The 121,896-nt window shown below is 43.6% G+C and overlaps 1 protein-coding gene and 2 long non-coding RNA genes across 5 annotated transcripts; 1 reads left to right on the forward strand and 2 right to left on the reverse strand.

Moving 5' to 3' along the window:
- Window positions 1-25,875: 25,875 nt before the first annotated feature.
- On the reverse strand, window positions 25,876-30,582 carry LOC138745260 (uncharacterized). Its single transcript, XR_011346109.1, has 3 exons — window positions 30,014-30,582; window positions 29,347-29,424; window positions 25,876-26,271 (listed from the first exon to the last, which is right to left on the reverse strand). It is a non-coding gene; the product is annotated as an uncharacterized lncRNA (long non-coding RNA).
- An 11,986-nt stretch (window positions 30,583-42,568) lies between these two features.
- LOC138745261 (endophilin-B1-like) lies at window positions 42,569-76,461 on the reverse strand. Of its 3 annotated transcripts, none has more exons than XR_011346111.1 (3): window positions 51,356-51,524; window positions 51,113-51,253; window positions 42,569-43,008 (listed from the first exon to the last, which is right to left on the reverse strand). XR_011346111.1 is itself a non-coding variant. In XM_069902316.1 (3 exons), the coding sequence occupies exons 1-3, from the start codon at window positions 76,041-76,043 to the stop codon at window positions 42,919-42,921; spliced, it is 303 nt and encodes a 100-aa protein (XP_069758417.1). In that variant the 5' UTR covers window positions 76,044-76,461; the 3' UTR covers window positions 42,569-42,918. The 3 variants fall into 3 exon arrangements, 1 of the variants encoding a protein (XP_069758417.1); XM_069902316.1 differs by lacking the exon at window positions 51,356-51,524 and adding an exon at window positions 75,972-76,461; XR_011346110.1 differs by lacking the exons at window positions 42,569-43,008; window positions 51,113-51,253; window positions 51,356-51,524 and adding exons at window positions 60,961-61,099; window positions 75,972-76,461.
- LOC138745262 (uncharacterized) lies at window positions 75,753-119,190 on the forward strand. Its single transcript, XR_011346112.1, has 3 exons — window positions 75,753-75,839; window positions 111,717-111,858; window positions 118,898-119,190. It is a non-coding gene; the product is annotated as an uncharacterized lncRNA (long non-coding RNA).
- Window positions 119,191-121,896: the final 2,706 nt, after the last annotated feature.

Consider the following 121,896-nt stretch of genomic DNA (forward strand, 5'->3'; position numbering starts at 1 on the left):
GTAATTCAGGTAGTGCCCAGAAAATCAGTGAGAGCTCGGACCAATGCTGACTAGAACTGAGACCCTCGATCTGTTGTAATAGTGCCCAGAACACCAAAAGATGGAATCCAATAATCCACAAACGTCCAAGCAATTGTCTCTGCAGAGATGCCGATGATAGGAATTTCATCCTTCCACCTGGTAGTCCTGTCCTCACCCGTGAGCAGAGAAGTACATTGCCGAGATGGCGGAAGTGGACCTTGGAAGCCACAAGGTGCACGTGCTGGAAATCGGAATCCAAAACAACAAAATCCCCCAGCTTGAATTTCATGTGCCTGGAGACTTTAGGGCGTGGACCCAGGAAGCAAGTCCTTGCCCATAATCCAACATTCTGTTTTACACGAACCCAGGTAAGATGTTCCTTAACCAGTTTGATTGATGCTCTTCTACCAGGAAGAGATAGATTGTGAAGGGAAAATCTCCTGCCTCATAGCCGCCCACACAAACAGCCTAGTCCTTCCTGTTGGGGGAAAAAAAAATCAGACCAACTTTTCAGCCGATTCATCAAGGGTCACATCTTGAAGATGGAGACCAGAGTTGATCTGGTTACACTGGATGAAATCGGGATCAGTGCACCATGCATGAGCCATGGCATCGAAATTTATGTCAGTGGTTGTATGTAATGTCGCACCTGGATTGGGCACCAATTTGCTTTCTCTCAGATGTCATGTGTGTCCGATGAAAATTGAAGGATGAAGTGCAAGTGCTGAATCTCCCTTGGCAAGTAGAGATACAGTATGCATAAGAGACTGGTGGTCTGTACAAATGGTCAAAGGATGACCTTCCAATAAAAAAGCTGAAATACTGGATTGGAAATTGGGATTCATGAGGGAATTACAAAGAAATATTTCCAAATTGTATTTTCTACTTCAAGCGGAATCTCCAAACTCAGACTTGAATAAATCAAAAGAAAGATGGGAATTGGATTTGGGAACTGAAATTGACCCTTTTTGCTGGTCTGACATTTGTTGGGACAGTAATTAATGTTTTTGATAGATTAGTTAATAATAACTTATTCATCAATTATATTTAATGGCACATCAATTAATTTATTCCTAACTTTTCAAATTCATGTTTTAGATCTGAATCCCATCTTAAAATTGATTGTGGGGAAATGCAAAATTGTATTCCCTTAGCAAATGTGACTTATAATATTAGAACTGGGTATGATACATACTTCAAAATATGGAAACCTTATTTAGATATGGGTTTGGATATCTAATGTTTTCACTTCTCCACCCCACCACCACTTTTCTTTAATCTTAATGGTTGAACCTTATCATGTTGGTTTAATTCTACTATTTTATTAATATCCTGCCTTTCCTTTTGGGAGGGAATAGTTATCACAGGAGCTTTGCACCTAGATCTGTATTTTTTTCTTTTATACTTTTTTTTCTCTTTTCACTTTTATGTACAGTACAACCATTTATTTGTTATTCTATTTTCATCATTATAAGTTTCATTTGGATACGATTCTATTATTATATTGAACTGTATACAAAACTATAAATATTTTTTTAAACTGAAATGTTTCACTGCGCGATAGATAGCTAAGAGTTCTTGGCCAATTGTATGATACTTTGCCTGAGCCAGTGACCATTTGGCTGAAAATAAAATACCAGAGGTTCCAATTGCCCACAGGATCGTTGTTCGAACACTGGTCCCACAGCACTGACAGATGCATCTGTGGTAAGAGAGCAAGGCCTTGGGCGTTTGATGTACAAGCTTAGTTGCATTTGTAAGAACTGTGTTCGCATCATGGAAAGCATACACAAAGTTAAGGTCTTTTTGAAGCAGACATCAGATCCTTTGAGTGGTTCAGCAAGAGGTAATAGAGATGCTGTGGCATTCACCAGGGAACAGCAATAAAAATTCCTCGTACCTAAAAACCATCACAACTGGCCAAACGTAACGGAGGGAGGAAATTCTCAAATTTCATGCACTTTCCATTCATTAGGCAAAATACCATGTTGCATAACTCTAGATCCCAAAAATACAAGATCAGCAGCTCCTGAAACACTTTCCTGGGATTGATCACGATGCCACATTCCTCAAGCCTCGGAAACAATGAGATAAGGTGGCTCTTGTGCTTCTCTTCATCCACACTTACAACCAGAATCTCCTCGATCAACACAAGCACCAAAAAAAATCCCAAGGCCAGTGAGTTCGTGGACCATGAACCACTGGAATGTCTGAGCTGCATTCCATGGACCGAATGGTATTCTCAGAAACTCAAAGATGCCGAACGGGAGCATCACTGCTGTCTTCGTGACATCCGAAGACTCAAATGGAATCTAATAGTAAGCACGTTCTACATCTATTTTAGCAAATACATATTTGCCGTGGAGGTTTGCTGAGAAGTCTTGTAAATTTGGAATATTGTATCAGTCAGGCACGGTGGAATTGTTCAGGCGACAATAATCTCTGCAAGGCCGCCAATCCCTAGTTTTTTTCAGAACCATATGCAACCTTGAAGCCCAGCAGCAGTCAAATCTGTGGACTACGCCCAACTCTTGCCAATCCAATCTTGCGATTTTAAGATAATCTGGGGGTATTAAGACCTGTGTCTCAGACTCTGCCTTTATATGGTGGCTTATTGCATGTCTGTACACTGTTACAATGGGGTCACGAGGCAAGGAAAACACGAGCAAGGCTTGGAAAGGGCAGGAATCAGGGGTTGAAGGCTTGTCAGGCAGCAGATGGCATTGGAAGGACAACAAATGCAGCTCACTTGCATTCAAGAGCTGCAGTCCACACAACAACGTTTTTTCAAATACATCACCGAAAAATGTGACAAGAAATCCACTCCCAAAATGGAATTTGCCACATTTACATCTGAAAAGCCACCCAAAAACATTGCAAGACAGAAATGAAGCATGAGTAACCTGTGGCCATGTTTGAAAAAGAGAATCATTTGTAGCTGAAAGAACACATGACATATTAGAAAGACTATGTTCCTCAGGGGTTGGAGGGACTGGCACCACTCCAAAGTGACAGATAATTTTGGAGTTTTACATAGAGATGGCAAACAAATTACCTACTCCAACAATTGCCTCGAATTGTTTCCATTTTCCTCAGTTGCCTTCGATAATCTCTCTCAAATGAGAACAAGATCCCAAGACAAAAGAACAGAACCAGGCCACCAGGCCCATTGAGTCTGCTCCACAAATACACACTGAGCTACTCTACACTCCTCCCAATTTCCAGCCTTTTCCCCATATCCCTTCATGCCCTCACTAATGAGATACTTGTCTATTTCTTGTTTAAATACTCCCAGTGATCTGGCTTCCACTGCTGTATGAGGCAGTGGTTCCACAGCTCCATGACACTCTGGTGACAGAAGTTCTTCCCAATCTCTGTTTTGGATGGATAACCTCTAATGTTCTTGTCCTCGATTCACCCACCAAGGGATACATCTTACCCGCATCCACCCTGTCTAAACCTTTCAAAATACAAAATGTCTCCATGAGCTTTCTTCTTTAATTTCCGATACCCCAATGAATACAACCCAAGCGCTGTCAAAGACTCCTCATACATTATATTTTGCATTCTGGGAATCATCCTCATCATTCTCCTCTGCACCCTCTCCAAAAACGTCACATCCTTTCTCAGATAGGGGGCCCAAAACTGAACCCAGTACTCAAAATGAGATCCCACCTGTGCCCCATAGAGCTTCATTAACACCTCTTTACGCTTGTACACTATTTCTCTTGATTTGAATGCCCACATAGCATTCGCTTTCTTCATTACAAATTTCACCTGGTCATTAATTTTTAGGTTTCCTTGCACATCCAAGGTCTGAATTTTCATCTCATCCAAATAGTATGCTTCCTGTTTATTTCCACTGCCAAAATGTACAACTGTACATTTCTCGGTGTTAAATCTCATCTGCCATCATTTTGCCCAGTTTCCTAATCTGTTTATATCCTTCTGCAACTTTACGGTTTCTACACTTCCTACTCTGTCCCCAATCTTGGGGACCTCCGCAAATTTGGCCACAAAACCATTTAAACCACAATCCAAATCATTAATTCCTTTTTCCTTGGAATATATCTATCCTGCATTCTTTTTATTACTGCCACATGCCATTCCAGAATCGATCATAACTGAACCTGAACATGTTTATTGTGATGAACGGCTTCTAATAAATGTTCTGGGTTTAATTTTTTAAAATCTCGTTGTGGCTCCTCTTCATCACCTCTTTGGAAGCTGAATTCACAAAATTTTCCATATATTTTTTCAGCAATAATTCTGTGGTACAGAGGGTAACTAATCTTTCCTAGAGGTTAAAATTTGCATTTTGATTTTGTTGTCTCAACTGAACATTGTACAAGGTGAAGGCTGATTAAAATGGATTCAGTAATGATGGCCTTCAAACTTTGCATTATTGCTGTGGCTTCACAGCTTGAATGATAAACTGCTGTTTCTACAGGGAATTAACTCATGGAAATGTTCTAAATACATTCATTGGAGATAGACCTCTGTGAAAAGTTTACTGCCCATTGGCAACAATCCTTGAAAAGAGATGAATCATCACCCAACAGAGCAGCCCAGGAATAGGCCATTTGGTGAACAATATCTGTGGTGACCATGATGCTCATTTAAATTAATCCCATCTGTCAGCACATGGTCCATACACATCACCCATTCCTTCTTGTTCATGTGCCCAACCAAATGCCTCTTAAATTATGGCGATTTCACCACTATCCTGGCTCTGTGGGCCCTACCCCCACCGCACTGTGCACAAACCTGCCTCACTTTTCTCCTTTTCCCCCTCTCATGTTCAATATAGGCATCGTAGTATTTTTACATCTCCCACGGGGGCGGGGGAAGAAGAAATCTACCTTCTCCAGGACTACAATAATTGGATAAATTTCAACCAGGCCATCACTCAGCTTCCAATGCTCCAGAGAAAACTATCCAAATTTGTCCAATCACTCCTCAGAGCCAATGCTCTATCCCAAGCAACCCCCTGATAAACTCCTTTTGTCATGCAGCAACTAGAATTGCAGAAAACACTCAAAATGTGGCCTAACCACATTTATACTTCATGCCCTGCTCAATGAAGAATAATTTCTTTAACGCTCTACACTTGTGTTGCCACTTTCAAGGAGCTCGCGCTTGCACCCCAAGATCCCTCATTGCAACACTACTACAAGTCCTCTCAAAGTGCATGGCACTTGTCTCGATTAAACTCCATCTGCCATTTCTCTGCCCACATTTATAAGTCATCTGGTTTAGAAGGGAAAATACGAGGGGAACTGGGTGAATTAACAGGAGAGAGAGAAAAATATGGGGGGGTGTGGGCAGGTTACATGAACTTGGAAAATTCCATATTCATACCATCGATTCACAAATGCAATAAGAGATGGTTCCTCTGGATTTGACATCACCCAGACAATGGAGGAGGCAGAAGACAAAGGTCAGAGTGGGAATGGAATGGAACTTAAAACAGCTTGCGACCATGAGCCAAGATGGCCATTGTGATCCAAGTGGAGGCACTCAGCCAATCTGTCATTTACTCTGGATTGGTTTCCTGCCACAGAGTGCAAGGACATGGTTGGAGGAGGTGATGGTGAAACATTACCCTGCATGAGAATCCCTGGATGGTGGTAACTGATGTAGATTGCAGGAGAAAATGCCTGAGGACTGGGAGGAATTAGTAATCTGTAATTATTTGAAAGATCTTACTGTAAGATTCATCACCAATGAGAAGGAAAGCAGCTTCACTCTATTCTCCCTCTCAGAAAGATTTAGTTGATAAACAAAACAATCTTTCAGCACAGCCAGGGGCAAAAGGGCTCTTAATTTAGTCTTGCAATCAACAGACTTTGAAGTTACCCACCGTAAATGACTCAAAATTCAATTCTAGATTCTCTTCTGGTGGAAGTATAAGAGCCAGTGGCTTGCTAAATCAGATGAGCCTTATTCTGAGTTTCCATTTTGACTTTCACACCATCAAATGCAAGCCCCAGTTTTTTATCCCCAAGTATTTTCTATCCTTACCCACTTTGCAACCACACCTACCTGAAATTGGAACAAACAACAGCTAATTTTAATATGTATAAATCATATACAAAATAATTTACCCACATTTTCACATCACTGTAGCCACTGAGGGATAACTTGTGCCCATCAGGATACTTCACCAGCCACTAAAGGGTGATATTTACCTTGGTGTTAATGACTCTGTTCCAGTGTTACTTTCAGACATAATGACATCTTCAACATGCACAATATTTATTTTCTTACTGACCAGAACTATAAAGCATTGTGTAAAAATGAGAAAAGCTCAAGTCAACCAGGAGATATAAACTTCTGATTGCAATGTTGTTGTGCAAATTTGCTACATTATTGAAGTCTCACAGAGCTTACTGTCATGATAATGAATATGTATGAGATGTACCGGAAATCACGTGGTATGAGAGGGAGATAAGAGCACAAGCAGGAGAACAAAGGAAACTGGAAGATAAAGACACTGAGAAGTTTACCTGATAAAACTTGTGTTTGATGTTTTATTAACTTCACATTTCGGGCCACAAATGTGACACTTATAACAGATATTCAAAATCAAGCAATAATAGAAATAACAGAATATTACAGCACGGTACAAGCCCTTTGGCCCACGATGTTGTGTTGATCTTGATATTTCTAACAAAAAAATAATACCCTGTAGGAGCTACTGAGATAGATGCTAAATAAAGGCAAACACATACAAAGGTTGTCAATTCAAGACTGGTTTATTGCCGACATACACAGACCTTTTATTCCCTGCCTGTCAATGAGAATATTAGTAAACACCTTCCGGTCCACAGGACCAGCAGGTTAAAGCTAGGAGCCATTAGTGCCCCGTGCCTTTAGGCAGGGGCTTCATCTGTTCCACTCACTGTACTTTGGTGCCCAGCACTGTTAGCCCGCGATGTGTCAGGTAAGTCTGTGAACTGATGGTGGTGGTTTGTAATACTGCGCTGTGCATCCGCTACAACCCTGTTTTTATTTCACCTATGTATGCCTGTCTAAGAGTCTCTTAAATGCTCCTTATGTGATATTGTAATGGATAAATATATTTGAAGAATTTGGTATATTTGGGATTTTGGTAAGATTTAGAGTAGGTTACATACATACACACACACATACATTTTAAAACATCTTATTTGAAAGACTGAAGAAATATTGAAGATCTCTGGAGAATGTTATTCACATTCACAAGTAGGTGTTAAGCGAACTGATGTCATAAAATGAATGACCATTGTTTGAAAATGGAGCCAGGATGGCTACAAGTACTTTTCTGCAGGGTGCTTAGAGGAAAGTCACACCTGGGTTTTGTTTATCTAACGCTAGGTTAACCAGAAGAAAGAATTCCTGTTGTTTGGAATAAGAGGAATGGAACTCTGTAGTAGCTTGCAGAAAGACGGTACCATCTGGAAAACCCTAATTGGGCAAGGTTCATCAGTGAGACACTGAGGTGACTAATGGTGGTACCTCAGTTGTGGAAATCCTGTAACAACAGATCTCTCTCTAAAAACCCTACAAGACCTATCCTGAGCGGTAAACATTTACCTTTTGAGCACCAAATCCTGGTGAAATTTATTCACATTCCATTCTGTGCACAGCAGAATTGCCTGCATCCAGAGAACTTGGAAGAAGGAGAAGTGAGATTGAACTATGAACCAAATAACTTTTCTTAAATTTAAACGCATTACAAACATGTGCACTTAGAATTAAAAGGGGGTTAATTGGGGTTTGTTAAGTATAGAGTTAAGTTAAAGTTTGATTCTATTTTCATGATTAAATTTGATTAAAAATAACTTCTGTTTTAAAGACCACTTGTCTTGGTGAATGTCTCTTTTGGGATGTCTGTTTTGGGATCCTTTGCGCTCTTAACAATATCTGTTTGGATAATGATATTGGGCCTGTTCAAAGTAGGAAATGGCTTCTACCAGCAGGAATTTCTATTTGATAAAAAAAAAATATTGATAGGTGGCTGGCCAAATATGTTTCCTAAAAATTAATACCCTCTCCCTCACTAAACCACATTCAGCCCCGTGACATCTTTCTATGTTGCATTACTGGGACCACCAAGGACCTGACCCATTTCCCATCTCTCCTTGCAATGCCAATATGGCAGCTGCCATAAGAACTGACAAATCACATTTTAATTCAGCAAGTAACATGAAGGTTATCCTGACATCCTGCTTAAAAGGAAGGGTCAACAAGCCGTCCTAATTTTGTCACTTCATTTTTATTTTGCTTCCCATGGGGCATTAGCAAAAACTGTCCTATCATAATTTGGCTCACCAAATTATGAGTAAAATCATGATCCCTGTTCATGAAAACCCATAACTTTCAATGTTACACAGATAATCAAGGAAGAATTCTGTAATAAAAGTGAATAAAACATTGAAAGAATTTCCCCCTTATCAACGCTGATATTGTAGCGCACCAGGCAACTGGGCAAGCAAAAAAGGCCAAATCACTGCAACACTTGGACAGTCCAAGATGGCACAGAGTCCCCTTTACCACTGAGAAGGAGCCTGGGCCTAGCACCATGTGCGGGCTGAGATGCCCCTGACTTCCGCGTAGCGACCAGCCAGCTGGAGAGTGATGCCACAATGCAATGACGTCACTGCTGGAAGTCAGGGGCACGTCACCAGAAGTGGGTGGGCCAGTGAGCACACGTGGGGAATTTAAACCAGTAAAGCCAGTCTTTGTTTTACACTCACCTTGTGGGGACGTCTCTTTATTTGGTAGCGCTGCTGCAGCCGATGCTACAAATCGATAACTTCTTACTTGCTGCAACCAAACAGGTCTGCAAGATACACCAACCAAAATAGAAAACATGACCAGAAATCCCAGAGATCATAAATTCAAATGTGTCAGAAATAGAAGTACCTTTAAAGAAATTGCTCGAGACAAAAATTGAGAACAAAGAACATTTATTACAGCAACAATGCAAAGTTGGGTGCTTCCCCTTACCCTGGGAATACACACATACACTGGGGCTCACCCAACTTTTATACAGTTGATTTCAGTATAGGAATACCCTCCCCCTTACATTCTTCTGCCTCCTGCTGGAGAGGTTTGGCATTAGGCAATCCTTCCTGCCTACGTGCAATTTCAGTATACTTCGAGGACCAGGGGGTATCCTGTCGGTGTCCCTTCATGTTATTGTCCTTATTCACACCTTCCTGATTCTCGGGGCTACAGTCTCTTGATATGCAGAGTTGGCTCATCCTGTCTAGGGTTGGCTAATTTAATATGTATAAATCTGTGTAAGGTTAGCTAATTAGATATGTAGGACTTGGTACTTCTGTCCAGGGCTAGGAGACCCTTATCTGATCCAGACTACCTCAACTTCCTACATTCTATTGTTCCTTACCACTCCTTATCTTAGTCTTATGGTGGCTCTTGTCACAAAGACTAGAAGATTCTTATGTTAATCGTGCTGACTCTGCTTTCCTGCATCCTAATTCCCAAACTCATCCTGTTTGTACTGGTTACAGCCATTAACTGATATATGAATTTTAGTTTCCTTCATGTTCATAATTTTAGATCAGTTTTCCCATCTCTCACAAAAGGATTGGTGAAATCTTGACTCTGTATTGTTAACACCAAAGTCCCTATATTTTTAAGGCATTTGGACAAGTAACTGAGAAACATTGCATTTTAAACACATGGTACGTCAACTTTAAAAAAATAACATCTAACTTGATGAAGAATGTGATAGTACAACAGGAAAAACAGATGGAATCAGACACATTCTATTAGCATTGGGAAGCAAAGAAAAATGGATTGGTTTTCCATCCCTTCCGAAGCGACCCAATGACCCCGACACGTCCTCCCCGACCTGTGACCGTAGTGGAGTTCAAAGGTCCCACGATGGTCGCAAGTCGATGTTTTGACCCCGTGCGAAGAGCCCTGAAGCCTTAGAGCCTATTTTTAAAATCAAATGATTTGACAAACGAGAACAGAGACACAGGACACAAAAGACCCAAAATGTCCGGATTGACTTTGTGACTGAGGGTCCATTGGATGGGGGCAGCCATCTTAATTTCTGTGCGCATGCGCCAGTCATCAGTTGGCGCTTGCGCAAATGTTTCGCTTCGTGGCCCTCAATCGGCACATGCGTATCTGCAACATATGCGCGAACTCACCACGCATGCGCCAACCAGACTTGCCAATCTCCTGCCCCCGCCAACTCCCGCTGCAAGTTACCCCGCGTCCTCCAGCCTCGCCCTGTCGGCGTCATCAGGCCTCGCACCGACGCCTGGGCTCCATCCAAACACCCCGCCGATACCGGCCGCTCCCGGGTGGGTCCCACCGGGCTGCTGGTCGCCCGTTTTCCCTGGACCGCGCGGCTGAGGATCCCGGCGCCGCCGCCAATTTCTTCCCGTTGGGCCAGCGGGGACACGACGGACCCTGAGCAGACGATGCCGCCACAAATGTCCCGCCTTCCCACAGCACGAGCCAATCAGCCCGCGAATCCGCCTATCAATCCAACCCGACTTCAGCGTCCAATCAAATAGCGGCCTCACCGAATCAGCCCATTGGCTCGCGCAACTGAAGCAACCAATCAGCGAGCGATCGAACACAAAGGCGCACCCACTCAGCATCGCAAGACAGAAGACAGGCAGTCGAAGGAGCAGGAGACCCTTCGGCCCTTCCATTTCCAGCTACCCCAACAACTCAATCAAATCCTTAGATTTCATAGGATCACTTTGTCTTGGCTCCAAGATCCCTCTGATCCCAAGAAATACATTGTACCCCAACTACAAGGGAGACTATTTATTCTCAATCTTTCCTCCAAATTTATTACCGCTTCCAATTTAATGTCTGTTAATTTTTTCAAAGTATCTGCATCTAAGTTAAATGCATATGATCCCTCTACGAATGTGTCCGCCAATAAATTCATCACAAGTCCATGGATCCCAATTTCAAATGAACCTTCAATAGGGTAGAGAATTCCAAGGATATTTCATTTTCATTTAAGACATCTAAGCAGCCGATCGGTTATTGGGAAATTGTGACACTTGGTGTTCGGCTCCTTTGCATTATCGTCTCTCGATCCCTGCTGCTGTGTCCTCTCATAATGTTGTAAGGTCATCTCCATTTTTTCCAATGACAAAGAGATCCATATTCAAACTTTCCTCCTATCACCCGGTTAAAACATCCCAGAAACAAATTTGACAATATGTGTGCACTTCTCATTCTTCATATAAGGAAACTGGACACGTGACTCCCGATGTGAAATTGGAGTGTTCGCGCTACTGTGAAGGGTGGAAAGGAGGACACACACTCAAGCAATCAAAGTTAAAGATGCTTCATTACACTGATAGCTCTACTTCTATTCTCTCCCCGCTGCTGTCGACAGGAGTGATGTCACATTCGCGCCGGCCTCCGATTGATCAGTATTCCTGTCCTTGTTGATTCCTTCCGTGTGGGTTGTCCCCTGGGATGAATGTTGTTGGTCCCCGTGGACTCTGTGCGGTCACCACGTTCATCAACCATCTTGTGTATAGGGTGGATTCCCAGTTAGCATGATCCCCCACCTCCCCAGAACCAGTGATTAGAGCACTGTTTGCTGCTTTTGGTCACCTATATCTGTGTCGTGGGGGCTGAGTAGAGGCCAGTTTGCTAATGTCCAGATGGAGGGGGCATGAGGTGGTTTATGGGGGGATTTCTTTATTCTTTCTTTTATATATATCACATATATTTGTATTTCATTTGTATTATTATTAATTGTGTTAATTTTTTGTGTATTTAATTTATAAATAATATATTTTTTAAATGATCAGAGGTCAATCCACGGGACCTGAAGAGGCCTAGAGTAACTGGGGACACCCTCCTGCCCCCCACCACCCCAAATATCAATGTGAACCACTACGATCATTGACAAAATCATCGAGGACCCCTTCACCCGGCCAACAGCATCATCCAGCTATTCCCGTCGGGAAAGAGATCCAGGAATTTCAGAGCCGGTACCACCAGGCCCAGGAACAGCTGCTTCTTCCAAGCAGGCAGAATGTGGAACGATTCATGTGCTGCTCATACAAATACTCAACTCTGCTATTTATTCAACAATATGGAGTTATTTTACTGGACGTGCTGCACATGTATCATTTGTCTGTTAGTGTGAGGGCTTGGTTGTGTGTTTACATGTGTTTACCCCAAGAACGCTGTTTCATCAGGTCGTACTTGTGTTATCCAATGGTAATAAATTTGACCTTGTACTTTGGAGCAGGTGCAGAAGAGATTTCCTGGATCGGGGAATGTATCTCATGAAGCAAAGTTGACTGAGTAGGGCTTTTCTCTTCCCTAACCCCCGCACCCCACAAAATTGACATTATTCAGAAAATATTTCCAAAGAGGAAGACCGTTGCAAGTCCTTTCTCCTCCTCCTGTTGAATCCAGATATTCCCTTCACTGCACATTGCTGTATACGTCTCTGTTTATCTTCATTGCCACCATTTTGATACCATGTGGTTACTGCCCCCCTCTGCTGTTGGAGGAGTTCCCCTTGGTCTCAGCCTCTCAGTGCCCAGTAATGGGAGGGTTATGATCGATTCCTATAGTGCCTTCGTGTTGGCAGCGCCAAGTCTCCACCCATTCCTCATCATGTACTCCTGCAGCCTGGAATGTCCCAATCAGCAGCGTTCCCTCCACAACATCTCCGCTCACTGAAAGACTGACAGGTTTTAACATAGAACACGAGAGCACAGTACAAGCAGTTCAGCCCTCGATGTTGTGCCGACTGATGTATTCCTACCAAAATAAAAATAACTAACCCCTTCCTCCCTCATAACCCTCCATTCTTCTTACATCCATGTGACTCAGAGCCTCTTAAATGCCCCTAAGATTTCAGCCTTCACCACCACCCCAGTTCTTGGGCTCGTCCCATGTCCCTGACCTGGTACGCATACACTGCATCCCCTCCCCTTGTCACCCTCCTGCTCCCCTCACCTTGAGCCAGTAGTGAAGGTGGTTTCTGTTCCAATAGGTGTTGGGGGCCTCAACCAGGGAGCAGATCCGAGAGATGAACCCCAAGTGCACCGAATTCAAGTTCCCGCAGATCAAAGTACGTCCATGGGCCAAGGTGAGTGACCCAATGGCGAACTGGAGCTCCAGGGGTGGTCTCCTTCCTCTGGCTCCATCCCCAATACTGTCCCCTGTCACCCACCAGGCCCATCCCCAAAGCCCCCATCTCCCACCAGGCCCATCCCCAAACCCCTCCCCCTGCTGAGATCGTCCCCAAGGCCTCTGTCCCCCACTGGGCCCGTCCGCAATGCTCCACCCATTGCTTGGACTGTTCCCAGAGCTCCTGACTCCCACCAGGGCCTTCACCCAGCCCCTGTCCCCCAACATGCCCAGCCAAAAGTCCCCATCCCATCCCCCCTCACCTATTTGCCTGTACCCAAAAGCCCATCCCCATCAGGTCTGTCCACCCACCAGACCCATTCCCTCACTGGAACCCTCTCCAATCAATCACCCATCACAACTTGTCCACCCCAGTTCTTGAATCTCCCCCTTCTGCCACCCACAGGCCTTGGAATATGAGCTGTTCCTGGGACCTCCAGACAATGGAGATGTGGGGAGGGTAGTGGTCCATCTCCTTCCCGGTGGAAGCGTCCCATACCTTCACCAAGCTGGGGAATCCCCTGACCCTTTGCACAGGGATATCTGTCCCATCTGAGCCAGTCCTTTCTCTCCCTCCACCTTGTAGAATGTGGCCCAGTTCATCTGGCTGCTACAGAACACGCTGCCCTTCACCTCTTGCCCCAGGACTCCTGCTCCCACTTGTCCTTCAATGAGCTATGTGACCACAGCCAGGAGCTGCCCCATCCTCATTACCCTGTGGGTGAATGGGTGGGACATGACGACGGGGTTGTAGGTGGTGGAATTGGGGTAGGAAAGTTTGGGTGAGACCTGGGAAAGAGAGCTGTGATCATCTGGCTGTGATCATTCGGCAAAGATGGTGTGAGGCATTGAAGAGTGAGTTAATGGGCAGTCCCCTGCTGGGTCCATCCCCCACCGGGTCCATCTCCAAAATTCTCCTCCACCAGGTCCATCCTCAATATTATCCCTCGCCGGGTCCACCACCAATCACATCCCCACTGGGTCCAACCCGAATACCGTCCCCCGCTGGTTCCATCCCCAATCCTGTCTCCGCCGGTTCCATCCAAAATCCTGTCTCCCGACGAGTCCATCCCCAATCCCACCCCCCGCCGGGTCCATCCCCAATCCTGTCCCCGCCGGTTCCATCCAAAATCCCGTCTCCCGATGAGTCCGTCCCTAATCCCGTCCTCCGCTGCGTCCATCCCCAATCCATTCCCCCACTGCATCCAACCCCAATACCGTCCCCCACCAGATCAGACCCCAATACCATCCCCCACTGGATCCATTCCCAATCGCATCCCCACCGGGACCTCCCAACTCCAACCGATTCCGTCCCCAGTACAGTTCCCAACTTGGCCTGTCACTAATTATTTTGCCTGACAGGTCCTCCCACAAACACAATTCCCCACTGGACCCTCCCCAAAGCCCCTGACCCCCACCAGGTCCATTCCCAAAGCCATTGTCCCCCACTGGCTGGTGTCCAAAGCCCCCGCCTCCCCACTAGACCCATCCTGAAGCCCCAGCCCTCCACTGGGCCTGCCCCAAAGGCCCATTCCCCATCATGTCTGACCTCCCTCTGGACCGATCCTCTCACTAAGCCCATCTCCAATCGATCACGCACCGGAACTGCCCCACCCCAGTTACTGAACCTCCCCCTTCCCCCACTGACAGGACTTGGAACCTGTTGCTCCAGGGACCCCCAGACGGTGGAGATGTGGGGAGAGCAGTGGTCCAGTCAACTTGCCGGTGGCAGCATTCCAGACCTTCACTGAGCTGGGGAATTCCCTGACCCCTGGCACTGGGACATCTGTCCCATCTGAGCCAGTCCTCTTTCCACCCCCCCCCCCCCCCACACTTGAGGCTGTGCCCCTGTAGCTGGCTGCTACAGTACACCCTACCCTTCACCATTTGCCCCAGGACTCCTGCTCTCACTTGTCCTTCGACAAGCTGTGTGACTACAGCCTGGACCTTCCCCCACCTCATTACCCTTGGCCCTGTGGGTGAGTGGGTGGGACATGACAGGGGGGATGTAGGTGGTGGAAATGGGGTAAGAAAGTTTGGGTGAGAGCCGGGAAAGAGAGCGATGATCATCTGGCCAGGGAGAAGCATTGGGGACAGAGTCACTGGGCAGGGGTCAGAGCCTCAAGGAAACAAGGGCACTGGAATTTGAAGCAATCACAGCTCATGGAAAGTAGGAGGAAGAACCCTGGGAACCATTGAGAGTGGCGAGGTTAGCGTCGCGGTTAGAACAACGCTTTTAAGGGGCCAGCGAGCCGGGTTCAAATTTGACACTGTCTCTGGGGAGTTGTACGTTTTTCCCATGTCTGCGTGGGTTTCCACCAGTTGCTCCTGGTCCTTCCACCATTTAAAACGTACCGGGGGTTGTAGGTCATTGGTGTAATTGAGTGGTTGTGGCTCATAGACTGAAAGGGCCTGTTCCCGGGCTGCAGGTGTCAATCTAAAATCTCCATCTAAAATGATAGTCCAGCCTGTCATGAATTTTTTAAAGATTCAACTCAAATGACTGGTCCAAATAGACAACTCTGAAACAGTCCTTTCGCTCCTTCTTTTCTGCTGGCCAAGCTGCTTGCAAACAAACCATATCCCTCTCAACCTTTTCATTCGACGGACCCATTCAACTGACATTACATTGTCAACCTGTGGGCCTGTGGGAATAAGTTATTTCCCTGCCTGGCAACCTGATTATGTTCCTCCATACTGGTGAAGGTTTGGAAGTCTGGTTGGCGCATGCGCTGTGGATTTGCGACTTGAAGTTGGGTTCGCGCATGTGCGGCTGATACGCACGTGCCGACTGAGGGCTACTCAGTAAAGTCTTTGTGGAAGCGCCAACTAACAAGTCGCGCATGCGCACTGAAATTAAGATGGCTGCCCCCAGCCGAAGGACCCTGAGAAACTGAGTCACAAAATCAATCTGCACATTTTGGGTCGTACATGCCCTGTGTCTCTGTTCTCGTTTGATTTTAAAAATAGTCTCTAAGACTTCAGGGCTCCTCGCACAGGGGCAAATCTCCGACTTGCGTCCATTGTGGGACCTTTCGGGTTTCATTACGGTCGCAAGTCGGGGAGGACCTGTCAGGGGTCATTGGGTCGCTTAGGAAGGGATGGAAAACAAATCTGAAGGAGTTTAGAGATAGTTATTATTTTAATGTTAGGAGTTTAGAAACAGTTATTATTTTAATGTTAGGAGTTCTGAAACAGTTATAGAAGGTAGAAAGAAAAAGCAAATAAAAAGCTAAAATGTTCTTTGTGTAAAATGGCGCATGAAAAACAGCAGAACAGAGTAAACAAGATAACAGAGGCATTTAAGAAATATGCACGTACACACACAAAGAGCTTGTTTAATAGGGGGTGGGGAAAGGAGGTGTGAGTACGGGATAGGAGAAAGTCGGAGTCAGTCAAGAGTCAGGCGAATAGAGAAAAGTGCCAAACCAATGCAAGAAGGATAAATGTAGGAAAAATGTAAGGGGAGGTGAATTGAAAAATGTATAAAAACAAAGAAGCTTCCCGCCCTCGGTGTACTTTCCCGAGGTAGGGGGAGATATCAAACCTTGCAATGTTATAAATGTAAATAAATGTTCTTTGTTCTCAACTTTTGTCTCGAGCAGATTTTGTGAACGTGAAGCCACTTCTCACAAATCCATTGTTCTTTGCTTCCCAATGCTCATAGAATGTGTCTGATTCCATCCGTTGTTCCTGTTGTAGCATCACATTCTTCATAAAGTTAGATGTTATTTTTAAAAGTTGTGTCACCTGAACAATAATGCTCCAATCCTTCTGATCCTGACGTACCATGTGTTTAAAATGCAATGTTTCTCAGTTACTTGTCCGAATGCCTTAAAAATATAGGGACTTTGGTGTTAATAATACAGAGTAAATATTTCACTAATCCTTTTGAATTTATGATCTCTGGGATTTCTCGTCATGTTTTCTATTTAGGTTGGTGTATCTTGCAGACCTGTTTGGTTGCAGCAAGAAAGAAGTTATCGCCTTGTAGCATCCGCTGTGGCAGCGCTACCACATACTGTTTTAAATTCCCCATGTGTGCTCGCTGGCCCACCCACTTCTGGTGACGTACTCCCCGACTTCCAGCTTTACGTCATTGTGTCGTGGTGTCACTCTCCAGCTGGCTGCCGCTATGCGGAAGTGTAGGGTTCCTCAGCCCATACATGGTGCTAGGAGTGGGCTCCTTCTCGGCAGTGAAGGGGAGTTCGTGCCATCTTGGACTATCCAAGTGTTGCAGCGATTTGGCCTCAGCGTTTATAAGGGGGAAATTCTTTCAATGTTTCATTCACCTTTATTACAGAATTCTTCCTAGATTATCTGTCTAACATTGAATGTTATGGGTTTTCTTGAACAGGGATCATGATTTTACTCATAATTTGGTGAGCAAATGGATGGGACATTTTTTGCTAATGCTCCGTGGGAATCGAAATAAAAATGAAGGGACAAGATTAGGAAGGTTTGTTTCCCCTTCTTTTTAAGCGGATGTCAGGATGATTTTCATCTTGCTGAATTAAAATGTGATTTGTCAGTTCTTAATGGCAGCTGCCATATTGGCATTGCAAGGAGAGATGGGAAATGGGTCAGGTCCTTGGTGGTCCCAGTAATGCAACGTAGAAAGATGTCACGGGGCTGAATGTGGTTTAGGGAGGGTGAGGGTATTAATTTTTAGGAAACGTACGTGGCCAGCCACCTATCAATATTTTTTGTCAAACAGAAACTGCTGCTGGTAGAAGCCATTTCCTACTTTGAACAGGCCCAATGTCAATATCCAAGCACATATTGTTAAGAGCCCATAGGATCCCAAAACCCAGCAGCAAGAGACATTCACCAAGACAAGTGGTTTTTAAAACAGAAGTTATTTTTAATCAAATTTAAACATGAAATTAGAATGAAACTTTAAATTAACTCTATACTTAACTAATCCAAATGAACCCCCTTCTAATTCTAAGCACACATGTTTGTAATGTGTATAAATTTAAGAAAAGTTCTTTGGTTCAAGGTTCAATCTCACTTCTCCTTCTTCCAAGTTCTCTGGATGCCCAGCCTCCCCCTCGCCCTACAACTCCCCCTTCACCCTCCCCCTTACCCCTGCCTGGCCCCGCCCCCTCCCCTCATTCACCGCCCCCGCCCCCTCCCCTCATTCACCTGCCCCGCCCCCTCCGGGCTCCCGCCCCTCCCATCCCCCTCCCTCTCCCTCATCCCCATCCCCTCCCCGCCCCCTGCACCGACCCCTCGGCTCCACCCAAACACCCCGCTGGTACCGGCCACTCCTGGGTGGGGCCCGGCGGGCTGCGGGTCGCCCGCTTGCGCGGCTGAGGAAAGTCCCGGTGCTGCCGCCAACTTCATCCCATTCGCGCCCGCGGCGACGCGACGGACCCCGAGCAGACGACGCCGCCACCAACGTCCCGCCTCCTCACAGCAAGAGCCAATCAGCCCGCGAAACCGCCCATCAATCCAACCCGACTTTAGCGTCCAATCCCATAGCGGCCTCACCCAATCAACCCATTGGCTCGCGCAACTGAAGCAACCAATCAGCGAGCGAGCGAACACACAGGTGAACCCAATCAGCATCGCAAGACAGAAATCAAAGGCAGTGGAAGGAGCAGGAGACCTTTCGGCCCTTCCACTTACAACTGCCCCAACAACTCAATCTAATCCTTGGGAAACACAGGATCACTTTGTCTTGGCTCCAGGATTCCTCTGATCTCAAGAAATACATTGTACCCCAACTGCAAGCGAGACTATTTACTATCAAACTTTCCTTTATATTTATTACCGCTTCCAATTTAATGGAGGACACAAGTGGTTGTGTCAGCCAGCTGGACCGCCTCGGGGAACCTCATGGAGCAGGCAATCTTGGTGAGAAGGTAACTCATCCCGCGGGAGGCCGGTAGTGACCCTACAATGTCATTGTAGATGTGGCTGAACCTATGTGGTGCTGGCTCGAATGTCTGGCATGGTGCCTTCACGTATGTCTGTATTTTGGTCATCTGGCAGAGTGTGCAGGCCTTGGCCCACTGACAACCTGTTTTTGAAGGCTCAGCAAGACCAACCGATTGACCACCATTTTGACAGTACTGATGGCTGGGTGCGTCAGATTGTGCACCTCATCATAAAACTGCCATCTCAATGCTGTCGGCACGATGAGGTGGGGTTTGCCATTGGAATGTCGCAGAGGAGCGTCTACTTACCAGGATCGATGTTAACATCCTCCAGCCTGAGCCTGGACACTGCTCTCTTGCTTGCAAGGATCTCAGGGTCATCCTGCTGTCCCCTGCCGAGGGCTAAGTAGTCTATTCACTGGGACAGGGCCTGGATAGACTTGATTGCGGGGATGGGGCAGTGCGTCACCCATGATGTGTTGAATGTCGGTAGTGAACTCGGACTCATATGAGAGGAGTCGCTGCTGCTTGGCCGACCACAGGTCCAACACTTTATGGAAGGCAAAAGTTAATGGCTTCTGGTCCATGAAGACACTGAATTGTCTACCTTCCAAAAATACCTTAAGTGCCTGACTGCCAGGTACAGCACCAATTGCTCTCAGTCAAAGACGCTGTATTTGAGTTCAGGTGGCCAGAGATGTCTGCTAAAGAAGGACAGGGGCTGCCATTCCCCTTTGATGAATTGCTCCAGTGCACCCCCTACTGCTGTGCAGGAAGCATCTACTGTGAGAGTGGTGGGTGTCTCTGGCCTGGCGTGTACCACAAGGGTTGTGTTGGCCAGTGCGTCCTTGGCCTTCTGGAACGCCTCCAAATCCTTTTGTCCCAGGTAATGTCTTTACCTTTCTCCGCATGATGTGTGCCACGGGGGGGGGGGCGTGGCAAGATGGTGTAAGGATCAGACGTGCCTTCCAGTCCTCTCCTGACTCTATCTTAATGTTTTGTCTAGAAATGCCCGTTAAAATTCTTTAAAAGTTTAGATAACTTCAGTGATGTTAATTTAACTTATGATGGTAAAATTGGTGGAAAAGAGCAAAAAAAACGACAACAGATTATCAAAAAACTACATTTTCCAAAAGTTCAAGTTTTGGAGCCTACCTACAGGAAAGACATCGAGACTCAGCCTGAAATGGATCCCAGGAGAAAGGTACAGCTTTCGGATGTAGAGTTCAATATTACATCGGTAGAGCCCTCTAAAGTGGGCGCCAAACAGCCTTTAGAACAAAGAGTTACTCAGGTTCGCACATGTGCAGTACCATCTGACGGCAATGTTATGAATGAACCACTTGTAGTAACATCAGTTTTAGTACCGGCTGGGGAAAGGCATTTGTCAACTGTAGCGGTGGCACTGCAAACTGCACCTTTTGAGATAAAAGAACCTATACAACTTGATGGACTGGGGAAAACCCCGGCCAGCGTCTTCCAGTCATTGCTGGAGAGGCTGTGGCTGGGGTTTCCACACGCAGCTATACTACAAGGAAGGCAACCAGAATGAAGGAAGCAAAAGAAGACCCTTTGGTTATGCAGAAGAAGCAGGAATCTGTTGAGCCAGAATCTCTTCCAATTGAAAAGATTCTTGTGAATCTTGAATCTAAATGATCTTATACAATGCAGGGATTATCCAAGATTATGACTGAACTTGGTACTAGGTTTAATACTCTGTGGTGAAAATACATTCTCAACAGATGGCTGAGTTTGGAGCTTTTAAGCTTGAAGTGAGAGATAAATTTAATTCGTGTGAAGAAGATATAGACGAAATACGAGATCATGTTTCAGATGTGACCAAAATGGTCAAAGACTTACAAACTCAAAATCAAAATTTGGTGAAAAAGATTGATTATTTGGAAAACCAATCCAGACGGAACAATATAAAGATTATTGGTTTGCCGGAAGGAATGGAGGGACCAGTCCCAAGAAAATTTTTTACTGAATGGATTCTGCAGGTGCTGGGTCAAGAACATTTCCTGGAAGGTATAATACTGGAACGTGCTCACAGAGGCTTGCGTAGAAGACCTATTTCAGGTCAAAGTCCAAGACCTGTTTTGGTTCGTTGCTTGAATTATTACGACAAGAAATAATTTTACGAGTGGCTATTAGAAATGCACAACAGAGAAAATCACCCTTGATGATTCAAAATAATCGAGTTTTCTTCTATGCGGATTTGAGTCAAGAAGTTATGTTCCAATGACGGGAATTCAATTCTGCTAAAGAGTTGTTGTGGAAGAAAGGTTATAAGGCAACCTTTAGATATCCAGCTGTTTTGAAGGTTTTTCAGGATCGTTGCCAACCAAAGTTCTTTGATTCTCCAAAGGAAGCTATAGCATTTGCTTAAGAGCTGCCAATTACTCGGTTTCAACAGAGACGTGGTCCGCCGCGATCTCTAAGGAGACAAGAGATGGAAGAAAAGAGCCGTGCTCCAAGAAGGAATGGTTGTAATGGTGACTCGGCAGTTGGAGCTGATTAAAAGAAGAGTTGTTCTTTTTTTTTAATTTTTTTTTAAATATTAAATAATGATGATGTTAGATTAAGATGAAGTGAGAGTTGGGGGAGAGAACTGGATGGGCACTATTTCCTGAAAGTCATCTGCTACGTGTGTGTTATCTCACACCCATTTTTTTGGGAGTTACCGCATTGCGCGGTTTAGACGGGAGGGGGTATTTTTAACCTCCTACCTGTTTTTTTTTCCTTTTTTTGTATTATTAGATTAAAGAGTTAAGGGTTTTCTTTTGTGTTTATAAAAAAAAGCATAAGAAAGTATTTGATTGTTTAAAAAACTAAAAATTCATGTGGTTTTTTTTGTAAAGTTTATTCAGTAGATAAGGAATATTTGAAATTTAAATGTGAATGGGATGGATAAGTTTTTTTTAATATTTTTTCTTTAACTTTAAGGTGAAAGGAGTGGTAATTCTGGTGTATATTATTTTGCTATTTTAGTTATAGAACGAAGGGAATAATGGTGAAAGTTATAAATTGAATTGTACAATTCTTAATGAGGCTTGAATTTTGTTTTTGGCTTATGCTCCATTTGTTGAAGATATAGATTTCGTTGCAGATGTATTTTTATATTTGGATATCTGAATTTTAACGTAATGATTGGGGATATTTAAATGTGGTTTTGGAGCTTTTATTGGGTAATTATTCAAGGTTAAAAGGGAAAAATGGTGGAAGAGTACCAAATTTGAATTGTACAATGTTTAATGAGGTTGGAATTTTGTTTTAAGATGGCGGTTTATGTGACTAATATGATGATAGATGTGAAGTTAGTTGATATTTGGTGAAGGTTTATCTCTATAGAGAAAGTTTTATTTTTCATCTTTTTTTTCTCGTGCTACAATTTTTTTTAAAGAATTGATTATTGTTTCAGAATTTTTGATAGACAATGTTACTGATTTTACTAATTTTTTATATTAAGTTTGTTAATTATATGTTTCATCTTAACTCTGTTAAATATATGCATTTAAGTTTGATTTAAATATGTTTTTTAAGTCTGATATCTTAGTATTAATTACTTTTCTTTTTGTTACTATTTTAATTGGTTATGTTTTTGTTTTTTTTGTAAGTGGGTTTTTTTCTCACATATATTATTAACTTTATTAATTCTTCACTCTTTATTTTGAGGGGGAAGGGGGGTTTGGACTAATTTGAGTTGGGTTATTAATGTGTAATAATTATTGGGGAGGGTATAGTTTATTTAGATTACTGATACTGTATTGTAATTTTATTATTTTGTTCTTAATTTTTAAATGTAATTCTATATGTTATTCATGTTATAAAATCTTAAATAAAGTTTAAAAACAAAAAAAAGATGTCGGCCACAACCGGTATGAATCGGTGATAAAAATTAATCGTACCAGTGAATTCTTGCAGCCCCTTCATTATGTGGGGTTTGAGGAAGCACTTAACAAACTCTATCTTTTCAAGCAGGGTTTAGTTCCGTGCCTGTTGATTTGACCCCCAAGGAAGTCGAACGTTTCCAACCTGAACTAGCACTTAGCAAGGTTTATATCGTAAGTCCAAATTCCCGCAGCCAGGCGCACAGTCACATTAGACGGTCTCTGTTTAGCTTCATTGCCACCACTTTGACATCTTGTGGTTACTGCCACCCTCTGCTGTTGGAGAATATCCTCCTTGATCTCAGCCCCTCAATGTAACTAAGAACCCCTAAAATGTCCCTCATGTTTTGGCCTTCATCACGACTCCTGGCAAGGCATTCTTGACACCCACAACTCTGGGTAAAAGAAAATACCCCTGATATCTCCCCTAAATCTTCCTCCCTTTGCTTTAGACAGATGTCTTCTAGTGTTTGCTACTCCCATCTGGGTTTCCGGCAAACTGAAGGGCATCTTTCACCGAGTTTCTGGTTTTCCAGCAGTTCTGGATGTTTGTCTCTGGATGCTCTGCTCCGTGGACCACCCCGCAGTATCCCATCTAGTCCTGGAGTCTCTGTGTCAGCAATGCTCTGCTGACCACTGCCTGATGGCTTTGTGGTCAAATGTGTTTGTCTATGAAACCGTTCCCAGGAAGGTAAAGGGGCAAAGTCCTGCTGACTGGAACATTGTGCAGCACCAGGGCCAGGCCAAACTTTCGCAACACCTGAGCCAGGTAGAACCTCAGCACAGAGCAGCATTTGGTGCCCTAGCACTTTGGTTACAAGCACTGCCACACACAATTATGGTCATGCTGGTTACACCCTTGTCCCCATTGATTGATGATGTACACGATCCTTCTCCAGACTCTATCCATTTTGGACCCCCACATGAATAGGAAATTTGTTTTGGGAATTGACAGGGTGGTGGTGTGGGGATGGGCCAAACCTGGCCCACGTGCAGCAGGACCGAAAGTTCCTTGCACATTGCACCTGATAATCAGGTTTTACCCGAATGACAGAGATGGGTATCTGTGTGGTTCTCCCTGTCTCCTGGACCTGGGGGTCTTTGTACTGCTCCCCATCTCCTTAAGTTGGTGCTTTGTTCTCCACCACCCCCACAAGAAATCCAAGACCCCTGGATGGAGGGCAGAGGCGCAGAGAGATCAGTGAGAACACGGGTAGTTTCAACAGGGTGGGGTCCATCCAGGCGCCTGATAACAGGAGGAACCAAGTGGGAAGGAGGATGCAGGGCATTCGATAGCAGGACATTGCAAGAGAGTGGATTCCTCGAACTCTTCAGGGGAGAAGGCGCTGGTCGATCCATCGGTTTAGGTGGGGCAGGGTATAGACATGGCAGCTGACTGGAATTGTCAGCGGGTTACTGAGACCTGGGAAAGGAGTGGAAGGAGGGTACAGTAGTGTTCTGAGAGTGCTGAGGGAGAGGCAACATGGGTGCCACCTCAAGGCAACGGTCCCCTGATTGATTGCAGGGATGGGCTCTGTAAATAGACTCATAGATATCCAGCACAGAGCATCTTTGTCGCCCTGCCATCAGGAAGGAGATATGGAGGAATAAAAGCAGAGCAGCCAGGGAGGGAAATAGCATCTTCCCACAGGCCATGAGATTAACAAGGGAACATGAGCTGGATGGGAGCTAAGAATGAAAAGGGTGAGACGAATATGGACTGATTACAACAGCTCAGCAAGCAGGAGAGAGGGGCTGAAGGGCCTGTTTATGTTTTCTCTATCTGGACCAGCTTTTGAGTTCAAGCTTTAAAAAACCCAATCATTTTTAAATTTAATATCAATGGTACAGAATGAATCAAGAGACAAGATGTCTGTCCAGCAGCAAGCGTCGAAGGCACTTCCTGAAACGGAGGCTCTGAAACCACAGGGAGGTTCTGGACGGAAAGAGGCCCAGCTTCTTCTGGAAGGAGGAGAGGAGAGGCAGGGGAAATGCGGGGGAAGGGAAGGGGAGGGGAGGGGCTAGGGATGCCGTCCACCGTTCACCTCCCCTTTCCTCTACACCGTTCCCCTCCCCTTTCCACTGCCCGTTCCCCTCCCACATCCCCTCCCCCTTCCAGTCCCCAGTTCCCGTCCCCCGCTCGCCTCCCCCATTCCCCTCCCCCTTCCCTTCCTCCTACTCCTAACCCTAACCCCTAACAAAATCCTAAACCTAACCTTAACACTACCGATACCCCCTACCACCACTCCACGTCCCCTAACTCTACCCCCACTCCATCCACTAACCCTAAGTTTATTCCTACGCCTATGCCACCCCTAACCCCAACCCTAATGCTACCCACCATTCCCTAACCCCAAACCTCACTCCTCCTCTACCCCCCTGCTCCTACCCCCTTCCCCTATACCTAACATAAGCCCACTTCCCCGAACTATAGACCTAACCATAAGCCAAGATATAGCCCTACCCCATGTCTCCTAACACTAACCCTAACTCTACCCAACTTCCCCAACCCTAAACTAAACCCTATCCCTATCCCTTACAACCTACCTCCTTCCCCTAACCCTACCTCCTACACCTTCCCCATACCCGCACCCCCTACAACTATCCCCTTCCCCTAACCATACCTCCTACACCTTCCCCATACCCACACACCCTACAACTACCCCCTACCCTATCCCTTACAACCTACCCCCTTCCCCTAACCCTACCCCTTCCCCATACCCGCACCCCCCACCACTATCCCTACCTTATCCCTTACAACCTACCCACTTCCCCTAACCCTACCTCCTACCCCTTCCCCATCCCCGCACCCCCTACCACTACCCCCTACCCTACCCCTTATCACAACCCCTACCCTTACCCCCTTCCACTACCCCCTTTCTCCTACCCCCTTCCCCTCCCCCTCCTTCCCCTAGGTTAGTGGTAGGAAGGGGAAAGGGAAGGGGGAGGGGAAGGGGAGGAGGAGAAAGGGAGGGGAAGGGGGAGGGTTAGGGGAGGGGATGGGGGAGGGGAAGGGGAGGGGGAAAGGGGAAGGGAAGGGCGGAGGGGAAGAGGGAGGTGAAGAGTGGAGGGCTGGGGTTAGGGCATAGGTGTGAGGGCAGGGGAAGGGGAAGATGAGCGGGAGGGGGTTGGGATGGAGGAGGGGTAGAGGAGAAGAGGGGAAGTGGGTGAAGGGACATGGAAGAGGTAGGGAATGGGGTTGGCAGGGCCAGAGGGATACGACGGGGAGGGGTTCAGGCCATCATGATGTTGTCCGTCCTCTGTTCAGCTGGGATGCGAGGTTCTTCTGGACTCGTGTCTTGTCTCTGAGATCGCTCCTTCTCCTGGGAAGAGAAATACGAGTGATAGAGATACTGTCTCTGAGGCCTGAACACAATGACTTTGGAGGGTCCCAACACTTCCCCCATCATCCCCCCTACCCCTGAACCCTCCCCTCCCTCACACCAGTACTCTCCATTTTTCTTGAATTCCTGTCCATATTAAAATCCTTTTCATGCCTTTTTTGGACAAGCCTCCGCTACTACCCCGACAATGCATTCCAGCCACCCACTACATTCTGTGTGAATAAAATGTACCCCTCACGTCTTGCCTAAATTTCCCTCTGCTCACCTTATTTAGACGTCCTCTGGTATTCTCGCCCCAGGAATGCACACAATATTCCAAGTGTGGTCTGACGAGAATTTTATACATCTGCAACGATACCTCTCAGTTCTTGAACTCAATCCCTTGAGTGATTTATGGAGCAGGATCTAAATATTTCTCTGTCCTGCACACTGTTCATAATCCTGCCATTAACCAAGTGCTCTGCCCACACATTCTTGTAATCCGCATTCAATGAAGATATTGGTCTATATGAAGCTACTTTTAATGGGGCTCCAACCTTCTTTGGAATAACTGTTATTCGTGCCCTTGAAAATTACTCTGGAAATAAACCTGGACCAGTTGCTTATTTAAGTACATCTGATTTACAGGATTGAACTCCATCTGTCACTTCTCTGCAAACTGGATGACCTATGACAACCTTCTACACTGTCTACAACATCTCTACCTCTGTGTCATCCCCTGACGTACCCACCCTTCCACTCCCATCATCATTCATAAAAATCACAAAGAGCAGGGGTCCCAGAGCAGATCCCTTTGGAGCGCCACTAGTCATTGTTCCATCTACTACTACCCTCTGTTTACTGCAGACAAGCCAATTCTGAATCCACACAGCCAAGGCTCCATGGATCCCATGCCTCCAGACATTCTGAATGAGGCCTCCATGGGGATCTTGTCAAGCACCTTACTAAAATCCTCGTGCAGCACATACAGACCTTGACCTTCATCTATTTCCTTTGACACCTCCTCGAAAAACTCAATTTGACTCGTGAAGCAGGACCTGCTCCTCACAAAACTATCCATGAGTTTGCCCAGCATGTTTGGGCATTGCCCTCGGCCCCAGCATCTGCAGACTTGCTGGCCAGTCCCTCCCTTACCCCTTCCCAGAGCTTCCGCATCCATTAGAACATCAAGCATTGCTGCCCAGTACAGGCCCTTTGGCCCATAAAGGCTGTACTGACCTTTGTAAATGTTCTCCACAACCTTTACCAGACCCACACCCATAGGAACATAGGAAGTGGGAACAGGAATAGGACAAAAATGGCCTATCGAGCCTGCTCCGCCATTCAATACGATCATGGCTGATCTAATTTATGACCAAACTCGACCTACTCTGCCTTCTCGCCATATCCCCAAATTCCTCTATCATGTAAAAACTCTGTTCCCTTACATCCACATGCTCGTCTCAGAGACTTTTATATGTACCTATTCTACCAACCGCTACCACTTTCTCCGGTGACGCATTCAAAGCTCTCACAACTCTCTGCATAAAAAAAAATCTCCCCTCACCTGAAGCGGATGCTCTCTGAGATTTGCACCTGACACTTTAGGAAAGGTTTCTGGCTGTTCATTCCATCTAAGGCCCCCACAATCTTATTTAGAATAAGTTATTAAGCTGTGGAAGGGGCAAGTTGGGAGAGGGAGGAAGGGAGAGAGCTGGTGGGGGAGGGGTGAGAGCTGGTGGGGAGGGGACAAGGCCGTGTTGTGGAGAGGGATCAGGACCGCGTTGAGGTGGTGAACGGACAGACATGGGTGGATCTACCTGCCGAAATAAAGGAGCAATAAGAAGGCCATCTCGGGATCTACCAGCATCTTCTGGGGCTTGATGTCTCAATGGAAAACCCCCTGAGGATGGAAGTAGGCCATGCTCTGCTACAGCTGGTACATGAACATCTGGCAACACAACGATATAACATGACCCACTCTGCCTCCACACTGGCCGGGTCTATATCCTGAGGGTAAGGGGAGGTGGGTGAAGGGCCCCTCCCTGCCAATCAACATCCATCCTCATCATCCTCTCCACCCCTCTCCCCTCACTACCCTTTCTCTCCTCACCAATACCCATTGAGACCCTCATGCACCCTTCATCGATATCCAGTCCCCAGCGAGACTCAGCCAGTAAACTCCTTCATATCCTCCAACCCCACCATCCAAGCTTGCCCCAGTGGACAACTTGACCACCCAGACCCACAACCACCTTGATGTAGATCATGGGAATGGGCTGCTTGGCCTTGTTGAAGTGCTGGACCATGCAGTGAACCGTCTTGGGAACATAGTCCAGACCCAGATTCAAATAAACCTGCTCTTCCTCTTGGACACAATACAAACATGTCAGCTGGATTTACCCTCCAAAACCCCGTGCCTCTCCCAACAGGAGTGCCAGCCCCTCCTGCTCTCTGTAGGCCTGATGCCCCCACTGCTCAACACAACATGGCATGAATCCAACGGCTCAGCGAGCAGAGCGTCAACAGGCCGTAGTGGACCCGTCCGCTGCCCCATCATTCGGCTTCTGGTGAGACTGCAAAAAATGTGCAGCTCTGACCGCCCTCCCTCGTGAGGCAAGGATTCACCGAGGGAGAAAAACTATTGACGTTTCGAGATGAGAAATGTTTGCAGCCGGGTGTTGGCTGGGGTCGAACATGTGGAGGCTGAGTTGTTGGGACGATTCAGAGCAGGCGTTGATTTGGAAGCGCACCAAAAGGTGCCAAAAGTAAGTTATGGGGGAAAGTACATTCGTGAAATGAATTGGGGAAACAGACTGGAGGGGCTGAGTGGCCGAATTTGGCGACCTTGTCTTGTGGTCTTGGCTGCTGCTGTCTGGAGTTGAAATGGCAAGAGGTCATGAGTTAATGGGTGAGGAGCAGGGCAGCCAACGTCAAAGAGTCAGCACTGGTCAGAGGGGCAGGATGGAGGCAACAGAGAGGCTGCAGCGAGACAGATCGATTGAAGGAATGGGGAAGGTAGCAGCAAATGATATGCATCAGAGTGAGGGTGGGGTGGGTGCAGGTGAATCTTACCTTGACTACAGAGGAGAAGTTGAGAAGAGGGACAATGATGGTGTGATCCAACTTTCGCACGATCTGCAGTTTGCGGTTCTATGGCGAGAGAAGAACATCAGCAAGGCTGGGCGATGGGTCGGGGCCCTGAGGGGCAACTTGTCCAAGTTGAGGGGGGAGGCGGGGAGGAGATTTGTCAAGAGGTCAGAGGTGGGGAACTCCAAGGGAGGCCGAAGTGGGGGACTTTTCGAGAGTCAGTGGGGGGGACTTTTCGTGTCGCTGGAGTGGGGACTCGTCAGGGGGTTCAATGAAGTATCATTTCAGTTTTTATGATTGTTTTCCCAGCTTCTACTAAACAATGAATTTGCAGAAAATCTTTGATATTTGCCAGGTGTGTGTGTGTGTGTGAGTGTGTGTGTGTGTGTGGGGTGGGGGGTTGTGTGTGGGGAGGGGGGCTGCTGTTGTGGGTTTGTGTGACTTTCTCTGTTTCCAAACCCCATGGCTGCTTTGGTCTCTGTCAGATGCTCCTCTTTCCACCCACCCTTCAAAAATGTGTTTGGGGTGTTTGTCAATTGGGTGTAATTGTGTGAAACGGGCTCATGTGTCGCAAGGGCCTGTGAACGTGCTGTAGGCCCTAAATTTAAATATCAGGGTTTTTCATTTCCACACAACTGCTCCTCCCCCTCACCTTGAATCTCTTGTCTTGCAAGATCTTCTTGATGGCAATCAGCTCTCCGGAGTCCACCAGCCTTGCCTGGTACACCACTCCGAAAGATCCATTGTCGATGATTTTAACATCTGTGCAGGACACCACCTTGGGGACGTTGGGTCCATGACACGGTGTGGCCACCTCTGTTGTGACCTTATTGCCATGTCCTCTGGGGCAGAAGCAGCAGCATTTACACACCCAGAGGGTACACAACAGGTCATTTATCCCAACCCAGCCTTGCTGTCCAAGTTAGTCTCTACCCCTCCCTCTAACTCCCTTCCAAGGGTCACCTAAATGTCAGAATTGATCCTCTGGTGGTTCGTTCCAGCTTCTCTCAGTAGAAATATTGCCACCCCAGGTCCTTCTATGATCACTCTCCTCAGACTGAGGCCAGTTCTGCAGCCGTTCACTTTGTCTACAACCCTCCCTCCATGAGAGGATCGGGTCATCTTGACCTTCAGCACGTCCCGGGGAGATGAACCACTCTGAACCCTACCACGGGTTTAGCAGAAGCCCTCCACATTCCCAGAAGCTCAGCAACACCGTGATCTTCCATGATGCAAGCGAGACCTCGTCGCCTGAGGGAGCAGGTGGTGCGGAGAGAGCCCCACTCTTCACCGCTCAACTCTGTTGGGTCTGCCGCAGCAGAAACACTTTCTAGCACCTTGATCCAGGTCCACTGGGGGAAAGAATCCTATCCCGGTTGGGGGGGTGTGGGGGTGTATGCAAGGGTGGAAGGGATCTTGTAACCACGGGGAGGAGGAGCGGTCCTGTCTCTCAGTGGACAGATCCCATTCCAGGTGGAGGGGGAGCTCTGTCCCATTTCTGTTGAAAGGTCTGCCTTCCATCCCCCTCGCAACTTCTCTTCTCCCTCAGACACCTCACATTCTCCCCTGCCCAGATTCCTCTACCACACTCTTATCCCCCACCCAACACCACCCCCATGGTTTCCCCAGTGCTTTCCGTCCCCTCGCACCCATCCCCCCAGCTCAACCCTATGTCCCCTATCTCTGATCCAATCTCCCTTGACATTAGCCTGTGGTGCAACCCCGTTCCTTTGTTCTCCCCTCCACTCCTACAGACCCCATCCCTGTATCCCCTCACATGCCATTGTTCTCCCCTCCCCAGTCCCCTCCAGATGCCTCATAAAGTGCCCTACACTCAGGATGGGGAGAGGGGATTAAATGCAGCCTCCATTCTCTCCGCCCACACTGGGTAAAGGATGGTGCCAGAGGAGTCTCTGTCCCAGTCGGGGAGCCTGTAACAGGCTCTTTATCTCACCCATGGGCGCAGGGTGCTTCCAAACACAACCCTGTTGATCAGAGGGTCCCTGGGATGATACAGCGTCCTACTCCGACACGTGGGCCAGAATCCCCTTCCAGGAGAGGCATCTTTCTCGTGTTGCTGTGCCATGGCACGACTCAGCTATGGCTGCCCCATGCAGTGACATCATCACCCCCTCTGTGTCATCATCTCCCCCCTCTGTAACACCTCCCCTCTCTGTCACACCACTAGTGTAATGGGCAGGGACATCCAACCATTTAAATCCTCCTCAATTTCCCCAAGCAAGGGGAGAATAATTCAGCTGGTCTAAATTACTCGTTGTTATCTATTCTAACTCCTAGATATTTGATCCCATTTTGCCGCCACATTTGTTGACTATTTTCTTGACATTGGCTCTAATCCCCCTTCCTAAGTGACATGATTTTGCACATATCCCAAAAGAACTTATACCCAGAGATGTCCCCATAGTCCTCCAGGGTGGAGCACAACTTGGGCAATGAGTGTGTCGGGTCTGTCAGATATATCAGAACAACTTCTGCAAATAAATTGATTTCATGCTCTTCCTGGCCTGTTCTGAAACCTTTAATGCCTGAATCCTGGCAAATGGCCTCGGCTAATCGCTCCATGGCCAGTAAAAACTCACTCACTGGGGGTGTGGAGGGGGGGGGAGTCAGACCTTGATCGGCATGCCTGTTGGCTACCTCTGTCCCTCTCATCTCGACATCAGTGGCTCAGGTTCCTCCTGCAGTGCACAGCAGCACTGCTGGACCACCTTTATCTCCTTATTTTCCTGGGCCCTCTCCAAATCTTTCCTTTCTATGATCTCACATTGGTTTCTCAGGAGAAACACTGGCAGCCAAAAGGCACCCTCTGATTCCCCTTAGAATTTGGGAACCCCGACTTCTTGAAGTGGGACCACACGTGGTGACCTATTTTCTCAAGATGTGGATCCAGCTATTATCTTATAATCTGTGTTTAGCAGAGATATTGGTCTATATGACGCTGGTGAGAGTGGATCTTTCCCTTGTTTTAGTATCACTGTAATTATTGCTGTTTTACATGAATCTGGTAAGTTTTGTGTCTCATCAATCTGGTTGATTACATCCAGGAGGGGCGGTATTATTAGGTCTTTAAATGTTTTGTAGAATTCTATTGGGAGTCCATCCTCTCCTGGTGTCTTATTATTTGGTAAATTTTTTATTATCTCTTGTATTTCTACTGTTCCAAATGGTTCTGTTAATTTATTTTGTTCCTCTATTTGTAGTTTTGGTAGTTCAATTTTAGTCAAAAATTCATCTATTTTCCCTTCTTTCCCTTCGTTTTCGGTTCGGTATAATTGTTCATAGAATTCTCTGAAGTTTTCCTTAATTTCTTTTGGATTATATGTAATTTGTTTGTCTTTTTTCCTTGTTGCCAATACCATTTTCTTAGTTTGCTCTGTCTTAAGCTGCCATGCTAGGATTTTGTGTGTTTTTTCCCCTAGTTCATAATATTTCTGTTTTGTCTTCATTATATTCTTCTCCACCTTATATGTTTGTAGTGTTTCATATTTTATTTTTTTATCCGCCAATTCTCTTCTTTTGGTTGTATCTTCCTTTATTGCTAATTTTTTTTCTATGTTTATTATTTCCCTTTCCAACTGCTCTGTTTCCTGATTATAGTCCTTCTTCATCTTGGTTGCATAACTTATTATTTGCCCTCTAATGAATGCTTTCATTGCGTCCCATAGTATAAACTTATCTTCCACTGATTCCGTATTTACTTCAAAGTACATTTTTAATTGTTTTTCAATAAATTCTCTAAAATCCTGTCTTTTAAGTAGCATGGGGTTTAATCTCCATCTATACATTCTTGGAGGGATGTCTTCTAGCTCTATTGCCAATAACAGGGGTGAGTGGTCCGATAATAGTCTAGCTTTATATTCCGTTTTCTTAACTCTCCCTTGTATGTGGGCTGATAACAGGAATAGGTCTATCCTTGAGTATGTTTTATGTCTAGTCGAGTAGTATGAGTATTCCTTTTCTTTTGGGTTTTGTTTCCTCCATATGTCCACAAGTTTCATTTCTTGCATTGATTTAATTATAAATTTGGTTACTTTGTTCTTCCTGTTAATTTTTTTCCCCGTTTTATCCATATTTGGATCTAAATTCAGATTGAAATCCCCTCCTATTAGTATGTTCCCTTGCGTATTAGCTACCTTCAAAAAGATATCTTGCATAAACTTTTGATCTTCTTCGTTAGGTGAATATATATTAAGTAGATTCCAAAGCTCTGAATATATCTGACATTTTATCATAACATATCTCCCTGCTGGATCTATTATTTCCTCTTCTATTTTAAATGGCACATTTTTGCTAATTAATATAGCCACTCCTCTTGCTTTTGAATTATACGATGCTGCTGTTACATGTCCTACCCAATCTCTCTTTAATTTCTTGTGCTCCAATTCAGTTAAGTGTGTTTCTTGGACAAATGCTATGGTAAATTTAGACCAAACTGGATTTATCAAAAAAAGACGCACAATAGACAATATTTGTAAATTTATTAACTTAATTCATGCAGTAGAAGGAAATAAAGCACCGGCAGTAGCAGTTGCTTTAGACGCAGAGAAGGCCTTCGACAGAGTAGAATGGAATTACTTGTTCAAAGTATTGCAAAAATTCAGTTTACCGGAGAAGTTTATTAATTGGATTAAAGCATTATATAAGGGACCGTTAGCGAAAGTGACAGTAAATGGACATGTATCAAAGCAATTTAACTTAAGCAGGTCAACGCGGCAGGGATGCCCACTATCACCATTATTGTTTGCGCTAGCTATAGAACCACTAGCAGAATCGATAAGAAGAGATAATAATATAAAAGGAATAAAAATAAAAGACAGGGAATATAAAATCAGTCTGTTTGCGGATGATGTGATAGTGTACTTAACAGACCCAGAACTATCAATAAAAGAACTATATAAGAAATTGAAGGAATATGGAGAAGTGTCGGGATACAAGATAAACGTAAATAAAAGTGAAGCAATGCCTATGAATAACGCGGATTTCTCAAAATTTAAGGAGGAATCCCCATTCAGATGGCAAACGCAGGCAATAAGATACCTAGGTGTGCAAATAAACAAAAATCTAGGCCAATTATATAAACTCAATTACAATCCACTAATGAAAAAATTACAGGACGATTTAGAGCATTGGAAAGAGCTACCACTAACACTGATAGGAAGGATAAACTGTATTAAAATGAACATTTTTCCAAGGATACTATACTTATTTCAGGCATTGCCAATGCAACTGACAGAAAAATTCTTCAAAGAGTTAAAGAAAATAATAAGGAGATTTTTATGGAGAGGGGGGAAACCGAGGATAGCACTAGACAAATTAACAGAATGGTATAAACAAGGAGGCTTACAATTGCCAAACTTCAAAAATTATTATAGAGCCGCACAATTAAGGTACCTATCAGATTTTTATCAAACAAGGGAAAAACCAGACTGGACGAGACTAGAATTAGATAAAATAGGGGAAAAGATACCTGAACACATATTATATAAATGGGACGAAAAATTGGTACAACATAGAACTTCTCCAGTATTACACCATCTCCTCAATATATGGAAGAAGATTCATGTAGAAAGAAATAAAATAAATTACCAAATACCAAAACTAATATTGACGCAAAATAAGCTACTCCCTTTTACAATAGACAACCTTGCCTTTAGAAAATGGGAAAAAAAAGGGATTAAAAGAATAGAAAATTGTTTTTCAGGAAGTAGATTCTTATCCTTTGAACAAATGAGAGATAAGTACAATATAACGGGAGATACAGCGCTGGCATATTACCAACTGAGATCCTACTTGAAAGATAAATTAGGAAGCAACTTGAGTTTACCAGAGGGAAGTAACCTTGAATATGTGATTACAGATACAATGTTAATCAAAAGATTTATAAAAAATATGTATATTAAACTGGAAGAAAAGGAAAATGAGGAAACAAATGGTAAAACTAAACAAAAATGGGAACAAGATTTAAATATAAAGATAAAAAAGGAAACATGGGAGAAGTTATGCTCTGGAACGATGAGAAATACAATAAATACGAGGCTGCGTATGATACAATATAATTGGTTACACAGACTATACATTACACCGCAAAAGTTAAATAAATGGGACCCAACAGTATCTGATAGATGTTTTCGATGTAAAAAAGAAAGGGGAACAACAATTCATGCAATCTGGACATGTGAGAGAGTAGAAAAATTTTGGGATGATCTCAATCAGATATTAAATAAAATAACAGAAAACAATATACCAAAGAATCCAGAGATCTTTCTCCTAAGTAACATAAAAAATAAAGAATTTGGAATTGACTTGGAGGATGCACAAAAAAGATTTGTTAAGATAGCCCTAGCTGTAGCAAAAAAATGTATTATGTCAACCTGGAAATTGGAAGATAATTTGAAAATACAACAATGGTATATAGAAATGAATAAATGTATTCCATTAGAAAAAATAACATATAGTTTAAGAAATAATATTGAAATATTCGAACAAGTATGGGAGCCTTACATTAAATACAATAGCGAAAACCTACCGGGAACAAACATTACCTAAGTTGATGGAAGGAGAAGAAAAGAAAAGAATGGACTCAGTAGAATTTCTGGTGTATTTTTGTTGAATGACAACATTGTCTAACTGAATTAATGCAACCTAGATTGTATAACTAAAATGGATGAGGGGGGGGGATGGGGGGGTGGCTTGGGAGGAGGGAGGGGGGAGGGAGAAAAAGTCACTGTAAATGTGTGGAAAAGAAAAAGTGTATATCATGGCTATTGTGATTTATGGTGTGAAAAATAAAAAATAAAAAAAAAAAAAAGATGTGGATCCAGGAGCTTGGACCAGTCTACCAGTTTGCCGTGGTCCGCCAGCATGCTTGCCAAGCTCCCGAACCCTGCACTCTCGTCAGTCCACCCACAGATCTTGTTCTCCCTGCCTGCACTCGATTTCCTGCCCCAATTCCAAAGCATCTCCACTGCAGCTGTGTTCAGTCGGAACTCGAAGGACCCTGCTCACTGCACCAATTATTATGTGTGTGAAACTGATTCGAGGGGTCCCAAGGGTGGCGAATTTGAACACAGTTGTCTTTTATTGACACATGTAGTGAAGTCGCATGAGGAGTAAAAGACACACACAGACACAAACTCGCCGGATTAATCGATACACTTGCAACCACTCATGGATAGAAAACTTGACAATCAACTTGTCACGTACGATACCTTGAACAGGTCATTCATTCACTCATTGATTTTGGATGCCTGTGGGTGGTAGGGGATATGCAGGTGGCCCCAAATACTTGGCATCACCACCCATTGCTGGTCAGACGTTACCCGATAGGGTATTCCACATATCGAGCACGCTTAAATGGTGCTTGGTTGGCCCACTGGCAGGACATCCGAGTATGTGCTGACCATCGTGAGAAAATATCACTTTTTATTTTGGCAGGGGAGAGGCCTGATATGGTCAATTTATCAGACTTGGTCAGCTCCCGAACCCCGGCGAATGTGGCCCTTGGTTTTAATTGCTGACAAATAGGGCATTTGGCCATCACAGTTCTTGCAACATCATGAGACCCCCAGATCCTCTGTCCATCATAGTGCCCCCATATGCCCACATTTATGATGCACCAATGCTGCCAAGGCTCCGGGGTCACTCTGCTTGGGGAAAATAGTGGCAGAGCATATTTGAGCAGCTCAGTCCACAGTGGCATCGCGTCAGCTTCAGCGGTTTTCCTGGAGGTGTGTCCATCCACGTGGTGGACCCTGACTATTCTTTTGTTGTTCCACCTCTCAGAAGATCTGCCAGTGCTGTTGTCCTCAGAGCAGGCAGCCATGGATCTGCCTCCCTGTCTCCTGACGCCGACCCATCCACACTGACGTGCTGTTTGGCACAGCCCAGAAATCCTGTTGCACTGATCGGAAAAGAGGCTCCTGGGCCCGCCTGGTTGTCCCTTTTCGGATCAGTGCCACAGCTGCCAGCTTGGACAGTTGGCTCTCCCCTCCACCTCACCCTCTTGTGTCAATACTTTATCTGTGGTGGGCTGGAGTGCTCCCACTTTACACCGTTGTTTTTCGCACCTCCACCAGCCGGAGCCGTCAGTAAACCAAGCTTTTTCCTGCTGTCCAGCATTGAGGGTGTTGAACGGTTTGCCCCAGGCCATGGTGCCAAGCTCTTCTCGGGGTCATTCAGGTGGGAGGCTGTCACTTTCGGACAGGACATGATCTGTTCTTGCAAGTGGCTCAGCCCTTCGGGCCCGGCCTCTGTGCGGTCTGCCATGTACCACTTCTTCGGTCCGCTGTGAGTGGCATCCGCAGATTGAACCCATCACATGTTGGGAGGTGTGGCTGGAGTGTGACTGTCTCTGCTGCCATCTGGTTCTCTGTGGTAAGCAGGCGACCATCTGACACTCAGATGGGGAGTCGCGGGAGGCAGCTTCCAGGAGGGAATTGAACCAGAAGCTGTGTGGGACTCGGCGACCTTGCCTCTTTTGCTCAAGGCTCCACTAGACCATTGTCTTCATTGCAGAGACAAGTCATTCAAAGGGTCTTCCAGTTTTGAGGGGTTGGGGGGTGCTTGTGGTCAGTGGCAGTGGTGTTCAACAGCGTGTTTTACCATTTAAGAAGCCATTTGTTGTTCAGGTCATCAATGAAGCGGAGAGTTTTTTTTTTCTGGGCAACATTGTACAGTAGATGGAGGGACAGGGTGAGATGGGGAATATGTTGGCACCAGTAACCCAAAACACACACAAAACTTTGTGCCTCAACTTGTTGGTGGGCACCGCAATGAGGATTTTGCTTTGAGCAACCATTGATATTTTTCTGCTGCCTGGATGCTCAGGAAAAAGACTGTTGGACTAGGACCCTGGACCTTTTCCAGGTGGTGCCTCCCTGGTGCCAGTGTCTGGGGTGTTGCTGCTGGTGTCCAAGACATCCTAAAATGGGACAGAGGTTGTGGCACATGGAGATACCAATGACATAGGGAGGAAGAGGGAAGAGTTCCTGAAAAGTGGGTCCAGGGCATTTGGTGAGAGCTGAAAAGAAATAGCTTGAAGGGACTCATGTTGGGATGACTGTCTGGGCCATGCGACAGTGAGAGCAGGAACTGAATGAGGTGGAGGATGAAGGCGTGTCCTGAAGGTGCGGGTGAAGACCTCCTTGAGGGCATCCTATTTGCCTTGCTCGGGAGGCTGATGTCAGAAGTCGATGAGCCTTGCTGCCATGTCCTGAAGAGCAAGAACATCATGGACGAGTAATGGATGTCATCAGCGGTGATCTCTTGGAGGTGGAACTGGTCCTTGGCCTGTTTGAACCCCACGTGTGGCTGCGACATCCAGAACATTGACAGCTTCAACCAAACCATCTGAAGAGCCACCTGGACCGTGATCTTCACGTCCAACTGAAGGGCTGGGTCCTGCTGAGGTCACCACTGTAGCAGACACTTCTGTTGAAGAGAGAAGTGGGAGGGGGTAGCATATTGTGGATGGGGGTGGGGGGTGGTTTCTTTATTCTTTCTTTTATAGATGCCACACATTAGATGAGCATTATTATTAATTGTGTGAATTTGTTGTGGTTTTAAGTTTATAAATATTTTTTTAAAATGATTGGCAGGACCACGAGTGGCAGATAGGATCATGGGGAATCTCTCCCCCCAACCCACCCACCCCAAATATCAATGGGATAAACCGGGTTCATTGTCAATGTCGTTGAGGATCCCTTCCACCTGCCCACAGCATTTGGCAGCTCTTCTCATCAGGAAAGAGGTCGAGGAATATCGGAGCCTGTAGCACCAGGCCCAGAAACAGATTCTTCCTGCGAGCAGTGAGAATGGAGAATGATGGATGACCGGCTCAGTCAAAGACTCCATGACTCTGCTATTGATTCAAGAGAATTTATTTCTTTTTTGGGAGGGACTGCACGTGTATCATTTGTCTCTCTGTGCGTAGGTCCCGTTGTGTGTTTGCAGAGGTTTCCACCATGAATACAGTTTCCTCGGGTTAAATTTGAACGGGTACAGAGGAGCTTTCGTGGATTGGAGAATGTATCTCATGAAACAAAGGTGACTGAGTTCGGGCTTTTCTCTTTTTCACCCCAAAATTAACTTTATTCTAAAATTATTGACCAAGAGGACAACTGTTCCATGTCTTTTCTCATCCTCATGTTGCATGCCTATATTCCCTTCACTGCTCATGTTCTCTGTTTAACATCATTCCACCACTTTGACACCTTGTGGTTACTCCCTGCACTCTGTGGTTGAAGGGGTTCCCCTTAGTCTCCGCCCCTCAAGACACGGGGGATGAGAGTCCTTCCCCACAGCGCCCTCGTGTTGGCTGCGCCAAGCCTCAGTGCATCTCTCAGCAACCTGGAATAGGCCGGTGGGCAGCATTCCCTCACCCACATCTCCATGTGCTAAAAGACCAGCAGGTTAACGTCGAACAGTTATGCCCTTCGGACCTCGATGTTGCGCTGACCTATCAATTCCAAGCAAAATAAAAACTAGACCCTTCCTCCTTCATAACCCTCCATTCTTGCAATGGAGGGGGTGCAGAGACAATTCACCAGGCTGATACCTGGAATGGCAGGAATGACTTATGAGGAAAGATTGCGCAAATTGGGATTATACTCCCTGGAGTTTAGAAGATTGAGAGGGGATCTCATAGAGACATATAAAATTCTGGCAGTACTGGACAGAATGGATGCAGATGGGATGTTTCCAAGGATGGGAAAATCCAGAACCCGGGGCCATGGTTTGACGATAATAGGCAAACCATTTAGGATGGAGATGAGGAGGAATTTCTTTACCCAGAGAGTGGTGAAGCTGTAGAATTCATTGCCACAGAGGGCAGTAGAGGCAGGTTCATTAAATATGTTTAAGAGGGAATTTGATATATTTCTTCAGTATAAGGGTATTAAAGGTTACGGAGAGAAGTTGGGGATGGGGTACTGAAATTTAAGATCAGCCATGATCTCGTTGAATGGCGGAGCAGGCTCGAAGGGTCGAATGACCTACTCCAGCTCCTATCTTCTATGTTTCCTTCATTCATGTGTCCAAGAAGCCCTTAAATGCCCTAATATTTCAGCCTTCATCACCACTCCTGGCAAGTCATTCCTGGCACCCACAACTCTGTGTAAAAACAAGTACCCTTGATATTGCCCCTAAACCTTCCTCCCTTTGCTTTGGGCTTCTAGTGTTTGCTTCTCTTATCTGGGTTTCAGGCAGACCAAAGGGCATCTTTCACTGAGATTCTGGTCTTCCAGCAGTTCTGCATGTCTGTCTCTGGATGCTCCGCTCAGGGGACCACCCAGCAGTATCTCATCAAGTCCTAGTCTCTGTGTCAGCAGGAATTCCATGCTGATCACTGCCTGATGGCCCTGTGATCAATAGTGTTTGTCTATGCAACCATTCCCATGAAGGTGATGGGGCAAAGTCCTGCTGACTAGGACATTGTGTGGCATCAGGGCCAGACCAATCTTTCACAACACCTGAGCCAGGTAGAACCTCAGCACATAGAAGCTTTTGGTGCCCTTGCACTTTGTTTCCAAGCACAGCCATACACAATAGCCATGCTGGTTAGGGTTATTCCCCCATTGATTGACGATGTACATGGTCCTCCAGACTCTATCCATTTTGGACCCCCACATGAATAGGAAATGTGTTTTGGGAATTGACAGGGTGGAGGTGTGGGGCTGGGCCACACCTGCCTCACGTGCAGCAGTACCAAGAGCTCCTTGCACCTGATGACCGGGTTCTACCAGTTTGACAGAGTTGGGCATCTCTGTGGTTCTCCCTGTCTCCTGGAACTGGGGGTCTCCTTACAGCTCCCCATCTCCTTGAGTTGGTACTTTGTTCTCCACCATCACCACAAGACAACCAAGACCCCTGGATGGAGGGCAGAGGCGCAGAGAGATCAGTGAGAATACGGGTAGTTTCAACGGGGTGGGGTCCATCCTGATGCCTGATAACAGGAGGAAACCAATGGGGAAGGAGGATGCAGGGCATTCGATAGCAGGTGGGGCAGGGTGTAGACATTGCAGCTGACTGGAATTGTCAGGGGGATATTGAGACCTGGGAGAGGAGGGGAAGGAGGGTGCAATTGTGTTCTGACGAGAGAGTGCTGAGGGAGAGGCAACATGGGTGGAACCTCAAGGCAAGGGACCCCTGAATTTTTTGCAGGGATGGGCTCTGTAAATAGACTCCCAGATATCCAGCAAAGAGCATCTTTGTCCCCCTGCCATCAGGAAGGAGATATGGAGGAATAAAAGTAGAGAAGCCAGGGAGGGAAATAGCTTCTTCCCACAGGCCGTGAGATTGACAAGGCAACATGAGCTTGATGGGAGCTAAGAATGAAAAGGTGGAGAGGAATATGGACTGATTACAACAGCACAGCCAGCAGGAGAGTGGGGCCGAAGGGCCTGTTTCTGTGTTGTCTATCTGGACCAGCCTTTTGAGTTCAAGCTTTAAAAGACCAAACCATTTTTAAATTTAATATCAACGGTATAGAATGAATCAAGGGACAAGATGTCTGTCCAGCGGCAAGCGTCGAAGGCATTTCCTGAAACAGAGGCTCTGAAACTACAGGGAGGTTCTGGCCGGAATGAGGTCCCGCTTCCTCTGGAAGGAGGAGAGGAGGCAGGGATAATGTGGGGTAAGGGGTGCCTTCCTACATTCACTTCCCATTTCCTCTACACCATCCACCTCTTCATTTCCCTGCCCATTCCCCTCCCTCATCACCTCTCCATTTCCTGTGCCCCGCTCGCCGCCCACGCTCCCCTCCCCAACTTAACCCTAACCCCGAACAAACCCTAACCTTAACGTTAACACTACCGATACCCTTAAACACTACACCACATCCCCAACCCTAACTCTTATTTCCACCCTGTCCTCTAACCCTATCCCTATGCTGTCCCCTAAACCCAACCTAATCTTACCCACCTTCCCCTAACCCCAACTCACACCTCACCTCTACCTCCTACTCCTACCCCCTTCCCCTAAACTTATCACAAGCCCACTTCCCCGAACTCTAAACCTAACCCTAAACCTCGACCTAACCCGATCCCACATCTCCTAACCCTAAACCTAACTTTACCTCTACCCGTCCCTGACCCTTATCTTAAATCTACACACCTTCCCCAACCCTAAGCTAAACCCTACCCCTATCCTCTACACCTACCCCCTTCCCCTAACCCTACCCCATACCCGCACCGCCTACCACTACCCCATTACCTACCCCTACCCTCTCACTACCCCCCTTTCTCCTACCCCCTTCCCCTATCCCTCCTTCCCCTGTTAGGGGTAGGAAGGGAAGGGGAGGGGAAGGGGAGGAGGGGAAGGGTAGGAGGCGAAGGGGAGGGGGAAAGGAGAGGGGAAGGGGAGGTGAAGGGAGGAGGGCTAAGTTTCGGGCATAGGTGTGAGGGTAGGTGAAGGGGAAGGTGAGTGGGAGGGGATTGGAATGGAGGAGAGGTAGGGGAGAAATGGGAGGGGAAGTGGGTGAAGGGATATGGAAGAGGTGGGGAATGGAGTTGGCAGGGCCAGAGGGAGAAGGGGAGGGGTTCAGGCCACCATGATGTTGTCCGTTCTCTGTTCAGCTGGGATGCAATGTTCTTCTGGACTCGTGTCTTGTCTCTGAGATCGCTCCTTCTCCTGGGAAGAGAAATATGAGTGATAGAGATGCCGTCTCCGAGGCCTGATCACGATGACTTTGGAGGGCCCCAACTCTTCCCCCATCACCCCCCTCCCTACCCCTGCACACTAGGATCTTTCCCATTCCTCTGCTTTACCTGAGGAAGTGTGTTTTGGAGAAAAGCACGATCTATCTCTGCAGAGCTCAGAGCCACGTGTCTCCATCAGGCAACACCCTGGTTCACCATGACATGGCAGCAAGATGTTGGACAAATCGTGGATGGATCAGTCGAGTCCCTTCAGCTGACCCATCTGAACCTACCCCACAACAATATTACTCTTCCCTCCCTCTCACCAGTACCTTCTGTTTTTCTTTTATTCCTGTCCCTATATTAAAATCTTTTTTGTGTCTTTTTTGGATGAGCCTCCAGTACCACCCCTGCCAATGTATTCCAGCCACCCACTACATTCTGTGTGAATAAAATATCCCCCTCACATTTTGTCTAGAGTTCCCTCATCTCACCTTATTTAGATGTCCACTGGTATTTTTGCCCCAGGAATGCACACAATATTCCAAGTGTGGTCTGACGAGAATTTTGTACATCTGCAGCATTGCCTCTCAGTTCTTGAACTCAATCCCCTGACTCCTGAAGGCCAGCACACAATACACCATCTTAAACTCCCTCTCAATTTGCACAGCAACTTTGAGCGATTTATGGCGCAGGATCTAAATATATCTCAGTCCTGCACACTGTTCATAATCCTGCCATTAACCAAGTGCTCTGCCCTCACGTTCTTGTAATCCGCATTCAATAAAGATATTGGTCTATATGAAGCTAATTTTAATGGGTCTCCAACCTACTTTGGAATAACTTTTATTCATGCCCTTGAAAATGACTCTGGAAATTAACCTGTACCAGTTGCTTGTTTAAGTACATCTGTATTTACAGGATTCAACTCCATCTGTCACTTCTCTGCAAACTGGATGACCTATGACAACCTTCTACACTGTCTACAACATCTCTACCTCTGTGTCATCCCCTGACGTACCCACCCTTCCACTCCCTTCATCATTCATAAAAATCACAAAGAGCAGGGGTCCCAGAGCAGATCCATTTGGAGAGCCACTAGTCATTGTTCCATCTACTACTACCCTCTGTTTACTGCAGACAAGCCAATTCTGAATCCACACAGCCAAGGCTCCATGGATCCCATGCCTCCCGACATTCTGAATGAGGCCACCGTGACGACCTCGTCAAGCACCTTACTAAAATCCACGTGCAGCACATACAGACCTTGACCTTCATCTATTTCCTTTGACACCTCCTCGAAATACTCAATTTGACTCGTGATGCAGGACCTGCTCCTCACAAAACTATCCATGAGTTTCCCCAGCATGTTTGTGCATTGCCCTCAGACCCAGAATCTGCAGACTTCCTGGCCAGTCCCTCCCTTACCCCTTCCCAGAGCTTCCGCATCCATTACAACATTAAGCATTGCTGCCCAGTACTGCCCAGTACAGACATTTGTAAACGTTCTCCACAACCAACTAACCCTTACCCGTACCACACCCATAACTATGGGTGGATTAAATATCCAATTAACTTCTTTCTGAAGTAACGCATCAGGAATTTGATGTTGATTCCAATTTTGAATAACTTTTCATAATTCTCGTTCAGCTCCTTTAAAGTTAGATCCATTATCAGAACATAATTCTTTTACTTGACCAGGTCTAGGAATAAAACGCCAAAGAACATTAATAAAAGAGTCTGTATCAAGCAATGACGCTACTTCAATATGAATTGCTCTCATAGTCAAACAAGTGAAAATAACTCCATATCGTTTTTCAACACTTCGTCCGCACTTTACTTGCAAAGGACCAAAATAATCAACTTCCACGGATGTAAATGGGAATTCATCAGGTGAAACTCTGTCATGTGGTAAATCTGCCATTTGTTGTTGTCCAGGTTTTCATTCTCTCTGTTAGTCACAAAGAGATGAAACCTCATTATTTCATTATTAATATATTTAAGCACTGATGTTCTATCAGTCCAAAACACAGGATCTGCGGACTCCATCTGTAATTCTCTTCTTAACATAGCGTCCATTTTGCTCGCCATAATAGCAGCAGTCAATTCCATTCAAGGTCTGGTGACTGACTTTAATGGAGCCACTCTGGCTTTTCCCATTACAAATCCACCATCTACTCGCACTTGGGTTATTTCACAGGACTCAGTAACTGACAGGATCAAAACCACCTTCACTTACATCAGAAAAATGGTGTAACTGAGCAAATGTGGCCACTCCAAAGTCTGTTGACGTCAAAACGTCCAAGTATTTGAAGACGCTCAATCTAATTTTTCCAATCTTGTGCAATGGATTCTGGATTAGTTTCATCCCATCCAAATTTTCTTCTGCACAAAACTGGTATTTGGCCGGGCTGATCATTAGGTTGAATTCGGCCAGTCGGGAGAAGAGGGTGTGCAGGTGAGACTTGTGTTGTGCCCAGTCTCTGCTAGCGACAAGAATGTCATCCAGATAAATGAACACGAAATTCAAATCCCTGCGCACCGTATCCATGAGGTGCATTATGTCTGGGCGGTGTTCTTGAGCCTGAAAGGCATGCATAAAAATTCGAACATGCCGAAGGGGGAGATGATGGACGTTTTGGGGATGTCATCTGGGTGCAATGGGATTTGATGGTACACGCACACCAGATCGACCTTGGAGAATACTCTCACACCATGCAGATTGGCCATAAAGTCCTGAATGTGAGGGATGGGGTAACGGTCAGGTACTGTCGTGTCATTAAACCGTCGATAATCTCCGCAGGGGCGCCAGCCATCGGAGGCTTTTGGGACCAGGTGAAGCGGCGAGTCCCAAGGACTGTCGGAGGGACGAATGATCCCAAGTTCCTGCAGATGTGAGAACTTCTCTTTCGCTATCTGGAGCTTATCTGGTGGGTTTAACAGTAATGTACGATAAACTGTATCAGACACTGTGACACCAGGTTCACAGTTGGGAGAATATTTAACGGTGATATACAGTAGACTTTGGCAGATACTGTGACACCAAGTTTTCAGTAGTGAGAAGGTTTAACAGTAATGCATGATAAGCTGTGGTAGATACTGTGATACCAGGTTCACAGTTGGAAGAAGTTTTTACGGTGATGTAATATTAACTGTGGCAGATAAAGTGACACCAGGTTCACATTGGTGCAAAGTTTATGGTGATGTACGGAAGACTGATGCAGATATGGTGACACCACATTCACAACGAGGAGAAAGAATATCAGTGATGTGCAATAAACTGTGGAATATACTGTGACTCCAAGTTTACAGTGGGGAGGTTGAACTGTGATGTACGATAAATGGTGGAAAAAACAGTGATGAATGGGTCAACTTGGGGAGAATGTTTAACGGTGATGTACAGTCGACGACTTTGGCAGATACTGTGACACTGTGTTCACAGTACTGAGAAGGTTTAACAGATATGTATGGTAGAATAAGGCAGATTCTGTGACTCTAGGTTTACAGTGGTGAGAAGGTTTAAAAATGATGTACAATAAACTGGCAGATACTGATACTTGGTTCACAGTGGGGAGGAGGTTAATGGTGATGTACAGGAGACTATGTAGATACGTTGATACTGGGCTCAGAGTGGGAAAAAAAGCTTTATGGGAAACTGAGACAGTTACTGTGACACCGGGTTCATAGTGGGGAAAATGTTTGACAGAGCTGTACGATAACCTTTGGCGAATAAAGGGACACCAGCTTCATATTGGGGAGAATTTTTAATGATGATCTACACTAAACTGTGGCAGATACAGTAACACCAGGCTCACATTGACGAGAAGGTTTACTGGTGATGTACGGTAGACTGCCAGGCTCTATATCACCAAGTTCACAGTAGTGAGAAGGTATAATAGTGATGTACGATAAACTGTGGCAGATACAGTAAAACCGGTTTCACAATGGGGAGAAGGTTTAATGGTGATGTGTGGTAAACTTAGGCTGATACTTTAACACCAATTTAACAGGGTGAGAAGGTTTAACGTTGATTAACGGTAGACTGAGACAGAAACTGAGAGACAGCATTCACAGTAATGTGAAGGTTTAACAGTGATTTACTATAAACTGTGTCAGATACTGTGACAAGATGGCGCAGAGGGTAGACGTGTGGTTCCACCCTTCCGCAGTTAGACTATTAAATGCTCAATTTTAAAAGTTGTAAAAGTGATTAAAAATACTGTTTATAGACTTTGGAATAGTGGAGGATCGAAATGGCTGCAAATGTGAAAAAATCGAAAACTCAGTTACAGAAGAAATTACCTTACAAAAGTGTTGAAGAACTGAGGCCAAGTTCAAGTTGAAGTAACAGAGTTGTCGACTGGAGTCCCCAAGCCTCAGAGGACTCCTGCCCGGCTAAGTATTTCGTCGGCGCTAGCTTAGCGATGAGTTCAGCGGTTTCGACTCGTGCACTCGTGAACACAGGCGTGAGGGCGAGCCAGCTGAACGAGGACAGGCACGTGAGCCTGCAGCATTGCCTGGTGGTCAGGAGAGGTACAGTGTAGCATCAGATGACGCACCTGCGCAGTCGGTGGCCCTACCGGGCATGTGCAGTGCGTCAAGGGTCCACAAACCTTTGGAGAAGGTGTGGGCTGTGGGGGAGCCTGAGCGACGGTGAACTGACGAGGTCGCTCACTGTTGAGGTAGGCATGCTGTTGTTGGGTGTCCAGACCTGCAGCCGTACTGGAAGAGGACCTACTGCTTTGGAACAAGAAGAGAGCTCAACTTCATTAGAATTTGAAGAACTGGGGACTGCGGCAAAAGAAGGTCAGCCTCAAAGGCAGGTGATGGATCCTGGACTGGATTCTGTGTTTCCAATTCTGGAAGGGATTGCTCAACTCATGGAAGATATGGCAAATATGTCAATGCAGATGACTCATCAGATGACTCAAGGATTTTCGAAATGAAAACTAAAATGAACACTGTGTGTGAAGAAATAACTTTTATGAAGCAAGATATTAATGTAGTTAAGAGTGATGTTACGAGATGGACACGATCAGTGGATACTGTGCAAGATCATTTTAAAAAGATTGAGGAGGCTTTCTTGAATGCAAGAGTCAAGTGGAGCGTAATAGAGAAAAAATGGAAATAGTGGAAGATCCTTTTGTAGATTGGGGGATTCAGAAGAAGGAATTATTGAAGAAGTTTGACTCATTAGAAAACCAATGTCGTAGAAATAATGTTAAGATAGTAGGTCTTCCGGAAGATATGGAAGGTTCGGATCCGGTGAAGGTTTTGAAGAAATGGATCCCAGAAGTGAAGGGCAGGTAATTCGTTCCAGATGGACTGGAATTAGATCGAGTGAACAGAGCATTTCCAGGCCAATTACCATGAGCAGTTTTGATTCGCTGTTTTAAATAACAAGACAGAGAGGTGATACTCCGATTGGTGGTGCAGAAAACATGGCAAAATCAGACTCCACTGATGGTTCAAAATAATAGGGGTTTTTTAATGCAGATCTGAGTCAAGAAATTATCAGAAGAGACCGAGAATTTAATTCAGCCTAAGAAGTATTGTGGCGAAAGGGATATAAATTTGCTTTTCGTTATGCAGCAGTATTGAAAGATTTTTATGGGAATTTTCAATCTCAGTTTTTTGAGAATGACCATGATGCTTTAATATTTGCTAATTCATTGCCAGATGTACGAGGAAATGGGTGATCGTCACCATTGTCACCAAAGGGAAGGGTCAATGGGAATGGAAATGGGAAGATTGGAAAATATGGAAAAATGGGAAAAAAAGTTGAATGGATGCAAAGTCTTCTCGATATTGACGATCCGGAACAATCATTGGGACTGGAATCACTGGGTTGAATGTTTTTGTTTCAGGACTTTGTGAAAGTCTGACTGGGGGTGGGTGGCACTGAGTCCTTTAGTCACCTGCTACTTGTGGACTTTACCACACCCAGATTTTTAGGGGGCTACTACTTTTGAGTATCTTGTTTTGGGATTGATGTTTCTCTTTTTTTTGGAATTTTTAAAATAGGTGGGATTCGAATACAGTGAGACTTAGAAGGGGAGTATTATTTTTTAGTAGGATTCACATTTGTGAGAAGGTTTTACAGTGATATAATATGAACTGTGTCAGATACTGTGACACTAGGTTCACAGAGCGAGAAGGTTTAACAGTGATGTATGGTATGTTGAGGTAGATAATTTGACACCAGGAGTAAAGTGGGGATCAGGTTTAACGGTGATGTACTGTAGACTGAGGCAGATACTGTGACACCAGATTCACATGAGAATAACGTTTAATGGTGATGTGCGGTATGTTGAGGTAGATAAAGTGATACCAGGTGCACAATGGGGATAATGTTTAATGGTGATGTATGGTAGACTGAGGCAGATACAGTGACACCAGGTTCACAGTGGGGAGGAGATTTAATGGTGATATACGGGAGACTGAGGCAGAACTGTGCCACCAGGTTCACAGTTGGAGAAGGTTCAACAATGAGGTAGGGTAGACTGAGACAGTTATTGTGACACTGGGTTCACAGAAGTGAGGAAGTTGAAAAGTAATGTCCGATAAACTGTATCAGATACAGTGACACCCATTCACAGATGTGTAAAGGTTTAACGATGATGTATGGTAGACTGATAAGAGATACTGAGACAATGGGTTCACAACATTAACACAGTTTAACAGTCATGTACAATTAACTGTGTGAGATACTGCGACACCAGGTTCAGAGTGAGGAGATGTTTTAACGGTAAAGTACAGTTGATGTTGGCATATACTGTGACGCTGAGTTCAGGGCAGTAAGAAGGCTTAATGGTGATGTGCGTTAAACTGAGGCAGATACTTTAACACCAGGTTCACAGGAGGAAAAGGTTTAATGTTTATGAACGGTAGACTGAGGCAGAAAATGTGAGATGGATTCCACAGTAGTAAGAAGGTTTAACAGTGATTTACTTTAAACTGTGTCAGATACTGTGACATCATGTTCACATTGGGGAGAATGTTTAACAGTGATGTACGGTAAATTGAGATGGATATCGTGACACCGGGTGAACAGTGGGGAAGAGGTTTATCAGTGATGTACGATAGACTGAGATCAATCCCGTGACACCAAGTTCACAGTAGTGAGAAGGTTTAACGGTGATGTACGGTAGACTGAGGCAGATACTGTGACACCAGGTTCACTTTGGGGAGAAGGTTTAACGGTGATATACTGTAAATTGAGATATATACCGTGACACCAGGTTCACAGTGGGGAGAAGGTTTAACGGTGATGGACGGTAGACTAAGGCAGATTCTATTACACCAGGTTCACAGGGGGGGGAGAAGGTTTAACGGTGATATACTGTAAATTGGGATATTCACCGTGACACCAGGTTCACAGTGGGGAGAAGGTTTAATGGTTATGGACTGTACACTGAGGCAGATTCTATTACACCAGGGTCACAGAGGGGAGAAAGTTTAACATTGATGTACGATTAACAGTGTCAGATACTTTGACATCAGGTTCATATTGGGGTGGCAGGCAAAGTGACACCAGATTCACAGTGGAGAGAGGTTTAATGCTGATGTATGGACGACTGAGATCATTACTGTGACATTGGCTTCACAGCAGTGAGAAGGTTTAACAGTAATGTACAATAAACTGTGTCAGGTACTGTGACACCAGGTTCACAGTGGGGAGAATGTTTAATGAGATGTATGATAAACTGTGGCAGATTCTGTGACAACAAGTTCACAGTGCGGAGAATGTTTAATGGTGATGTACAGTAGACTGGGACAGATATACTGACGCTGGATTCACTGTAGTCAGAAGGTTTAACAGTGATGTACAATAAACTCTGACCTATACTGTGACATCAGGTTCATATTGGGGAGAAGGTTCAACAGTGATGTATGGTAGAGGGAGGCAGATACTGTGACACCAGGCTCATTGTATTGTTCATTTATCTAATTTATATGCTCCATTTTTTTGTGGCAACTTCCAAACATTCCATAAACTTCTATTCTAATCAGATTTTGTTCATTTAAATAGGTCACCACTAAAATCCCAAATTGTTTGGTCTCTTAAGTACGCTGCACAAAATTAAATTCTTTACCTGGGTTTGGTTCAACGGCATTTCAGTCTGCTTCATTATTTTTTCAGCCCCTCGTTTTGTGCTTTCTGCTTTGCCCAGCCGATTCGCCAAATGGGCATCCAACTCTGTCTTCTCAGCTTGACGCAACGTCTCCTCTGTAAACTTAAGCAAACCAAGAAGACTGAAGTTAAAATTTTCACATTGGCATTTTCAAACACAAAAATGACGCTGTGAGTTGCAATTTCACATCAAAATCCCACTTACTAAACTTGCAAACAACTGAATCGCATCCAACAGCTGGAAAATTGCAAGAGAGCTGCTTGGTTAAAGCAAAAATTCCACACAGTCACCCCATTAAAGGCCTCCAAGTTAAAAACAGATAGCAACCTGAAAGTTAAGTACAAAGATCTGTATCAGGAATATTAACGGCCTTTTTTAAAAAAATCATTTCCACTATTGAAAGAAAACTCCTCAGGGAACACCAAGCTCTTGTTGAACAATTCCTGTTGTATTCCTCAAAATGGTTTGAATCTTGATTTCAAGGAGAGTCACTTGGTGAAATTGTTGGTCCAGAACAAACCGTGCCCACACACTCCCTTAGATACCTGCAAAGTCGTGGCTCAGCTCTGCTCCATGCTAAAGCTATAAAGCTTTTCAGAAGAGATAACGGACTTCAGATGCTTGGACGTTGAGTCACAAAAACATTAATGATTCCCTGAACAACACACCTCTATCTGAAAACCAACAAGAACCTTCCCGAGTGGTAAATATCAACAAGACATAATATCATGTAACCATTGTGTTTGTGTCGTTTGAGAATTGCATTTCCATTCAATCAGAATTAGAGTTTTGGGTGCCATATTTGAGAAAAGATGTGCAGTTGTTGGAGAAGGTCAGAGATGATTTACTGGAATGATATCAGGAATGAAAGGGTTAGTGTATGAGGAACAATTGTCGACTCTTCGACTGTACTAGTTGGAGTACAGAAGGATAAGGGGGTCCTCAGAGGCATTTCAAATGCTAGAAGGCCTGGACAGAGTACATATGGCAAAGATGTTTCCCATGGTAGGGGATTCTAGGACAGGAGAGCATAATTTCAGGATAAAAGGGTGTCAATTTAAAACAAAAGTGGAAAAATTGATTTTGTCAGTGGGTCATGAAACCCACGTGAGGTCATTGGCTGTATTTAAGGCAGAGATTAACAGGTATTTGATACATCAAGGAATTAAGGGTAATGGGGAAAGAGCTGGGCAGTGGGGCTGAGTGGGTGAATGGTGGAACAGACTTGACGGGCCTACTTCTGCTCCTATATCTTGTGATCTATATCCTGCTGAAGAACTAGACAAATCCTCCTCTTGTATTCCATTCTTAGAAAACATTCTGCATCGTGGTTTTATGTCACATGAACCCATTTCAGATTGAATCCCATGTTACAAATAACCCATTGCAAATTCTGCATTGAGAGGACTGCAGCTTCCTCATTTTAAAAATTGTTATGGAGCAGCTCAAATGAGATTTCTTGCTTCTTTTTTTGAAAGGGTTAAAATAGAATCAAATAAAATAGGAAAGGGAAAAGCAGAAGAATTTATGTACAACTGGGAATCAAAATTAATGGTTGGTGATAAAGATATACAATTGTTGAAACATTTGATTAATATATGAAATAAAATAAATGATGTAATTGGTGTAAGTGGATGTACATCACCTAGAATGGCTTGGATTCAAAATCCTCGTATCTTTTTCAAAGGATCATCAATTTCTGGACAGCGGGTTTCGTAAGGGGATAATAAATGTTGAAGATTGTGATGAAAGGGATCAATTAATGTCATTTGACCAACTGAGAAATAAATATTATATAACTCATAGCAATCTTTTTTTGCTATTTCCAACTTAGAGCATATTTAAAGGATAAGTTAGGACCAACCATGTTGTACTGAAATAGAAATTCCTTATAATAGGAATTGTTAAAAAAAAATTTGATAATGTCCTCTTTATTACAAGTAGGAACCTTTAAATGAGGAGTTCATAAGTTGAGACAAAGGTGGGAAATGGATCTGAATATTGTAATTGATTGGCAAATATGGGCAGATCTATATAAGGATCTCAATGCAAGATATAAATTAGTTCAGTATAATTGTTTTTACATCAGTCATGTAGTAGATGTCAGCAAGGATTTTATTTGAATGCTGCACCTGGAGTCAGGTGACTCAGGCTGTTGGATTTGAAAAGCTCCTCAGGAAGCTGATTTGGCAATAGAGATCACGTGATCCAGGGGAGTTGTATTAATTCACTTCAAATCAGCATTTTGGAACTATTGACCAGAGTTCCACACTGCAGCAGTGAGGAAGGAATTCACAAATAGTTTTTCTTCTACAGTTACTTCTTACACCAGTGAAATTGAATAGAATAAAATCAGAATTATCAGATCAATGTTTTACGTGTGATGAAGATATCGCAACTTTCTTGCATTCAACTTATCTTTGTCCTAATGCAAGATGTTTTTGGGGGAGAATTACAATATTAATGGAACAAGTTATAGGAGATGTTTTTCCACAGAATCTGACCTTATTTTTATTAGGAAACATTGAATGAACAAGGCCCAAATTAAATCTATTAAAATATCAATTGAAATTTGTTAAATTAATGTTAGCGGTGATGAGGACATGTATTGCACTTACTTGGAAATCAGATATACATATATTTTTAGGGATGCCAAGATGACATGCAAATATTCAAGGTTGTATTCCTTTGGAAAAAATTACAAATAGCTTGAGAAATATATACTCTATGCTTTTGCAAATTTGGCACATGAATATTCAAATATCAGGCTTCAATTTGTAATAATGCCCTTTCCATCCCTCTAGACATGTGAGATTCTCCGCTTAGTTAATTTTTTTTATTTAGATTTTTTAGATTTCCTTGCCACCGTGAACTCTGGGGAAGCGGACAACTAGTGCAGGGCACCAGAAAACAGAAAGACCACATCCCACCAACATCTCAGAAGCAGAGGATTCAATCCACAGGTCAGTGACCAAGGAAGCAGACCAGTGAGGGTTCTGCAACTGAAAGACCCACATAGGTGGCAGGCTGTTGGTGACTTGAGGAGAGGAACCCACGCAGGCTGCGGGCTTCTGGACATAGCAGTCAAGGAACTCACACAAGGCTGTGAAATGTTAGAGACTGGGTCTAAACTGGCTAAAAGGGTGTCAGGTATCAGACCTGGGATACGAGCGAGTGCTAAATGGTTCCTAATTATGTCAGAGGTTCAAAAGTGGAGCTCACATTGCCAATGACTTGGATGGTCTGTGAGCATTGAACGAGAATTCACACACACTCAGTGACTTCGCCCAGGGTTTTGGGTGGTTGGGGGTAGGTGGGGGAAAGCACTCAGTCTTTCTCTGACTGCAAGAGGCATTTCAGGTAATTTCTGCCAGAGGGTGCGTCTGTCTGCCTTATAGCAGGAAAAAAGCAATTTTCACTTTTATGACACTTTTTAATTACATGACAGTAAATTGTCTCCTGAAATAGAGAGAGGTTCAAGTTTCAATCTATTACAAACTCCACTCACCAGATTATACCTCTTCCCACTTTTTTTTTGCAAGGACACCATTGATTTTATCACAACTCCTCTGCTGCATCTGTCCTGTGACAGATTATATATTTTACATTTTATATAGAGATGTTTTTGAAAGAGATGGATTGTAGGAGTCGTTAAGGTCACAAACAAACACATACACTTCACAAAACAGCTCTTATTTAAAATAAAAGAGCTTTGCTGAGAGTGAGTCATTCAGGCACCGAGAGCCTTTGCAAAGACAAAACAAGGAGACTGTTTTGCTAAAGAATTTCAAAAGCAGGTGTAAATGGATTATTGTTTTTAAAGCAACAGATGAATGGACTCAGAAGTATGGGTCCAGTGCAGTCATCTGGCTGGTACCAGTTTGCTGTTCTTAGGTTTTGCAAGCAGAGAGGAGAGACCAAATAGGCTTTTTCTAAAAAAAAATGAGAGAGAGAGAGAGAGATGGCAAGATGGCATCTTGTTTTGAAGACAGGTTGTGAGTTCTTAGTTCAGCCTGTTGAAAAACTTTGTTGTCCATACAAGAGGAAATGGCGGGCTAGAAATTATGTTTTACCTGAAATAAGGGAAACAAAAGGTGATCAATGGTGACTTGCAGAAGAGGTTATCATCTGGAATATCCTGATTGGTCAAGTTTCTTTGGCAAGACACCAAAGTGGCTGATCAGAGGGAATCAGTTTATGTGTGTCCAATGTGCATGAAATCCCTCTCTGAAACCAACAAGAACCTTCCTGGAGGGTAAACATTTACTTTTAAGCACCAGAGCTTGGTGAAAATTCATAAATGTTGAATTCTATGCACAGTATAAGAACTGATAGACACTGGTGAACTTGGAGTTGTGTCAAAGAACTTTATACACATTAAATACACCTGCACTTAAAATTAGAAGGCGGTAATGGAAGGCTGTTAATAGTGATAAGTTAAAGTTTGATCCTGTTTTTTTTTGTTTAAAGAAAATTAAAAACAATGTTTGTTTAAGAATGAATGGTGTTATTGTTCAAAATCTTCCTGAGATCGAAAGTATTCTTGGACTGAATAGACATCTGGGCCAAATGGCTATTTAAGGACAATCTGTACATGATTGTACATCCTAAAGTACAATGACTACTTCTATCCACTAAAGATTGTTAAAGAGCAAGAATAGACAATACAATCACGTAAAATTCCCATCCATACAGCACAAAACAATCACACCTCCTTATCGGTCAGGAAGTGCCTACACTTCCCAAGGTGGCTGAGGAGGTCAAGGCCAATGGCTCTCATCCTGAGATTTTACAGGAGCGCTGTTGAGTCTCCTGTCTGGCTGCACCATTGGATGATCTAGTTGCTGTAAAGCATCAGACAGCAATGATGCAGAGTAGTGAGGATCACTGGGGCCTCCCTTTTTCTGTAGATGACATTCACTAGGAGTGTTGTTCAAATTAGGCTCAAGGAATAGTGCAAAGACCATTTTGATCTAGTGAACAGCATCTTTCACCACGTCCATCATCAAAATCTGGACTTACAGGCTGGGGAATAGCTTCTTCCCACAGGCTGTGAGATGGATGAAAAGTATCCTCTAAGTGCAATAATCCTCCAAATATTTATATATGTAGCGGCTACTTCAATAGAGCTACTAAAGCAACACAGACATACCAGGGTAGTCAACACAAGACTGCTTTATTCATTCTTTACAGGCTTCTTCTATTTACAGCGTGTCCCGGGCTCCATGGGTCAAGGTGCGACATCATTTATGAGTTTGCTGCAGATCCACAGGACCACAGGTTTAAATTAAGCCCTGTGAGTGTCCCGTACCTTCCGGCAGGGGAAATCACAGATCAACGTGCCGTTCCTCGGCACGCAGCACCACGTGCATGCGGTCAATTAAATGGGTGAGTTCCCAGCTGTCTGCCTTATGATTTCATGTGCCTGCCAAAGAACCTTGCCCTCTCGGCCCGCTACACAGCTGCTACACCTCCCCCAGAACCGTCGCCAGAAAGTAAAACAGCAGCTGCATGCACCTTAGGTGGACACCCTCATTGTCTGGGCTGGGGGCATTGAATGGGTGAAGCGGGATCCACATGGGCAGCGTTGTGTCTGTCCAAACTAAACAGCTGTGAATATCCCACAATGTCCAAAGTATACTCAAACCCATCCTTCTTCACCACGCAGAAAAAGCCCTCATACGGTCATTGTAACAGCACTCCTGGGTCCTGTCTGCGCACAAAACAAAATCAGCGTCCAGGAGTGGTGGGGCACGTTCTGTTAAGGGGATCCAAGCCAATGGGTAGGAAAGCTTTGCTGATCATGATACCATGTCGAAGCTGCTGAAGGATGTTCAGATCAGAGTTGGTTGAAAAATGAATGTCCCATGAAATTTTAAAGACCAGACCATAAACCATCTCTGCGGACAATGCAGATATATCTTGCTTTGAAGCTGTGCGCACTCCCAAAAGAGTGCATGGCAACTCATCAACCTAATTGGGACAAGTGAGTCGGGCCTTAAAAGTAGACTTCAGTTGCCGGTGAGAACGTGACTGAATTAATGTGGGAAAATAAAATCTGGCCATCCAGTTGACGATGAATGCTCTGGCCCTTGTCTCAGCGTCACTGGATGGCAACGGGATGACCTCTGGCCTCGCGTGAAATGTTCTACAACTGTTAGAATGTATCTCATGTTTTGAGATTCTGGCAATGGTCCCAGCAGGTCCACATGCACGTGTTCCAACTGCCTGCATACTGTCAGTAAATGTTGAAGAGGTGCCTTAGTGTGGCACTGAATTTTGGCAGTCAGGCAGGAGATAGTCATCCAAACCCATTGCATGACGCCTTTTCTCAGTCCATGCTATACATATTTATTTGACATGAGCATGACAGATGTTCTGATGGACAGATGAGATAAGCTGTGTATCTGGTCAATAAGGTGTTTCCTCCAAGATGCAGGAAACATTGGTCTAATGTAGCCGAAAGACATGTAACAAAGTAAGGTTGGCCACCCAGTTGTGCTGCCCCCTGCGGTATGTCCAGGTTAGTAATGGCCGTACTGTATGCCTGAACATCGGGGTCCATTGCCTGGATACTGGCTAATTCAGGAATATCAATGTCACCCTGAATATGATATATAGTCGGTCTGGACAGAATATTCGTGGTGCCATTGTTTTTACCAGATGTTATCCAAGTAGATCTAAGGGAACTCTAAATCTCTGCCCAAAGTGTCTATAACCCGCTGGCAGGTTTGAACACCATTCTTCAACTCAAGAGGCATCCAAAGACATTCAAAAGGCCCAGAAGGGATAATAATCACCATTTTAGGAATATCTTCCTTATGGATGGGATCTGATGGTATCTCATGACAAGCTCAACCATGGAGAAAGCACAGAAATTGTGCAGATGGGAGGCAAAATCTTGCATATGAGGGACGTTAAGACAGTGGGTCTTAACCTGAGATATGGTCCGCTGGCCTTCATAAATCATAGCATAGACTAGAGTATAGCTGGAAAGTGATGCTGTAACTGTTTAAGGCATTGGAGAGGCCAGGTTTGGAGAATTGTTTTCCGTTCCGGTCTCCATATATAGGAATGAAATAGATAAGGTGGAGAGGGTGCAGAAAAGATTTACAAAAATGTTATGTGGCTTACAACATCTCGAGTATAGAGAAAGATTAAGGAGACAGCGACTTTATTCATTGGAACGTAGACGGATGAAGGGGGTTATGATAGAGGTATTCAAAATTATGAAAGGAATAGATAGACTGCACGTGAGTAGACTCTTTCCCCTGAGGGCAGGAGAGGTTGGAACAAGAGGGCATGAGTTCAAGGTAAGGGGCAAATTTTAGGAGGAATGTGAGAGGATGCTTCTTCACTCAGAGAATGGTGGCAGAATGGAATGATCTTCCAGAAGAGATAATTGCGGCAGGGTCCTTTCTGTCATTTAAGAGAAGGTTGGATGTGTACATGGATATGAGGGGGTTGGAGGGATATGGCCAGAGTATTGGAGGGGAAAACTAGTGGAGTTGTTCATGTGAACTGGCACAGACTCGAAGGGCCGATATGGCCTGTTTCCATGCTGTAAACTGTCATATGGTTATATGTGCTGGGCTCCACGGGACAAGGTGGGACATCATTAAGAGTTTGCTGCCAGCGGGTTTGAATGAAGCCCCGTGAGTATCCCGCGCTTTCCGGCAGGAGACTCCAAAAATCGAAAAGATGAATTAACTATTTCCATGAGCCCTCCCCTTTTACGTCTATTTATCTAAAAGCACTCAGTAATACACCAAGGCAGTAAAATAAAAACTCGATGCTGAGAATACTCAGCAGATCATCTACTGGAAAAAATAATCGGAGTTAAAACCTTCAGGTCGATAATCTTTCACTGGGATTCAGAAAGATGATCAAATAAACCTGATTCTCTTTGCTGAGAAAAAGAAGAGGGGAAATAACAAATTGAATACGTGGGATGAAAAGCCCGAGCAGCAGAAATGGCAGTGGTGCTGGATGAGTGGAGTCCACTCTTTGATCAACACATCTGTCTGCATGGAGGGGGAAAGGATAAACAAGACAAACACAATGCCGTCACTGTGAGGTCCAATACGACAGCTGCAGAGAATCTGAAATGAAGGAATGGTAAAAATACTTGTTTTTGGATCAATGTGACAAAATTTGACTTGAGAAAAGAAAACAAAATTGTTTTGCTCTGCCAGAACTTTCTAGATCAAGGGGCACAATAAAATAGTCCAGAAGTCAACATTATGAAATTGAACAGAGAAGTTATACAAATCTGCAACAAGAGATAAAACATAGTTACATAATTCCATGAAAGTGGTGTCACAGGACGACAGGGTTCTAAAGACAGCTTTTGTCATCTTGGCCTTCATTAATTAACATATTGAAAATAAGAGTTGGGAAATTATGGTGAGGTTGGATAAGATGTTGGTGAGGCCACATTTGGAGTATTGTGTGCAGTTCTGGTCACCTAGCTACAGGAAGGGTATTAGTAAGATTGAAAGAGTGCAGAGAAGATTTACTAAGACGCTGCCAGTTCTTCAGGAGTTGATCTACAGGGAAAGGTTGAACAGGTTGGGACTTTATTCCTTGGAGTGTCGAAAAATGAGTAAGAGATTTCTTCAAGTGGCACATGAATGGGAAAAAAGGCTGAGAAAGACTGCAGTGGACCCAATTGTGAAGGAAATATTTTGCTTGAGAAAAACTGTCAGTGGCCCATTTCCTCTGGAGTTATGAAACCACGCACAGAACAAGTCAATGACGTAAATAGAAAATTAAAACAGTGGTTTTCAAACTTTTTCTTTCCAATCACATACCACATTAAGTAATCCCTTACTAACAGAGCACTTCTGGCACAGGGATTAAGTGGAATATGATCCGGGGGGTGGGGGGGGGGGGTGTGGAGGAGGAGTTTCTTGATGAAAATGTTTCTCCATCTCCGTTTTAAGCAGACATCCTTTTATTCTGAGGTTGTGCCCACTGGTCCTAAACTGTCCCACGACTGGCAAAATCCTCTCTATCCAGCCCTTTCACTATTCATCAGATTTCAATAAGGTCCTGCCTCATCCTTCTAAACTCAGGCGAGTCCAGACCCAGAACCATCAAATGCTCCTCCAACATTATTCCTCTCATCCCCAGGATCATTTTTGTAAACCACCTCTGGGCCATCACATCCTCTCTTAGAAATGAGTCCTAAAATTGCTCACAACACTTATTAGATCAGGACAACAAGAAGGTGGTCACGGGAGGGAAGACAGCTGCAGGGCTGCCTAGAGTCCACGGATTTGATGGTGTTCAAGGGGTCAGCTGAGGGGAGAGGGGATTGTCGTGGAAGAATGGCATCGGAAAATGACGTGAGAAGACACCTCTCCCTGACTGAACTGTTCAATACTCGAACTGTAGTGACTTTTTTGATTTTTATCAATGTTTTGAACAGTAATTTACTACAGTAGGATTCTGGAAATGAAGAAAGGAAAAAAGCAGTGTTGGTCACTGCCAGTTGCCCCAATAATCACAGAGACAAAGAATGAGGGGAACGATAGGCTTTATTAATCACAAGACTGCAGGCCCGGGTCCAAATGAGGGAAGTGAAGGGATGGAAGAGGTGGCTCGACCTTTATGGCCGGGTCACAGTGGAGGAGTTTAGGGAGGAGTCGAGGAGAGGATGACATCAGGAGGGTGGGCCATCCCATGCCTGTACTGGTAAGTACATACAATACCATTTCATTACCAGCAACTTAGAAAAAACCTAGGTTTTCAACCTGTAAAAAGTGCAGAAGAAGCAAGGCTGACCTTCCAGAAGGAACCTCGGGAGCAGTTAGAGATAGATCCGAATCCTCAACGTGGAACTCGGGAGAAGCTGGAAGAAACATCCACATCCTCTGCGCATCCAGTGACGCAAGATGTCCTCAAGTTGTTTGGCCTGGCGGCGGGTCAGGAGGAGTGCGAGGTCTGCCGGAAGATATTGAAGGTTCAGATCCTGTAAAATTATTTTTGGAAATGGATTCCAGAGATGTTTGGAGTCGAGTCTTTTGAGATCGGGCTCATAGGGCGTGAAGGAGAAAACCTTTTCTGGGTCAAATGTCAAGAGCGGTTCTTTTAAGATGTTTGTGATATCAGGATAGAGAAATTATATTGTGGCTTGCGGATCAGAAAGTCGCCTTGATCAAAGCCCTACGATGTATCAAGGCAATAGGGTTTTATTTTAAGCTGATTTAAGTCAGGAGATTATTAAGTGATGGAAAGAGTTTAATCTGGTCAAAGAAAGGGTATAAGTTTACTTTTTGGTATCCGATTATATTTAAGGTGATTTATGGGCGAGATCAGTCTCAATGTTTTGAGAGTCCTTATGGTGCATTATCTTTTGCAAATTCCTTCCCAGATTTGAAGGAATTGATGGGGAAAATGCCCGAGGATAAGATTGGGAAGGGAATGGGAATCGGTGAATGATGTTGAAGATGAAGCTCAAGCTCAATGTGGGTGTTATCACTGGGATGACTGATGGGTTTTAATGGTCGGTTGGGGGGTGGTGGTTGACTCTACTACTTCTAAAGTCATCTGCCACTTGTGGTATTGACTGCACCTGGTCCACAGAGGGGGGTCCGACTCTTTGGCTCTTAGGTTTTTACATTTTTTTACAGTGGTTTCTTATTGTTTGAAAGGGGGGTTTGGGTTTTTAAAAAATTTATATCTAATTGTAATTGCTGTGTGAAGTGTCAATCTCAGGAGGAAATTAAGTTATGGCTCATTTAAATTTTGTGACCTTCAATGTTAAAGGACTTAATAATCCAATGAAAAGGAAGGGAATATTGGCATATATAAAGAAAATGAAGGTTGATGTTGCCTTTTTGCAAGAAACTCATTTGTCTGAGAAAGAACATATGAAATTGAAGAGAGATTGGGTAGGACATGTTTTTCATCTTCATTTAATTCGAAAGCTCGAGGTGTTGCTACTTTGGTTCATAAGAAGATACCGTTTCAGTTGGAATCATTCTCTGCCACATTGGGTCTAGAGCTGTTGGTGAATTGTAAATTTGTTGCTGAAGCATGGACTTTGATGAATGTTTATCCACCCAATGAAAATGATGAAGACGCTATTTCTGAAACTTTTTTGAATCTGGGTCAAGCTAATGAAAATATTTTGGTTGGTGGGGATTTTAATTGGGTGTTCGATAAATTTCCAAAACTGTACAAAGAACCAAAATGGCAAAATGGATGTTAGACTCAATGAAAGATTTGAATTTGGTAGAAATATGGAGGAAATTAAATCTGACAGAATAACTTTTCTCTTTATTCACCCAGACATTATCCTTTTTTGAGAATTGACTTTTGCTTAATGTTAGTACAATTACAGGGTAGATTTATACATGCAGAGAATAAGAGTAGGATTTTGTCTGATCATTCCTCATTGTTAAGTAGAAGTACACAATCCTTTATCTGGACATCTAAAATCCAGAAAGTTCCCAACACCAGCAAGTGGGGAGAGAGACGGCAGCGCGAGGCAGGCGGGAGAGGGGTGGGGGGAAAATGGCAGCATGACTGGAAGGGAGTGGGGGTGGATACAGCAGCACAATTTGGGTGGGCTTAAATCTGGGTTTCTGAAATCTAGAAAAATCTGAAATTCAGAACACAGTGACCCCCCCCCCCCAAGGGTTCTGGATAAAGGATTGTGCACCTGCACATGTTCTGGTTTGCATAATGTACACACCCCTTATCGGTGAATGTTTAATGGGATGTTATTGAAGCAACCAAAATTTCTAAGTTATATCAAAGACCATATTCAGTCTTATTTGCAAATTAATACAGATTCAGTACAAAGTAAATTTGTTTTGTGGGATGTTTTAAAAGGTTATTTAAGAGGTCTGATAATCAATTATACTGCAAGAATTAAGACACAGCATTTGGCAGAGAGGCAAAATTTGGAGAAGGAAATAACAATTTGAGAGAAGGAATTCCAACGAAATTCGACTGTGGATAAAAAGACTTTTCTGATTCAGTTGAAACTGTTATAATATAATGCAAACATATAAGTATGAAAAATTAATACAATGATCCAAATAGCGTTATTATGAGTTAGGAGAAAGAGAACATAAGGTTTTCGCTCGGCAATTAAAGACTGAACAGGCATCAAGGACAATAAATGTGATAAGAAATAAATCAGGAGTTACTTTTAAACCTCAGGAAATGAATGATGACTTTCACTCATTTTACCAGAATTTATATCCTTTTGAAGTAAGTCAGGATGAGGAACGTGTTGAGTCTTTTTTAGGTAGTTTGAACGTATCAGTTTTGGACGATAAAGATAGGACAGAATTGGAAGTTCCTTTCAGTGATTTAGAAATTGAAGAAGCGATATTGAATATCACCTGGAGAAGATGGGTTTACAGGAGGGTTTTATAAAGAATTTTATGAAGTCTTGTCTCCTGTTTTGGTGGATGTTCTTAAATAAGCTACAGAAGAGCAAAAGCATTTCCAGAATCCTTTTGTAGACCTAGACTTAGTTATTGCAAAAAAGAAAGAGCCCCATTGAAAGTTGCCTCATATCGACCAATATCTTTATTAAATGTAGTTTATAAGTTAGTAACTAAGGTATTGGCCAATAGACTTGCGAAGTATTTAACACGTTTAATCGAGCCTTTGATCGTGTTGAAAGGTACTTTTTATTTAAAATACTTGAAAGATTTAAGTTTGGAACTTTTTTACCTTGTTGTTTTAAAGCCTTGTATAAAAGGCCTTTGGTGAGTATGGTGACAAATGGACAAATTTCAGATACGTTTAATTTAACACACTCCACAAGCCAAGGTTGTCCTTTGTCACCATTGGTGATAGAACCACTAGCCCAAGTTATAAGACAAAATGATAAAATTAGTGGGATTAAAATAAATGAAGAGGAACGTAAGATTAATTTGTTTGCAGATGACGTACAAATATATTTAACAAATCCTCAGTAATCATTATGACATCGACAAACCTGTTTGGTTCAATATGGAAAAATGTCTGGTTATAAGGTTAATCGGGATAAGAGGAACATATTACCAATTACACAGGAAGATTATCCTGCTTGTAAACAGATTACACAGCTTAGATGGACTAAGAAAATTAAATATTTAAAGGTAATGGTTGATGTGGATTATGTGTAAGTTTAACTATGTTTCTCTATTGATAAAATTCAAGCTGATTTAATTAAATGGAAAGATCTTCCTTTGACATGAATGGCACATGTGAATTGTATTAAAAATGAATATTTTTCCTTGAATTCAATATCTTTTTCAATCAATTCCATGTTTGTGTCCAAACATATTTTTTAAAGAGTTATGTAGCAATCAGAATATTTTTATAGAAAGGTTCATTGGCTAGAGTATTGTTGCAAAATTTAACATGGCAATATGCATTAGGGATGACAATGGCCTCATTTTCAGAATTATTCATTAAATTATTAGTTTATTATCAGTTAAAATTTATTAATAGGATGTTCGATGTTAATCAACCTCCACACTGGGTTAAAGTGTTATTAGCACAGATTTCTCATTCTATTATACATCAATGTATATTTAGATGAACTCCTCGTCTTTTGCATTATTATAATGTGGCAGTATGATGACATTTATGTGATACTTGGTATAAAAGAAATCTGTCAATAGCAACTGGAGATAAGGTTTCATTACAAATTCCATTACATCAGGATAAATACATATCCTTCTCGATGGGTAATCTCAGTATTTAAAGATTTGCCAGATGAAAGGTGTTCAAGTGTTAGCAGATTGTTTTGAAGATGGGATATTTTTTCTTATGTTAGGCTTCAGGAAAATATTGAGGTACCGTTAAATTCTTTACTTGGATATTTTCAAGTACATGCTCCAGTAGTGAAGAGTTTTGGGCGGGAATCGAACATGCCTAAGTTAACTAAAATTAAAATTTAATTGTAAATGAGGCAGAAATTGATTTATTTCAGAAATGTATTATTTTTTGCAAGAGAAAATGGGTAATCTAGATTGAGATAAATCAAAGCTTAAATGGGAGATAGATTTATCCTTAGAATTATCCCAAGAAGGATGGACTACTATGTGTGAAGAGAGTGTGACTAAATTTGGTGAACTACAATTTTCAACATCAGTTGAATTAAACACCAGAAAAGTTAAAAAGATATGGATTTAGTCATTCAGATTTATGTTTTAATTGTGGGACTCAAATTGGTACTTTTTTTTTCCAATTCTGTCTGGTTGTGTGATAAATAAGTCTTTTTGGATAAAAATTAAAGAGTTTAAGGCGGATTTATTAGAGACTACTTTAATGTTAGATCCACTGCTTTTTTTTAAAATGGGGTATATTACAACTTTAACAATGGGTTTAAGAATGGATAAATCTCAAATTGAGTTTATTCAGTTCGCATTAGCATTGGTTGGGGAATGTATTGTTATTTCGTGGAAAAATGATGTGGATTTAAATATGAATCGTTGGCAAAATGAAAAATTGTATTTGTTTGGAAGAGATAACATAATTTATGTGATAATTATTTTTTTTATGTGAAGATGTGGTCTAAAATTTACAGTCTTTTGCCTCTTCTTTCTTAAAGAGTGGAGTAACATTTACAATTTTCCAGTCCAGCCTGGGCAGACAAGGATAGATAGACTTTAAACATGAACATGGTGAGGAATTAGCAAAGCTATTCATTCAAATATACTGCTTACAACTAGGTAATTCAAAATCATCCAAGTTATAGGGTTTCACATGAGAGACGAGGCCAATAGCCGCAGAGATCAAGACAAAGCAGAATCATGAACACCATTACTACCAAGATTTACATTGGTGACATATCAGAGTCAATGCGATACTTTAAGATTAGATACAACACAGTAACAGACCCACAAGCCTGTGCTTCCCAGTTGACCTTCAACACCCCCATACTTTTTGAACAGTGGGAAAAATTTGGAGGCCCCTCCCCCACCCTGGGGAAAACCTAAGCACACACAGGGAGAACATAGAAACTCCTCATAGAGAGAGCAGGATTTGAACCCCATCCCTATCACTGGCAGCGCAACAGAGTTGCGATTGTGCCATCCACTGTCGAACCATGTTGGACAGGAAGAAACTCAAATCAAGAAAGTCAATAAATGGAGAGCATCAATATTTCGTGAATTGGTACGGATTAGTTCAGATTTTGAGAAAAGATGGATGGACAATACTTTGCAACAACATAATGACAGTCAGTACAAAAGAAGCCAGAGCGAGCTTACATGGGAGCCAGGAAGGGAAAGTAGCCACTTCATTGAAATGGAAGCAAGAGAATGGTCTTAGGAGCAAGAACCCATGTAAGAGAAGTTCTGGTTCACGAGCAAGTCACAAAAACCCAATGATGCCTTCCAAAGTGCATTCCGATTTGGGAATACGAGGCATTTATCTCGACTTATTTCCCCAGTTTGGGCATTTTAGATCATTAATATTCCCCGGTATTCTTAAAAATTTGATGATGAGGTGTTACATGTGTTGCTATGAGGTGTAACAATGCAGCTCGCAGTATTTGCACAGCAGATATAATAAGGGATCCACCCTTCCCCCTCTCCTTCATAGTGTCTATTTAAGACAAACATAATCTGCAAAGAAATGATGATGAGATCACGAGATGAAGCAGTAGAACTTCATTCATCTTTTGATTTTATCATCTAAACAAGTTTTTAAAAAATTACAGAGCAGTGAGGGTCTGGGATGCATTGCTGGGGTGGAGGTGGGGGCTGGTACAATAAGGACATTCAAAACACTCTAAGATACATGGATGGAAAAATAAAAGAGGGTAATGAGTGTGAGGTAGGGAAGGGTTAGATTTGTAATGGCACTGATATACCATCGTTTACAAACAATTAAAGAATACCCTCACTCGTTTCTTCCAGAAGACAATGGAGTCGACCTTCTTTATCCTCCTCAGACACAACATTGCATTCTTCAACTCCCGAAAGACCACCCAGCCAAACCCCTTTGACCTTCTCATTGGCTCATTGCCACATTGTAATCCTGACCCTCTCTCTCTACTCCTCCTGCATCGGAGATCCATCATCCATACACTGATGTTTAACACACTCGGACACATGGGCTATTCCTCCAGCGCGATGCTTCAAATACATCATCAGCGGCAAATGGCACCGTTCCCAAAGCAGGCAGATGCATCACCGTGACAGCCCCCTTCCCCCCACCACCTCCAGCCTCCGAGCCATCCAAGGAGGCGACTGAATGGAACTGTCCCCAGTCTAATGGTCTGGAGGGTTGACAGTTCACCTGATCTCGTATGATACTGGAAGACAGGCGATGCAGGGGTACGACTGGTCCTTTTGCTCTGGCCCTGATGCAGAATGTGGACATTCGAAATACACTGGCTTCAACCTTTTGTTGGAAACAGTGTTACCTTTTCCATTCCTGTCAATAACAAAACACTATGAATGGTGTCATAAGACCTGCAAAGAACCATCGTAAATGAGCTAAAGTGGTTTACGAACAACATCATGTCAAAGAAACACACGAGTACAGTGTTGACAATCATTTGGCACATCCACTGCAGAAGATGCTGCCACATAGGAGAACATCAGAGTTATCTCATTTTCTCAAAGAAAATCAAGAAAACTGACCTGTTCATGGAGCATTGTGTTTGGACTCAGATTCACAAACTCACCTGGCAAGGTCAGCATACAGTCATAGACTAGCTCTACCACTAAACATCTATGATCTGCCCTCAGAGCTGTAGTCACGCAAAGGAGAACCATGGGCAAACGTTCGCTTCATGTAGATGATTTGCCACCTGCTGTCAATGGTGCTTTCGATCGTCAATGAAAATGCTCAAAGAAGCTGTTGGCCTGAAATGCTTAGCCGTAATTCAGGTAGTGACCAGAGGATCAGTGAGAGCTCAGACCAATGCTGACTCGAACTGAGACCCTCGATCTGTTGTAATTGTGCCCAGAACACCAAAAGATGGAATCCAATGATCCACAAAAGCCCAAGCAATTGTCTCTGCAGAGATGCCGATGATAGGAATTTCGTCCTTCCACCTGGTAGTCCTGTCCTCACCCGTGAGCAGAGAAGTACATTGCCGAGATGGCGGAAGTGGACCTTCCAAGCCACAAGGTGCATGTGCTGGAAATGGGAATCCAAAACAACAAAATCCCCCAGCTTGAATTTCATGTGCCTGGAGACTTTAGGACGTTGACTTAGCAAGCAAGTCCTTGCCCATAATCCAACATTCTGTTTAACACGAAGCCAGGTAAGATGTTCCTTAACCAGTTTGATTGATGCTCTTCTACCAGGAAGAGATAGATTGTGAAGAGAAAATCTCCTGCCTCATAGCCACCCACACAAACAGCCTCGTCCTTTCTGTTGGGGGAAAAAAATCACAAACCAACTTTTCACCTGATTCATCCAGCATCACATCTTGAAAATGGAGACCAGAGTTGATCTGGTTTCACCGGATGAAATCGGCATCAGTGTGCCGTGCATGAGCCATGGCACTGAAATCGATGGCAGTAGTTTTATGTAATGTCAAGCCTGAATAGGGCACCAGCCACAGCATTCACTTTTCCTCAGATGTGCTGTGTGTCCAATGAAAATTGTAGGATGAAGTCCAAATGCCGAATCTCTCTGGGCAAATAGAGATGTGTGCTTCTACTTGCAGTATGCAGAAGAGGCTGGTGGTCTGTACAAATGGTCAAAGAATGACCTTCCAATAAAAAACTGAAATATCGAATTAGAAAATGGGATTCATGAGAGAATTACAAAGAAATTTATTTCAAAATTGTATCTACTATTTCAAGAGGAATCTCCAAATCCAAACTTGAATAAATCAAAAGAAGGATGGGAATTGGATTTGGGAACTGAAATTGACTCTTTTTGCTGGTCTGACGTTTGTTGGGACAATAATTATTGTTTTTGATAGATTAGTTAATTATAACTTTATTCATCAATTATATTTAAAGCTACAACAATTAATTTATTCCTAATTTTTCAAATTCATATTTTAGATTGGCACATAAACTGGTACATTTATACATTATATCTGGAGATATCTCAAGGTGACATCATTTTGGAAAAATGTGGGCAAGTTTTTGGAACAAATTATCATAATGTTTACCATTAACACCTGAGCTTTTACTTTTGGGAAATGTATATGATTTGGAAGCCTAATTCAATTTCTCAAAGAACAATTAATTATTTTTATGTCGCATTGGCAGTTACCAGGATTTGTATAACAATTCCATGGAAATCTGAATCCCATCTTAAAATTGATTGTGGGGAAATGCAAAATTGTATTCCCTTAGCAAAGGTGACTTATAATATTCGAACTGGGTATGATACATACTTCAAAGTTTGGAAACCATATTTAGATATGGGTTTGGATATCTAATGTATTCACTTCTCCACCCCACCACCACTTTTCTTTAATCTTAATGGTTGAAACTTATCATGTTGGTTTCATTCTACTATTTTATTAATATCCTGCCTTTCCTTTTGGGAGGGAATAGTTATCACAGTAGCTTTGCACCTAGATCTGTATTTTTTATCTTTTATACTTTTTTCTCTTCTCACTTTTCTATACAGTTCAACCATTTATTTTTTTTATTCTATTTTCATAATTGTAAGTTTCATTTGGATACGATTCTATAATTATATTGAACTGTATACAAAACTATACATATATTTTTTTTAAAAACTGAAATATTTCACTGCGAGATAGATAGCTAAGAGTTCTTGCTGAAATGTACTATATTTTCCTGAGCTGGTGACCACTTGGCTGGAAAAAAAATGTCAAAGTTTCCAATTGCCCACAGACTCGTTGTTCGAACACTGGTCCCACAGCACTGACAGATGCATCTGTGGTAAGAGAGCAAGGCCTTGGGCATTTGATGTACAAGCTTAGTGGCCTTTGTAAGAACAGTGTTCACATCATGGAAAGCATACACGGCATCGTCTTTCAAAGTTAAGGTCTTTTTGAAACAGGCATCAGATCCTTTGAGTCATTCAGCAAGAGGTAATAGAGATGCTGTGGCATTCACCAGGGAACAGCAATAAAAATTCCTCCAACTTAAAAACCATCACAACTGGCCAACCTTAATGGCGGGAAGAAATTCTCAAAATTCACGCATTTCCCATTCATCAGGCAAAATACCATGTTGCATAACTCTAGGTCCCAAAAATACAAGATCAGAAGCACCAGAAACATTTTCCTGGGATTGATCACGATGCCACATTCCTCAGGTCTTGAAAACAATGAGATAAGGTGGCTCTTGTGCTCCTCTTCATCCACACTTACAACCAGGATCTGATCGATCAACACAAGCACCAAAAAAACCCAAGGCCAGTGAATTAGTGGTCCATGAACCACTGGAATGTCTGAGCTGCATTTCATAGACTGAATGCTGAATGGGAGCATCACTGCTGTCTTCGTGACATCCGGAGACTCAAATTGAATCTAATAGTAAGTAGGTACTAGATCTATTTTGGCAAATGCATATTTGCTGTGGAGGTTTGCTGAGAAGTCTTGTAAATTTGGAATATTGTATCAGTCAGGCACGGTGGAATTGTTCAGGGGACGATCATCTCTGCAAGGCCGCCAATCCCTAGTTTTTTTCAGAACCATATGCAACCGTGAAGCCCAGCAGCTGTCAGATCTGTGGAATATGCCCAACTCTTGCCAATCCAATCTTGCGATTTTAAGATAATCTGGGGGTATTAGAAGCCTGCGTCTCAGACCCTGCCTTTATATGGTGGCTTATTGCATGTCTGTACACCGTTACGATGGGGTCATGAGGCAAGGAAAACACGAGTAAGGCTTGGAAAGGGCAGGAATCAGGTTGAAGGTTTGTCAGGCAGCAGGTGGCATTGGAAGGACAACAAATGCAGCTCACTTGCATTCAAGAGCTGCAGTCCACACAACGTTTTTTCAAATACATCATGGAAAAATGTGACAAGAAATTCACTCCCAAAATGGAATTTGCCACATTTACAACTGAAAAACTACCCAAAAAGATGGCAAGACTAAAATGAAGCATGAGTAACCTCTGGCCATGTTTGAATAAGAGAATCATTTGTAGCTGAAAGAACACATGACATATTAGAAAGACTATGTTCCTCAAGGATTGGAGGGACCGGCACTGATCGAAACTGACAGAAAATTTTGAACTTTTACATAGAGATGGCAAACAAATAACCTACTCCAACAATTGCCTCGAATGTTTCCATTTTTCTCAGTTGCCTTCGATAATCTCTCTCAAATGAGAACAAGATCCCAAAACAAAGGAGGAGAACCATGCCACCAGGCCCATTGAGCCTGCTCCATAAATACACACTGAGCTACTCTACACTCCTTCCAATTTCCACCCTTTTCCCCATATCCCTTCATGCCCTCACTAACGAGATACTTGTCTATTTCTTGTTTGAATACTCCCAGTGATCTGGCTTCCACTACTGTATGAGGCATTAAGTTCCACAGCTCCATGACCCTCTGGCAAAAGAAGTTCTTCCCAATCTCTGTTTTGGATGGATAACCTCTAATTTTCTTGTCATCGATTCACCCACCAAGGGAAACATCTTACCCGCATCCACCCTATCTAAACCTTTCAAAATAAAAAATGTCTCCATGAGATTTCTTCTTTAATTTCCGATATCCCAATGAATATAACCCAAGAGCTGTCAAACACTCCTCATACATTATATTTTGCATTCTGGGAATCATTCTCGTCATTCTCCTCTGCACCCTCCCCAACAACATCACATCCTTTCTCAGATAGGGGGCCCAAAACTGCACCAAGACTCAAAATGAGGTCTCACCTGTGCCCCATAGAGCCTCATTAACACCTCTTTACTCTTGTACATATTTCTCTTGAAATGAATGCCAACATAGCATTCGCTTTCTTCATTACTAATTTCACCTGGTCATTAACATCTTCGAATAAATGTTCTGGGTTTAATTTTTTTTAATTATGTTGTGGTTCCTTTTCATCACCTTTTTGGAAGCTGAATTCACAAAATTTTCCAAATATTTTTTCAGCAATAATTCTGTGGTACAGAGGATTACTCATCTTTCCTAGAGGTTAAAAGTTGCATTTTGATTTTGTTGTCTCAACTGAACATTGTACAAGGTGAAGGCCGATTAAAATGGATTCAGTAATGATGGCCTTCAACTTTGCATTATTGCTGTGGCTACACAGCTTGAATGATAAACTGCTGTTTCTACAGGGAATTAACTCATGGAAATGTTCTAAATACATTCATTGGAGATAGACCTCTGTGAAATGTTTACTGCCCATCGACAACAATCCTTGAAAAGAGATGAATCATCACCCAACAGAGCAGCCCAGGAATAGGACATTTGGTGAACAATGTCTGTGGTGACCATGATGCTCATTTAAATTAATCCCATCTGTCAGCACATGGTCCATACACATCACCCATTCCCTCTTGTTCATGTGCCCAACCAAAACCCTCTTAAATCGTGGTGATTTCACCACTATCCTGGCAGCGTGGACCAGACTCCCACCGCACTGTGCAAAAACCTGCCTCACTTCTCTCCTTTTCCCCTCTCATGTTCAATATAGGCATCGTAGTATTTTTACATCTCCCACAGGGGAGGGGGAAGAAGAAATCTACCTTCTCCAGGACTACAATAATTGGATAAATTTCAACCAGGTCATCACTCAGCTTCCAATGCTCCAGAGAAAACTATCCAAACTATCCTCTCCTCAGACCCAATGCTCTATCCCAAGCAACCCCCTGATAAACTCCTTTTGTCATGCAGCAACTAGAATTGCAGAAAACACTCGAAATGTGGCCAAAATAACACCAAAGTCCCTATATTTTTCAAGGCATTTGGACAAGTAACTGAGAAAAATTACATTTTAGACACATGGTACGTCAAGATCAGAAGGATTGGAGCATTATTGTTCAAGTGACACAACTTTAAAAAATAACATCTAACTTTATGAAGAATGTGATACAACAACAGGAAAAACGGATGGAATCAGACACATTCTATGAGCATTGGGAAGCAAAGAAAAACGAATTGGTTTTCCATCTCTTCCAAAGCGACCCAATGACCCCGACAGGTCCTCACCGACCTGCGACCGTAGTACCACAATGGTCGCGTCCTGGGAGGGTGCCCACGATGGTCGCAAGTTGGGGTTTTGACCGCGTGTGAGGACCCCTGAAGTCTTAGAGCCTATTTTTAAAATCAAATGATTTGACAAACGAGAACAGAGACACAGGGCACAAAAGACCCAAAATGTACGGATTGACTTTGTGACTCAGGGTCCATTGGCTGGGGCAGCCATCTTAATTTCTGTACGCATGCGCCAGACGTCAGTTGGCGCTTGCGCAAACAGTTCACTTCGTGGCCCTCAATCGGCACATGCGTATCTGCAAGATATGCGCAAACTCATCAAGCATGCGCCAACTAGACTTGCCAATCACGTTCCGCGCCCCCTCCCGCTGCAAGTAACACCGCGGCCTCCAGCCTCGCCCTATCGACACCATCAGGCCTCGCACCGACGCCTGTTTCACCCAAACACCCCGCTGATACCGGCCGCTCCCGGGTATGGCCCAGCGGGATGCTGGTTGCCCGTTTTCCCTGGACCACGCGGCTGTGGATCCCGGCGCCGCCGCCAACTTCTTCCCGTTGGGCCAGCGGAGACACGACGGAACCTGAGCAGACGATGCCGCCGCAAACGTCCCGCCTCCCCACAGCACAAGCCAATCAGCCTGCGAATCCGCCCATCAATCCAACCCGACTTCAGCGTCCAATCAAATAGCAGCCTCACCGAATCAGCCGATTGGCTCGCGCAACTGAAGCAACCAATCAGCGAGCGATTGAGCGAACACACAGGTGAACCCAATCAGCATCGCAAGACAGAACACAAAGGCAGTGGAAGGAGCAGGAGACCTTTCGGACCTTTCACTTTCAACTACCCCAACAACTCAATCAAATCCTTGGGAAACACAGGATCACTTTGTCTTGGCTCCAGGATTCCTCTGATCTTAAGAAATACATTGTACCCCAACTGCAAGGGAGACTATTTATTATCAAACTTTCCTTCATATTTATTACCGCTTCCAATTTAATGGAGGACACAAGTGGTTGTGTCAGCCAGCTGGACCGCCTCGGGGAACCTCATGGAGCAGTCAATCATGGTGAGTAGGTAACTCATCCCGCGGGAGGCCGGAAGTGACCCCACAATGTCATTGTAGATGTGGCTGAACCTATGTGATGCTGGCTCGAATGTCTGGGGTGGTGCCTTCACGTATGTCTGCATTTTGGTCATCTGACAGAGTGTACAGGCCTTGGCCCACTGACAACCTGTTTCTGAAGGCTCAGCAAGACAAACCTATTGACCACCATTTTGACAGTACTGATGGCCGGGTGCGTCAGGTTGTGCACCTCATCATAAAACTGCCATCTCCATGCTGTCGGCACAATGAGGTGGGATTTGCCATTGGAATGCCGCAGAGGAGCGTCTACTTACCAGGGTCGATGTTAACATCCTCCAGCCTGAGCCTGGACACTGCTGTCTTGCTTGCAAGAATATCAGGGTCATCCTGCTGTCCCCTGCCGAGGGCTAAATAGTCTTTTCACTGGGACAGGGCCTGGTCAGACTTGATTGCGGGGGTGGGGCAGTGCATCACCCACGATGTGTTGAATGTCTGTAGTGAACTCAGACTCATATGAGAGGAGTCGCTGCTGCTTGGCCGACCACAGGTCCAACACTTTATGGAAGGCAAAAGTTAATGGCTTCTAGTCCATGAAGACACTGAATTGTCTACCTTCCAAAAATACTTTAAGTGCCTGACTGCCAGGTACAGCACCAATTGCTCTCAGTCAAAGACACTGCATTTGAGTTCAGGTGGCCAGAGGTGTCTGCTAAAGAAGGACAGAGGCTGCCATTCCCCTTCGATGAATTGCTCCAGTGCACCCCCTACTGCTGTGCTGGAAGCATCTACTGTGAGAGTGGTGGGTGTCTCTGGCCTGGCGTGTACCACAAGGGTTGTGTTGGCCAGTGCGTCCTTGGCCTTCTGGAACGCCTCCAAATCCTCATTGTCCTAGGTAATGTTTTTACCTTTCTCCGCATGATGTGGGCCACTACCGGTATCAATCGGTGATAAAAATTAATGGTACCAGTGAATTCTTGCAGCCCCTTCATTATGTGGGGTTTGGGGAAGCACTGAACAACCTCTACCTTTTCAAGCAGGGTTTAGTTCCGTGCCTGTTGATTTGACCCCCAAGGAAGTCGAACGTTTCCAACCTGCACTGGTACTTAGCAAGGTTTATATAGTATGTCCAAATACCTCCAGCCAGGTGCACAGTCACATTCAATAGGGTAGAGAATTCCAAGGATATTTCATTTTCATTGAAGACATTTCTTAAAGTCTAAGCAGCCGATCGGTTATTGGGAAATTGTGACACTTGGTGAGCCTTTTAAATGCCCCTAAGATTTCAGCCTTCACCACCACTCCAGTTCTTGGGCTCGTCCCATGTCCCTGACCTGGTACGCATACATTGCATCCCCTCCCCTTGTCACCCTCCTGTTGCTCCACCCCGAGCCAGTGGTGAAGGTGGTTTCTGTCCCAACAGGTGTTGAGGACCTCAACCAGGGAGCAGACCCGGGAGATGAACCTCAACTGCATCTAATTCACATTCCCGCAGATCAACGCACGACCGTGGGCCAAGGTGAGTGACCCATTGGTGAACCGGAGCTACGGGGGTGGTCTCCATCCTCTGGGTTCATCCCCAATACTGTCCCCTGTCACCTACCAGGCCCATCTCCAAACCCCCATCTCCCACCAGGCCCATCTCACACACCTCTGCCCTGGCTGGAGCAGTTTCCCTCTTCATGTGGGGATCCAAAATGGATGGAGTGGGAAGGAGGTCCATGTACGTCACCAGACTATGGTGTTATGAGCCCAAAGGACCCCAAAACCCAGCAGCAATAGACATTCACCAGGACAAGTAGTTGCGCGAGTCAAGGGTTGATTCGGTGAGGCCGCTATTGGATGAGACGCTGGGGTCGGGTTGGATTGATGGGTGGGTTCGCGGGCTGATTGGCTCTTGCTGTGAGGAGGCGGGACGTTGGCGGCGACGTCATCTGCTCGGGGTCCGTCGCGTCGCCGCGGGCGCGAATGGGAGGAAATTGGCGGAGGCGCCGGGACCTTCCACAGCCGCGCGGTCCAGGGAAAACGGGCGACCGGCAGCCCTCCGGGCCCCACCCGGGAGCGGCCGGTACCGGCGGGGTGTTTGAGTGGAGCCGAGGCGTCGGTGCGAGGCCTGATGGCGCCGACTGGGCGAGGCCGGAGGCCGTGGGGTAACTGGCAGCGGGAAAGGGGCGGGGGAGGGGCAAGAAGAAGTTTGGAAGTCTGGTTGGCGCATGCGCGGTGGATTTGCGACTTGGAGTTGGGTTTGCGCATGTGCGGCTAATATGCACGTGCCGACTGACGGGCCACTCAGCAAAGCCACAAGTCGCGCATGCGCACTGAAATTAAGATGGCTTCCCCAACCGATGGACCCTGAGACACTGAATCACAAAGTCAATCCGCACATTTTGGGTTTTACGTGTCCTTTGTCTCTGTTCACCTTTGAAAATCATTTGATTTTAAAAATAGGCTCTAAGACTTCAGGGTTCCTCGCACGGGGGCAAAACTCCGACTTGCGACCATTGTGGTATCTGACTGAACTTTTGGGTTCCATTGCGGTCGCAAGTCGGGAAGGACTTGGGGTCATTGGGTCGCTTAGGAAGGGATGGAAAACCAATCCATTTTTTTTTGCTTCCAAATGTTCATAGAATGTGTCTGATTCCATCCGTTGTTCCTGTTGTAGCATCACATTCTTCATAAAGTTAGATGTTATTATTTTAAAAGTTGTGTCTCTTGAACAATAATGCTCCAATCCTTCTGATCCTGACGTACCATGTGTTTAAAATGTAATGTTTCTCAGTTACCTGTCCGAATGGCTTAAAAATATAGGGACTTTGGTGTTAAAAATACAGGGTAAAGATTTCACCAATCCTTTTGAATTTATGATCTCTGGGATTTCTGGACATGTTTTCTATTTAGGTTGGTGTATCATGCAGACCTGTTTGGTTGCAGCAAGTAAGAAGTTATCGCCTTGTAGCATCTGCTGTGGCAGCGCTACCAAATAAAGAGACATCCACCCAAGGTGAGAGTAAACCAAAGACTGGCTTTACTGTTTTAAATTCCCCACATGTGCTCGCTGGCCCACCCACTTCTGGTGACGTACTCCCTGACTTCCCGATTTACGTCATTGTGTCATGGCGTCACTCTCCAGCTGTCTGCCTCTACGTGGAAGTGGAGGGCTCCTCAGCCCATACATGGTGCTAGGAGTGGGCTCCTTCTCGTCAGTGAAGGGGAGTCCGTGCCATCTTGGACTATCCGAGTGTTGCAGAGATTTGGCCTCTTTTTGCTCACCTGGTCTCTTGGCATGCTACAATCTCAGTGTTTATAAGCGGGAAATTCTTTCAATGTTTCATTCAACTTTATTACAAAATTCTTCCTAGATTATCTGTGTACCATTGAAGGTTATGGGTTTTCTTGAACAGGGATCATGATTTTACTCATAATTTGGTGAGCCAATGGATGGGACATTTTTTGCTCATGCCCCATGAGAATCGAAATAAAAATGTAGTGACAAAATTAGGAAGGTTTGTTGACCCTTCTTTTTAAGCAGGATGTCATGATGATGTTCATCTTGCATATGATGTGTCAGTTCTTAATGGCAGCTGCCATATTGGCATTGTAAGGAGAGATGGGAAATGGGTCAGGTCCTTGGTGGTCCCAGTAATGCAACGTAGAAAGATGTCATGGGGCTGAATGTAGTTTAGGGAGGGAGAGGGTAGAGTATTAATTTTTAAGAAACGTATGTTGCCAGCCACCTATGAATATTTTTTGTCAAATAGAAACTCCTGCTGGTAGAACCCATTTCCTACTTTGAACATTCCCAATGTCATTATCCAAGCAGATATTGTTCAATCTCACTTCTCCTTCTTCCAAGTTATCTGGATGCAGGCAATTCTTCTGCTGTGCACAGAATTGAACGTTTCTAAATTTCACCAGGTTTTGGTGCTCAAAAGGTAAATGTTTCCCGCTCAGAAGGTTCTTGTAGGGTTTTTAAAGATTTGTTGTTCCAGGATTTCCACAACTGAGGTACCTTCATTAGTCATCTCAATATCTGGATGATGAAACTTGCCCCATCAGGATTTTCCAGATGGTAACTTATTTTTGCAAGCTACTACATAGTTCTATTCCTCTTATTCCAAACAACAGGAGTTCTTTCTTCTGCTCAAGCTGTTGTTAGATAAACAAAACCCACGTGTGACTTTCCTCTAAGCACCCTGCAGAAAAGTACTTGTAGCCATCCTGGCTCCATTTCCAAACAATGGTCATTCATTTTATGACATCAGTTCGACTAACACCAACTTGTGAATGTGAATAACTTTCTCCAGAGATCTTCAATATTTCTTCAGTCTTTCAAATAAAATGTTTTATAATGTATGTTTGTGTATGTATGTAACCTACTCTAAATCTTACCAAAATCCCAAATATTACCAAATTCTCCAAATATATTTATCCATTACAATATCGCGTAAGGTGCATTTAAGAGACTCTAAGACAGGTTTACATGGGTGAAAGAAAAACAGGGTTGTAGCGGACGCAATGCCACCGTCAGTTCACAGACTTACCTGACACGTCACAGGCTAACAGTGCTGGGCACCAAAGTACAGTGAGTGGATCAGATGAAGCCCCTGCCTAAAGGCACGGGGAACAAATGGCTGGTAGCTTTAACCTGCTGGTCCTCTGGACCAGGTGTTCACTAATGTTCTCATTGAGAGGCAGGGAATAAAAGGTCTGTATGTCTGCAATAAACCAGTCTTGAGTTGACTACCTTTGTATGTGTTTTCCTTTATTTAGTAGCATCTACCGCAGTAGCTGCTACAGGGTTTTTTTTTTGTTAATAATATCAAGATCAACAAAACATCGTGGGCCAAAGGGCTTGTACTGGGCTGTAATATTCTGTTATTTCTGTTATTGCTTGATTTGAATATCTGTTGTAAACACTGTGAGACTTCAATAATGTAGCAAATTTGGACAGCAACATTGCAGTCAGAAATTTGTATCTCCTGGTTGACTTGAGTTTTTTACCTTTTTACACAATGCTTTATAGTTCTGGTCAGTAAGAAAATAAATATTGTGCATGTTGAATATGTCATTATGTCTGAAAGTAACACTGGAAAAGAGTCATTAACACCAAGGTAAATAGCACCCTGTAGTGGGTGGTGCAGTTTCCTGATGGGCACAAGTTATCCCTCAGTGGCTACAGTGATGTGAAACTGTGGGTAAATTATTTTGATTTATACATGGCAAAATTAGCTGTTGTTTGTTCCAATTTCAGGTAGATGAGGTTGCAAAGAGGGTAAGGATAGAAAATAGTTGGGGAACAAAACTGGGGCTTGCATTTGATGGTGTGAAAGTCAAAATGGAAACTCAGAATAAGGCTAATCTGATTAAGCAAGCCACTGGCTCTTATACTTCCACCGGAAGTGAATTGAATTTTGAGGCATTTACGGTGGGTAATTTCAAAGTCTGTTGATTGTAAGAATAAATTAAGAGACCTTTTGCCCCTGGCTGTGCTGAAAGATTGTTTTGTTTATTAACTAAATCTTTCTAAGAGGGAGAATAGACTGAAGCTACTTTACTACTCGTTGTTGATGAATCTTGCAGTAGGATCTTTCAACTAATTACAGACTCCTAATTCCTCCCCCTCCTCGGTCATTTTCTCCTGCAATCTACATCATTTACCACCATCGAGGGATTCTCATGCAGGGTAAAGTTTCAAAATCACCTCCTCCAACCATGTCTGTTCTCTCTGTGGCAGGAAACCCAATGCAGAGTAAATGACAGATTGGCTGAGCACCTCCAATTTGATCACAATGGCCATCTTGGCTCATGGTCACAAGCTGTTTTAAGTTCCATTCCATTCCCACACTGACCTTTGTCTTCTGCCTCCTCCATTGTCAGGGTGAGATCAAATCCAGAGGAACCATCTCATTGCATTTGTGACTCGATAGTATGCATATGGAATTTTCCAAAATCATGTAACCTGTCCACCACCTCCCCCCTCCACAGGTTTCACTCTCTCTCCTGCTGATTCGCCCACTTCCCCTCGTATTCTCCCTTCCAAACCGATAACTTTTAAATGTGGGCAGAGAAATGGCAGATGGAGTTTAATCTGGACAAGTGCCTTGCTCTTCGAGAGGACTTGTCATACTGTTGCAAAGAGGGATCTTGGGGTACAAGCGTGAGCTCCTTGAAAGTGGCAACACAAGTGTAGAGTGTTAAAGAAAGTATTCTTCATTGAGCAGGGCATTAAGTATTAAATGTGATTAGGCCACATTTTGAATGTTTTCTGCAATTCTAGTTGCTGCAGCTCAGACGGCAAAGTCCTCCTCAGCGACAAGATCTCCATCCTCAACCGATGGTCAGAACACTTCCAATCTCTTTTCAGTGCCAACCGCTCAGTCCAAGATTCCGCCCTGCTCCAGCTCCCTCAACAGCCCCTAAGGCTAGAGCTGGAAGAGGTCCTCACCCTGGATAAGACATATAAGGCAATCGAACAACTGAAAAGTGGCAAAGCAGCAGGTATGGATGGAATCCCCCCAGAGGTCTGGAAGGCTGGTGGCAAAACTCTGCATGCCAAACTGCATGAGTTTTTCAAGCTTTGTTGGGACCAAGGAAAACTGCCTCAGGATCTTCGTGATGCCACCATCATCACCCTGTACAAAAACAAAGGCGAGAAATCAGACTGCTCAAACTACAGGGGAATCACGTTGCTCTCCATTGCAGGCAAAATCTTCGCTAGGATTCTACTAAATAGAATAATACCTAGTGTCGCCGAGAATATTCTCCCAGAATCACAGTGCGGCTTTCGCACAAACAGAGGAACTACTGACATGGTCTTTGCCCTCAGACAGCTCCAAGAAAAGTGCAGAGAACAAAACAAAGGACTCTACATCACCTTTGTTGACCTCACCAAAGCCTTCGACACCGTGAGCAGGAAAGGGCTTTGGCAAATACTAGAGCGCATCGGATGTCCCCCAAAGTTCCTCAACATGATTATCCAACTGCACGAAAACCAACAAGGTCGGGTCAGATACAGCAATGAGCTCTCTGAACCCTTCTCCATTAACAATGGCGTGAAGCAAGGCTGTGTTCTCGCACCAACCCTCTTTTCAATCTTCTTCAGCATGATGCTGAATCAAGCCATGAAAGACCCCAACAATGAAGACGCTGTTTACATCCGGTACCGCACGGATGGCAGTCTCTTCAATCTGAGGCGCCTGCAAGCTCACACCAAGTCACAAGAGAAACTTGTCCGTGAACTACTCTTTGCAGACGATGCCGCTTTAGTTGCCCATTCAGAGCCAGCTCTTCAGCGCTTGACGTCCTGCTTTGCGGAAACTGCCAAAATGTTTGGCCTGGAAGTCAGCCTAAAGAAAACTGAGGTCCTCCATCAGCCAGCTCCCCACCATGACTACCAGCCCCCCCACATCTCCATCGGGCACACAAAACTCAAAACGGTCAACCAGTTTACCTATCTCGGCTGCACCATTTCATCAGATGCAAGGATCGACAATGAGATAGACAACAGACTCGCCAAGGCAAATAACACCTTTGGAAGACTACACAAAAGAGTCTGGAAAAACAACCAACTGAAAAACCTCACAAAGATAAGCGTATACAGAGCCGTTGTCATACCCACACTCCTGTTCGGCTCCGAATCATGGGTCCTCTACCGGCATCACCTACGGCTCCTAGAACGCTTCCACCAGCGTTGTCTCCGCACAATCCTCAACATCCATTGGAGCGCTTTCATCCCTAACGTCGAAGTACTCGTGATGGCAGAGGTCGACAGCATCGAGTCCACGCTGCTGAAGATCCAGCTGCGCTGGATGGGTCGCGTCTCCAGAATGGAGGACCATCGCCTTCCCAAGATCGTGTTATATGGCGAGCTCTCCACTGGCCACTGTGACAGAGATGCACCAAAGAAAAGGTACAAGGACTGCCTAAAGAAATCTCTTGGTGCCTGCCACATTGACCACCGCCAGTGGGCTGATATCGCCTCAAACCGTGCATCTTGGCGCCTCACAGTTTGGCGGGCAGCAACCTCCTTTGAAGAAGACTGCAGAGCCCACCTCACTGACAAAAGGCAAAGGAGGAAAAACCCAACACCCAACCCCAACCAACCAATTTTCCCCTTCAGCCGCTGCAACCGTGTCTGGTTGTCCTGCATCGGATTTGTCAGCCACAAACGAGCCTGCAGCTGACCTGGACTTTTACCCCCTCCATAAATCTTCGTCCGCGAAGCCAAGCCAAAGAAAGAAGAAGTTGCTGCATGACAAAAGGAATTCATCTGGGGTTTGCTTGGGATAGAGCATTGGGTCTGAGGAGAAGTTGGACAAATTTGGATACTTTTCTTTGGAGCATTGGAGGCTGAGAGATGACCTGGTTGAAATTTATCCAATTATTGTAGTCCTGAAGAAGATAGATTTCTTTTTTCCCGGCCCCCGTGGGAGATGTAAAAATACTACGATCCCTATATTGAACATGAGAGGGGAAAAGGAGACAAGTGAGGCAGGGTTTTGCACAATGCGGTGGGGGTCTGGCCCACATGGCCAGGATAGTGGTGAAATCACCACGATTTAAGAGGCATGTAGTTGGGCACATGAACAAGAGGGAATGGATGATGTGTATGGACCATGTGCTGACACATGGGATTAATTTCAATGAGCATCATGGTCACCACAGACATTGTTCACCAAATGGCCTATTCCTGGGCTGCTCTGTTGGGTGATGATTCATCTCTTTTCAAGGATTGTTGCCGATGGGCAATATACTTTTCACAGAGGTCTATCTCCAATTCATGTATTTAGAACGTTTCCATGAGTTAATTCCCTGGAGAAACACCAGTCTGTCATTCAAGCCACAGCAAAAATGCAAAGTTTGAAGGCCATCATTACTGAATCCATTTTAATCAGCCTTCACCTTGTACAATGTTCAGTTGAGACAACAAAATCAAAATGCAACTTTTAACCTCTAAGAAAGATGAGTAATCCTCTGTACCACAGAATTATTGCTGAAAAAATATTTGGAAAATTTTGTGAATTCAGCTTCCAAAGAGGTGATGAAAAGGAACCACAACATGATTTAAAAAATTTAAACCCAGAATATTTATTAGAAGATGTTTATCACAATAAACATGTTCATGTTCAGTAATGATCGATTCTGGAATGGCATGTGGCAGTGATAAAAGGAATGCAGGATAGATATATTCCAAGGAAAAAGAAATTAATGATTTGGATTGTGGTTTAAATGGTTTTGTGGCCAAATTTGTGGAGGTCACCAAGATAGGGGACAGAGTAGGAAGTGTAGAAACCGTAAAGTTGCAGAAGAATATAAACAGATTAGGAAACTGGGCAAAATGATGGCAGATAAGATTTAACACCAAGAAATTTACTGTTGTACATTTTGGCAGTGAAAATAAACAGGAAGCATACTATTTGGATGGGATGAAAATTCAGACCTTGGATGTGCAAAGGGACCTGGGTGTCCTTGTGCAAGGAAACCTAAAAGTTAATGACCAGGTGAAATTGGTCATGAAGAAAGCGAATGCTATGTTGGCATTCATTTCAAGAGAAATAGTGTACAAGAGTAAAGAGGTGTTGATGAGGCTGTATGGGGCACCGGTGAGACCTCATTTCAAGTACTGTGTGCAGTTTTGGGCCCCCTATGTGAGAAAGGATGTGATGTTGTTGGAGAGGGTGCAGAGGAGAATGACTAGGATGATTCCCAAAATGCAAAGGATAACGTACAAGGAGTGTTCGACAGCTCTTGGGTTGTATTCATTGGAGTAGAGGAAGTTAAAGAAGAAATCTCATGGAGGGATTTTGTGCATTGAAAGGTTTAGATAGGGTGGATGCGGGTAAGATGGTTCCCTTGGTGGGTGAATCGAGGACAAGAAAATTAGAGGTTATCCTTTAAAACAGAGATTAGGAAGAACTTGTTTCGCCAGAAGGTCGTGGATCTGTGGAACCGCTGCTACATACAGTAGTGGAAGCCAGATCACTGAGTATTAAAACAAGAAATAGTTTTGTGTCAGTTTACGGAGCAGATTCGATGGGCCTGGTGGCCTGGTTCTGTTCCTTTGTCTGTGATCTTGTTCTCATTTGGGAGAGATTATTGAAGGCAACGGAGAAAAATGGAACAATTCAGGCAGTTGTTAGAATAGGTTATTAGTTTGGCATCTCTGTGTAAAACTCCAAAACTATCTGTGACTCTGGAGCGGTGCCTGTCCCTCCAACACCTGAGGAACATAGATTTGCTAATATGTCATGTGTTCATTCAGCTACAAATGATTCTCTTATTCAAATATGCCCAGAGGTCACTCGCATTTCATTTCAGCTTCACATCGTTTTGGGTGGGTTTTCTGTTGTAAATGTGGCCAGTTCCACTTTGGGAGAGAATTTCTTGTCACATTTTTCAGTGATGTATTTGACAAAATGCCGTTGTGTGGACTGCAGCTCTTGAATGCAAGTGAGCTACATTTATTGTCCTTCCAATGCCATCTGCTGCCTGACAAGCCTTCAACCTGGCTCCTGCCCTTTCCAAGCCTTCCTCAAGTCTTTTCCTCGCCTCGTGTCCCCATCATAATGGTGTGCAGACATGCAATAAGCCACCATATAAAGGCAGGGTCTATGAGACGCAGGCTTATAATACCCCGGATTATCTTAAAATCTCAAAATTGGAATGGCAAGAATTGTGCCTAGCCCACAGATCTGACAGCTGCTGGGCTTCACGATTGTATGTGGTTCTGAACAAACTAGAGATTGGCAGCCTTGCAGAGATGATCGTCCCCTGAACAATTCCACCATGCCTGACTGATACAATATTCCAAATTTACAAGACTTCTCAGCAAACCTCCATGGCAAATCTGCATTTGCCAAAATAGATCTAGAACGTGCTTACTATTAGATTCCATTTGAGTCTTTGGATGTCACAAAGACAAAGATGCTCCCGTTCGGCATGTTTGTGTTTCTGAGAAAACCATTCGGTCTATGGAATGCAGCTCAGAAATTCCAGTGGTTCATGGACCACGAACTCACTGTCCATGGGTTTGTTTGGTGCTTGTGTTGATTGAGGAGATTCTGGTTGTAAGTGTGGATGAAGTGGAGCACAAGAGCCACCTTATCTCATTGTTTCTAAGGCTTGAGGAATGTGGTACCGTGATCAATCCCTGGAAAATGTTTCTGGTGTTTCTGATCTTGTATGTTTGGGAGCTAGAGTTATGCAACATGGTATTTTGCCTGATGAATGGAAAGTGCGTGAAATTTGAGAATTTCCTCCCTCTGTTACGTTTGGCCAGTTGTGATGGTTTTGAGGTATGAGGAATTTTTATTGCTGTTTCCTGCTGAATGCCACTACACCTCTTGCTGAACGACTCAAAGGATCTGATCTCTGCTTCAAAAAGACATTATCTTTGGGAGACCATCCTATTTATGCTTTCCATGATGTGAACACTGTTCTGACAAATGTCACTAAGGTTGTACATCAAATGCCCAAGATCTTGCTCTCTTACCACAGATGCATCTGTCAGTGCTGTGGGAGCAGTGTTCGAACAACGAGTCTGTGGGAAATTGGAACCTCCGGTGTTTTTTTTCAGCCAAGCGGTCACCGGCTCAGGCAAAGTATAGTACATTTGGGCAAGAACTCTTAGCTATCTATCGCGCAGTGAAACATTTCAGTTTTTTTTTAAATTTATAGTTTTGTATACAGTACAATATAATACCAGAATCGTATCCAAATGATACATTGATCAAAATAGAATAACAAATAAATGGTTGTACTGTCCATAAAAGTGAGAAGAGAAGAAAAGTATAATGAAAAAAAAAACAGATCTAGGTTCAAAGCTCCTGTGATAACTATTCCCTCCCAAAAGGAAAGGCAGGATATTTATAAAATATTAGAATTAAACCAACATGATAAGGTTCAACCATTAAGATTAATGAAAAGTGGTGGTGGGGTGGAGAAGTAAATACATTAGATATCCAAACCCATATCTATATATGGTTTCCATATTTTGAATAATGTATCATACCCAGTTAATATTATACGTCACCTTTGCTAAGGGAATACAATTTTGCATTTCCTCCCCACAATCAATTTTAAGATGGGATTCAGATTTCCATGGAATTGCTATACATCTCCTGGCCACTGTCAATGCAACTTATAAAAATAATTAATTGTTCTTTGAGAAATTGAATTAGGCTTCCAAATCATATACATTTCCCAAAAGTAAATGCTCAGGTGTTGATGGTAAACATTATTATAATTTGTTCCAAAAACTTGCCCACATCTTTCCAAAATGATGTCACCTTGAGACATGACCAGAAAGAATGTATAAACGTACCAATTTCTGTGCCACATCTAAGACATAAATTTGAAAAAATTGCAATAAATTAATTGATATGGCATTAAATATAATTGAGGAATAAATTTGTAATTAACTAATCTATTAAAAACATTAATTACTGTCTCAACAAATGTCAGACAAGCAAAAAGGGTCAATTTCAGTTCCCAAATGCAATTCCCATCTTTCTTTTGATTTATTCAAGTCTGGGTTTGGAGTTTCCTCTTGAAATATTAGATACAATTTTGAAACAAATTTATTTGTAATTCTCTCATGAATCCAAATTTCCAATTCAGTATTTCAGCTTTTTATTGGAAGGTCATTCTTACACAATTTGTACAGACCACCAGCCTCTTCTGCATACTGAAAGTAGAAGCACACATCTCTATTTGCGCAGAGAGATTTGGCACTTGGAGTTCATCCTACTATTTTCATCGGACACACAGCATATCTGAGGAAAAGCGAATGCTGTGGCTGGTGCCCTATCCAGGCGCGACATTACATCCAACAATTGCCATCGATTTCAGTGCCATGGCTCATGCACGGCACACTGATGCTGATTTCATCAGGTGAAACCAGATCAACTCTGGTCTCCATCTTCAAGATGTGACCCTGGATGAATCGGGTGAAAAGTTGGCCTGTGATTTTTTTTCCCCCAACAGGAAGGACTCTGCCGTTTGTGTGGCAGGTATGAGGCAGGAGATTTTCTCTTCACAATCTATCTCTTCCTGGTCGAAGAGCATCAATCAAACTGGTTAAGGAAGATTTTATCTGGTTTCATGTTGAACAGAATGTTGGATTATGGGCAAGGACTCGCTTGCTGGTTCAACGCCCTAAAGTCTCCAGGCACATGAAATTCAAGCTGGGGGATTTTGTTGTTTTGGATTCCCATTTCCAGCACGTGCACCTTGTGCTTGGAAGGTCCACTTCCGCCATCTCGACAATGTACTTATCTGCTCACGGGTTAGGACTGGACGACCAGGTGGAAGGATGAAATTCCTAACATCGGCATCTCTGCAGAGACAATTGCTTGGGCTTTTGTGGATCATTGGATTCCATCTTTAGATGTTCTGGGCACTATTACAACAGATCAAAGGTTTCAGTTCGAGTCAGCATTGGTCCGAACTCTCATTGATCCTCTGGGCACGACCTGAATTATTGCTAAGCATTTCAGGGCCAACAGCTTCTTTGAGCATTTTCATTGACAATTGAAAGCAGTTGCCGATGCATCTACATGAAGCAAACATTTGGCCATGGTTCTCCTTCGACTGCCTACTGCTGTTAAGGCAGATCATGGATGTTTAGTGGTAGAGCTTGTCAATGGCTGTATGCTGACCTTGCCAGGTGAGTTTGTGAATCTGTGTCCAGGCATAGTGCTCCATGAACAGGTTAGTTATCTTGATTGTCTTCAAGAAAATGATTTGGCAGAGAATGATTCCAACTGAAACGGTATCTTCTTATGAACCAAAGTAGCAACACCTCGAGCTTTCGAATTAAATGGAGATGAAAAACATGTCCGACCCAATCTCTTTTCAATTTCATATGTTCTTTCTCAGACAAATGAGTTTCTTGCAAAAAAGCAAGATCAACCGTCATTTTCTTTATATATGCCAATATTCACTTTCTTTCAATCGGATTATTGTCCTTTAACATTAAAGATCACAAAATTGAAATGAGCCAAAACTTAATTTCCTCCTGAGATTGACACTTAACACAGCAATTACAATTATCTATCTATAAAAAAACCCAAACCCTTCTTTTCAAAGAAGAAAATCCTGTAAAAAAACCTACGAGTATAAGAGTCGGATCCCCCTCTGTGGACCAGGTGCAGCTAATACCACAAGTGGCAGATGACTTTAGAAGTAGTCGAGTCAACCACCACCCCCCCACCGAACATTAAAACCCATCAGTCATCCCAGTGATAACACCCACATTCAGCTTGAGCTTCATCTTCAACATCACTCACCAATTCTGATTCCAACTTCTTTTCCCCATACCCATCCCAATCTTATCCTCGGACATTTTCCCCATTGATTCCTTCAAATCTGGGAAGGAATTCACAAAAGTTAATGCACCATAAGGACTCTCAAAACATTGAGACAGATCTGGCCCATAAAGTAAAGTAAACTTATACCCTTTCTTCCACAGAACTGCTTTGGCCAGATTAATCTCTTTCCGTCACTTAATAATCTCCTGACTTAAATCAGCATAAAATATAACCATTTTGCCTTGAACCATCATAGGGCTTTGATCAAGGCGAGCTTTCTGAACCGCAAGCCGCAAAATCATTTCTCTATCCTGATATTGCAAACATCTTAAAAGAACCGCTCTTGGCATTTGACCCGGAAAAGATTTTCTCCTTAATGCCCTCTAAGCCCGATCTAAAAAAACTCAACTCCCAACATCTCTGGAATCCATTTCCAAAAATAATTTTACAGGATCTGAATCTTCAATATCTTCCAGCAGACCAACTATCTTAATATTATTATGACAACTTTGATTTTCCAACAAATCAATGTTTTGTAACAAATCTCTCTTCTGGACATCCCAGCCTGTAAATAAATCCTCAATATGATCCATTCTCTCTGCATAATGGTCCACACGGTCCTTACAGTCATTAAAAACTTCTTCTATCCTCTTAAATTGATCTTGTCCAGTGTCCACTGCTGTTAAACTCTTATTAATATCAACTTCAATAGATGTAATTTCTTCACACATACCAGCCATTTTTTTCCTTCATACCAGCAAATTGATCATTAAAAGTTTCAAAACCTTAGTTCACAGAAGACATCATATTTTCATTTTGATGGATCAGTTCTGTAGAGGGGCCTTGAAGTCTGGGGAAGGTATCTGGTGAAACAACAGCTTTCATTGGAGAAGGAGATGTTCTTCAAGCCTTAGGCCTCCCTTCATTGAGTCCAACTGCAGCAAGTAGTAATTCTTGCTCTTCTTCTTCTTGAACCTCTAAGTTGTCCTCCTCCACCTCTTCTCTTCCACATCATACCTGGCAGCCGGACTGTAGATCGGATCCAGAATTTCCTGCAAGTGAGAACATCTCCAGATGCTCCGCTGCAAACAGGCAGTCCCCTTCCCGGTATCTAGAGCTCGCATTCGGGCATTCACCCCCCACTCTCCTTAGTCAAGCCCGGCTCATGTCGAATTCCTTACTTGCGCTCCTCCTGGCCTGGCCAAAAGTCTTGGCACCATCTTTCATCTCCGGATGGCAGAGGTTGCAGACATTTCTTCCAGCTGCTCCCGACTTGCATGTTGAGGATTCAGATCCATGTCTAACTTGTCCTGAGGTTCCTTCTGGAAGGTTGTCCTTGCTTCTTCTGCACTTTTCACAGGTTGACAACCTAGGTTTTTTCGAAGTTACTTGTAATGAAATGGTATTATATGTACTGACCAGTACAGGCACGGGCTGGCACCACCCCCCCCCCCCCCCCCCCACCGATTACAAGCTCTCCTGGATCCTCCCTGGACTCCTCCCCTGTGATCCAGGCCTTCACTTCCCTCACTTGGACGCGGGCCTGCAGTCTTGTGTGTAATAAAGCCTATCGTTCCCCTCAGTCTTTGTCTCTGTGATAATTGGGGCAACTGATCGTGCCCAACACTGTTTTTTTTCTTTCTTCATTTCCAGAATTCTACAGTAGAAAATTATTGTTCAAAACATTGATAAAGTCAAACAAGACATAACAGTTCGAGTATTGAACAGTTCAGTCAGGGAGAGGTGTCTTCGAACTTCTTTTTCCTACGCCATCTTGCCACGAGACCCCCGCCCCCCCCACCTCAGCTGACTCCTTGAACACCATCCAATCCATGGACTCTAGGCAGACCTACAGCTGTCTTCCCTCCCGTGACCACCTTCTGGTTGTCCTGCTCTCGTAAGGGTTGTGAGCAATTTTAGGCCCCATTTCTAAGAGAGGATGTGATGGTCCAGAGGTGGTTTACAAGAATGACCCTGGGGATGAGAGAAATAATGTTTGAGGAGCATTTGAAGGCTCTGGGCCCGTACTCGCCCGAGTTTATAAGGATGAGGCAGGACCTCATTGAAATCTGATGAATAGTGAAAGGGCTGGATAGAGAGGATTTTGCCAGTAGTGGGAGAGTTTAGGATCAGTGGGCACAACCTCAGAATAAAAGGATGTCTGCTTAAAACGGAGATGGAGAAATCTTTTCATCTAGAGCAGTGATTTTCAAACTCCTCCTCCACACCCCCACCCCCCTGGATCATATTCCACTTAATCCCTTTGCCAGAAGTGCTCTGTTAGTAAGGAATTACTTAATGAGCTATGTGATTGGGAAAAAAAGTTTGAAAACCACTGTTTTAATCGTATGACATTGACTTGTTCTGTGCGTGGTTTCATAACTCGAGAGGAAATGGGCCAATGACAATTTATCTCAAGCAAAATCTTTCCTTCACAATTGGCTCCACTGCAGTCTTTCTCAGCCTTTTTTCCCCATTCATATAACACTTTAAGCAATCTCTTACTCATTTTTCGACACTCCAAGGAATAAAGCCCCAACCTGTTCAACCTTTCCCTGCAGCTCAACTCCTGAAGACCTGGCAGCGTCCAAGTAAATCTTCTCTGCACTCTATCAATCTTACTAAAACCCTTCCTGTAGCTAGGTGACCAGAACTGCACACAATACTCCAAATTTGGCCTCACCAACATCTTATACAACCTCACCATAAGTTCCCAACTCCTATTTTTAACATTTTAATTAATGAAGGCCAAGATGACAAAAGCTGTCTTTAGAACCCTGTCTTCCTGTGACACCACTTTCATGGAATTATGTAACTGTGTTTTATCTCTTGCTACCAATTTCTATAACTTCGCTGTTCAATTTCATATCGTTGGCTTTTGGATTATTTTATTGTGTCCCTTGATCTAGAGAGTTCTGGCAGAGCAAAGGAATTTTGTTTTCTTTTGTCAGGTCAAATTTTGTCACATTGATCCAAAAACAAGTATTTTCTCCATTCCTTCATTTCAGATTCTCTTCAGCTGTCGTATTGAACCTCACAGTGACGGCATCATGTTTGTCTTGTTTATCCTTTATCCCTCCATCCAGACAGATGTGTTGATCAACGAGTCGACTTCACTCATCCAGCAGCCAATTCTGCTGCTTGGGCTTTTCATCCCACTTATTCAGTTTGTTATCTCTCCTCTTCTTTTTCTCAAAAAGAGAATCAGGTTTGTTTGATCATCTTCTTGAATCCCAGTGAAAGGTTATCAACCTGAAGGTTTTAAAGCCGATTATTTTTCCAGTAGATGGCTTGCCGAGTATTTCCAGCATTGAATTTTTATTTTACTGCCTTGGTGTATTACTGAGTGCTTTAAATAGTAGAAGAAATGTGGGTTGGGTTAAGTGGAGATGATTATGGAGTGGATTTAGAAAAATAGACATAAAAGGGAAGGGAGCATGGAAATAGTTAATTCATCTTTTCAAATTGTTTTTTGAGCTATGATTGTTTTCTGATGTACGCGCAGTGTTCAGAATTAAAAATTTATTGTGATGAACATGTCACAAAATTTGTCATTTTGTTGCAACAATATAGGTGCAAATATTGCTATAAATTACATTTTTAAAAAAGAAATCTATTTGTGCAAAATGAAGAGTAAGTGAGGGAGTGACTGTGGTTCCTTGTCCATTCAGAAATCTGATGGAAGAGGGGGAGAAGCTGTGTTTGTACCATTGGGTGTTCGTCTTCAGGCTCCTGGACCTGTTTCCCTGGTGATAGCAGGGTGAAGAAAGCCTGGCCTGGGTGGTGAGGGTCCTTGAGGATAGAGGTTGTTTTCTTCAGACTCCGCCTCTTGGAAAAGTCCTTAATACGTGGGCCAAGGATGAAAGAGGAAAAGTTTAGTTGAAACATGAGGGGGAACTTCTCCACACAAGGTGGTGGGAGAATGGAACAAGCTGCCAGCTGCATGAGGAAATATGAGCTCAATGTTAGCATTGAAGAATTTGGACAAGTTCAGGGATACGAGGGGAATGGAGGTCTCTGGACTGGATTCTCGTCACTGAGACAAGGCAGAATAAGAGTTGTTCAGTGGGCGCACGAAAACATAAGACAGACAGCTGTGTTCTCAACCATTTAATGGACTGCACTTGGTGCAGTGTGCCAAGGAATGGCACGTCGATCTGTGGAGACTCCTGCCGGAGAGTGTGGGATGCTCACGGGGCTTAATTTAAACCTGCCGGTAGCAAACACTTCATTATGTCCCACCTTGTCTCGTGGAGCCCGGCACATATAACCATATGACAATTTACAGCACGGAAACAGCTCATATCAGCCTTTCGAGTCCATGCCATTTCACATGAACCACTCCACTCCCTAACCATTCCCCAGCCCCATCCCACACTCTGCCCATATCCTCCAACCCCCTCATATCCATGTACACATCCAACAATCTCTTCAATGACAGAAAGGACCCTGCCACAACTATCTCTTCTGGAAGATCATTCCATTCTGCCACCACTCTCTGAGTGAAGAAACATCCTCTAACATTTCTCCTGAAGTTTTACCCCCTTACCCTTAAGTCATGCCCTCTTGTTCCAGCCTCCCCTGCCCTCAGTGGCAAGAGTCTACTCATGTCTTGCCTATCTATTCCCTTCATAATTTTAAATACCTCTATCATAACCCCCTTCAATTGTCCACATTCCAATGAATAAAGTCGCTGTCTCCTTCATCTTCCTCTGTACCCTAGGCAACATTTTTGTAAATCTTCTCTGCACATGGCTTCACCAATGCCTTAAACAGCTATACTCTAGTCTATGCTATGATTTATGAAGGCCAGCATGTCACATGCCTTCTTAACTACCGTGTCTACATGGGAAACCACCTTCAAGGAAATCTGTACCATAACTCAGGATCCCTCTGTTCCTCTGCCTTCCTCGATGCCCATCCCTGAACTGCATATGTCATATTAAGATTATTTTTTCTGGAATGCAGCACCTCATACTTGTCAACATTAAATTCCATCTGCCATCTTTCAGTCCACTTTTCCAAACAAACCAAATCCTGTAATCCAAGAAAACCTTCCTCACATTCCACCAGTCCCCCTATTTTTGTATCGTCTGCCTATTTGATTACCCAGTTAACCACCCCCTCAATCAAATCATGAAAATAAATGATAAACATCAGGGGACCCAGCACCAATCCCTGAGTCACACCGCTCGTCACAGGCTTCTATCCTCACAGACAGTTGTCCACCATGACTCTCTGCTGTCTGTTTTACAGCCACCTCTGAACCATCTCACTATCTATTAATCCCTAGTCACTGAACCTTCCTAACTAACTTTACATGCGGAACCTTATCAAAAGCCTTACTAAAATTCAAATAGATATCGTCAGCCGCCCTACCTTCAGCCACTTGCCTTGTCACCTCTTCAAAACATTCAACAAGATTCATTAAAATGATTTTCTCTTCATAAACCCATGCTGGGTGCCCCTGATCATTCCCTGCCTATCCAGATATTTGTACATACTATCTCTGAGAATACCCTCCATAACTTTTACCACCACCAAAGTAAAACTTACTGGCCGATAATTATTTGGCCTGCACCTTCTGCTTTTTTTAAATAGTGGAACAACATTTACAACCCTCCAATCCCGCGACACCACACCCTTCTCCAGTGATGTTTGAAACATCACTGTCAGAGCCCCGGCTATTTGCTCCCTGACCTCCCTTAATGTCCTGGGGAAAATCCCATCAGGACCAGGAGACATCCAACGCTATTGACCCGAGAAGCTCCAAATTCCTCTCTTTACTAATCCCTATCCTTTCCATAACTAAGCCATTCACCTCATTTATCTCACATAGTCCAGTGTCCCTTTTGCTCGTGAATACAGAAAAGAAAAAAAATTGTTCAATATCTCCCCCATCTCATACAGCTTCTCACTTACACATAGTCCACCGTTCCCATTTTCCAGTGGACGTACTCTATCCTTAACCCTCTTTGTACTGTTCTCGTATCTGTAAAAACCCGAAGGACTCACTTTCACCTTATTAGCTATGGATACTTCATACCTTCTTTTTCCCTTTCTAATTTCCCTCTTGAGGTTCTTTCTTCAATATAAGTAAGGATCATAAATCTCATCAATCTTTTGTTTCTTATATTGAGCATGGGACTCCCTCTTATCCCGAATCATTCATAATTTTTCTAGAAATCCACAGCTCCCTTGAACTTCTTACATTTCAGCCGATATGGAACAAAATGATCCTGTACTCTCAAAATCTCACCTTTAAATACCCTCCAATTTTCCTCTTCATCATTTCCGGCTAAAAGATCAGCCCACACAACTCTGCAAATCTCTTCTCATTTCTTCAAATCTGGCCTTCCCCCACTCGAAGACCTTCGACTTCAGACATGACCTATCCCTTTCCATAATTAAGCTAAATCTAATTAACCCATGATCACTGGATCTGAAGTTCTTCCCAATGCTCACCTCCGCCACCTGCCCCATTTCATTCCCTAACCACAGATCAAACACTGCCCCCCATCTCGTGGGCATCTCCACATACTGCTGCAAAAAGCAGTCCTGAACACGTTGTCTAAACTCTAAGCCATGCTGACCTCTCACTGACTGTGTTTCCCAATCGATGTTAGGACTTCACTTGCCTCCTTTCCAGACCAATCAACCAAGGATGAAACTTAGTTTTGTCTTGTGTCATAATGGCAGAGGACATGAAATTCTGGTACATAGTAGGTGCATTGGATGCTGCTAAAGCATGTCGTAGAAGAGAATTTGTTGCTAATCCCCTGGCAGAAAACCAGTACACGAGGCGTCGCGCAATTTGTCTGCACATGTACCTCATGCCAGACTGCCAAAATTCAACGGCACACTAAGGCACTTCTTCAACCTTTCCCGGTGGTACACACGCGGTTGGAACATGTGCATGTGGATCTGCTCGGACCATTGCCAAAATCTCAAAATATGAGATACATTCTAACAGTCGTAGAACGTTTCACACGCTGGCCAGAGGCCATCTCGTTTCCATCTAGTGACACTGAGACAAGGGCCATAGCATTCATCATTAATTGGATGGCTAGATTTGGTTTCCCGACCCACATTGCATCAGACCACGCACCACAATTCACCCACAGTCCAACGGCCTTGTGGAACGTTTCCATTGGCAACTGAAGGCCCTACTCACCGGACACAATATAATCGATGAATTGCCATGGGTTCTATTGGGAGTGTGCACGGCTCCAAAGGAAGATGTCTGCATTGTCCGCAGAGATGGTTTATGGTACGGTCCTTACAGTTTCATGGGACATTCATTTCACACCAACTCTGACCTGAACGTCCTTCAGCAGCTTCGACATGGTGTTGTGATCAGCAAATCTTTTCCTACCCACTGGCATGGTTCCCCTAAACAGAATGTGCCCCCAAAACTCCTGGACACTGATTATATTTTTGTGCACAGACAGGTCCCAGGAGCGCCATTACAATGACCGTATGAGAGCCCTTTCCGCGTGATGAAGAAGGATGGGGTTGTGTATACTTTGGACATTGGGGGGCATTCACAGCTGTTTAGTGTGGACAGATGCAAGCCTGCCCATGTGGATCCCACTTCACCCTTTCAGTTCCCCCAGCACAGATGATGAGGGGGTCCACCTAAGGTCGATGCAGCTGGGGCTTTAGTTTCTGGTGACAGTTCTGGTGGGGGGGGGGTCGGGTAGCAGCTGTGTAGCGGGCTGAGTGGGGATGGTTCTTTGGTGGGCGCGTGAAAGCATAAGACAGACAGCTGTCTATTTAATGGACCACACGCACGTGGTGCTGCGTGTCAAGGAACGACACGTTGATCTGTGGATTCTCCTGACAGAAGGTGCGAGACACTCACAGGGCTTAATTTAAACCTGTGGTTCCGTGGATCAGTAGCAAACTCATAATGATGTCCCATCTTCTCCCATGGAGCCCGGGACACACGGTAAATAAAAGAAGCCTGCAAAGACTGAATAAAGCAGTCTTGTGTTGACTACATATATAAATATTTAGGGTAACTATCCCATTTACAGGATACTTTTCATCCATCTCACAGCCTGTGGGAAGAAGCTATTCCCCAGCCTGGCAGTCCTGATTTTGATGATGGATGTGGTGAAAGATGCTGTGCACTGGATGGAAATGGTCTTTTTACAATTCCTTGAGCCCTATTTGAACAACACTCCCAGTAAATGTCATCTGCAGAAGAAAGTGAGACCCCAGTGATCCTCACAATTCTGCATCATTCCTGTCTGATGCTTTACAGCTACTGGAGCGTCCAATGACTTAGCCAGACAGGAGACTCAACTGCGCTCCTGTAAAATCTCAGGAAGCATAAATCCAAATGAGTAAATCCATATTTTTTTAACTTTTCTGGTGTTTAATACAACTGAAGTAGAAAATTATAGTTCACCAAATGTAGTCACACTATCTTCACACATAGTAGTCCATTCTTCTTGGGATAATTCTAAGGATAAATCTTTCTCCCATTTAATATTTTATTTATCTAAATCCAGTTTGCCCATTTTCTCTTGCAACAAAGAATACATTTCTGAAATAAATCCCTTTTTTCCCCATTTACAATTACTTTTTTAAATTTAGTTAACTTAGGTATCTTCAATTCCCACCCAAAATACTTCAGTACTGGAGCACGTACTTGAAAATATGCAAGCAAAGAATTTAACAGTACCACAATTTTTTTCCCCAAGCCTATCAAAAGAAAGAGTTGTCCCATTTCAAAACAATCTGCTAACACTTGAATACCTTTCATTTGGCAAATCTTTAAATACTAAAATTATTCATCGAGAAGAATATGAACTTGACATGGAATTTGAAATGAAACCTTATCTCCAGTTTCTGTTGCCAGATTTCTTTTATACCAAACATCACATAAATGTCATAATAGTGGGAAATTATAATAATGCAAAAGATGAGGAGTCCATCTAAATATACATTGATGTATAGTAGAATGAGAAATCTGTGCTAATTTCACTTTATCCAGGCGAGGAGGTTGATTAATTTTGAACATCATATTCATAAATTTTAACTGATAATTAATTAATAATTTAACAAATAATTCTGAAAATGAGGCCATTGTAGTCCCTAATGCATATTTCCATGTCAATTTTTGCAATAATACTCTAGCCAAAGTACCTTTCTATAAAAATATTCTGATGGCTGCATAACTCTTTAAAAAATATCTTTGGAAGCGAACATGGAATTGATTGAAAAAGATATTGAATACAAGGAAAAATGTTCACTTCAACACAATTCACACGTGCCATTCATGTCAAAGGAAGATTTTTCCATTTAATTAAATCAGCTTTAATTTTATCAATAGAGAAACATAGTTCAGCTTACACAAATGTTGATAATCCGCATCAACCATTACCTCTAAATATTAAATTTTCTTCGTCCATCTAAGCTGTGTAATCTGTTTACAAGCAGGATAATCTTCCTCTGTAATTGGTAATATGTTCCTCTTATCCCGATTAACCTGATTACCAGACATTTCTCCATATTGAACCAAACAGGTTTGCAGATGTCATAACAATTACTGAGGATTTGTTAAATATATTACTACGTCATCTGCAAACAAATGAATCTTATATTCTCTTCATTTATTTTAATCCCAATAATTTTATCATTTTGCCTTTTTGCTTGGGCTAGCAGTTCTATCACCAATGGTGACAAAGGACCACCTTGCTTAGTCATTGATTGATTCAAACAATATCTTTATCCATTAATCAAAGTCACAGTTGAACAATATTTTCAGAAGAAAATCTATTCTTAATAAAACCTGCTGGATCAACATGTATTAAACGTGATAAATACTTTGCAAGTCTATTAGCTACTATCTTATAATCTACATTTAATAAAGATATTGTTCGATATGAGGCAACTTTCAATGGGGCTCTTCCTTTTTTGCAATAACTAATTCTAGCTCTAGAAAAGAATTCTGGAAATGCTTTTGCTCTTCTGTAGATTGTTTAAGAACATCCATCAAAACAGGAGACAAGACTTCATAAAATTCTTTATAAAACCCTCCTGTAAACCCATCTTCTCCAGGTGATATTCAATATCGCTTCTTCAATTTCAAAATCATTGAAAAGAACTTCCAATTCTGTCCTATCTTTATCGTCCAAAACCGATAACTCCAAACTACCTAAAAAAGACTCAACACGTTCCTCATCCTGACTTACATCAAAAGAATATAAATTCTGGGAAAATGAGTGAAATTCATCATTCATTTCCTGAGGTTTATTATCTCATCGCATTTATTGTCCTTGATGCCTGTTCAGTCTTTAATTGCCGAGCGAAAACCTTATGCGCTCTTTCTCCTTACTCATAGTAACGCTATTTGGATCATTGTATTAATTTTTCATATTTATATGTTTGCATTATATTATAACAGTTTGAACTGAATCAAAAAACTATTTTTATCCACAGTCAAATTTCATTGGAATTGCTTTTCCAACATTGTTATATCCTTCTCCAAATGTTGGCTCTCCGCCAAATACTGTGTCTTAATTCTTGCAGTATAATTGATTATCACACCTCTTCAATAAGCGTTTGAAGCATCCCACAAAACAAATTTACTTTGGACTGAATATGTATTAATTGGCAAATAAGTCTGAATATGGTCTTTGATATAACTTACAAACTTTGGTTGCTTCAATAACATCCCATTAAACCTTCACCGATAAGGGTCTCTACATTATGCAAACCAGAACATGTGCAGGTGCACAATCCTTTATCCACAACCCTTTGTGGGGGGGGTGGGTCACTGTGTTCTGTATTTCAGATTTTTCTGGATTTTGGAAAGCCAGATTTAAGCCCACCCAAATTATGCTGCTGTATCCACCCCCACTCCCTTTCAGTCACACTGCCATTTTCCCCCCACCCCTCGCCCGCCTGACTCGCGCTCCCATCTCTCTCCCCACTTGCTCATGTTTGGTAAAAGGATTGTGTACTTCTACTTAACAATGAGGAATGATCAGACAATTCCTACTCTTATACTCTGCATGTATAAATCTACCCTGTAATTGTGCTGACATTAAGCAAAAGTCGATTCTCAAAAAAGGATCATGTCTAGGTGAATAAAAATAAAAGACTTTTTCTGTCAGAATTAACTCCCTCCACATTTCCACCAAATTCAAATCTTTCATTGAGTCTTACATCCATTTAGCTATTTTGGTTCTTTGTACAGTTTTTGGAAATGTATCCAACACACAATTAAAATCCCCACCAACCAAAATATTTTCATTAGCTTGACCCAGATTCCAAAAAGTTTCAGAAATCGCGTCTTCATTATTTTCATTGGGTGGATAAACATTCATCAAAGTCCATGCTTCAGCAAAAATTTTACAATTCACCAACAGCTCTCTACCCAATGTGGCAGAGAATGATTCCAACTGAAACGGTATCTTCTTCTGAACCAAAGTTGCAACTCACCTCTAGCTTTCGAATTAAATGAAGATGCAAAAACATGTCCTACCCAATCTCTCATCAATTTCATATGTTCTTTCTCAGACAAACGAGTTTCTTGCAAAAAGGCAACATCAACCGTCATTTTCTTTATATATGCCAATATTCACTTCCTTTTCATCTGATTATTAAGTCCTTTAACATTGAAGGTCACAAAATTTAAGTGAGCCATAACTTAATTTCCTCTTGAGATTGGCACTTCACAGAGCAATTACATATTTTAAAAATCCTAACCCACCCCCCCTTTCAAACAATAAGAAACCCCTGTAAACAATGTAAAAATCTACAAGTACAAAAGTCGGACCCCCCTCTGTGGTCCAGCTGCAGTTAATGCCACAAGTGGCAGTTGGCTTTAGAAGTAGCAGAGTCAATCACCACCCCCCAACCGAACATTAAAACATCCCAATGGTAACACCCACATTGAGCTTGAGCTTCATCTTCAATATCACTCACCAATTCTGATTCCAACTTCTTTTTCCCGTTCCCTTCCCAATCTCATCCTCGGACATTTTCTCCATCAATTCCTTCAAATCTGGGAAGGAATTTGCAAAAGATAATGCACCATAAGGACTCTCAAAACATTGAGACTGATCTGGCCCATAATTCACCTTAAATATCGTCGGACACCGAAAAGTAAACTTATACCCTTTCTTCCACAGCCCTGCTTGGACCAGATTAAACTCTTTCTGTCACTTAATAATCTCCTGACTTAAATCAGCATAAAATAAAACCCTATTGCCTTGAACCATCGTAGGGCTTTGATCAAGGTGAGCTTTCTGAACTGCAAGCCGCAATATAATTTCTCTATCCTGATATCACAAACATCTTAAAAGAACTGCTCTTGACATTTGACCCAGAAAAGGTTTTCTCCTTCACACCCTATGAGCCCTATCTAAAAAGACTCGACTCCCAACATCTCTGGAATCCATTTACAGAAAAAATTTTACAGGATCTGAACCATCAATATCTTCCGGCAGACCAACTATCTTAATATTATTACGACAACTTTGATTTTCTAACGAATCAATGTTTTTTAACAAATCTCTCTTCTGGACATCCAAGCCTGTAAACAAATCCTCAATATGATCCATTCTCTCTGCATAATGGCCCACACGGTCCTTACAGTCAATAAAAATGTCTTCTATCTTCTTAAATTGATCTTGTCCAGTGTCCACTGCTGTTAAACTCTTATTAATATCAACTTGAATAAATGTAATTTCTTCACACATACCAGCCATTATTTCCTTTATAGCAGCAAATTGATCATTTAAAGTTTCAAAATTTAAGGTCATAGAAGACATAATCTTTTCATTTGGTTGGATCAGTTCTATAGACATGAAGTTGACTTCCATCCCTGTTGCAGGGGCCTTGAAGACTGGGGAAGGTGTCTGTGGTTAAACAACAGCTTTCATTGGAGAAGGAGATGTTCTTAAAGCTTAAGGCCTTCCTTCAGTGAGTCCAACTGCAGCAAATAGTCATTCTTGCTCTTCTTCTTCTCGAATTTCTGAGTTGTCCTCCTCCACCTCATACCTGGCAGCCCTACTGCAGATTTCCTGCATGTGAGAACATCCATCCATGCTGAGAAGCTCAGTAGCACCAGAGGAGCATCTTCAGATGGGCCGCTGCATACAGTCAGTCGCCTTCCCGCGAACTCGTGCTCACATTCGAGCACCCACCCCCCTGCTCTCCTTAGTCAAGCCAGGCTTGGGTTGGATTCCACGCTCACTCTCCTGGCCCACCCCCAGGCCAAAGATCTTGGTGATATCTTGCGTCTCTGGAGGCGCAGAGGATGCAGACATTTCTTCCAGCTTCTCTTGGGTTCCACGTTGAGGATTTGGATCTATCTCTAACTGCTCCTGAGGTTCCTTCTGGAAGGTCGGCCTTGCTTCTTCTGCACTTTTCACAGGTTGAAAACCTAGGTTTTTTTCTAAGTTGCTGGTAATGAAATGGTATTGTATGAACTGACCAGTATAGGCATGGGCTGGCCCACCCTCCTGATGACATCCTCTCCGAGACTCCTCCCTGGACTCCTCCCCTGTGACCCAGGCCATAAAGGTCGAGCCACCTCTTCCATCCCTTCACTTACCTAGCTTGCACGCGGGCCTGCAGTCTTGTATGTAATAAAGCCTATCGCTCCCCTTAGTCTTTGTCTTTTTGATTTTTAGGGCAACTGTCAGTGCCCAACACTGCTGTTTTCCTTTCTTCATTTCCAGAATCCTACAGTAGTAAATTAATGTTCAAAACATTGATAAAGTCAAAAAATTCACTACAGTTCGAGTATTGAATAGTTCAGTCAGGGAGAGGTGTCTTCTCACGTCATTTTCTGATGCCATCTTTCCACGACCCCCCACCCCACCTCCCCTCAGCTGACTCCTTGAACACCATCCAATCCACAAACTCTAGGCAGGCCTGCAGCTGTATTCCCTCACGTGACCACCTTCTGGTTGTCCTGATCTCGTAAGTGTTGTGAGCAATTTTAGGCCCCATTTCTAATAGAGGATGTGATGGGCCAGAGGTGGTTTACAAGAATGATCCTGGGGATGAGCGGAATAATGTTTGCGGAGCATTTGATGGTTCTGGGCCTATACTCGCCTGAGTTTAGAATAATGAGGCAGGACCTCATTGAAATCTGATGAATAGTGAAAGAGCTGGATAGAGAGGATTTGGCCAGTAGTGGGAGAGTTTAGGACCAGTGGGCACAACCTTAGAATAAAAGGATGTCTGCTTAAAACTGAAATGGAGAAACATTTTCATCTCGAGCAGTGATTTTCAAACTCCTCCTCCACACCCCCACCCCCCGGATCATATTCCACTTAATCCCTGTGCCAGAAGTGCTCTGTTAGTAAGGGATTACTTAAGGTGGAATGTAATTGGAAAGAAAAAGTTTGAAAACCACTCTTTTAATTGTACGTCATTGACTTGTTCTGTGCGCGGTTTCATATCTCCAGAGGAAATGGGCCAATGACAATTTTTCTCAGGCAAAATATTTCCTTCACAATTGGGTCCACTGCAGTCTTTCTCAGCCTTTTTTCTCATTCATATTCCACTTTAAGCAATCTCTTACACATTTTTCGACACTCCAAGGAATAAAGTCCCAACCTGTTCAACCTTTCCCTGTAGCTCAACTCCTGAAGATCTGGCAGCTTCTTAGTAAATCTTCTCTGCACTCTTTCAATCTAACTAATACCCTTCCTGTAGCTAGGAATTATTTTTTTTATATAAAGAAAAATCCGATTATTTTTCCAGTAGATGACCCGCTGAGTATTTCCAGCATTGAGTTTTTATTTTACCTCCTTGGTGTATTACTGAGTGATTTGAATGGGAGAAGAAATGTGGGTTGGGTTAAGTAAAGATGTCTAGATTATGGAATGGATTTAGAAAAATAGACGTAAAAGTGGAGGGTTCATGGAAATAGTTAATTCATCTTTTCGAATTTTGGAGTCTCCTGCCGAAAAGCATGGGATAATCGCGGGGCTTAATTCAAACCTGCCGGCAGCAAATTCTTAATGATGTCCCACCTTGTCCCGTGGAGCCCAGCACATATAACCATAGAACAGTTTACAGCACGGAAACAGGCCACGTCGGCCCTTCGAGTCTGTGCCAGTTCACATGAACAACTCCACTATTTTTCCCCTCAACACTCTGGCCATATCCCTCCAACCCCCTCATATCCATGTACACATCCAACCTTCACTTAAATGACAGAAAGGACCCTGCCGCAATGATCCCTTCTGGAAGATCATTCCATTCTGCCACCACTCTCTGAGTGAAGAAACATCCTCTAACATTCCTCCTAAAGTTTTGCACCCTTACCTTGAACTCATGCCCTCTTGTTCCAACCTCCCCTGCCCTCAGGGGAAAGAGTCTACTCTCGTCTAGTCTATCTATTCCTTTCATAATTTTGACTACCTCTATCATAACTTCCTTCATCCATCTACGTTCCAATGAATAAAGTCACTGTCTCCTTAATCTTTATCTGTACTCGAGATGTTGTAAGCCACGTAACATTTTTATAAATCCTTTCTGCACCCTCTCCACCTTATCTATTTCATTCCTATATTTGGAGACCGGAACTGAAAACAATTCTCTAAACCTGGCCTCACCAATGCCTTAAACAGTTGCAGCATCACTTTCCAGCTATACTCTAGTCTATGCTATGATTTATGAAGCCCAGCGGACCATATCTCTGGTTAAGACCCACTGTCTTAACGTCCCTCATATGCAAGATTTTGCCTCCCATCTTCACAATTTCTGTGCTTTCTCCAAGGTTGATCTTGTCATGAGATACCATCAGATCCCATCCACAAGGAAGACATTCCTAAAACGGTGATTATTACCCCTTCTGGTCTTTTTGAATGTCTTAGGATGCCACTTGAGTTGAAGAATGGTGTTCAAACCTGCCAGCGGGTTATAGACAGTTTGGGCAGAGATTTAGAGTTCCCTACGATCTACTTGGATAACATCTGGTAAAAACAATGGCATCACGAATATGCTGTCCAGACCGACTATATATCATATTCAGGGTGACATTGATATTTCTGAATTAGCCAGTGTCCAGGCAATGGACCCCGATGTTCAGGCATACAGTACGGCCATTACTAACCTGGACATACAGCAGAGGGCAGCACAACTGGGTGTCCAACCTTACGTTGTGACATGTCTTTGGGCTACATTAGACCAATGTTTCCTGCATCTTGGAGGAAACACCTTATTGACCAGATACACAGCTTATCTCATCCATCCATCAGAACATCTGTCAAGCTCATGTCAAATAAATATGTATAGCATGGACTGAGAAAATGCGTTGTGCAATGGGTTTGCACATGTACCTCCTGCCAGACTGCCAAAATTCAGTGCCACACTAAGGCACCTCTTCAACATTTCCCGACGGAATGCAGACAGTTGGAACACGTGCATGTAGACCTGCTTGGACCATTGCCAGAATCTGAAAACATGAGATACATTCTAACAGTTGTAGAACATTTCACGTGCTGGCCAGAGGCCGTCCCGTTGCCATCCAGTGACACTGAGACAAGGGCCAGAGCATTCATCGTCAACTGGATGGCTAGATTTGGTTTTCCCACATTAATTCCGTCCGCGGAAAACAATTCACCCACGTTCCCACTGGCAACTGAAGTCCACTTTTAAGGCCTGACTCACTGGTCCCAATTAGGTTGATGAGTTGCCATGCGTTCTTTTGGAGTGCACACAGCTCAAAAGTAAGATATGTCTGTGTTGTCCGCAGAGATGGTTTATGGTCTGGTCCTAACAGTTTCATGGGACATTCATTTCACAACCAACTCTGATCTGAATATCCTTCGGCAGCTTCGACATGGTATCACGATCAGCAAAGCTTTTCCTACCCACTGGCTTTGATCCCCTTAACAGAATGTGCCCCACAACTCCTGGACGCTGATTTTGTTTTTGTGCACAGACAGTACACAGGAGTGTTGTTACAACGACCGTATGAGAGCCTTTTCTGCGTGGTGAAGAAGGATGGATTTGAGTATACTTTTGACATTGGGGGACATTCGCAGCTGTTTAGTTTGGACAGACATAAGCCTGCCCATGTGGAATCCGCTTCACCCATTCAGTGCCCCCATCCCAAAAGATGAGGGTGTCCACCTAAGTTGCATGCAGCTGGTGTTTTTCTTTCTGGCGACGGTTCTGGGGGTGTAGCAGCTGTGAAGCGGGCCGACTGGGCAAGGTTCTTTGGTGGGCACATGAAATCATAAGGCAGACAGCTGGGTACTCATCCATTTAATTGACCGCATGCACGTGGTGCTGTGTGCCGAGGAACGGCACGTTGATCTGTGATTTCCCCTGCTGGAAGGTGCGGGACACTCAAAGGGCTTACTTTAAACCTGTGGTCCCGTGGATCTGCAGCTAACTCATAATGATGTCCCATCTTGACCCATAGAGCCCGGGACATGCTGTAAATAGAAGAAGCCTGTAAAGACTGAATAAAGCAGTCTTGTGTTGACTAACCTGGTATGTGTGTGTGTGTGTGTGTGTGTGTGTGTGTGTGTGTGTGTGTGTGTGTGTGTGTGTGTGTGTGTGTGTGTGTGTGTGTGTGTGTGTGTGTTGCTTTTCATAGCTCTATCGAAGTAGCCGCTACATATATTAATATTTGGGAGGATTATCACACTTACAGGATACTTTTCATCCATCTAACAGCCTGTGGGAAGAAGCTATTCCCCAGCCTGTAAGACCTCTTTTTGATGATGTACGTGGTTAAAGATGCTGTTCACTAGATCAAAATGGTCTTTGCACTATTCCTTGAGCGCAATTTGAACAACACTCCCAGTAAATGTCATCTACAGAAAAAGGGAGAGCCCAGTGATCCTCACAACTCTGCATCATTCCTGTCTGATGCTTAACAGCAACTAGATCATCCAATGGTGCAACCAGACAGGAGACTCAACTGCGCTCCTGTAAAATCTCAGGATGAGAGCCGTTGGCCTTGACCTCCTCAGCCTCCTTGGGAAGTGTAGGCACTTCATGACCAATGAGGAGGTGTGATTGTTTTGTGTATTAATACGTGTGCTGTATGGATGGGAATTTTATGTGATTGTATTGTCTATTCTTGCTCTTTAACAATCTTTAGTGGATAGAAGTAGTCATTGTACTTTAGGATGTACAATCATGTACAGATTGTCCTTAAATAGCCATTTGGCCCAGATGTCTATTCAGTCCAAGAATACTTTCGATCACAGGCAGATTTTGAACAATAACACCATTCATTCTAAAACAAACATTGGTTTTAATTTTCTTTAAACAGAAAAACAAACAGGATCAAACTTTAACTTATCACTATTAATTTAACAGCCTTCCATTACCGCCTTCTAATTTTAAGTGCAGGTGTATTTAATGTGCATAAAGTTCTTTGACACAACTCCAAGTTCACCGGCATCTATCAATTCTTATACTGTGCACAGAATTCAACATTTATGAATTTTCACCAAGCTCTGGTGCTAAGAAGTAAATGTATACCCTCCAGGAAGGTTTTTGTTGGTTTCAGAGAGGGATTTCATGCACATTGGACACACATAAAGTGATTCCCTCTGATCAGCCACTTTGGTGTCTTGCCAAAGAAACTTGACCCATCAGGGTTTTCCAAATGATAACCTCTTCTGCAGGTCACAATTGATTTCCTTTTGTTTCCCTTATTTCAGGTGAAACATCATTTCTAGCCAGCCATTTCCTCTTGTATGGACAACAAAGTTTTTCAACCGGCTGAACTGAGAACTCACAACCAGTCTTCAAAACAAGATGCCAGCTTGCCATCTCTCTCTCTCTCTCTCTCTCTCTCTCTCTCTCTCTCTCTCTTTTTTAGAAAAAGCCTATTTGGTCTCTCCTCTCTGCTTGCAAAACCACATGACCTTCTTAGAACAGCAAACTGGAACCAGCCAGATACTGCACCAGACCCAAATTACTGAGTCCATTCATCTGTTGCTTTAAAAACAATAATCTATTTACACCTGCTTTTGAAATTCTTTAGCAAAACAGCCTCCTTGTTTTATCTTTGCAAAGGCTATCGGCGCCTGAATGACTCACTCTCAGCAAAGCTCTTGCGTTTTAAATAAGATCTGTTTTGTGAAGTGTATGTGTTTGTTTGTGACCTAAACGACTCCTCCAATCCATCTCTTTCAAAAACATCTCTATATACAATGTAAAATATATAATCTGTCACAGGACAGAAGCAGCAGAAGAGCTGTGATAAAATCAATGGTGTCCTTGCAAAAAAAAAAGTGGGAAGAGGTATAATCCAGTTGGCTCTGGTGAGTGTAGTTTGTAATAGTTTGAAACTTGAACCTCTCTCTCTATTTCAGGAGACAATTTACTGTCATGTAATTAAAAAGTGTCATATCACACAAAATTGCTTTTTTCCTGCTGTCAGACAGACAGACTCACGTCTGGCAGAAATTGACTGAAATGCCTCTTACGGTCAGAGAAAGACTGAGTGCTACCCACCACCCCCACCACCCCAAACCCTGGGCCAAGTCACTGAGGGTCTGTGGATTGTCTTTCAATGCTCACAGACCAATCCAAGTCATTGGCAATGTGAGCTCCAGTTTTGAACATCTGACATAATTAGGAACCATTTAGCACTCACTCGTATCCCAGGTCTGATACCTGACACCCTTTTAGCCAGTTTTGACCCAGTCTCTAGCAATCTACAGCCTGTTGTGAGTTCCTTGACTGCTTTGTCCAGAAGCCCGCAGCCTGCGTGGGTTCCTCTCCTCAAGTCACCAACAGCCTGCCACCTATGTGGGTCCTTCAGCTGCAAAACCCCTCACTGGTCTGCTTCCTTGGACACTGACCCGTGGATTGAATCCTCTGCTTCTGAGATGTTGGTGGGGTGTGGTCTTTATGTTTTCTGGTGCTCTGCATTAGTCGTCCGCTTCCCCAGAGTTCACGGTGGTGAGGAAATCTAACAAATCTAAATTTAAAAAATGTAACTAAGAGGAGAATCTCACATGTCTAGAGGGATGGAAAGGGAATTATTACAAATTGAAGCCTGATATTTGAATATTCAGGTGCCAAATTTGCAAAAGCATATTTCTCAAGCTATATGTAATTTTTTCCAAAGGAATACAAGTTTGAATTTTTGCATGTCATCTTGCCATCCCTAAAAAAATATATATATCTGATTTCCAAGTAAGTGCAATACATGTCCTCATCACTGCTAATGTTAATTTAACAAATTTCCATTGATATATTAATAGATTTAATTTGGGCCTTGTTCCTTCAATATTTTGTAATAAAGATAAGGTCAGATTCTGCTGGAAAACATCTCCTGTAACTTGTTCCAAAAAATTTGTAATTCTCCCCAAAAAGATCTCACATTAGGACAAAGCTAAGTTGAATGCAAGAAAGTTGCGACATCTTCACCACACCTAAAACATTGATCTGATAATTCTGATTTTATTCTAATCAATTTCATTGGTGTAAGAAGTCACTGTAGAAGAAAAACTAGTTGTGAATTCCTTCCTCACTGCTGCAGTGTGGAACTCTGGTCAATAGTTCCAGACTGCTGAGTTGAAGTGAATTAATACAACTCCCCTGGATCATGTGATCTCTTTTGCCAAATCAGCTTCCTGAGGAGCTTTTCAAATCCAACAGCCTGAGTCACCTGACTCCAGGTGCAGCTTTCAGATAAAATCCTTGCTGACATCTGCTACATGACTGATGTAAAAACAATTATACTGAATTAATTTATGGATCTCCCCATATTTGCCAATCAATTAAATTATTCAGATCCATTTCCCACCTTTGTCTCAACTTATGAACTCCTCATTTAAAAGTTCCTACTTGTAATAAAGAGGATATCATCAAATAATTTATTTTTAACAATTCCTCTTATAAGGAATTTCTATTTCAGTACAACATGGTTGGTCCTAACTTATCCTTCAAATATGCTCTTAGTTGGAAAGAGCAAAAAAGATTGTGATGAGTTATACGATATTTATTTCTCAGTTGCTCAAATGACATTAATTGTCCCCTTTCATAACAATCTTCAACATTTATAATCCCCTTACGAAACCCGCTATCCAGAAATTGATGATCCTTTAAAAAAGATATGAGGATTTTGAATCAAAGCCATTCTGGGTGATGTACATCCACTTACACCAATTTCATCATTTATTTTATTCCATATATTAATCAAATGTTTCAACAATTGTGTATCTTTATCACCAACCATTAATTTCGATTCCCACTTGTATATAAATTCTTCTGCTTTTCCCTCTCCTATTTTATTTGATTCTATTTTAACCCTTTCAAAAAAAGAAGCAAGAAATCTCATTTGAGCTGCTCCATAACAATTTTTAAAATGAATAAGCTGCAGTCCTCTCAATGCAGAATTTGCATTGGGTTACTTGTAACATGGGATTCAATTGGAAATGGGTTCACGTGACATAAACCCACAATGCAGAATGCTTTCTAAGAAGGGAATACAAGAGGAGGGTTGTCTAGGTCTCCAGCAGGATATAGATCACAAGATATAGGAGCAGAAGTAGGCCCGTCGAGTCTGTTCCACCATTCTTCCACTCACCCCCACTCCCCAGCTTTCTCCCCATAACCCTTGATTCCTTGACTAATCAAATACCTGTCAATCTCTGCCTTAAATACACCCAATGATCTCACATGGGTTTCACGACCACTGACAAAATCAATTTTTCCACATTTGTTTTAAATTGACACCCTTTTATCCTGAAATTATGCTCTCCTGTCCTAGAATCCCCTACCATGGGAAACATCTTTGCCATATGTAATCTGCCCAAGCCTTCCAGCATTTGAAATGCCTCTGAGGACCCTCTTATCCTTCTGTACTCCAACTAGTACAGTCGAAGAGTCGACAATTGTTCCTCATATACTCACCCTTTCATTCCTGATATCATTCCAGTAAATCATCTCTGACCTTCTCCAACTCCAGCACATCTTTTCTCAAACACGGTACCCAAAACTCTAATTCTGATTGAATGGAAAGCGAATTCTCCAACGACACAAACACAACAGTTAAATGATATTATGTCTTGTTAATATTTACAAAAATTATAGAAGAGTCAATTAATAACTTTCAACAGATGCTGGGACCCATTTATGGACCATTGTCATAACCTAAAGCATTAGGGTTGTTCTGAAGCTTGGTGCTGTGTTACGAGTCCAGAGGATCCCAAAACCCAGCAGCAATAGATATTCACCAAGACAAATGGTGACTTAAACAAAAGCTGATTTTAATTATCTTTCAAGATGAAAATGGAATAACACTTTAACTTATCACTATTTTATTACTTTAACTGACTTTACCCAACTTTCCCCCCATCTAATTCTAAGTGCACGTGTGTGTAAGTTCAGAAAAGTTCTTTGGTTCACAGTCCAATCTCACTTCTCATTAATCCAAGTTCACTGGTTGCAGGCCATTCTTCTACTGTGCACAGAATTTATCAAATATAATGTTCACAGGTTTGGTGCTCGAAAGGTAAATAATTACTGTTCAGGAAGGTTCTTGTTGGTTTTCAGAGAGAGGTGTGTTGTTCAGGGAAGTATTAGGGTGTTTGTGACTCAACGTATCAGCATCTGAAGTCTGTTATCTCTTCGGAAAAGCTCTGATCGCTTTAGCGTGGAGCAGAGCTGAACCAGGACTTTGCAGGTATTTAAGGGAGTGTGTGGGCAGGGTTTGTTCTGGACCAACAATCTCACCAAATGACTCTGCTTGAAATCAAGATTCAAATCATTTTGAGGAATACAACAGGAATTGTTCAACAAGAGCCTGGTGTTCCCTGAGGAGTTTTCTTTCAATAGTGGAAATGATTTATTTAAAAACCCCATTAATCTTCCTGATGCAGATCTTTGTATTTAACTTTCAGGTTGCTATCTGTTGTTAACTTGGAGGCCTTTAATCAGGTGACTGGGTGGAATCTTTGCTTTAACCAAGCAGTTCGCTTGCAATTTTCCAGCTGTAGGATGCAGTGCAGTTGCTTGCAAGTTTAGCAAGTGGGATTATGATGTGAAACAGCAAATCACAGCGTCATTTTTGTGTTTGAAAATGCCAATGTGAAAATTTTAACTTTGGTCTCCTTGGTTTGCTTAAGTTAACAGAGGAGACGTTGGGTCAAGCTGAGAAGACAGAGGTTGGATGCCCATTTGGAGAATCAACTGGGGAAAGAAGAAAGCACAAAACGAGGGTCTGAAAAAATAATGAAGCAGACTGAAGTGCTGTTGAACCAAACCCAGGTAAAGAATTTAATTTTGTACAGCATACTTAAGAGACCAAATGATTTGGGTTTTTAATCATGGGTCCTCTACCGGCACCACCTACGGCTCCTAGAACGCTTCCACCAGCGTTGTCTCCGCTCCATCCTCAACATCCATTGGAGCGCTTACATCCCTAATGTCGAAGTACTCGAGATGGCAGAGGTCGACAGCATCGAGTCCATGCTGCTGAAGATCCAGCTGCGCTGGATGGGTCACGTCTCCAGAATGGAGGACCATCGCCTTCCCAAGATCGTGTTATATGGCGAGCTCTCCACTGGCCACCGTGACAGAGGTGCACCAAAGAAAAGGTACAAGGACTGCCTAAAGAAATCTCTTGGTGACTGCCACATTGACCACCGCCAGTGGGCTGATAACGCCTCAAACCGTGCATCTTGGCGCCTCACAGTTTGGCGGGCAGCAACCTCCTTTGAAGAAGACCGCAGAGCCCACCTCACTGACAAAAGGCAAAGGAGGAAAAACCCAACACCCAACCCCAACCAACCAATTTTCCCTTGCAACCGCTGCAATCGTGTCTGCCTGTCCCGCATCGGACTTGTCAGCCACAAACGAGCCTGCAGCTGACGTGGACTTTTTACCCCCTCCATAAATCTTCGTCCGCGAAGCCAAGCCAAAGAAGAAGAAATGAACAAAATCTGATTAGAATAGAAGTTTATGGAATGTTTGGAAGTTGCCACAAAAAAATGGAGATATAAATTAAATGTTGTAATTAAAATAAATGAACAATACAATGAGCCTGGTGTCTCAGTATCTGCCTCCCTTGACTGAACATCACCGTTAAACCTTCTCCCCAATATGAACCTGATGTCAAAGTATCTGACACAGTTAATCGTACATCAATATTAAACCTTCGCACGAATTTGAATCCTGTCTCAAAGTTTCTGCCTCAGTCTATCGTACATCAACGAAAAACTTTCTCCCCCCCCCACCCGTGATCCTGGTGTAATAGAATCTGCCTCAGTCTACCGTCCATCACCGTTAAACCTTCTCCCCACTGTGAACCTGGTGTCATGGTAGATATCTCAATATACAGTATATCACCGTTAAACCTTCTCCCCAATGTGAACCTGGTGTCACAGTATCTGCCTCAGTCTACCGGACATCACCGTTACACCTTCTCACTACTATGAACTTGGTGTCACAGCATTGGACTCAGTCTAACATACATCACTGATAAACCTCCTCCCCACTGTGCACCCTGTGACACAGTATCTGATGCAGTTCATGGGTATATCACTGTTAAACCTTCTCACAAATGTGAATCCTACTATAAAATAATACTCCCCTTCTAAGTCTCTCTGTATTCTAATCCCCACCTATTTTAAAATTCCAAAAAAAAGAGAAAAATCAATCCCAAAACAAGCTACTCAAAAGTAGTAGCCCCCTAAAAATCTGGGTGTGGTGAAGTGCACAAGTGGCAGGTGACTAAAGGACTCAGTGTCACCCACCCCCAGTCAGACTTTCACAAAGTCCTGAAACAAAAACATTCAACCCAGTGATTCCAGTCCCACTGATTGTTCCGGATCTTCAATATCGAGAAGACTGCGTCAATTCAACTTTTTTCCCATTCTTTCCATATTTTCCAATCTTCCCATTTCCATTCCCATTGACCCTTCCCTTCGGTGACAATGGTGACGATCGCCCATTTCCTCGTCCATCTGGCAATGAATTAGCAAATAATAAAGCATCGTGGTCATTCTCAAAAAACTGAGATTGAAAATTCCCATAAAAATCTTTCAATACTGCCGCATGATGAAAAGCAAATTTATATCCCTTTCGCCACAGTACTTCTTAGGCTGAATTAAATTCTCGGTCTCTTCTGATAATCTCTTGACTCAGATCTGCATTAAAAAAACCCTATTATTTTGAACCATCAGTGGAGCCTGATTTTGCCGTGTTTTCTGCACCACCAATCGGAGGATCATCTCTCTGTCTTGATATTTAAAACAGCGAATCAAAACTGCTCGTGGTAATTGGCCTGGAAACGGTTTCTTCCTTAATGCTCTGTTCGCTCGATCTAATTCCAGTTCATCTGGAACGAATTACCTGCCCTACACTTCTGGGATCCATTTCTTCAAAACCTTCACCAGATCCGAACCTTGCATATCTTCCGGAAGACCTACTATCTTAACATTATTTCTACGACTTTGGTTTTCTAATGAGCCAAACTTCTTCAATAATTCCTTCTTCTGAATCCCCCAATCTACAAAAGGATCTTACACTATTTCCATTTTTTCTCTATTACACTCCATTTGACTCTTGCATTCAAGAAAGCCTCCTCAATCTTTTTAAAATGATCTTGCACAGTATCCACTGATCGTGTCCATCTCGTAACATCACTCTTAACTACATTAATATTTTGCTTCATAAAAGTTATTTCTTCACACACAGTGTTCATTTTAGATTTCATTTCTGAAAATCCTTGAGTCATCTGATGAGTCATCTGCATTGATATATTTGACATATCTTCCATGAGCTGAGCAATCCCTTCCAGAATAGGAAACACAGAATCCAGTCCAGGATCCATCACCTCCATTTGAGGCTGACGGCTCTCTTCTTCCTCCAAAGCAGTAAGTCCTCTTCCAGTATGGTTGCGGGTCTGGTCACCCGACAACAGCGTGCCGACCTCATCAGCTCACTGTCGCTCAGGCTCCCCCACAGCCCACATCGTCTCCAAAGGTTCGTGGACCCTCAACACACTTTGCATGCCCAGTAGGGCACCGACTGCGCAGGTGCATCTTCTGATGCTACATTGCACTCCCCGGGACCACCAGGCAATGCTGCAGGATCACGGGCCTGTCCTCGCTCAGCTGGCCCACACTCACGCCTGTGTTCATGAGCGCACGAGTCGAAACTGCCAAAATCATCGCTGAGCTGGTGCCATCTTGCGATTGCAGAAGCCGGGCAGGAGTCCTCTGAGACTTGGGGACTCCAGTCGATGACTCCGTTGCTTCAACTTGAACTCGGCCTCAATTCTTCAACACATTTGTAAGGTAATTTCTTCTGAAACTGAGTTTTCGATTTTTTCACATTTGCAGCCATTTCAATCCTCCACTATTTCAGTTTTTTTTATCAGTATTTTAAATCACTTTTACAACTTTTAAAATCGAGCATTTAATAGTCTAACTGGGGAAGGGTGGAACCACCCATCTACCCTCTGTGCCATCTTGTCACAGTATCTGACACAGTTTATAGTAAATCACTGTTAAACCTTCACATTACTGTGAATGCTGTCTCTCAGTTTCTGCCTCAGTCTACCATTCATCAATGTTAAACCTTCTCCCCCTGTTAACCTAGTGTTAAAGTATCAGCCTAAGTTTACCACACATCACCATTAAACTTTATCCCCATTGTGAGACTGGTTTTACTGTATCTGCCAAAGTTTACCGTACATCACCAGTAAACCTTCTCCTCAATGTGAGCCTGGTGTTACTCTATCTGCCACAGTTTAGTGTACATCACCATTAACCTCCTCCCCACTGTGAACCAGGTTTCACAGAATCTGCCACATTTATTGTACATCATTTTTAAACCTTCTCACTACTGTAAACCTGGAGTCACAGAATCTGCCTTATTCTTCCATACATCTCTGTTAAACTTTCTCAGTACTGTGAACACGGTGTCATAGTATCTGCCAAAGTCGACTGTACATCACCATTAAAATTCTCCCCACATTGACCCATTTTTCACTGTTTTTGCCACCATTTATTGTACATCACAGTATATTCCACAGTTTATTGTACATCAGTGATATACCTTCTCCTCATTGTGAATGTAGTGTCACCATATCTGCATCAGTCTTCTGTACATCACCATAAACTTCTCCCCAATGTGAACCTGGTGTCACTTGATATGCCACAGTTAAGATTACATCACTGTAAAACCTTCTTCCAACTGTGTACCTGGTATCACAGTATCTACCACAGCTTATCGTGCATTACTGTTAAACCTTCTCGCTACTGTGAACTCGGTGTCACAGTATCTGCCAATGTCTACCGTATATCACCGTTAAATATTCTCCAAACTGTGAACCTTTTGTCACAGTGTCTGCTCAGTTTATCGTACATTACTGTTAAACCCGCTGGATAAGCTCCAGAGAGCGAAAGAGGAGTTCTCACATCTGCAGGAACTGGGGATCATTCATCGCTCCGACAGTCCTTGGGCTCGCCACTCCACCTGGTCCCAAAAGCCTCCAGTGGCTAGTGCCGCTGCAGAGATTTTCGACGGCTTAATGACACGACAGTACCTGACCGTTACCCCATCCCTCACTTTCAGGACTTTACGGCCAATCTGCATGGCATGAGAGTATTCTCCAAGGTCGATCTGGTGCAAATCCTGTTGCACCCCGAGGATATCCCCAAAGCAGCTATCATCAACCCCTTCGTCTTGTTCGAATTTTTATGCATGCCTTTCAGGCTCAAGAACACCACCCAGACCTTCCAGCACCTCATGGATACGGTGCACAGTGATTTGAATTTCGCGTTCATTTATCTGGATGACATTCTTGTCACCAGCAGAGACTGGGCACAACACAAGTCTCAACTGCACACCCTCTACTCCCGACTGGCCGAATTCGGCCTAATGGTCAGGCCGGCCAAATACCAGTTTTGTGCAGAAGAAAATTTGGATGGGATGAAACTAATCCAGAATCCATCGCACAAGATTGGAGAAATTGGATTGAGCATCTTCAAATACTTGGAAGTTTTGAAGTTAACAGACTTTGGAGTGGCCACATTTGCTCAGTTACACCATTTTTCTGATGTAAGTGAAGATGGTTTTGATCCTGTCAGTTACTGAGTCCTGTGAAATAACCAAGTGCGAGGACATGGTGGATTTATAATGGGAAAAGCCAGAGTGGCTCCATTAAAGTCAGTCACCAGACCTTGAATGGAATTGACTACTGCTACTATGGCGAGCAAAATGGACGCTATGTTAAGAAGAGAATTACAGATGGAGTTAGCAGATCCTGTGTTTTGGACTGATAGAACATCAGTGCTTAAATACATTAATAATGAAATCATGAGGTTTCATCTCTTTGTGACTGACAAAGAGAATGAAAACCTGGACAACAACAAATGGCAGATTTACCACAGGACAGAGTTTCACCTGATGAATTCCCATTTACATCCGTGGAAGTTGATTATTTTGGTCCTTTGCAAGTAAAGTGAGGACGAAGTGTTGAAAAATGATATGAAGTTATTTTCACATGTTTGACTATGAGAGCAATTCATATTGAAGTAGCGTCATTGCTTGATACAGACTCTTTTATTAATGTTCTTTGGCGTTTTATTCCTAGACGTGGTCAAGTAAAAGAATTATGTTCTGATAATGGATCTAACTTTAAAGGAGCTTATCGAGAATTATGAAAAGTTATTCAAAATTGGAATCAACATCAAATTCATGATACATTACTTCAGAAAGAAGTTAATTGGATATTTAATCCACCCATAGTTATGGGTGTGGAACGGGTAAGGGTTAGTTGGTTGTGGAGAACGTTTACAAAGGTCTGTTCTGGGCAGTACTGGGCAGCAATGCTTAATGTTGTAATGGATGCGGAAGCTCTGGGAAGGGGTAAGGGAGGGACTGGCCAGGAAGTCTGCAGATGCTGGGGCCGAGGGCAATGCACAAACATGCTGGGGAAACTCATGGATAGTTTTGTGAGGAGCAGGTCCTGCTTCACGAGTCAAATTGAGTATTTCGAGGAGGTGTCAAAGGAAATAGATGAAGGTCAAGGTCTGTATGCACTGCATGTGGATTTTAGTAAGGTGCTTGACAAGGTCGTCACAGTGGCCTCATTTAGAACGTCAGGAGGCATGGGATCCATGGAGCCTTGGCTGTATGGATTCAGAATTGGCTTGTCTGCAGAAAACAGAGGGTAGTAGTCGATGGAACAATGTCTAGTGGCTCTCCAAAGGGATCTGCTCTGGGACCCCTGCTCTTTGTGATTTTTATGAATGATGATGGGAGTGGAAGGGTAGGTACGTCAGGGGCTGACACAGAGGTAGAGATGTTGTAGACAGTGTAGAAGGTTGTCATAGGTCATCTAGTTTGGAGAGAAGTGACTCCAGGATGGAGTTCAATCCTGTAAATCCAGATATACTTAAACAAGCAACTGGTACAGGTTAATTTCCAGAGTCATTTTCAAGGGCACGAATAACAGTTATTCCAAAGAAGATTGGAGACCCATTAAAAGTAGCTTCATATAGACCAATTTCTTTATTGAATGCGGATTACAAGAACGTGAGGGCAGAGAACTTGGTTAGTGACAGGATTATGAACAGTGTGCAGGACAGAGAAATATTTAGATCCTGCTACATAAATCGCTCAATGTTGCTGTGAAAATTGAGAGGGAGTTTAAGATGGTGTATTGTGTGCTGGCCTTCAGGAGTCAGGGGATTGAGTTCAAGAACTGAGAGGTAATGTTGCAGATGTATAAAATTCGAGTCAGACCACACTTGGAATATTGTGTGCGAGAATACCAGAGGGCGTCTAAATAAGGTGAGAGGAGGGAACTTTAGGCAAGATGTGAGGGGTACATTTTATTCACACAGAAAGTAGTGGGTGCCTGGAATGCATTGCCAGGGGTAGTAGCAGAGGCTGGTCCATAAAAGGCATGAAAATGATTTTAATATGGGGACAGGTATAAAAGAAAAACAGAAGGTACTGGTGTGAGGGAGGGAAGGGTAATATCATTGTGGGGTAGGTTCATATGGGTTAGCTGAAGGGATTCGACCAATCCATCCATGATTTGTCCAGCATCTTGCTGTCATGTCGTGGTGAACCAGGGTGTTGCCTGATGGAGACACGGTGCTCTGAGTTCTGCAGAGATAGATCGTGCTTTTCTCCAAAACACACTTCCTCAGGTAAAGCAGAGGAAGGGGAAAGGCCCTAATATGCAGGGGTAGGGAGGGGGGTGATGGGGGAAGAGTTGGGACCCTCCAAAGTCATCGTGATCAGGCATCGCAGACAGCATCTCTATCACCCATATTTCTCTTCCCAGGTGAAGGAGCGATCTCAGAGACAAGACACGAGTCCAGAAGAACCTCGCATCCCATCTGAACAGAGGTCGGACAACATCATGATGTCCTGAATCCCTCCCCTTCTTCTCCCCCTGGCCCTGCCAACCCCATTCCCTGCACCTCCCATGTCCCTTCACCCACTTCCCCCCACTTCTCCTCTACCCCTCCTCAATCCCAACCCCCTCCCGCTCACCTTGCCCTTCCCTCACACCTATGCCCTAACCCCAGCCCTCCTCCACCTCCCTTTCCCCCTCCCCTTTCCCCTTCCAACCTTAACCTAGGGGAAGGAGGGGTAGGAGAAGAGGGTAGGAGAAAGGGGGTAATGGAAGGGGGTAAGGGTAGGAGTAAGGGGTAGGGTTGCGGGTGTGGGTGTGGGTGAGGGGTATGGTTAGGGGAAGGGGATAGGTGTAGGGGATAGGTGTAGGGGATAGGTGTAGGGGATAGGGGTAGTGTTTAGGTTTGGGTTGGGGAAGGTGGGTAGAGTTAGAGTTAGAGAGGGCTGGGATAGAGGTAGCATTATGGTTAGGGTTAGGAGACATGGGCTCAGATTAGGTCTAGGTTTAGGGTGAGGTTTAGAGTTCGGGGATGTGGGTTTGTGTTGGGTTTAGGGGAAGGGGGTAGGAGTAGGAGGTAGAGGTGGGGTTAGGGTTAGGGTTAGGAGAAGGTGGGTTGGATTAGGGTTGGGGTTAGGGGACGGCATAGGGGTAGAGATAGAGTTAGGGGACGTGGAGTAGTGATAGGGGGTATCGGTAGTGTTAAGGTTAGGGTTAAGAGTAGGGGAATGGGAAGGGGGAGGGGAATGGGGAGGAGAATGTAATGGAAGATTTAAACCGTGTTTTATCCTTTTGCAGACTTTGCTTCTGCAAGGCTGAGAACCTGCTTGTTTTTTACAATCAGCAGACATAAGCTAAATTCTACCAAGGGGTCAGAGATGCAGTTATCTGACAAAAGGGCATCTGTGTACCAAGAACATTTAATCTTCCTGCTTGTTTTGGTCACAGACTGTCAGAGGCCTAGCCTTGATGCAAAATAACCATTGTATTCAAATTGATAAGCTGAAAATTATGTTATTCAAACGAAGCCTAATATGCTAGCTTCCTCGCTTATCTTTCTTACTGTGCTGGGAATTGGTGCTTGGGTAAGCAGTTTTTGGGTAATATAAGCCATGGTCCCGCTGCTGAAGTTTGAGACTCTCTGAGAGGTGGCAACATCTGTCAGCAAGAAGAAGAATTTCTGGAGTCCAGCTAACGTCCCAGTCGAGGGACGTGGAGAAGCTGCTACCGGTGCCCGACAACCTACTACAAGTGTGCAGTCGTTGCCTCGCTTCGGCAGTTGGGACCAGTCCAGGCATTGATAAATATAATTGGGAAGGGTTTGCATATTGTAGTTTGAAATCAGCTTTTGAATTTGTAATGAACCTTTGTATAAACTGAACTGCTCTCGGTGTGTGTGGGTGTCTATTTTCTTTCGGTAGCTCAAACACTGTGACCAATCTCAAATGAACAAAGTGAGAAGTACAAGTTTACGCAGGACATGGAACGGGGTGGAGGAAAAAGGATGTGAACGGAGGAAGCCAACCCTACCCCCTCCCCTCCCCACCCCTTCCCCCACATTATCGCTGCTTATTTTCTCCTCCATCTAGCAGAAGTCGGGCCTCATTCCGGCCAGAACCTCCCGTGGTTTCAGAGCCTCCGTTTCAGGAAGTGCCTTAGACGTTCGCTGCTGGACAGACATCTTGTCTCTTGATTCATTCTGTACCGTTATTATTAAATTAAAAAATGGTTGAGTTTTTTAAAGCTAGAATGCAAAAGGCTGGTCCAGATAGACAACACAGAATAAGGCCCATCGGCCCCTCTCTCCTGCTGGCTGAGTTGTAATCAGTTCATATTCCTCTCCCCGTTTTCATTCTTTGCTCCCATCAGTTCATGTTGCCTTGTCAATCTCATGGCCTGTGGGAAGAAGCTGCCTGGCTGTCCTGCTTTTATTCCATATCTCCTTCCTGATGGCAGGGGGACAAAGATGCTCTGTGCTGGATATCTGAGTCTATTTACAAATCCCATCCCTGCAAACAATCAGGGGTCCCTTGCCTTGAGGTTCCACCCATGTTACCTCTCGCTCAGCACTCTCTCGTCAGAACACTACTGCACCCTCCTTTCCCTCCTCTCCCAAGTCTCAGTATCCCACTGACAATTCCAGACAGCTGCCATATCTATACCCTGGCCCACCTCAACCAATGGATCGATCAGGACCTTCTCCCCTCAAGAGTTCCAGGAATCCACTCTCGCAATGTCTTGCAAATGAATGTCCTGCATTCTCCTTCCCCCTTGGTTTCCTCCTGTTATCAGGTACCTGCATGGACCCCACCCTGTTGAAACTACCCATGTTCTCACTGATCTCTCTGCACCTCTACCCTCCATCCAAGGGTCTTGGTTGTCTTGTGGGGCTAGTGGAGAACAAAGCACCAACTCAAGGAGATGTGGAGCAGTACAGAGACCCCCAGCTCCAGGAGACAGGGAGAACCACAAAGATGCCCAACTCTGTCAATCGGATAAAACCTGATCATCAGTTGCAAGGTGCAAGGAACTCTCAGTACTGCTGCACGTGGGGCAGGTGTGGCCCATCCCTACACCTCCACCCTGGCAATTCTCAAAACAGTTTTCCTATTCTTGTGGGGGTCCATGTACGTGGTCAATCAATGGGGGCAAGGGTGTTACAAGCATGGCCATCATTGTGTGTGGCTGTGCATGGAACCAAAGTGCAAGGGCACCAAATGGCGCTATGTGCTGAGGTTCTACCTGGCTGAGGTGTTGCGAAAGATTGGTCTGGCCCTGGTGCCGCACAATGTCCCAGTCAGCAGGGCTTTGCCCCATCACCTTCCTGGGAATGGTTTCATAAACAAACACATTTGACCACAAAGCCATCAGCCAGTGGTCAGCAGAGAATTGCTGACACAGAGACTCTAGGCTTGATGGGATACTGT

Source organism: Narcine bancroftii, chromosome 11 (genome assembly GCF_036971445.1).
Source record: "Narcine bancroftii isolate sNarBan1 chromosome 11, sNarBan1.hap1, whole genome shotgun sequence".
Classification (NCBI taxonomy): Eukaryota; Metazoa; Chordata; class Chondrichthyes; order Torpediniformes; family Narcinidae; genus Narcine; species Narcine bancroftii.

Excerpts from the sequence above, each read along its gene's own strand:
- LOC138745261 (XM_069902316.1), bottom strand. The coding sequence starts at position 76,043 with ATGGACCTCCTTCCCACTCCATCCATTTTGGATCCCCACATGAAGAGG. Across the intron at positions 51,254-75,971 it reads CTGCTCCAGCCAGGGCAGAG|TTTACAGAGGAGACGTTGCG; the intron begins GTGTGTGAGATG and ends GGTTTGCTTAAG. Across the intron at positions 43,009-51,112 it reads TGCCGTTGAACCAAACCCAG|GAGAAGGAGCGATCTCAGAG; the intron begins GTAAAGAATTTA and ends TTCTCTTCCCAG.